General features: G+C 34.4%; 2 protein-coding genes across 6 annotated transcripts; one reads left to right on the forward strand and one right to left on the reverse strand.

Annotated features, from left to right (window-relative positions):
- Positions 1–4,050: 4,050 nt before the first annotated feature.
- Positions 4,051–37,790, reverse strand: LOC124368774 (peroxiredoxin 1-like). Of its 4 annotated transcripts, none has more exons than XM_046826130.1 (4): positions 37,625–37,790; positions 14,045–14,183; positions 11,734–12,104; positions 4,051–4,454 (listed from the first exon to the last, which is right to left on the reverse strand). In XM_046826130.1, the coding sequence occupies exons 2-4, from the start codon at positions 14,173–14,175 to the stop codon at positions 4,369–4,371; spliced, it is 588 nt and encodes a 195-aa protein (XP_046682086.1). In that variant the 5' UTR covers positions 14,176–14,183; positions 37,625–37,790; the 3' UTR covers positions 4,051–4,368. The 4 variants fall into 4 exon arrangements, with proteins under 4 accessions (XP_046682086.1, XP_046682083.1, XP_046682084.1 ...); XM_046826127.1 differs by lacking the exon at positions 37,625–37,790 and adding an exon at positions 21,847–22,019; XM_046826128.1 differs by lacking the exon at positions 37,625–37,790 and adding an exon at positions 18,980–19,114.
- Positions 37,791–46,404: 8,614 nt separating this feature from the next.
- LOC124368775 (N-acetylglucosaminyl-phosphatidylinositol de-N-acetylase-like) lies at positions 46,405–88,114 on the forward strand. 2 transcript variants are annotated; one of them, XM_046826131.1, is made up of 6 exons: positions 46,405–47,153; positions 50,619–50,712; positions 51,664–51,760; positions 72,184–72,283; positions 78,849–78,979; positions 86,245–88,114. In XM_046826131.1, exons 1-6 carry the CDS (start codon positions 46,721–46,723, stop codon positions 86,389–86,391), a joined length of 1,002 nt encoding a protein of 333 aa, XP_046682087.1. In that variant the 5' UTR covers positions 46,405–46,720; the 3' UTR covers positions 86,392–88,114. The 2 variants fall into 2 exon arrangements, with proteins under 2 accessions (XP_046682087.1, XP_046682088.1); XM_046826132.1 differs by having other exon boundaries at positions 85,668–86,268.
- Positions 88,115–136,340: the final 48,226 nt, after the last annotated feature.

The raw sequence follows: 136,340 nt of genomic DNA on the forward strand, positions 1-136,340 counted from the left end.
CCTAATGATTTCTTTCTGCAAAACAAACATCTTATCACAATAGCCAGTTTCCCCAAAGGGTGATTCCATAGTTTAGCTGACTATGTACAAAGGCATAATCACATGTCGAGTATTATAATGGTAGGTATCTCTTCCTCCAAGAGGGGACAGTTTGTCCATGTACAGGATAACCTTTTGAATGTAGAGTGATTGACAGAAGGATTGTTGTGGTTGGAGATTTGCTATATTACAATATGGATTTTCATAACATTTTTAATTATAAAACATTATTATATTAACATTAACATATTCCCTGAAAATGCAAATATTTTTTGTGATTTATTTGTATTGTGAATACCAGTTGTAGAGCTGCAATGTTTGTGTTCAAGTAATGTCTTACAGATTATGAAATTCCCCCATGGTAGCCATCCCATTTTTGCGACCACAAGGATTTATTTGAAGTGTTAGCTAAAGTAGGTACAGCCTGAGGTACTGAGGGTGTCGCACTGACTGTAGAATCAAAGTGAGGGTGAAAGAGTGAACATGAGGTTAATGTCCTTTTGGAGTTTGATGATTTTTGTTTTGTTTGGGCAAACTAGATTGTTCATCTGTTGTCACACTGAATCAATTTAATTTGTTTTCTAATATTTTTTGTGTCAATTTTGATATACTATTATAAAACAAATTAAATTCGTGGGTCTTGGGTTTCACCCTTTTAGGATCCACCGGTGATAATGCGACACCACATACTTGTCCGCTATTGACTGGCCATTGGCATATCGCCGGTTTGGTAGTCTTGTTTTCTAGTACCATTTTGGAAAATATATTACTGAAAACTGAATGGTCATCAGATTCACTCTTTACAACAATTACACAAATATAGTTGCATTGGATACATTTACTAACAGACATCAAAAAATGATAAAAATTATGCTGGTGTTGACGTAGTTGAATTAGTAGTGTAAGGTATTTTTAAAAGTCACATATTCCATTTAGTTTATCCTATACGTCTGTACAAACCCAAAAATGTAATTTTATTTTTTTACTACTTTATATTCTCATTGACTTCACTATTGATTTGTTTATATGTACAGATGTGACTAAAGAATTAGAACAGTTACTTCGCAATGTTAACTAAACATAACTAAGTTAATGCTGGTTCCGGCACTGTTAAGTGGAACGAAGTTCCTATCTTGTTTACATGTAATGACATTTCAAGTTGCAACCCGTCACCCTGCTGGAGGGATTTTAGAGGGGCAGCTAATTTGTGATTTAGTATTAAAGTAATGTAAATCCTTAAACATAATTGTTTATTTTACTATCTTAAATTTACTTTGTCAATATTTAACTACGTTTTACCTTCTGATTGAACCATTACAGGAGACGAGACTTGGGTAAAACACATGAATTATGAAACCAAATTAGTCTATGGAGTAGGGGCATATACACTTTCCAAAAAACCCAAGGGAGTTTGACTACCTGGTTGAAAGTTCAGGCGTCAGAATTTTATAACGGCGACTATGTTGAAAAATAGTATTTTAGTGTTACTTTCAAATGAACATAATATAATTTTTTTCTTTGTTTATATCAAAATTTAATCTAAAATTAGAAAATAATTTAATCTAAAATAAAATATTTTTAATTGAATTTAGTTAACTTTGATCACCTGTAGGGTCAGTAATTTTGAGGGCATAATTGATTGACCTGGACAAAATCAGGCCGGAAATTATGTAGACAAGAACTGTCAGGACTTTGTCTTGCGGCACTAGTTCTGAGCTCAGAACGATTTCAGTTCAGGAATGGCTTGACACATCTCTAGTTATACACATTTCTGCATGTTTACTTGTTGATTAAAAAACTAACAATTTTTATTAGGTTTAACCAAATTTGTAACACATCCAAAACTATAAAGAACAAAATAAAAATAATTACTACACTTAAAAAATTAATAGACAGATAGTTTCTTTGTAAATAATTTTGGCTTTTTTGAAAAGTTAAAATTATACTTTATATTGAGAGCAATTAATTTTAACAAAACTTGACAGGCTAGGAATCAAAGACATTGCACTTCAATGGTTTCATAGCTATCTAGGTGAACGAAGACAAATAGTAGAACTGAAACAGACTATTAATGGAAGAACAGTAAATACAAAATCTGCTTCACGAGAAGTAAAAAGAGGAGTCCCCCAAGGGTCTGTGATGGGACCAGTCTTGTTCGTTCTGTTCACCTGCGACCTCTCCACATTCATGGAACCTCAGACAATCATATATGCTGATGACACTGTGCTGCTATCCAACAACAAAACAGCTGAGGCGTTGGAAATAGCCTCATACATATCTATCAGCATGGCTCATGATTACTGTATAGCAAACGACTTGGTCTTTAACAAGGAGAAGACAACACAGATGATTTTGGGTAAGCACAAGAACAAAGTCTCTGGAACACCCAAGATTGGAACTGTTGAACAAACAAAGCACCTTGGAATGATTCTTGACGACAAACTTTCATGGGACAGCCACATTGATTCTCTTTGCTTAAAACTCAACACCGCTTTGTATGTACTGAGAAGAATCAAGGCAGTGAGTACAGAATTGACTACAAAGATAGTCTATCACTCGCTCTTTGATTCTCATGGAGTGATTCTATGGGGCAACTCGTCCTCAAAGAACCTTCAGCGGATCCTACTCATTCAAAAGTGAGCAGTAAGAATCATGGCTTCCCTCCAACATCAAGATAGTTGTAGAGAGGTATTTAAAACACTACGAATATTGACAGTTGTGGCAATTTATATAATTGAAGTCATTGTACATGCCTACAAACAAGGACTTACTAGGAATCGTGATCTTCACGGCCTGCAAACAAGACATGCTCAAGACTTCAGCCGGGCAATACACAGGACATCTCTATTTTCCAAAAAACCATCATATGCAGGAGCGAAACTCTATAATCTGCTCCCACCTAAGCTGAAAGAAGACAATCCTGAAATTCTCAAGCGAAGACTGAAGACCTGGTTGCTGAAAGAATCAATCTACAGCCTGGAAGAATTTGTGACATCCTGTAGAACATCCCAAGGAAGGACATAACCTTATGTATTACTTAGATTTAATTTTTTTATTTTATTTGATTTGTTTTATCGATTGTTGACCCTTGTTCTGTACTTGATGTTCACGAATAAAGCCTACTGATTGATTGATTGATCAATGCATTTCTGCACATTTGGTACTACAAAACAGCTATTTTCATCCTTATTGGACTCCAGTTATGGATTTTTATTACTAAAATAACCTTGTGTATATCTATGCAGCTTTGGACATATTACCAAAATGGCATTACGTAATTTCGGGACATAGCAATTTTTTATTCTGGTCCCAAAAGGATCAACTTAAATCAACGCATCAACTTTTCAGTCATCCAATTCCCACCAGAAAGAGGTTGTCTTATAGACCTATTTCTGGTGTTAGGTACATAAAATTCGTAATAGTAAAGATAGAATTCAATTCTTGGATTTAATATTAGATTCTACTCTGTACTCATTCACAAACTGTATTCGGGACAGTTCAGCAAAACAGCTGACAAAAGAACCTTGACACGAATCTCAAATTTTAATTGATATGTTATTTGTCATCAAGTATTTCTTTCTTGAAAAAGATATTACTATTTTCCCTTTTTTATTTTACACCTTTAAGCTTTTTGAGTTCATAACAAAATATTACCTTTTCCTTAATTGTGCTAAATTTCAAGGTATTACCTAAACAAGATCAATTGATTAGTTAGAAACAGTAGCTAAAATTCAGCTATTACTGTAATTATTTTATCTTACTACCCATAGTATTAGTATCGATGAATTTCTAAAGTTGTTCAGAATAAGTTGATATAAATTTAATTGTACCCATTTCAATATTTGAAGAGGAATACGATTTTAAAATATGTTTATGGCAATTAGATATTTTCTATCCATGCCAGGTCTAGGAAGCTAAGAGTAACTTTATAGTTTACTTTCAAATAGAAGGAAATTCAGATGAAATACACAGATTAATTATAAGAATGGGGTGTACACAAATATACTGCAGTTTATAAGAAAAGCTCTTTTATTAACACAAATGGAAAAAACATTCTTACAAACTACAAATTTTATTGGACAATAGTGAGATGTTGAGTTCTAAGGAACAAAAGTAAAGCAACATAACTGATTTAAATATACCACTTGAAAAGAACCACAACATCCATTTAATTCACGGGTTTCGATAGTTTTTTTTACATTTTAATATCACAATATTTTAAGTATTACAAATAACTCAATTTAACAAACAAAACTATTGTTACTTATGGTAAAACTAAATGTGGTAGAACGAATGAAAATAATATTTTATTTAATAAAAACAATCATTTTATTCAACGGACTTGAAGTATTCCTTTGCCCCAACAGGATCAGGCTTCATAGACTTGCTACCAGGTTTCCAACCAGCTGGGCAAACTGCAACAGAAACAGTGTTCAATTATAATTTACATCCACAACACTTCAGTTATTTTAAATCCATTTAGAAAATAATTTTGTCACAACAATAGACAAATAGACAATAGACAATAGACAAATTTCTTTATTACGTGTTCATTAAGAACAGAAATAGGGTCATGAAATACAAGTACAACAAATATTATGTTGTCAGTGTCAATGAACATGGCTGCGCCTCAGGTCATCTTCTCTTGCAGTTATGAATTCTTCCAGCGTGTAGGTTGGCCTGCTCACAAGAAAGTCATGGAGTCGCTTCTTGAGAGCTGCTCCTTTGAGTTGCTTTATTGGTGTTGGGAAAGAATGTTCCACAGTTTACGGCCATTGTAGCTTGGACTTTTTTCCATACAGGGTTGTGCGATGTATTGGCAGGGACATAGTTTTTGGAGTTTCTTGTGTTATATTTGTGGTAGTCTTCATTGGTCTGTAGATTTAGCTTGTCAACGTATAAGATAATGTGTAAAATGTATAATGATGTGACTGTTAAGATTCCTAGAGTTTTAAAAGCTTGTCTGCAGCTTTCTTGAGGTCCGAGCTCAGCAAGAATTCGTACAGCTTTTTTCTGTAGAAGAAGAAGTCTGTTATTGTTATTGGCTGAGGATCCACCCCACACCGCAATTCCATACCTTAAAATGCGATTCTACAAGAGCGTGGTACGTTGCTTTGGCAGCTTCCAGATCACTAACCCATTTGATTCGCCTCAAGGCATAGATTCCAGTACTGATTCTCTTGCATAGATTATCCACATGTTCTGTCACGTAAGTTTGTTATCCAGAACAACTCCCAAAAATGTAACAGAATTTTTTTGTTGATATATCAAGTATGTTAGGGATAGGGTCTTTTTTTCTGCTGAAAATTTACTTGAATTGTTTTGGAGGGGTTTATTGCTAGTGTCGTTACTGTTACAATAATTGAGTGCTTTATTAAGTGCGTTTGTAGCTGTTGCGTGGATTCCCCTGGCGGTGTCATTTTTGACCAGGAGTGTTGTGTCATCTGCTTACATAACACAGGTGGTGTGTTGGTCTTGAACATGTTCGGGGGAAATCGTTAACAAAGAGCACAAAGAGGACGGGGCCAAGGACCGATCCTGAGGTACACCACGGTTGACAGGCAATGGTTGGACTTGACTGTGGTTTTTTACACCGCAGCTTGTGGTTTGCACCTCGACAATCTGAGATGCGGCCTGTTAAGTAGTTCATGAACCAGTTTTTTGCTCCTCCTACTATACCCAAAGATGTTAGCTTTCTTGCAATTATGTCATGTCCTAAGCAATCGAATGCCTTGCTGTAGTCAAGTAGCAGGGCAGTAACATATTGTTCTTTGTCAATTTGAGTAGTAATAAATTCAACAAGGCTGATTATAGCAGACGAAGTTGACCTTTCTTTTTAGAAACCCGTGTTGGCTGTTATTTATGAGCTTTTGGTTGATTTAGATGTGCCATGAGTCTATTTAGGACTACTTTTTCTATAATTTTTGAGAATGTCGAGATCAAAGAAATGGGGCGGTAGTTTTTTCACATCTGTAGTTTGTCCTTTTTTATATTTAGGGTATACTTTTGATAGTTTTAGTGCTGACGGGAATTCACAAAGGGTGAAAGATTTATTAATTATACTGACTAGTGGTGGTGTGAGTTCATTTACACAGTGTGCTTCACTATTTTTGAAGAGTACTCGTCTACTCCACTGGAGGACTTTACCTTAAGGGAATTTATAATGGATGTTTACCTCTTTGTTATTAGTCAGTTGTAGAATTAGTGGGTTGTTTATGTTTTTTCTTGAAGTGTGGTCTGCTTGATTATTGTCGTCGGTTGGTTGGCGGTTGTTTGTTTTGTTTTAGTGTCAGCTCAGCTATTTCAGTGAAAAATTTATTTAAGTGTCCCTGCAACTATAGAGGGGTTGTTTGTATTCTCTTCATTTATTGATATGCAGAGTTCATCTGGGTGATCCTTTTTTAATTTTCCTCTCTTTGTTTATAATGTGCCATAGGGCTTTACTTTTGTTACTAGCTGAGTCAATTAGTTTTGAATTCGCTTGTTTTTTTAGATCTCGAAGTTTGATATCGTAGTTCTTTTTCTTTCTTGCCATGTCTTCTTTGTCTAAGTTATTCCCTGTCATTATAAATTTACTCAAGGCTCTGAGAAAAATGTCTTTTAGCTCTTTAGCCTCGGAGTCATAGTGTGATTTTACCTGTTTCTTTCTCTGCTCTATTTTTTTCTTGGGACAGGCAATGTCAAGAGCTATTTGAAGGGTATTGGTAAAAATGTTGTAGGCTACGTCTGTATTAGGGGCATAGTGGATATTGTCCCAGTTTTTGTTTGACAGAGGGATTTCAGATTGTTTTAGGTTGGCTTGGCTAAAAACTCTTCTAAACGTGGTCTGTGAACTGTTGTTAATTTTGCAAATGTTTTATTTTAAGTACTTGTGCCGTGTGATCTGATAGACCTGTCATAACAATGTTTGTGTCATTGCCGTCAGGTAGATTAGTACATATGAAGCGTAAGTACTGTTTCATGCGTAATGCGTGTTGCAGGTAGGAGGAGTCTTCGGATGTTGTGTGTAATTAGTTCATCCTTAAGCAGGGTGTTTTCTGTGGTGTCTTTTCATGTCCGTCTATATTTATATCTCCCATGATCACTACAGGTTTGTTATGGGCTTCTATGTGGTCAAGGATATTTGATAGGCTGTTTATACAGGATTTGGCACTCTCTTTTTGGGGAACGATAGATTCCAAGAAAGTAAATGGTTTCCTCCATGCATTTAACTTTGGTCATTGCCGCTTCACAACAGAGCTCCTGACATAAGTGGGAGACATCAATGGCTAGGGCATTTTGTACCAGGGCTGTTCGACATAGATAGCGACCCCACCCAGTTTGTGGTTTTGCCGACTGAATTCCGCTATTAGTGAGTAGTTTTCAATTTGGGTGCTCCTCAGATGCTCCTTTTTTAGTCCCGTGCTCCGTTAATATGACTAAGTTTTGGTTGTGTTTCATTAAGGATGTGGTTTAGGCGGTCTACCTTTTTTCCTAACCCACAGATGTTTTGATGTAGGACTGTTAGCTGAGTATTTGTGATTTTTTTAAAGTCGAGTTTATGAATATTCTGGTTTTGAACTTGCTTATTTTTTTGGTTGACCTGGCCTAAAAAAAGTTTCTCTAGTCTTGGTTGCCTGTGAGTTTGGTTTTTGTGTGTCATTGCAGATCTTGCTTCGCCCGTAACTTTGCTGTAAGAGGCCTTGGTATCTGTCGCCGTGAAGTTTCCAATCGTGGAAGTTGGGGGTAACAAGTTTTCATATGTTTGTCCTTCTTCCCATTTAGTGGCACTTACTGGTGGTTGTTTGTAGTTTGCTTGAGGTATTGTATTATGAGAGCTTGCCTGTGGATAGTGAATAATTATGTCATCAATGGCTTCATTTATAGTGTGAGGAAGCAGGAATGGTACAGTGTCGGTGCAGTGTTGTGGTTGGGATTTGTCCGCATTGGAGTCCTCAAAATGCTTGTCATCGGTATCTTTCCAATTATTGCCTCCTTTCTCGTATGAATTTTTAATATGTTCAATATTTTTCTCAAAGAATTTTTCATACGTTTCTCCATCTTCAAGTTTCTGTGCTGTGACTGGTGGTTTAGTTGGTCCTACAGCTATGCTTTCTTGTGTAAGACGAGATGATTTCTTCAGCAGTTTTGGTGGTGAGTAGCTGTCAGGTTGGTGCATCTGAGCCTCGACCAGGATTTGGTTTTTGTCATTATTAGTTATAGAATTTGCTTGTTGGTGTTTGGTGCATATAATTTGCTGTATCCACTCCAGGTAGATTCCCTGTCTGTTCAGTTGTCGTAATGAGAGCTTGTTTGGATTTAGCAACTTTTAGTGAGACACTGAACTGGTTTTTTATTTTACCTTGTATTTCTCTGATTTTGGAGGTATTCAGCTTATGAGTTCGAAATCTTTTTTGTGCTACTAGGTGTTTGACTGTCTATTAAGACTTGTGGATCCTTTGCACAGTTGTGCTGTTTAATTTGATCATTAAGTAGCGTTACTGAAAGTTCCATACAATCCAGCTTCTTTTCCAGCTTTGCCAGCTCTTGAGCCACTGGTGTTGGACTTGACGGTGTTATTGTGTAGGCTGTGGCTGTTTTGTATGGTTTGCGTTTCTACATTTTTGAATTTTTTTTGAGTCTTGTTTGGTTTTTGTCCAGCGAATCTCTTTGTCCAGATTTTTCTCTTTTGAGGTTAAGGATTGTTTGTTCTAGTTCTGATATTTTATTTGCTTGTTCATCATAAATGAGAGTCTGTCTTGTGTCATGTTCCTCATAAAAGTTTTGTAGTTCTTGTCTATTTTGTTTTTCCTTTGTGATCTGGGCTATAGCTTCCTGTAGTTTTTATTCCCAATGCTTCAATTTTATGTAGGTATTTTTCCTCGGCTTCAGTTCGATCCTCCAGTGTTTGCCTCCATTTCAGAAAGTTTAGCCTCCAAAGCTGAGTTTCGGATGCTTAAGTCCTCCACAATCCTTTTTCAGCTCCAAGTTCTCCGCCAAAAGGAGACTGCCCACCTCAGCCACCAATGCCAGGGATGTCTCAGGGTCATCTTCCTCTTGTCCCTCTTGATCTTCTTATCCTTTGTTTTTACAGCACTCAAACTCAGCTCCAGATCAGACTTAACTGTGTTTCTATTTGCCTTGACCTTGTGGTATCCTGATGGGCTGGGTGTCTTAAATGTGGGAAAAAAGTTCTGATTCACATATTGCCACAAAGGTTTAATTCTGACATAGAGCCGTTTTGGGCAGTCATTGAGGTCTTGCAATTTTCACATGCCCATGTTTTTATTTCATCTTGGGTCAATTTTTTTAGGCGCTTGTCAGATATATCTCACACAGCCACCATGGTACCACTGGTTACAGGACCCAGTACATATTATACGGAGTATCTTACACCCCAACACTGCAAGCACCACAGGGGTATTTGGAAGTTTCCGAATTCGTTTTTGGGCATGTTAATAGTTCTTTGTGACAGATGTAAATCAGTTTTTAAAAGTTTAAAATAATAATAAAAATTGATCAGTTTGATTTAATTCTGTTTGGCTGGTTCAGAATCTGTCAGTTTATGAGTTTAAAGTTTAAAAAATTTAAAATAATGATAAAAATTGATCAGTTTGATTTGATTCTGTTTGGCTGGTTCAGAATCTGTCAGTTTATAAAAATGGTTCATTGAAGAAAAAATTATCAGTATTAATAAAAATAATGAAATTATTATAAAACACAATAAAATTATTAATAACAATGATCAGTTTGTTTTAATTCTGTTTAGCTGGTTCAGAATTTGTCAGTGTATTAAAATGACTGCAATTTGTGAGAGAAAGGGTTATGTTGTTTCCCTCTTCAAACTTCTTGTTGTCAGCAGTTTGCAGTTCAATAGTGTAGATTTTTTGTAGCCGTTGAGGTAGAATGTGTCATGTGATAGTTGCTGTGCAGTGATGACCTTGTCAGTGTGTGTGTAACCAAGGTGTGAGGTAGGTTCCGCAGGAATGTCTGCCACTGCTGTGTCAGCACAGGTGTTGGGTTGCCACTTACAGTTTAGTGGTGTTTAATGGTGTGCAGATCAGTAAGTATTTTGTTGTTGTTTACTCACTAAAACTTCACAATAAATGGGAGCACTTTCACAGTTGATGATAAGTGTCGGCCATCTTGTCTGCTCATCTGAGTTAACTCAGTTCATGTTATAAAATATATTTTTACTCCATAGTAATTTTTTCAATTGTTGCCTACCTATATCTATATGTGACCCTTAGGATAGGGGTGTCAACGGCATTCTGTACTCCAATCGACTCTGTCTTCTCAGGAAACAATCATCAAAATATAAAACAATGTTTACTTAAGGAATTGAAATCTTTTAACTTAAACAATCATTGTTTTTTGCTCTACACAGATAATCTTGAACCCAGCCAAAATATATCTTGTTTATTAAAGGCAACATTTACTCACACATTCGAGGGAGGATCAAACAGTTTTGCAACCAAGATAATAAAGAAAGGTGTTAAAAATATGAAACTAAGATACTTTTACATAATTACCTCCTAACTGAATACATTTGGTCAACCTGTTCGGAAGACTACTTCATTGCTCTATCATAAACAAAAAAAGTTATTACGGTATAACTTTAAACACTTACATTTTCACCTAAATTAATTGCTGCTATCAGGCCTGCAATTACTATCTCAATGGGTTAAAGTGTGCTATCGGTTACAGATGCGATCAGCATCATTCTCTGATGATGGGATTAAAAAACTTCTGATTCGCTAAGAAAAAATGTAAGAATAACAGAAGAGGTTATGTAGAAAAGTAATAAACTATATTTACTTTACCAATAAGTGTTCTAAAAGAGAAGTCCGGCTAATATTTGATTCACCCTTGTACTTAAGGTAGTGATGTGTCAAAGCTGAATAGGGTATGAAAAAATATTCATTATTGGTGATCGGCAAAACACAAAATTGTTGAAACGTGATTTTGTCATACTACATATTTTATACCATAGATGAATTCTAATTAACAAATAATCAATAACAAATGAGCAATAATATAGAAAATTCCAACTGTAGGCAACACATTTACTAAAATATGATAATGGTCCAAGATAGTGACCATTTTGTACCACAAATATGTACATACACCACTGCAAATTGCAAGTTTCCCGCTTCTACTCGTAGAGGGAAGCTTACCTTCATTATGCAATTTTGCAGATAGTTAAAACATACAAAAGCCTTTATATTTTTATTTTTTATCAGGAGTGGTTTGAAATATTAAAAAATGTAATATGTTTTATAAACAATACAAATATATAACCAACCTTTTGTAGTTATTATAAATGGAATACATTTTGAAAGCCTATTTTATAATCTATCAAATAAAAGTAAAAGGTAGAGGATATATCTTAGTTCTTAAAAATATAGCAACTTCCTTGAACCTCCACAAATCCCTCTGAAATAACTATTTATCCCCTCCTTATTTCAGTGTAAGTAGCATCTTTAAAAAAAACGCTGTGTATTAAACAGAGAATAATTTGTTGTATTTGATAATCGTAATAGTTTTTTTTTTTAATGGGCAAAAGCTTAAGGCTGTTTTGAAACCCATCCTCTTTTTACACTCTTATAATAAAATGTAATTCACACCACGAAACAAATTTTGTATTTTCAATGATACTGACAGTGTAATGCAACAGAATGTAAACTAATTTACTTGTCGACTATGTGACATTACCTTCGCCATGCTTGTCTGTGTATTGGAACGCCTGCACCAACCGCAGGGTCTCCTCGACAGAACGGCCTACAGGCAAGTCGTTGATTGTGATTTGGCGAAGATTTTGTTTCTGATCGATGATGAACAGACCTCGATACGGGATGCCGGTGTCCTCGTTGTATACGCCATATGCCCTGGCAATCTTGGCAGACTTGTCAGCCAGTAGAGGGATTTTCATCTCCCCCAGACCACCCTGTTTACGGGGAGTGTTCACCCACGCCAGATGGCTGAAGTGGCTGTCAGTGGACGCGGCAACCACCTCGCAGTTGATCTTTTGGAACTCCTCATATGCATCAGAGAACGCGATGATTTCAGTTGGGCACACGAAGGTACTGAAACATCAAATCAGAATCAGTGTTTTGATGTTTAGTCTTCCATGATATTCAGTACATGTATTTCAGTAAGATTTCCCTTTATTCGCCATCCAATTAAAATAGTGTTAAGATTTCTTATTCTTGAAACTATTTCTTAACAGAAGACACATAAACAATAATTGTTAATTGATTTATTGTATTATACCCAGGATGATCTCACACAAACATTAGCTGCATTCACCCTTGAGTTACCACTCAAATTATTTTGCCTTATAATGGAAACAACACATATTTTTTAACAGATGTGTTTATAGTATAATAAAGTACTTCCAATTAAATAAAATGGGACATAATTTCAAATGCTTCAACAAAGTTGTATTCGTTTTTCTATATCATAAAATCGTTTATTTGACTATTTTTACTTTTGACTTTAATAGTGTTTTATAAAATTGCCTCCTGAACAACCTGCAAGCTGCACAGAACACAATTTGTGATATTAGTAATTAACCTTCTGGAAATTACACCATGAACCTTGGACACAGAGTTATTTCTATTTAGATAAAAACTTCAATTTATTGTTTGCAAAAAGAATTTGCTTTATATGCCTAGATGCAGAAATAAACAAGGTACAATGAAATGTAGCTCCCGTAATTTCCACCCGACTAGTTAGAGATAGTTTGTGGTTAACGTTCAACTCAGTTATCTATACTTTTTTATCCAATAGCAGTATCCAACAAACAGCCATGCTTTGTTGCTATGATAGCGGTGCTGATGCGCCGTGGCTAACACGCATACAAACAAAAACAAACATTGTACACTTCTAAATGTCTTATTTTGATATCTGTAACTAGTACTGGATGATATTTAAAGTAAAATGTTTGATAAAAAAATAAATACAAATCATCACAATGATTGATTTTATTTTGTATTTTAGACTTAGAGAAGACTCTTCATATTTTATGTATATTTTTACAATAAATTAAAAATGTAATTTTTGTAACTAACAAATCTCTCCACAAAAAATCTCATCTTTTAATTATTGAGGTTCTAAATATTTGCAAAATAGTATTTGAAAACTTTTAACTGTTTCTCGATAAGTATTATTGGAATTTCTGCTGAACACAAATAAATACAGGACAATAATAATTTTGCTCATAGATCTGAAGAGCTTGTATCGTTTCCTGTATTGCCTAAATGGTAGTAACATTTGTAAAGCTTCACATAACCAAGCGATAAGTATTATTGGAATTTCTGCTGAACACAAATAAATACAGGACAATAATAATTTTGCTCATAGATCTTAAGAGCTTGTATCATTTCCTGTATTGCCTAAATGGTAGTAACATTTGTAAAGCTTCACATAACCAAGCGATAAGTATTATTGGAATTTCTGCTGAACACAAATAAATACAGGACAATAATAATTTTGCTCATAGATCTGAAGAGCTTGTATCGTTTCCTGTATTGCCTAAATGGTAGTAACATTTGTAAAGCTTCACATAACCAAGCGATAAGTATTATTGGAATTTCTGCTGAACACAAATAAATACAGGACAATAATAATTTTGCTCATAGATCTTAAGAGCTTGTATCATTTCCTGTATTGCCTAAATGGTAGTAACATTTTTAAAGCTTCACATAACCAAAGTAGCCTATTAGCTATAACAGCTTTTTATGCAATTGAATAGAGAGTGTTTTTGGATTATTTTTTAAATCCTGGACTTAACTTTTAAGTGTTAGTTCTGGTGTTTTAAAATCGGTTTCAGTTTTCAAAGGCTTTTTAAGATTAATACTTTCCATCATTTTTTTTAATAACCCATTGATGATGTAAATTCTTATTTTTAGAGTTATTTATTTTATATTGCTTTCCCCCACAGAATGTTTTGTATTAGTTACTAGCGTTACTTATGTAGTAAGCTACATTAAATACCAAACCATGGCTGTAATAGCATACTTACAAATCCAGAGGGTAAAAGAATAGCACCACATATTTGCCTGAATAGTCAGACAGCTTGATAGGCTTGAACTGGCCGTTGACAACAGCAGTCCCTTCAAATGCGGGGGCAGGTTGCTCAAGTGCGGGCACCATACTAAAGCCTGCACACAGAAACAGACAATGTTATTATCCTGCTGATAAATATCAGTTCACATTGAGGGGGAAGGTGGGGGCAGGCTGCACGAGTGCAGGCACCATACTATAGTCTGGACACAGAAACAGACTAGGTTATTGATGCTGCTGATCGATATCAGTTCACATCGAGGAGGAAGGTGGGGCAGGCTGCACGAGTGCAGGCACCATACTATAGTCTGGACACAGAAACAGACTAGATTATTGATGCTGCTGATCGATATCAGTTCACATCGAGGAGGAATGCGGGGGCAGGCTGCACGAGTGCAGGCACCATACTATAGTCTGGACACAGAAACAGACTAGGTTATTGATGCTGCTGATCGATATCAGTTCACATCGAGGAGGAATGCGGGGGCAGGCTGTACAGTGATAAATCAGATCACATCAAGGGGACCTAATCATTGAAAAACTAATCACTGCTAAACAAATACAATATGTTCATCAAACCTTCTATAAAAATGTGGTAATTAGTTAAATTAATTTACAATTTAAATATCCTTTATATGCACATTTTTATGCCCTATGCATTACAATCCTGCCAAACTTATTACACAACATTCAAATTATTTTACGCAAGCAATAACTTTCAGAAACACGCCTCACGCATAATAAATACAATTGTTATTTCAACATATTAGACAGAAAACATTTTTTTAAACATAAAATCCGATTACACAAGATATATACACCATCTTTCATTTTGTGATTTTTAACCATTTAAAAATCTAGTTTTGCATTCCTTTCCATTCAAAAACATTTATCGCATACAAAAACTTTGGTACTTGTAAAGTTCATTAGTACTTATAACTTTACACTTAAGTGTACAGAATGCTTGTATTGATTATATTATTTGGTGAATCATGCATACTAATAAACATTAACATATTGTTGTTTCCATACCTCATACCTATAGTATGTTAAGATGTTTTTAGTAAGTTTTGTCATATTAATTTACTGCATTATTTGGGATTCAAATTTTTATTGTTGCATAACAAAGTACAGCAATAGTTTTTATATTATCATTGTCTATAAAATGTTATTTGTAACTATAGAGTTTGCCCATAAAAATGATTTCCATATGGACAAAATACTTTCATATCCGAGATCCTCTCATTCCTATCTAATGAAAGCGACTCTCTAAAATTAATGTAAGTGAAATAACTACTACACAGACTTTGAGTGAAGACTGAGAAGTATTAGTCAGCCATAAATGTCACACTTACATTATACGTTAACTACAAGACAACCTACGTTTTAGCTTCGTATTGTTTTGTGTTGTTATGAAAGTTTTTCAACAGTTATCAATCAATTCATTGAGATAACGAGTTGGTGAGGATTCAATTACATATCAGTCATCATTATAGAGCAGTGTTATCTGCTCTGATACCATTAATGATGCTAACACCCTGATCATTGATATACTGAAGTGCGCTGTTAAAAACAATTCAGTTGAAATGGAATATTAACTTTCGTGTAGGTACCTCAAAAATACAAATTCTTTAGACGACTTTTGTTAACTGTGAAGGAACTATTCCACTCGTTGGAGATTAAATTTTGTAAAGTAATGCAGTAGTAAGCTATGCATTAAGGTATATTTTCATGTAAAGGCTGAAAGAAATTCCACTGCAAAATAGAAAAATAAATTGAATTTGGTAATGTTGAGCTAAAAGAGAATAGTCATCAAGCTATTTAACAAAAATTACAAAATTAGTTGAGGCGTAACATTAATGCTAACTGTCATATCAAGGACCAATGATGCCAGTATTGTAAATATGGCTTCTGCTTATGTGCTTCCAGACATTTTTCTGCCCTTTATTTGGACATAGTAATGCGGGTATAAGCTAATCCTCAGAGTTACCATTTTTATTTTTGCATTGTCAATTTTAATAATACTTATTTTAATTTTTTAAATAAAAAAACAAGGAAAAACACACAATTTTAGGATATTGAAGTGGGTACATTAATTATTTGTCAATTAAAAAATTGTGTTATCAATTTTGATATTAGAGTTGTGGAGGACCATCTTTTTACTTCATCATAGATGGTCCAAAACCATTTATGCCAACAGAACTTTTTCCTAAACATATGTATTTATATTGCATAGGAACTGAAAACATGAATGTTTGAAAGAAGACTCCAGATTGTATATAATTATTACATGAATTGGTAAAATTTGTATATATGCAGATAGTCATTACGTATTTATTGTCCTTAAGAATTTTAAGGAATATTTGTATACTCGGCTGCAATATAATAAGCAGCCACTACCACAATCAAATCATGATTATCGATTAGAAATACCGAAAACATTTGTCCTATAGGCATTCATAATTAATTATTGCCAGCTGTTTTTATTTTATTTATGTACTGAGTAGGTTAGTGACATCAACAAGAATAATGGCGATGAACTCACAATTATTGTCCTAAAATGTATTTTTAAACATTGAGCAATTTTTTAAATGGTTACAAGACTTTGATCCTTTAAATCTGGAACTAATAATAATAACAACAAATATATATATCTTTATTCTCTTCATGAAGTCGTACATTACAAAACAAATTAGATTCACAGTTAACATTTTTTAATTCATAAAACAATGAAATAGTGAAATTATACTTATTCTAAGATCCAGGCTGACCTGAAAAGGAAAATAATAGGGCTCCCAATGCTACTAATTAGCCCATCTAGGGGTTCCATCATAATAATTATAACTGTTACAAATAAATTGAGTTCTGGAGCATTAGTCTATAATGCCATAGAGAATACTTTTTTGAACATTCTAAATTTGGTATTATGAGTATGTTGAAAATCATGTACTATTTTAATTGAAATCAAACAAACTATTGACTTTTTAATGAATGAATGTACTTTTGCCAGTATCAGTACCTGCAGAAACACCATTTCAGATTAGCTAAAGTAATTGTAAGTACTAAGCTGCTCAAACATAGTTTAAATATAAAATTATTTTATATACTCTGCATCAAATACATTTCTTTTACATATAAAAGTATAGCTTCACTATAATAGAATTTTAAAAGCCTAAAACATAATTCAGTTCGAAATTATTGCTCCAAATTAATTCAAAGTAAAATTATTTGTTTTGTATTTGACTAATGGTGGTAAGTCCAATGACGGACTAATGGTGGTAAGTCCAATGACGATGTATATGTGTTCTTTGTGTCACAAGTAGTCACGTTTATCCTTGAAAATAGCCAGATCAATTTTTATTTATCGTTAATATATTAATTTTTAAGACTTAAAACCAGCAGAACTATATTGTTTTTTGCAATACCTATTAGGTAATTTGGCTCAACATTTTGTTTTCAGTATTTTTAGATAGTCATGAATATCGATGATTCGATTGGGGCGGTGGCCACTTATTACACTGCAGCCGTGTACTAAATTAACATGTTTTATGACTTCTTAGAACAGAGGATTTTTAATCCAAACCATTCTTTGGCTACAATACAAAGAAGTGTCCTGAGACACTCAAATGTTACAGTTAACTTAAATATAGTAGCACAACAAAAATTTTAAAATTTCCTACAAATTTACAATTACAATTTTTTTTCTTTTTTTTTTGGTACAAATTATTTGATTTTGAACTATTGCATTTATTTTGTAGCCTTAGGTCACTCATTTACTATTTTCTTTGAAGTTCAATGATGCTACAGAATTGTCATACTTGTTTCTAATTACAAGTGGCAATTGATACAATGTCCCCTTTGAAAACAAAAACTCAAACCCAGTTTCCATTTGCGTTTAGAGTTTTGTTTTTAAATTTGCAATTTTGGCTGTCTTTGAATGTACTTATTGTTCTTTTTATCTACAAAGCAAAATATACTATAGTATTAATAAAACAATTTACATTTCGTGTTTTAGTTTTTTTATTTGTGAAGTATGTACATAATAACTTCATTATTTTATTAGATAAATGTTCCTTGAACAACCATATGAAAAAATATAAAAGTAATGCTAAAAAATGATCCCAAAGAAATTTAACCATGCACCAGTTCAAGAAAATTTTGATTTTTCTTCCCCAACATTGTTTACAGTTATTAAAAATTTTAATTTAGTATTTCTATCTAAACTACAGTATTTAAAGATTTATTTAATTTATTTGCATCTTATAGTTTTTTATGACTGATCAAACATGCTTTTAAAGACAAAATTAAGCCTCAAAATCAGTATTTAACCCTTAGAGTGCCACTGTGACATCTGCCACCATTATAACAAGAAATATCACAGTGGCAACCATTTGTCACAATGCATTTCCGGGTTATAATGTTCGGTTCTATGTTTTTGATGTTGTATGCTTTCAGTGGTTTGTACATGTCTAACATATGATATAGACATAATATATTTGAAGTGACAGTTTTGTTGTGAGTATTTCTTTATGGTACTGAAAAGGTTAAGAATAAGGTGTTTGCTCAACTTGTTATAATCGTGTATTCCCAGTTATTAATTATTAACATCTTCATGAAGCAAAATACAAGTAGACACACTTTTTCCACTTTAAGCCGAGACCCAGATATGCTTTATTAATAAGAATAAAATTAGTTTTTAATTAATTAGATAATTTTATATTAAAAAGTTTTTCAAGTGGGCTAGCTCTGATTTAATATGATCTACAATTAATCTTGTTAACAGTCATTACTGAACTTGACTTAAATGAAAAAGAAAATTTAAAACATTATACATACTAATCTGCAAACTGCCACACAAATAACACGTGTTGGACCAGTCAAGTACTAATAATACCTGTCAGCATCCAACTGATCTACACCACAACAGCGAAGTGTTGTGATGTAACATAGCCTGGTTGTCACGCTCAAGGCCAGCACAAGAGAGATAGAGATGCCTTGCTACACAAAAAGCCTTCTGTAATTGTGGAGAAATTACATAAACCGGTTTTTAGACACAATGGAAACTTTCAGGTGATTCCATTCCGTCACCAATTATAAAATGCCTCCATCTACGTACTGATGTTCATGAGAATTGTTATAATACAGAGGCTGAATATCACTATCTCACAATTGTGTTACATTCATGAGATAAATGTAAAACTAGATAGCATTCCTGTTTGAAAAAAAATCACATTATGCCTCATGTACTCCCATAACATGTTTTCCAATACTACAATAACCTCTTAAAACAGAGGTATATAATCTTAATTTGTTCAAATCTTTGGTTATGTGCATGTAGCTGATCTATTTGCATAGTTTAATTTTAAATACATTTACAACAAAGCCATCTTACAACTTTCCAATAACTAAAAATTATAAATATCTCAATTTTAAACGTGAGCTAGGTTTTTGAACCATCAATTTAAGTACATTTGAGATGAAAACACAAATTTCATGTTTACTCCATTATAAGCAAAACTTTTGTTTCCCTCAGTCCATTTATGTAGTAGTATAACAGTTTTTCAACAGATAAAAATTAGTTTTCCAAAAATACCCATCTGTTAATGTAAAAATCGCCTAGAACAAAAGAAAAGACTCGTTTTTACCAAATTCGTTTACTTATATTTAGTAAATTTTACTTATATTTCAATCTTTCAATTTTTTTTAGATTTAAAATTTGTATTATGTATAGTTATTAAATACTTGACAACATACACATTGAAACTTTAAAAGAAATTTCACTCAAAAGTTACTTACAGAATATTACATTTGAGTCTTGTATAAAAAGAAGTTGAAACTGTAATATATACCATAAACAAGGGTCTGAGTTCAATTAAATCCTCCATAAAATTCTAATTTATGCATATCTTCACCTATTCACTTTTTATGATTGACGTTTAATTGATTTTCATTGGAGAAACTCGAATGCTGCCTGGTTCACAATATCAGATGTTTTGAGGATGTTTTATTCAAAAAATACTTTGTTCGAGTTTTATTTACTTTATATATTTACTATATATATATATATATATATATATATATATATAGTATATATATATAAATATATATATATATATATAGTATAAAGTAAATTTTGTATGTTTATTTTGCGATTCAATGTTTATTGAAATTATATATATATATATATATATATATATAGGCAATTTGTTGACTATTAATAATTTTCAATACAATTATAATAGGCTTTGTCAAATAGCAAAGCTTAAATTGATAGCCAATTCTAAGGTTAAAAACCCTTAAAATCAATCTGACAGCTAAAAATGTCATTAATATCATAGAAGGACCTATTTTCTAGCCAACAATACAATTTATTACTAAAAAAATAAAGTTTTTATTAAAAAAGAAGCATTTTAAAGTTGTATGGTAATTCATGGGTTTACTTAATCTAGTTATATCTGTATTTAACTAAGCTTTTTATTCCTTGTATCATAGTGATACATATAATTTCTTCACAAAACCATGTGATTTTTTTACATCTACTAATACCTCATAAATATACAGGTTTATAACAGTAAAACACCAATATTTGCAAACAAAAGATTTTTACACAGGTGTCTCTGCTAAAAATCTCACAGTCTTCTTTTGAATTACTAGCACTGGATCAATGCCTCTACTATTATCCCACATTAATAAACCATATCTAATTATGCTTTCAAAAAATTCAAAGTAGGCCATCTTTACGTACATTTATAGGCATTTTTTTTAAATTTGCACAATAAGTAAATAACCCTAGAATTTTTTACTCGTCTTGTTTAAGTCTTCATATTTTGGTTTTGTATACAAATATAATTGAAATTATAGGCATTCAAACCACGTCTCTTCTGGTTATGTAGACACTGTTAAATACAAGCCAGACACTAGGAACCATGTCTCGGCATACACCTTTCAGAATTCTCGTGTAGACACTGTTAAATACAAGCTAGAAACTAGGATCCATGTCTCAGCCTACATTTGTCAGGACTCCGGTTGTGTGGACACTGTTAAATACAATCTAGAAACTATGAACCATGCCTCAGCCTACACTTTTCAGGATTTTGGTTGTATAGACACTGTTAAATACAATCTAGAAACTAGGAACCATGTCAGCCTACATTTGCCAGGACTCCGGTTGTGTGGACACTGTTAAAACAAGTCAGAAACTATGAACCATGTCTCAGCCTACACTTGTCAGGATTCTGGTTGTGTGGACACTGTTAAATACAATCTAGAAACTAGGATCCATGTCTCAGCCTACATTTGTCAGAACTCTGGTTGTGTAGACACTGTTAAATAAAAGTTATGAACTATGGAGAATCAGAACTAAGTCTCAACCTACATATTTCAGGACTCTGATTGTGTGGACACTGTTAAATACAAGTCTAGAAACTGTGAACCATGTCTCAGCCTACACTTGTCAGGACTCTGGTTGTGTGGACACTGTTGAATACAAACCAGAACAATAAGTTTTATTTCATATTCAACTGTAAATATAATCCTAAAGCTATCAGAAAGTAACATTAATTACAATTTCAGCAAAATTAGTCAAGCCAATTTTGATTAATTTAAAACTGACAAGTATTTTACTGGTTTTATCTACTGAGTAGTCATTTTTTTGGCATAAAATATATAAAATTATGACTTTAAAACCATACATACTGATATATACTGTTCTAGGCTACCTCTGAAACAATAAAAAGTTATGATAAATAGTGATAATTTTACCCTTCTTTTTACAGCATTCAGTTTTAGGTTTATCAGGTTTTTGTGTCAAATACACTTCCAGCATGGTTAAAAACAGAAATAAAGAAAATAATTTGAACATATCAATGCATAAAAGAAAATGCTTTTACAAATTAAAAAAAATTAACAATGTTTCACTGAGACGAAATCACTATAACTGACAAATTACTCTTATAACAAATCCGTAATAGCTAGTTTACATTTCTATTGAAGATAAGAACTGTCCATGTTACATAATTCGTTCACTACAAGCCTATTGTATGACAAATGATTTAGCTTCTACAAATTTGATCATAGTACATATAAAATTGGGTATTATAGTTGTAAATTTTCCTGGATATAATTACACACAAAGGACAATAATGTACCTCATAAAAACCTAACTTTCAATTTCTGCACTTTTAAATTTTTAAAGTAACTTTTAGCATGTACAATAGATTATTCTACAGGAGTAATTTCTTGAAGTAACATTTCTACTAACTTCAGAAACTGGCTTTTGATAAATAAAATACATTAATACAAGAGAACTTCATAACCCAGATTGTAGAACCAAAAAATTTTTCACAAATTGTGGGGTGTTGCTTTTTTATCAGTGATAAGCAAATTTGGTGTTATGAAAAAGACTAGGCCTAAAATAAGTACTCTGAAGCATTTTCATTACAAAGCATAATATATTCAAGTATAAATGTTGAGTTTAATTCCAGTTCACTTGCCTCTTGGTGTCTTATCTAGAATCTGACACTGTTCTAGACTCGACTCTTAGAATTTGGAATAATGTCCGACTGAAGAGATCCGAAAAAGTCGGTGAAAAAGAAGCTCAAAATCAACTCTTTGACACCAGACACCTAGACTATAAAACTCTGTGCTTAAGAAATGATAGTTTTATCACTAAACTTTTACGTCACATATGTTATGGCAGAAATGGGATAAGAAGCGGCCCAATATACTCGTATACCCAGAAATAATGACAAAAACCAAGAATCAGAAATGTTTAAAATTTTGTATAAATAATTATACAGATTAACTTACTTTGTCATAATTAGTTGAAATATTGTCAAAATTTACTCCACTACCCAACACACAACTTGTGCACAACTCACATCCCTTTTGATGAGTTAATAAACTAGTACAGTACTGTATTTATTTATTATAATTTTTTCACAGAATTCGAATTTATATTTTACAGATAGTCCTAATTTTAACATCTGAATAATGAACATTCTATTGCTTATCGAAAGAAAGCATGTAACTCACACATTACGTTTTAAACAATTGGACACTTTCAATAAGACAAAAATGTATATACGAGGTCTGTCCAAAAAGTATCCGACTGCCGGCCAGTAGGCGGCCGCGGCGTAACTGACCGGCTCGAACCGGTTATTGGAGGGGAGGGGCGAGTCTACTCCTTCCCATATTACGCATTGAATAGGATCCGGTCAATCAGTGAGTCACAGCGCTCTGTTCCGTACAGTACTGCCGTGTGTGTGCGTTGCATTTCAATATGACTGAACGTGTTAAGCAGCGCATTTGCATTACATTTTGCCAAAAACTTGGCCATTTAGCATCAGAGACAATTACTATGATACAGAAAGTTTACGGTGACGTGTCTATGGGCGATACTCAAATAAAAAAGTGGTTTAGGCGGTTTAAAAATGCCCGAATATCAGTGGAGAGTGATGACCGATCTGGCAGGCCTTCAACGGCCAGAAACGCTGAAAATGTTGAACGCGTTCGTGCAGCAATTAATGAAAACCGTTGATTGACTGTCCGAGAGCTGGAAGAAGATTTAGGAATACCAAAATCGTCAGTTTGTAACATTTTACACAAAGATTAAAAAATGAACCGTGTTTCGGTAAAATTTGTTCCTTGGTTGCTGACAGAAGACCAAAAGAACTGTCGACTTGAAATCGCACAGGACAATCTGGATTTGATAAAAAGTGACCCAGGGCTATTTAAAAAAGCTATTACTGGTGATGAGTCATGGGTTTATGGCTACGACCCTGAAACAAAGGCTCAATCTTCACAGTGGAAAAGTCGCGAAGAGCATCGGCAGAAAAAAGCAAGACAAAATTGAAGCAATATCAAGACAATGCTGACAGTTTTTTTTTTGACCAGGACGGCGTTGTTCATCATGAATATGCTCCAAGAGGCCAGACAGTGAATAAGGAGTATTATCTTGAGGTCCTAAGGCGGCTACGAGATGCAATGCGAAGGAAACTACCTGAACTGTGGACAAGCCGTGACTGCAACACGACAACGGGCCAGCTCATTCCTCAAATCTTATTCAGCGGTTTTTGGTCAAACACGACATCAACCAACTACGACAGCCTCCCTACAGTCCTGACAAAGCTCCTTGTGACTTCTGGCTATATCCGAAATTAAAAATTCCTTTGAAAGGAAAATGATTTGACGATGTTGAACAAATAAAACAAAATGCGACGAATGACCTGTTAGCCATTCCGCAAAATGAATTTAAGGAGTGTTTCCGGAAGTGGGAGGAGTGTTGGAATAAGGTAGTGGCTTGTTGAGGGGAGTATTTTGAAGGGGACCAGATTGCCGTTGCCACCGAGTAACGTCAGTTCATGCCAGACGTCATGGTCGGATACTTTTTGGACACACCTTGTATAAATTGACAATATAATGTGTCATCTGTATTTGTCCAATATATTGCAGTGTACAATTATTTATGTTTGTGGAAAAGGACATAGGCTAATGCGTTTGCAATGGTTCAATTAAATATGCAATGAAAAATTTGAAATTTTTGTTTATGATTAAGTATACAGCTTTTGATTGTAAACATTGCTTTATGACAGGTGTGCACGGTCCGGCCTTTTAAGACCCAATCAAAGGATATCCTTGCTGCTCTGGTTCTAAAAATCAGATTAGTAAATTTAGACAAATAGAAGTAGGGTGATTAGTAAAACATTCTTTTGTCTTCCTTCTATACAATTCCCACATTTTATATTGATCAACAGATCTAGAGTTTAAATTATGAGTAGGGTAAATTAACAAAACAGTTTCATTCCTAAATTTAATGGCTGAATAATTTTACAATCATAATTTAAGAAAAAACCTCCTATAGGCTTAGATTTGGCTTTGATATTCATAACTCTAGTTATTTCACTTGACGTCCACTGCCTATAGCATCCTTCGATACATTGGATTAATTTGAAATTTATTAATTATTAAAATGAAACCAAAATTAAGTAAAGAAATAAAAAATATAAACTTTTTACAATACATAAGTGTATACAATAGGTAAAATATTTTGTTGTAATTCTTCAAGAAAGGATGCTGGAGAAAGTAGCGATGTGGTTAGGACTTAGTTTAGAAGGGGGAAGTCAGATTGTCTACAGGGTAGTTCTCTTTGTTAACATCTAAATACAAATTATAGGAATGTTTGTGAATCCTATTTGGGCGTAGTTGGAAGCATGCTATGGGTGTATCAGAATTATTGTATAAATGTAGCCTAAGTTTATTTAAAATAGGCATAGCAGAGTGCTTTGAAACACTAAGATTCCATTTCCATCTGGGGAGCAAAATTTAAAAAAATCATTTCTCCCCACCTGAAGTCTAACCTTGGGTACCTCCAAAATTTTGTCCTATCATGTGCAACGTTCTCTAATCTCAAACCTGCAGAATGTTCTTCAAATAAGGGGGTGTACTAGACAGCAAAACCTTATGGACTAATCCACTTGCAACTTAAGATGTGCTTTATTGGAAGTATTTTAGCTGTTTTTTCCAGATTGACTGACATGGTCAAATTTTCTAATACCATGCACAAACCTAATAGCAGAGTTTTGCAGCCTTTGAAGAGAGACAGTGCTGTCAAGGGATAATCTACCTCCGAATACTGGAAGTGCATAGGGTCGGTCGGGGTAAAATGGGTATACTGGGGTGAAACGGGTATAAACATTATTTTATATTATAAAACTTGAGTTATTGATGTTTTGGATCAGAAAAAAATACCATAAATGTATAACATCATCTTATATGATATTATACTGAAAGTGAGTTGGCTAAACTGCTGGTAGCTTCTTAAAATGAAAAAAAACATATGTTCACAGGAGTCAGTCAGTGTAACCAAGACAACCTAACTGATGACATTGTTAAAAGTTAACCTAATCAAATAGAAGTTTCAAATTCAGGTATGTATACATTACACATATATACTTTAACTTTTTAACTTGTTTAATGTTTTTAAAGTTTAATAGGTTTTATGCTATTCAATAATTTGTTAACATGGGGTAAAATAGGTATAATATTTTAAAAACTGAAAACTAACCTCACTTTTTTTGTTTTAGATCATGCCACGCACATACATAAAGAAAAAAAACCCAAAAAATATGATGAAGATTCTTTGAAGGAAAGCAGTAAAGGAAGTTGACAATGGAAGCTCAGTATATGCTGCAGCAAGAAAAATATAACATTCCTTATGAAACCCTTCGGCGGTGGAGTGAAAATCCTCCTAAAACTCCTGGTTCTGGAAAGGCAACAGTGCTATCAAAAGAAGAGGAGAACTATATTGTGGAGGCTTTATTGTATGCAGCAAAATGTGGTTATCCACTAGATAGAAAAGACTTGGCAATATATGGTGTGTAGCTATGTAAAATCAGTGGGTAGAAAGACGCCATTCAAGGACGATATGCCAGGGTATGACTTTTTAAGAGGGTTTGAAAAAAGGTGGGCACATGAACTATCAAAACGGAAACCCGAAATATTAACAAAAGCAAGGGCTGAAGGACTGTCTCAGTTTGTGGTAGATGAGTTTTTTAAAATTTATGAGCAAGTTCTTGTGGAAAATGGGTTAGAAAATCACCCCAGAACGTATTTTCAACTTGGACGAAACTGGCCTAGGCACAGATCCCACTAAGGGTAAGGTCTTTGTCCCTAAAAGTGCAAAAGTGTCCTATTCAAGATCAGGAGGAGCTGGCAGACTGCAATACAGTGTTCTTTTTGTAGCCAGTGCATCCGGTGAACGCTACCCACCTTGTGTTGTTTTTTAAAGGACAGGGAGATTTGCAAAGTACTTGGGTTCAAGGAGGACCGCCAGGTTGCACTCTATGGAGTCACACAGTCTGGCTGGATGCAAGATTTCATTTTTGAGAAATGGCTCATTAATTTTGCAAATCAGACAAAAAATCTTGAAAAACCAGTTCTTGTCTTGTTTGAGACGGACATGGAAGTCACTTGACCTATAACGTAACCCGAGTGGCAAGAGACAATGACATTATTCTTCTGTGTTTTTTGCCCCCAAATACATCCATGCACTTCAGCCATTGGATGTTGGGGTATTTGCTCCTATGAAAAGTGCGTGGAGAGAAATTTTGAAGAACTGGTATCGTGAATCGCGGCTTAAAAATGTTGACAAGGCTGTTTTTCCAAGTCTTCTAAGTAAACTGGTATCGACTTCATTCAAATCTGAGCACATTATTGGTGGTTTTAAGGGCTCTGGGATCTATCCTGTGAATAAGTCTGTTTTAGAAAAAAAGGATTGTTTCAGTACAACCAACTAGGCCAATGGACTTACAAAGTGGAGCACAACCTAAGCAAAACTCCATCGAAACACCCAAAGACATCGCAGAGGGCACCCATTGGCCGACCAGAACCCACTGGATTAAAGTTAGCTAATCCTGTACAAGATTTACCCGGCCCATCAAGTTCTGTAGCAGGCCTACCTGAAATTTCTCCTTCACCAATGAAGAAACTGAGAGAAGCAATTTTAAGTACATTGTCACCTGAACAGTCATCAAGTGTAAAAGATGCATTGAAAAATTCTAAGACAAAAAGGCGACGAGTTCAAGGAAGTTGTGGTGAAGTAATGACAACAAATGAAGTAATGGACAGACTGAAAGAAGAAGAAGATGCCAGAAAAGAGAAAATAAAAAGTAAAACTAATAGGCCTAAACCCATTACAGCCTTAGGAAAAACAATAAAACAAGAGCCTGGATTGGTCCAAGCAAAGCCGCAAAAAAAACCCTAGAGCTACTAAACGCTTATTTGATACGGCAGAAAGTGACGATGAAAGCAGCCTACCTAAAAACGTAAAACCTACTGAACCCACTGTAGGATCATGGGTAGGTATAAACTTACCAAAGTGAATGTGGCACGGTTTGTGAAGGAGTTACAGGGGACAAATTACTGCACAAGATCTTCGCAACAAGGAGCGATATTCCGTAAAGTTTTTGACAAAATGCAAAGGTGAAGGAGAGCGTTACATTTTTCCTGATAAAGAAGACATTGAGTGGGTTGATTTAGGACAAATTTCTAATGTTTTTCTGTACCAGATTATAATGGAAGATTTTTCAAGTTTGTGTGAAGTGCCCCTCTCAACGAACTGTTTCTATGTTTTAATTTTTTAAATAAATTACTTGTCTAACTGATATTTTTAGTAATAATAAAATTTTTTGTGACCAAAATATTTCATTAGTTATTTTTACTGTGCCTACTTTTACACAAATACTGGGGTAAAATAAGTACAGCACTTGTAATTATTGTGTTTTACTATGAAAACATTACTATACCCGTTTTCCCCCAAACCATGGGGTAAAATAGGTATACTATAAAAAAAATAATTACTTTTATACTAAATAGTTTATTAACTTTTATTACATATTAAACTATTCTAAGAGGTCACAATGATAAGCTGGAACCTGTAATTATTTTGTAAATTATTTCAAAGAAACTTTTTAAAAGGCCTTAAAGTTAAAAAGAGCATGTTTTTGTACCCATTTTACCCCGACCGACCCTACAATATGGCAGAGAAAATAACACTGTTGACAATTTGTAACTTGTGAGCAGCCCTCTAAGCCTAAACAAAACTTTCAGTCTGCACACTGTGCTGCGGGTCACAGTCCAAATATGACTTGAGAAGGTTAATTGTGTGTCCAGCGTTACGGCAAGAATTTTTACAATCTCGTATTCTGTCAAAGATTCCCCACCCAACGATACATACAGCGAATCACGCTTCATGATATGTTTCACCCAAGGAGGTTGAAAATGAAAAATTAAGCATTTATTAGGGTTTAATTTCAGATCATGATCATCTGCCCAAAGGATCCGTATTCATTTTTCGTACAGCTGAGGCTACATTGGAAGGGTGGTATGATAATACCAGCTGAGTATAATCTGCATACGAGTACAGAGAACAATAACTTAGTTCAAATTCGAGATCTGCTGTGTAGAGCAGAAACATGATGGAGCCCAGACAGCTGCCCTGAGGCACCCTTGTGACTTAATTATAGATTCTTCTGAGAAGATAAACTTTCCAATGCTGTAAGTTGTGCCCATTTGAAATCCCTCAACAGATGTGTCACCTAAAGGTTAATGCTAGAAACACACGCTATTTGTGACTGGCGAGCAGCGTCAAGCGGAGTGTCGTAGAACTAGTGCAGCGTGTGCAGTTTAGAACTGGTAAATGGTGGAGGGATGGTATCACACCCACGCACACATTTGCCATAGCTGCTCTCCGCAACCTTGATTTTGAATCCTTCTGAGGCTGCAACCCTGCGCCCAGGCCCCTGCGGCCGTCTACCTGGCTTGATTATGAGAATGTGCATGAAATGGGCGAACAAGCATGAGAGACCATTATCTACACATGCGATTTGACACAACCAAATTTATAAATTTAAGAATATTGAAAGTGACATCAGCTAATTTTAAATTTAAGCAGCCTTAAATTCTTAAAAATCTTAGGTTTCTGAGATATCTAAATTACTTATTTAAAGATTTTATTTTTTATTTATAATATAAGATACACAAACTTTACAAATCCAAATAATACTACAAATTCAAAAATGGCTTTGTTTGTTTGTTTTGTTTTTAAGCAAACTATTCAACTGATTTTACTGAAATTTAACATGGATATTCTTGGCGTCCATAGTATGAATATAAGCTAATTAATATTTTGAAAATCCCTCTGGGCTACGCTCCACCGGTCTCTAAGTAGTGAAAATTCTGATCTTGGTCTCTAAAGTTGTGAAATATTAATTGAAAGAGTTTGCTAAATGTAATCAACTGTTCTATATTAACATTGTATTAAAACAAAACTATCATATGTTTAATTAACTTAATTCAAATTTTTAAAATGTGTGTCAATTTATAGTCTCAAACCATAGAATAACGTTAAAAGTAAGAATTACTATTAATCCAACCTTTTCTTCCGATGATAAAATTGGAAATTTTAGTTTAACCATAGTTTTAACTGAACATTTTAGCAAACATTAAGTATGCAGTATTTGGTAAGTGGTGAAATTCCAACATAAAAAAAAGTTACTGTTTAGTTTTGGATATCAGATTTTAAGACCGTTATAAAACCAATCTTAGTTGTTGTTTTTTTTTTTATTTCGGAAATAGGCTCCTTAGAACTGCGTATGTATGTATGTACAGATGGAGGAATTTAGCTGTGCTCGTAGGGCCCAAATACTACCCTTTCAATAAGTACACGTTATCTGTATGGCAGGTTGCGTTTACGTGCTAGCCGCTGAGATGAAGGCGCAACAATCTCTTGAACGACTTTAAAATCACGATTTCGATTTGCAGATTAGGATCGACAAATACGTTATTTTCAAAGACACGTTAAACAACATTATAACAACTGAAAAAAGGGATAAGTCCTATTATTGCTATTATTTGGTATTCTCTTATTATTTAATTCCACCACAATCAGCACTGTCACTAAACAGACTGATTGTAGCGAGTGTGATGAGGTATTTGGCTCAATACGATTCCTGAAAGAAGGGTTTTACCCATGAGTCACAGGAAATGTTTTCGGGACGCAGCGCATAATGCTACCCCACCACCTCTCCCGCCTATCACCACACACTCAAGGTCACGTGCGCAGCTAAAGTCCTCGAACTGTACGAGTATATTTTGTTTATATATATACTCGAACAAACTCAACCTTTATATGTATATATTTTCTTGATAGGGGCATCAAGCTAGGAAAACCCAAAAGTGAGATCAAAATTGTCATATATTCGAACTAGCAATGTGCGATCTTACATCTCTGAAATAAAAACCAATAAATGTTATATTGGCTTTTGAATCTCTTAACTGACTGAATTAAAGTTATTAGATCTGTGCCTTATTCTGTTTGAAAACATCAGAGGGCGTCATCATATTGAATCATGAATGCTTTGACTAGGAAGACTATGCTCTTTGACTTTGAAAATTGCATGCAAAGCCGCGGGTAATTGCTACTGCTCTATTTAAAAACTTATGGAAATTTGATTGCTCATGGGTTTTGCATACTCGAAATATAAACATGTTCACCAATTTTCTCTGTTGTATTGAATTTAATCTCACTACAAAAGTATGAATACAAGCTTGTAGGCTTATATATTGTTTATTTGGGTTAAAAAGCAAACTCAAATTTGGCGTTGGAAATATAATTAATTTGAACCAGCTTATAATTAAGCTCCTACGAACACAAAACCTAACTCTTGTTATAATCAATTTTGCCACAAAGAAGAGGATGGGTAAACTTAAGACGGAAGGTGTGTGTTTTAACCCTTCCAACGCAGCTAACGCCTAAAGACGCGGAACTGCCGATGCTTTAAACGCGGATTACGTCTACAAACGCAAAAGCTTTACTTATGAAATGGCGAAGAATTAGTTGTTAAAACTTCCGTAAGAGAGCAGATCGATGTTCCTTTTGACTGTCGGGACTAGACAAAACGCTTTGTCACCGTTGGTGGACTTTGTAACGGTATCTACTCGGGTTGAAAGCAATCGCCGCCATTTTTTGTATGGCCTGTGACGCGGCATACGCCTACAGACGCGTTCGTTTCATTCAGCTGTTTAACTACGTGTGTGTTGGTCGTATGTTGGTTATATTGTTAAACAAAGTGTTTTGAATCAGTCCATTGTAATTCTTATACAATTATTTTATACAATTCTTATAAAATTGGTTTTACTAACATTTAGTATAATTTTTTGTTATAATGGCTAATCCAGATGATCCAAGTTTTGACAAATGAGCGCATTTTTGGTATATAATGTGTAATATTTTTTTTCAATTATTTGTTTTGTATTTTATACCAAGTTTCACCATACAAGTCCAGTTTATTTATTCTAAATAAATAAGGTTTATAAATACAATATTTGTTTCATTTCCCTTGTAGGCTATCATATAAATAATTTTGTGTTGAATTTCACATTATTACATTTCAAAATCTTATACTGAACTTATTTATTTTATGTACTAATTATACAGGAACTTCAGTTACAATTTACTCATTATAAATAACCTGTATAAATGTAATGTAATCTGTCACATAGTCTTGCTATGTACATTATCCTGCAATGCAGTTTATTCAAAATTTCAAATATTTTCGTGCGTATAAAATTCTCAAAAATATGTAATATTACATGTTTATTATTTTTTCTTATTAAGGTAATACCAAGGTATATGAAACAAAAATTAGCATTGGGAAATTTTAAAAAATATAATTTTTTATGTCTTAGCGTTTGACAGTAATTTAGATTAGCGCTTTAAGGGTTAAACAGTCCTATTACTTTGTTAAGTTTTTCAACTGAAATATTGCCATAAAAATGTATGGAATCATTTTGAAGGAATCATGTAAGGTATTTTGTAGCTGAGGTTAATTGATTTGTGGTTAGTTTTACACTTGTTTAGGTTTTTAATTATCGGGTTATAGCCTATTACCCAAGCATTTGCGAATAATTTTAAGTACTGGTACAAACAGTACAAATTAAATTAAAATCTGTTCATTTTAGATTTTTCATGGGATATGGCATTAATGCATGCCATAAGAAGTTCAAGTGCTACAGTTACCTTGATGAAATCACTAGGCAGCCATCTGACAACTGCGCTAATGAAGCTCTCATAAGAAACCGAGAGCATGTGTTGAAGGATGTGAGAGTCTCACTTATCCTAGTAATGAGACATTTCAGGTTGTGAACTTGGTCCTCTCTGTTTTTGACAAACAATTCCAAAAAAATATCCATGTGGTCGGAATAGAAAAAATGTTTGTTACTTAAATCTAAACAGTGGATTAACAAGTATCACAACTCCTGGATGAAATGTGGGACTGAGTGTAACAGGCACCGCCTTTTTTTTACTCAAGAAAATAGTTCATTCCAAACTATTGAGGACACTCCTTGAGTTATCAAAGGACATGTGCCAGCCAGGTGGTAAACACAGCGGATTTTGGAATTAAGTCCAGAATCTCCAATGCAGATAGACAAGTGTGTACTCCAGTGATAAATGTTTAACGTAATTTGTTTTAATGTGCTTAATGTAATATGTAAAATGTAATATAATATATATATATATATATATCATTAATATTTAAATTTAAATATGTTTAATGTAATATTGAATATGTATCTTTATATTTCTAAGAATTGTCAGCTTGGGTATAATTAGATATTAGTGTTTTATTTTTTAGGTTCATATATTATTGTTTAGATGTATGTGTAATATATAATATTTATAATCTACTTAAATGTTTAATATTAATCTTTAAATATGTAATCAGGATTGTCTTTTAATTTGTTAACTCCATAAATTGTTACGTTTAAAATGTGAAGTTATTGTATTTACACTTATTTGCACTTAATTATGTTTTCTTTATATATTAAGAGTTTAGAACATTTTTACCAACTCCATATGACAAGTATGAGTGAAACCACATCAATGCAAGACTACCAAACCCACAAAAGCACATTATGTAATGAACAAGTTATAATTTAGATCAGTCTTTTTATTATTAGATGCAATTTTCTCAAAAATAGGTTTTAACTTGATCTCTGATTTTAATTCAAGAATGATTTGAGGATATTGGCTAAAATGTACATAAATATGCACTTCTTGTAAGTCCAAGTATTCTCCCTTTCTGCCTGTCACATTTAATGTATTTATTTGATTAGTTTCTAAAAATAAAATTACCTTAAAATATTATTACATTACCTATTTATTTAAATTTTGGTTTCCGACTTAATTCAAGATAAAGAATTATTTAAATGCTTACTTTATTCACTAAACCTAGACAGCTGTATATTATAAAGTATGAAAAATCTTTTCACTCTGAAAGTTAAATTTACAATTATATATCAAGAGAAATGTTGAATGCACATTAATTAGCTCTATTTCATTATTCACAACTTCAAGAAATTAATATCTTCTTAAACTTTTCATGAATCAGTAAAAACATTCTATAAAAGCAGCGATTAAATTGAATACAGCAAAGCATTTTATACATTTTAACCACTTTTAATACGAATGAAAGTTGAAAATATTTCATACTTTAAAGATCGTAATTACAATAAAACCTGTATCAGACACACTGGACCCAAGTATACAGAACCCGCTTGATGTGTCCAACACGTATGGTTTAACATTTCAAATGAAGCTATTTATTTAGTCCTACCGGAAAGTCAGAACTTGTTATTTAACTCTGTATAATATTATTTAATAAAAAAGGATGAATGAAAAGAACAAATATGCTGATGGAAACTTACGCAAACCTTCCAAGAACGAAAATTTTTTAGAAGTAGCATCCTTCTTGGACAAAACAATTTAATTTGCTTCCTATCTAATACACACTGTAAAACTAGATAACAGTGCAATGGATATGTGATTAATGCTATTTTTGAGAGGTATTGAGATTGCAAACTAAAGAATTAAAAACTTTGATTATAAAAAATTAAGAAGATTAATTTTGACAATACATTTTACAAGTCGACTGCGACAGGCTCCTTATGGGAGGATTGAGAGTAGACTCACTCAATATATATATATATATATATATATATATATATATATATATATATATATATATATGTGTTGCCGTCTTGCACTGTGTGTCAATTTGTTTGGGACTTGAAGGCTTGTACTTGTTCTTAGTTTATTCAAGAAATGTTCCAATCTACTTGATCCTCTTTTTGAGTTTGGTAACCTATTGTAGCAGGGTCTCATATATTCGTTTTTTATCAATGAATATATAGCTTTAACCATGTTTTTTCAACCATTATTTTACATTGGTTATATAATCATTATTAAAAGAGAGATTTGCGCCGAAAGTCCAAAATTTAGAATTGGCAGGCTGACAAATGCTTTATTTAAAGACTCAGAAGTAGAACAACCAAATAAGGAGAGTATCACAGTTAATAACATGTCAATTAATAACATTTTAATAAGATATTAGAATGGAAAATATTATATTGGCATTTTGTTTGACTTTGTGTTAGATACGACATCAAAACACTACAATTATAATAATCATGGCTTCACACACAATTTTCAAAGTCAAATTATTAGTATCTGCCTGCTTGACGAACTTCAACTGTAAGTGTCAACAGCTGTGAAGTACTCCATAAAATTTGGATTATGAAACATAAATATTGCAATATTTTCTAATTAATAGGTTGAAATAGAATATCAAACTTTTAGTGATCTTGATCATTAAGATCAGTTTTATATTTCGAAACATGCTCTATTGCTATCCAGAATAAATGAGGGCATTCAGAGTATGACTGATTGTTAAGAAAATGCAGAGCCACAATGCAAAAATCCAGAAAGGGTATTAGGGTAGGCCTACTATTTGTTAAGTCCGATGGTAATTCCTCTAGTCATCAGTGCAAGCTGTAGTGCTACTCTGTGTCAACAGCAACAACGTAATCATCCATCGAGATAGCACCAGTCAGTAAAATATTCTAATTGTTGGGTATGCATTTTCCTTGGGAGGTAATATGAATGCATGTATTGATGGAAGAGGTCCAATATGTTTATGAGTACAATGTGTGCTATGTTGGTTTTGACATGCCACAACATAAATTTTTTTTCCAAACATCTTTTACAGGCACATTTAACACGTGGAACAACTAACAAGTTACATTTTTCTTAATACCACAGAAATGATGCAAAAGAACCAACAATGCTTTTTAATATTGAAAATAAAATGTTGTTTATTGTTAACTACTTCTGTATCATTTGTCTTGTAAATTATGGAGCAAATATGTTTTGGATATTGCATATGAGAACAGTTTAAGATTTGTTAATGGATAAAAATCTAATTTTAAATTTAACATCGTGTTCATAAGTTTGAGATTGTGAGTTTGAAGTATGGCTGTGTCTTTTTAACTCAGAAAACTGATATTTTAGTCTTATCAGGCTGTCAGGTTCACAATATTAGAAAGTACTAGTTAAGTTTTTTGTTACTTTCAAATTCAAACAATCACACTGCTATAAATTAAATTGCACAATAGGCCTATAGCAAGTTATGTATGGTTAGGTGAATTTACAATGTTTTTTCTTTAAAATTGTTTTAATTTCTCCCAGCTAGCACTAATGGAGGCATTCGTGATCAGGCCCTCTACTATTACCATGTTTCACTGGGAGGTACAATTTAAAAATGTGTTTTCCTACAATCAGTGTGGGACTGCACAAAAGTTCCTACCAGAGTCCATACTGATGGCTGCGGAGATTCATTTCAGACTGAAATGAACCATCCTCAACAGGTCTAAATAAACAGAAAACGCTTCTTTAGGCTAACAAATTCCACCATAAACTATTATTTTTTATATATTCAAAGATGGTGCAACAGCTGACAACAGTAATGATCAGTATGAGATTTACTCAAATGCCACAAAGTCATGTAACACCCAATGCAGATGTAGAACAATGAAAAGTTGCTCCATACAGAAAAACATAGTAGATCTAGACATCAAATCAAAATCGTTTACTCTCCGAAAAAAATTTACAAATGATATATATTAATATATTCATTGTCTAAAAATATACAATTACAATAAATATTTGGTTTTCGAAGTATATTGTGTAAAATAAATTTATATTTCTAATTTAATTATTTGAGAAATATTCTCACATGGGCTACTAAAGCCTGTGCGTGAGAACAAGTCACCACAAAATACTCGATTGGTATTTCAAACCTTAACAATTTTGTTATATCTTAGAGCAAATTGAGTAAAACAAAATAAAGTAAAAATAATGTTTTACAGAATGAAAAATAAAACTAAAGTGAGAATGTATCTAGATGAAGTAAGTGAATGGAAATAATTATTAGAAGGACAAAACGACCAACTGTCGGAGATCAAGACCACGGACAGGCCTTGGTGCAACTCTTAGTTAACAGACGGACATCGGAAAAAACTGCGTACAAAATTCACCAACAGTTTGTTAATTTTATCTTCACCCCTTAAATTTTATATTGTTTAAGGAGACAAGTATAGTACATTAATAACTAGTAACCATGATTTAAAACTCCAACTGTTAATTTTATTCTTACCTTACTTTTATATAACATGACTTTATTCTGACTGAAAAAAGCTAGGAGAGCTAGTTCATTACATAATTCTGTTATATAAAGGTGTAAACCAGAAATGGACCTATGATAAAAATCCCATTTGGGGAAAAATGTGACAACTTGGTACTAAGCTATATATATACAACTGTAGATATATACAAACTGTTTTCCTACAAACTACACTAGGCCTACCTATTTTTGGCCTTATCTTCTATAACCCAAGAACAGAGGATTTGAATTGCCCTTGAAAGACCGTTACAACGATCACTTTATTATAATTTAGTTCTCATTCTGATATAATATTCCAACTTTCTATTTACAACTTAAACATACTACGTGTTGTATAATTATAGCAATGATCTGCAGCACCTAGTCATTCACCAAGCTTCCTTGAAACTTACAAAAAATAAAAATGAATTTAATATAATAACGGTAAAACCAATACTAATAAACGAAATCAAGATACTTACTTTAACAAACTTGAATATTAAATTTCAAACGAAAACGCAACTTTTAATTCACCACTAGTTAACGATATTATTTTCTACCGGCTTTCTATTACGACACCCAAAGCAAATAGACTTTCAATCCTATCCTGTCGTCCTGTCCAATCAAATATGTCTTCCACTTCCTTCCACTCCTATTTCTAGTGTTCTTCTTATTCTTTCCTAACTCTTTTCAGGACATAACCTCAAAAAAATTCTTTTTGTTATACTATATTATGAGACTACTCAACGACACACAGGACGCTTAAGGCCGCTTCACAGCGAACGTCCATCCGTCCACTGGACGAATTCTATGTACTGGACGTCCATGGAGTACTACCTCACACCGCAAACGTCCAGGAGGATAGGAAACAAGAAGCAGAGTATACAAATTCAAGATGATGAATAAATAGTAAATATGTAAAATTAAAAAATATTACAGAAATATAAAACATTTTGGAACCAAACAAATCCCGATTATCCAATTAGCAATCCAATTGAGGGAAAAGTATTAAGATGTATAACGTAGAACGACATCTACGGTACAATTTGTCCGGGCCGGTAAATTAAAGAATGCATAAAGAAAATTTAAAAAGATTATATAGCAGTTGCCTGGCAAATAACTTATCGATTTAAACCAGCGCTGATACAGAGAACAAGGGTGACGGCCTAACCCTCCTTTTATCTTATCGTATAGCTAATGTCATGTTCGGAGCCAAGACCATCCGACTTATGATGATTATGTGAAGAATATTAATGCGTTTATGGCCGACCTCGTTAACTTCTTACCTGTTAACAAGTTAACTACACGTCATTGGTACGTGATTCTATGTCAATAAATGCGGGGAATTATCTAACTATTTAATAGTGAAGCCATGATAAATTTGTCAATGACGTCTTTCATTTCTTTTGTCCCTTGTTCCAGGAATTTCGACTTTATGCTATTTGCCTTTTTTTTTATTCTTGTTGATGCCACTTGGCATAGGCTAGGTTTGGAAACCAAAAAGCCTCTTTGAACCCTTAACTCTTTTTAGTTGTGATTGCCTTGAATTATAAATACACATAGACATTGATAGCATGCAATAAAGAGTGATAATAACATTTATGTTTAACAATTTATTAATTAGATGTTAGTTTAAATTAGGTCCTTTCCTGTGAATTTAGATTTTCTTAAGATGATTTTAATTACAACAGGTTATTTACAATATGTGTGTCTAACCGTGTTTATTAGTAAAAGATTTAAGAACATTCTATTGAGAGAAGGATTAAACTTGGATGGTTGGGTTTTAGGATGATCTTCTTGCCAGGGGTCCATCAGGCCTAGTCTATCCCGAAAAGGTTTGGACCGCGGTAGACAGAGCCCATGACCAGGAGACACTTAATTTTTTCTAGTGTGTGTGAGTGATGTTATAAATTTCTTTTACACAATGAAATGAATTGGTTTATTTCCTTATATAACTCTATATCTTCTTGCGCCAGAATGCTACTTAATGTTACATTATCACTAACAATTAGTCTACTGATTTTCTTAAAACATTGTTGTCTTATATAATAATTACTGGGGCATTTGAATATGAAGTGTTCTATGGTTTCTGTTTGTCCTAAGGAGCATTTTAGACACATGGGGGTGAAATATTGTTTCATTTTATAGAGATTAAGGTTAACATTTGCATGACCCAACCGTAGCCTAATGATGTTTATTAGGTTTCCTCTGCTCATGTTCATTGTATTAAACCAAGGTTTATTATTAAATTCACTCTTAATTTGTTTATACCATTTTGCTTTGGGTGAGTCTTTTACATGTTGATTAAATTTGTTGATATATAATTTTTTTTTATAAGCTTTAAAATCTTGTGCACCAATGAAAATTCCTCTTCTTTATCTCCATCTCCTATCGCTTCTTTGGCCAATTTGTCTACTATTTCATTGCCATCTATACCTGAGTGTCCCGGTACCCATTGAAATGTAATATTTTTATTTCCATCTAAAATAATTTTTATAATGTTCATCATTAGTCCCTCTGGTGTGTTTACCTTACTTGCATTTTCAATTGCTACAATCGATGATTGTGAATCTGAACAGATAACATAATTGTCAAAATTGAGGGTATTTATGTACTGTACTGCTTTATATATTGCATATAATTCGGTTGTATAGTTTGACATATATTTATTCAGAGAAAATTTTTTCTTTATGTTTATCTGTGGAATGAAGAAGGCAGCGCCTGTACCTCTAATGTCTTTGGATCCATCAGTGTAAACAATAATATGGTCTTTATAGGTTATGTGTATACAGTTGTTGAAATATTGTTTTAACATCATGGTATTTTGATCTTTTTTAATTTCCTGATCATTTATAGTACTATTGCATCTTAGTGTTGTTTTTTCCATGAACAAGGGCATATTAAATTCCCAATGCTCTATTGTAGCTGTTTTCCCTTGCACAAAGTTAGGGTTAACCACTTCCATAGTATTGAGTGCAGATATAAATAATGGAATTTTCTTTTTCTGCCAGTAAGGGTTGATGTTGCACATCATATTCATATACATCATTTTTTCATATGCTGGATGGTTTGCTTCTGATACAATCTTGTGAACTAACCTTTCGGTTAAAATTTGGCGTCTCAAATTTAAAGGTAGTGAAGCTGTTTCCAATTGTAGGGCAAGTATTGGTGAAGATTTTTGTGCTCCGGTGCAGATTCTTAGTGCTTGATTTTGAATTGTGTCTAATTTATTTAGTATATTTTGTGGAAGGTGACCAAACAAGTGACAAAAATATTCCAATTTTGAACGAATTAATGCTCTGTATACTTGTAAGACTGTTTTTGGATGAGCCCCATTTCTCCAGCAGGAAATTATTTTTAGTATGTTCAGATCCTTTTGACATTGTAAGTGTAGGTTATTTACGTGATGTTTGAATGTGAATTTGTTGTCAATTATAACGCCTAATAATCGTAATTCATTTACAATTGGTATTTCTTCTCCACCAAGGAAATATTGTCAGCTGTTATCAAGAACTCTTTTTCTTGTAAATATAATAATTTTTGTTTTGGATGCATTTAAATTGAGCCTTATTTTCATAAATGTGCTTTCCATGATGTTTAGAGCATTCTGCATTTTATCATGCGCAATAATATAATTTTTGTTAAATGTATATAGAAGCACATCATCTGCATATTGTAATGTATATATATCATAGGGCAAATTCTTATTTATGTCACTTATATATATAGAAAAAAGTATTGGACTTAATACACTTCCTTGCGGCAGGCCTCTGCTGGAATTTCTTGATAGAGTATATTCTGAATAACTTATTGTTAGTACTCTGTCGGCTAGCCATTTGCTGCAATGTAAAATGAACTTAGCAGGAATACCTAGAATGAACATTTTATTGTATAGTGTGGGGAGATGACATGGTCATATGCGTTAGCTATGTCTAGGGATGCAGCTATTATATTTTCGCTTTGTGTTAACGCATTATGCACTTCTGATGAGAAGGTGGTTAAGTAGTCTGCACATCCTCGTTTCCTTCTAAAACCATATTGTGTAGATGGTATAATATTAAGTTTATTCACAAACCATTCTAACCTATTTCTTATCATAGTGTTCATAATTTTTATGAAGCAAGGGATCAATGAGATTGGTCTATATGATGTTTCGTCACTTTTATCTTTCCCTGGTTTCAATATACCAATAATTTTAAATTGTTTCCATACAGAAGGGATGTTAGATTTTCCATTCCATATATCATTATATATTCTAAGAATCATTTTGTGCCCATTTTCTGGTAGTAGTCGTATCAGGCTATAATTGATATTATCCATTCCAGGTGATGTATCTCTTTTTTTGCTTAATACTGCTATTTGGAATTCATTCAATGTAAAGTTGGTTTCAAGAATGTGGTTGGTATCAGTAATTAAAGGTGTAGTAATTTCAGTCACATGTGGGACATAATCTGGTATTATATTTGTAATAAATTTTTCTCCAAGTTCTTCATTATTTTTTATGCGATTATCATCATAAGTAGTTGCATGATTTTTAGTTTTTAATTTATTTATAATATGCCATGCATGAGCTGTGGAGTTGGTAAAGGCCATGCTTTGGCAAGTTTCCTCCCATCCCCTCCTGTTTGCTAGCCTAATGACCTCTCTGGTATTCAGTTGTGCAATCTGGTATTTATGGTAATTAATAGGGGTCATAGCTAATCTAAATGTTTTAAGGCTAATCTTCTTTTAGCTACTGCATGGGAGCATTCCTGAGTCCACCATGCTTTGGGTTTAAATGTAGTTTTTTTCATTATGGGTTTTATATCAGGAATATTTTCTTCTACAGCCTGGTAAATAATTTCATATAGATTTTCTATGTTATGATTTAATTCATTTATTTCCAGTTTACTAATTTTCTCTTTTACGTGTTTAGTATACCCTTTCCAATTGGCTTGTTTATAATTTTTCATGTTTGGACAATTAGACTGTTGATTTTTTAAATAAACTATAGGCCTATTGGGGTTATTATTATAATGCTCTTGAAATTGAATGTAAATGGGAAAATGGTCGCTTCCCATAGGGTCATTTCCTACTTTCCAGGTTAGCAGTTGTGCATATAGTTCTGGAGTTATGAAAGTTAAATCAAGGGTAGATTGCCTATTAAACATGTTGTTTACTGTTGTATAATTGTGATCATTAATTAAAATAAAATTTTAATCATTATAGACCTTAAAAATTGAATTGCCCCTTCTGTCGGCTTTAGTACAATTCCAGAAAGGATGATGTGCGTTGAAGTCTCCACCAATTAAAGTATGTCCATTATCTTTAGAAAATAATTCGTTGTACCAGAATGCTGGATTTATATGTCTATTGGTGCAATATATGTTATATAGTTTAATAGGAGAACTTAAATTATTAATACTTATAGCTAACAATTGTAATATATGATTGTTATATTCTCTAATAATTTTAAAACTTATACTACTATGTATAATAAAGGCTACTCCTCCATGCGAGTCGTTCCTATCTAGCCTGATTAGTTTATAATTATTATCAGTTAGCCTATCATTTGCCTGTAACCAGGTTTCTTGTATAAGCGCTATATGAATTTCATTTTGTATTAATGTATTAATTACCTCTGGCCACTTAGACTTAAGTGACCGAGCATTCCACTGAATAATATTGATCATAATTTTAACTTATTTTTATTTGTTTTTTTAAGGTTTGTTTTACCAACTAGCTGTAACGGTCGATTATTGCTTCTATTATTAGGTTTGGCTATTGTTCCTATTGATTGTTTATTGGTTTCAAGAGTGTATTTAAAACACTCTCTTTATTATATCATCCATCCACTTTTTTTTTGTTTAAAATCTTTTCTTCCTGAATTCGGTTGAGCAATTCATCAACTTTGCTGCGTAATAAAATTTTTTGTTGTTCCCTATCATTAATCAGGGTTTGATCTGGTAATGAAAGTTTACTTTCAACACTTGGACTTGATTGGCACGATTCCGTTTCTAGATTTCGTATGTTATGGTTAGATTTTATTTTTACTTATATAAGTATGTTTTGGTTTATTACCATACCTATCTCTATTATTAGGCCTATTACCATATATTTCTGGACTGATATTGGTTTTTTTTCATCATTATCAATTACCTGTGACATAAGTGGAAGGTATCTATTCTTATGGCTAAATTGGTTTGGTATGTTTCTTAGGGTGGGAAAAGAGCTATGATCATTAATATTAACTTTTGCCATTTGTGCGTAAGTTATTTGATTATGCCTACTGTTAGTATATTTTGATATATTGGGATGATTAAGGGGGTGATGTTTACTAGCTTCTAGATAAGATTCTTTATGTATGCTCATCCTCTCGAGAATACATTTTTGTCTTACATACTCTGGGCACTTTTTACTATTGCTAGCATGTTCTCCACTGCAATTAATACATTTTGGTGTTATATCGCACTCATTTGAATGGTACTTTTTGACCACATATTCTACATAGTCTATCTTTATCACAGGGTGTGTTGGCAACATGCCCATAACTAAAACATCTGTAGCATTGTCTTACTGGAAGCATGTAAACATCTACCGTCATCCTGACATAGTTTAGGGTGACAAAGTCTGGTAATTTTTCGGAATCAAAAATAATTTTCATGTAATGGGGTACTTACCAACTCTTTGTTGATCCATTTTTTTATTCTATTTGCACTTAAAATAGTATATTCACATAAACTCTCTTCCACTATTTCTTCTTCGGTCACATCAGGGTTCAACATAAACTACACCCGTGCACTCAACCTTATTGGCAGGTACGAATACCAAATACTGTTGCAAATATTGTGAGTCTACAAGATTATTGGCTGCACAATATGTCCTTACAAATAACTTTAAGGTTTTTACCTACCCTTATTATGTGGTCTATATCTTCACAATGATTTTTCATTATTTTCCCTACGGCAAATGGATTGATTTTCTTTTTATCTCTACTTTGGATAATAACTTCAAAATGGTCCACTAGAGTGTGACTTATAATATCTAATGGTTTTTTGTTTTTTTTACTTGGACAACTAAAGTTTTTATGAGTGTGTAGGCTTATTGGCGTTAAAAACAATTTTCATTATCGCTCTTTTTTCCTTTTTCTTTCATTGTTCTCCTCTACACTAGGGGTAGCCTGATCAATCATTATAAAATCTGTTGTATTAGGTAAAAGTATTTTAGATACCGCCAATTCCGTTTCCATGTCGGCTATTGTGGCTAGACTTTCCGCCATGGCGTCCAGTCCAGCCTGACACACAGTAATATTAAGAGTTGCCTAGTGTATTACTTTTTAATTATTATTATACAATAATAAAAGGAAATTTCTAGTATTAATGTACTACCAAAAGGTAAACTAAAGACAATTTAGTTTGGCAACGTCTACATATTGACAGGTTAATACACTGACTAACAGGAATAATCAAGTCAATTAAGGCAATCACAACTTAAACTAATTTGCTACTCACAAGTTACGATACTCTCTTAATAGTAGTCACTCGGGGAATGCTATTTGCCTTACATGTCGTTGTCGTCTTCTGAGATAGAAAAGAAGGAAAGTCTCGCAAGAAAAAGTCCACGACCTTCGTTATTTCGTCTTCACTAAAGAAAAACACTATAACAAGTTGAGACGATAATATTTATGACTCCTTTACTAATTGAATGATTACTCATGCGTAATCATACAGTCCGTCATTTACCTAGTTGTTGTTACAGTTGCAGCGCGTCTATTAATTCAGCTAGAGCATAGTGAATGAATAGTATATCCACATAAAACTGTATGTCCCGTTTGCTTAAAATGGCCCTTGACTAAGGTAGAGGTATTATATGTAGTGGAACTTGCCCTCGATGGTGTCATGTAGATTGTGTTTACATACGTGCTGCTGATTACAATAGACTAGTCAAGTACTCGGCTCTACAATGGACCGGTAATCGATTAATTGCAAACAAGGATGTTCCAATGAATTAACTAGTTAACCAAATTGTAAAACAAACGCATTTATACGAAAGTTTTATTGCTACTAATACAATTTAAACTCTGTAGAAAGTAAGACATCGGTTATTGATATGGAATTTTTTATTTATTTTCACTTGTCAAAGGCTTTGACTTACTGCTAAATGTGGTATACATTAAACAAATATGTAGCTTGTAACGCTGTAGTAGATGAGGCAATAGCCTATTGTAACACGTATAAGCCCTATGTTGTAATTTGTAGGGTATCGGCTACCAGGTATTGATTGGATCGCCGCCCCTTTTTAACACCATTATCCCACACTACTTCAGGATCTTTTATAAATGTGGCTTTGACTATTGGCTTTAGGCGAGTTATTAATGTAATAAATGCAAGAAAAGTTACCCCTGACTTAATTTTTACTACATGTTAAAACATATATGTAAGAAGAGTCCTTACGTCTCTAGTGACTAGAGGACACACCACTTCTCTAATTATAAATTGAAGTTGAGCTCCAATGTGGAACTTGTCTTTTCTGAACCAGTTTCGACATCAATCTATAGCAGTTGCTATGTTAGCTTTGTGATTGATGATTTGCCAAATACATCTCTATTTAACTTAGTTTCCCAATTTGATCCAAATATATAATTCACAAACTTTAGTAATATAGTACGAGATTGCGTGCTAAAACATTCTCTAATGGAAAATGTTAGTAGACAGTGGTTCTCTATTTCCTCGTTTGTTAAGTAAAAAGCTATACAATATAATAATTCGTATGAAGATCGCTCATATACTATGTAAAGAAACAATGAGCCACGCGCTGTGTCATGAATTTACCCTATTAAGGCATTAGTGTTATGATATTTAAGAACAGTGTTTTCATGCTGTGTTATCTGACTATATATGACTTATATATAAGAAAATCAAATCATTTCTCTCTACATTTTATTTTTATTAGTTTCTTGCAAGTATTTTAATTTAGTACTTACATTTTGTAAACCGCATATTAATAAATATTTAAGAACAAGTTGAGTAAATATAAATCTTTTACTGGTTGACTTATTTTAGTTGGGAGAAAGTGGCGATAGCATAACTGTAATGAATGGTGTTGCTTTCTTTCAACAATAAAAATATGGTTTTAAAACGAAATTTCAGGGAAACGTTTATTTTATGAGGGAGAAAAGGAAAGTATAATCTATTGAAAGGGAAAACTATTTTGACCAGTGTGGTCACATTGTTTGACTTCCGTCCCGCAGTGATAGTGTTCCGCCCGGTAGGGTGAATCACCTGGTTGCCGCAAGCAAGAAGCCGAAGGAGAAGCAGCAGATTGTAGTGGAAAGTGCGACTGAGAGGAGTGTTTATTTAATATTACATTTTGTTGTGTAGTGAATATCCTTTATGCTGAAATTGAAGAATGTAGTACAGTTAGTGTATCGAATAAGTGACGAAGTTTGTTAATTCTTATAAAACTATGTGTGATTTTAGTGGTAGAATTGGCTCACAATCTTCTGTGAACATCAAATACAACGTTTGAAGTATGGCGGTTAAATAAGCAAGTGTCGTCGTGTTTGTTAAGACTTATCGTGTGTAAACTTATCCATAATAATGTTACATGAAATTTTAACCTTTCTGTGGAATATATTCGGTCCTATTACGTTTTTGTATGAATTCGAGCGATGGTTAGATGCTATTGTGCCACCATGTGTTGCGGCATTTAAGTTAGTGGTATCGAGTTTGGCGAGTTATTTGCCAGACTTTCTTGCCATATATTTGGATGACTTTTATGAGTTACTTAATTGGACCATTTACATAATTTCATTTTTAGCAAGCGTGTATGGATTTGTTGGTGGTATATTCTATATACTCTTTCATCAGTCAGCAGCAAGATTAGAGCGTATAGGTGAGAGATATCCACCTTTTACCAATGAAAGAATACTAATAGTAATTGCCCATCCTGATGATGAATGCATGTTCTTTGGACCAACTATAGTTGAATTTCAGAGAATGTATCATATCTACGTGCTCTGCCTCACTGATGGTAAGTTGACTTCATCTTTTAAGACCATTAGAAATTTTTTTGGTCATTAGCAATATTGGGTACTTTGGTATCGTTAACCCTTTAACCCTGGAACTGGCGGTCATATTTCTCTCAGTGGCGGAGTGTTTTTAGTACTTCATACATTGCCTTATATTTATTTTATTATTACATGTTTACATAAAGTACCTATGTCATGTTATATATTTTTTAATTTAGCATTGTTCAAGGAACATTTTTTAAATAATATAATTAGCATTTAATTCTGATTAAAAATAAAACAACACATAGGCCTAGTTTATAAGGTATTTATTTTTACATGTGGTAAACGATACAAAAATCATACACTGACATTCGAAAGTGCTACTTACCAACAAAAGTAAGAACTTCAAAGCTCACTTGTATTTATACATTCTTGTAATTATTAGTTCATATTAATTTTCTATTTTTATATGTTTTATTATATATTTTTTTAATTATGTTCTGATTGAATGTCTAAATCGGAATTCTCATCGTTGTTTATTTCATGTACAACTAGCTCTCGAATGTCACTTGAACGATCGCGGTAATTACGATCTATTACGTAAACACGCACAAAAAACTTACTATTATTGTGTCATATACACAACCATCATTACAACGAACTCAAACAAACAATAAACCAAACAGAAGACCATGCAGCTGACGAAATAACAATAGCCGAATGAACCAGTTGACTCATTGCTGCGCGCGCAACTAGTGCGGTATGCGGGAGAATGTAAACAAACAGATTATAAAACATATGGCCGTGTAACGAAACGATAAAATTATTTATTAGTGTATTGCGCTGCCATCTAGAATGCGACTAAAACGCCCGATATCGGGCGTTTGCCAGTTCCAGGGTTAAGGAGTGCGTGTAACCTATACATAATGAATAAGGACGTCATATGACGTTTAGCCTCCGTATTTTGTATTATCGTAAATGCAAGGCAATTACTGACTGCCTATAAGTAGATGTGTCTGTAAAGTCCTTCCATCTATCGGCAACATACTTAACTTCCATGTTTGTTTTAACATTCACTTACCACCAGATCGCAGTAGCCACCTGGTAGAAGCCACTGACTCAAGGTCGCGCGTGTATCGCTTTGCTGTCAGAGTATGCCGCCACATTATACTAGCCATTCCTCGTATACTGCATACTGTGGCCATATTTAGAGTGACATATTTATTGAGCAACCATCTAGTTTGTTTCTGTTGTCTAAATGGCAGACAATATTGATTGACTCTGCCATAGTGAGGAAATAAGACATTTGATTTTGAAAAAGTACTGAAATATTGACTTGTAGAACATGTAGTCCTTTTTTTATTAAGCTTTCAAATGTAAATAGACATTTTTAAGAGATTTTAAAGATTTTAATTTTTTACTCCTTTTGGTAACTTTTTGGATTTTATCCATTACTCATTTTAGCCTATCAAAAGAAGATGTCATATGACGTCCATACTCCTTAGAGGGCTAAGAGGCCAATCTGCCCTTATCGAATAAGTGATGCTTATGATCATCAAAGGCTACAGTATACTAAGCGGCCACCAACACAATCGGATTATGATTATCGATTTTAAATATTGATACTATGAAATAGTATCGACATTTTACCTATATCCTAGATATTTATAAATAATTACTGCTAGACTAGCCTAGTGACTTCATTACCAGCTGTTACTAGTGACGTCATTACCAGCTGTTGTTATTTCGTTTATGTAGGAGAAGGCTAGCTTCAACAGCAAGAACAATGGTAATGAATATGCAGATATTGGCGCAAAATGTGTTTATAAACACTGAAATGGAAATCAAATTGTGTTTTGCTGCAAGAAAAGTAACCACACCAGGAGGCCTATCATAGAGTGGTAGGCTGTTTCCGGGGTGCACAAAAGGCCCTTGAGGCTTAAGTGCATGGCAGTAGGCCGCCCCATAGAAGGAGAAGAACAAACATGACGTATCTTAAAACCGATCTTGAGATGACTTGTTTTGAACATTCTAAATTTGATATTAAATGAATATAATAAAAATTTGTGTACTATTTTGGTATAGTTTTCAGTTCTTCATTCAAGAAATTATGTGTTGATTTTATTAAGTTCTTGGAGACAGCCGATTGTCAGGAAAATCCTCGGTTTATTTGCAGTCCGTTAGATGCCCGGTTTCCCTGTCAGGTGGCCACCCCGAGTTGTCAGAGATTGTACTGGCTGCTCTTACTGTATACACTATTATTTTATGCACCCGAAATAGTTTCTCCTAATAATAATATTGTCCTAGTAATATAAAAAAGTAATGTCCTCTAAAGAAGTACGGTACACCTTATATGGCATCAGATTTATTCGCTTCCAGGTAACAATCATTAAAAAATATCAAGTAAATCCACATATACTGTGAAATGTAGTTAGTAATACCTGTATATTTATCACAAATTAATATTGTGTAAGAAAATATCAAATTAATTCATGCAATATAAAATAAAATGTTTACTGTTACACACATAAATAACATGTAATGATAAATGAACAAAACAACCTATCTACATAAGAAGGATGTTTTGTTCTGTAATCATCATACCATTAATTCCAGCTTTTACATGAGTTCCAGGTTTAACATGACATAATTTAAAAATAGAAGTCATCAAAGCATTGTGAGTTCTTAAATTACAAAAATTAACAATAATTTATCTAATACTTCTAAGACAAGCTTCTTTCTTTAAAGGTAAGATAAATTTCATTTAAGATAAACAGTACTTACATTTGTGTTTATGTCTAGAACCAGACGTATTATAATGTAGTGTATGCTGTGTACTTTAACGTCATATATGTGAGAACCTGGAGCCGTTTTGTATTTAGAGTATAACATAGAATTCCAACCGTCTACCTGCAAATCTAAAATTTCTAACTAACTTAATAGCCTAATAAAAAGTTTTTTAACCCGCATAAAACCAGATGTAGGCTATTATTTGTCAAAATGTAGTGTATACTATGTACTTTCATGTGGTATATGTCATACTGGAGCCGTTTTGTATTTTTGTGGAAAACGTAAAAGTTTGGACCGTCAACGTGCAAATCTGTGAATCTTTGTTATGATTTTCAAATCTGCTGCCGAAAATAGCCAGCTACAATGTTAAAAGTTTTATGGTTTATTTTTGTTCCAGCTGAAGACAGTGTAGTTATAAATGATAAATTTATATTTAGTTATGCAAAGTTCCAACAAATGGATTGTTTTACTTAGTAATCAGATATCATTTGTAAGTTTATAGGTTTCAATGAATGTTACTGTCACCTGCCATTTTCTTCTCTGCTTTGGTTTGTGGTGGGAACTGGCTATGAAATATGGTGGGGGTAGTGAGGTGAAACTTCTTGGTGGAATTGTTTTGTGCTTGTGCATGAATAAATTGATTGTAGTCCCAATTTCAGAAGGAGCCCTTTTATAATCAAAGATTTTATTTGTAGGTAATTACTATGGCCTTGGTTCAGCAAGGAAAGCAGAATTATGGGCGAGTTGCAGGGCCTTGGGATTACCTGATGAAAACATCACTCTCATGAAGTAAGTCCTTCATACTGAAATACTACAAATTATATTTAATTCCAATAGTATGTTGTGATTTATGAAACATTTATTATAAAAAATACCCAAACTATTGTTTATGGTCTAAAAGAAATTTGTTTTGTAAATTGTGACAGCATTTTGTTTTAGGGTTCATTGTTATGTGGTGATTTTTTGATTGCATATAAGTAGTCCACTGGGCATATTTTCAATTGCGACGAATTTTACTTTTTTAAACGGAAAATTAAAATTTCTGATTAAAAACTGAAACAATTTTATTTAAATGTTGACTGTCCAAAAGCCCATTATTTCTTTAGTGAAATACACTACCAGGTTCTCTTTGAAAATTTACATTAGAAGCTTGTAATAACATTGTATTACAATGTTATGTAAAAGTGCAATGCTAAGTGTGATGTATATGTTAATGTTGTGTAAAAGTGCAATGGAAACCGTTTTATAGACCTTAACTCACATACCTTAGGTGACTGACGTATATGGTTTGCTTATTTATAAACTATCCAAAGTTCTAATTGTATATGATGCAATCTATTAGACTGTTCTTCTGCAACTTAATTTATTTAAATGGAAATGACACAAAAAATTATTTTAAAATATTGTAATATGTAGTGATGAATTATAATTGACTAATTAAAAAAGTTGGAATGTTTAAAAATTTTTAACTACTTAATTTGCTTCAGAAATAATATGGTCCTTACCAGACTAAGAAACCCTGATTAAACTGTGAATTTTGTTCACCATTGAAAAAAAACTAACTAGCTGTGAATTTAATTTACAAACCGTAAAAATCTCAACAACTTGCAATTTAATGAATTAACATGTGTCATTGCTGCGACTATTTCGTAAGGCCCGGTTCACACATTAGTGAAAATTGCGCAAGTCTAATCATTGCGACTGGCAGTGATTGGTTACTCACATCATATTTTCTTTCAGAAACACTAACATGCCAGACAACCCCAATGTCAAGTGGGATCCAAATAGAACTTATGAAATAATCATGGACCATGTTGAACGAAATTCTATCACTCAAGTAAGTACTGGTTTATAGTTAAGCTATTTTCTTGTTATTTAAGTTAAAGCTAGGTTATGTTTAAACATTTAGTGACCTGTACAAAAAGACACATACGTTGATTGCACTAGAGAAGTTTGTCATCTATTGTATACAGTAACTAAGAATGAAATCTGAAGTGTTAATTATTTGGTCACATTAAAATCTGGTATTTTACAGATATTTCTTAATAACTTCTACTGTAAGTAAAACAAAAATATGTTATATTATTCTTCAAACTATCTAAATATAACGTACTCGTAAATAAGTAAAAATTTAAATAAATACCACATTTACTGTAACACAAAGTAAAAATAACTTTATAAAATTCTAATAATGTTTTAAAATGCAAGAAAAAGTACCTGTTCACACCAGAAGAGCTATGAAATATTATATAAAAATATTTCCTTTAATATTTGGTAATTGTCATATTAACGGCCGGAGCGGCAAAATACGAGTTTCGCGTTATTAACTTATTGGAATCGTCCTACAAAACAAAACAATATAAGGTTTGACGGGGTGGAAATGAGAAATAACGAAGTTCTAGAACATCAAAAATGGAACAACTGTTCAAGCGCGGAGCAATATTTCCATGTTCTACATTCACATCAGGCATCACGTGACCTTTTGTGACCATGATTCAACCTCGTGATGACGTCATCGGATGCGGCGCCATCTTTGCAAACGTAAATGAAAAATAATACTAAAATGAGCAGAATACTAATGCTCGCCAAAAAGGGAGCAGAATCCACATTGGTGGGGCCTGAGCCAGGTTGTGGGATAGCCCTCTCCAACATTAAAACTCTGGTCAAAGATTGGGGAAAAAAGGAAAAGACACAAGAGTTGGAGTAGAGCCTCAGGTTTAAGACTATCCAAATTGTTATCTCTCCTTACACTAAAGGGTGGACAGCTCTCCTAGACCAGAATAAGGAGGATATAAGACTGATATTAGGAATGTTGACAGGACATGGCCCTCTGAGGAAGCACCTTATGAAGGTAGGCCTTAATCAGAGTAGCGAATGTAGACTCTGTGGAGAGGAGGAGGAGTCAGCGGAGCACATTTGGTTAGATTGTCCTGTCATCATAGAGACTCGGAAAAGATACCTGGGAGCATATCTCCTCAGCCCCAAGGACATTAGAGAACAGGAGCCCTTAAATCTGATTGGTTTTTGCAAAAGCCTCAGTCTTTGAGGACACAAAATTAAAGTAAGGGAGGCGCAAAGGTCCTTTTTAGGACTAAGCATGGGGACAAACTGTCCTCTTCCCTCAGGAAAGAATAAAAAAAAATTAAAAAATTAGCAGAATTTTGATCCAAATGAACAATGTTTTTCTTAAATTTCGAGCTACAAAATTAGTTGTTATCAAGTTGAGACGAGTGCCTTTGGCCATCAGTGCGTTGGCCATCAGTCAACGAAAGAAAAACATCCCTCGAGATAGTACCTATCAGTAAAATATCAAATTCTAGAGGGGCTGATCAGAAATATAAATTGAATTATAATGGAAAGGCAATTATGTACTGTGTAAAAAACTTAATAAATCATGAATATCCCTAATATGAATACGTATATAAATGGACATTAATAGAGAGCACTTACCATTTGTGTGTTCCACTGAATGTACAGAAACTAAATAATATCGTTTCGGTCGAAACGTAAACTCTTAAACATGCCCGACAAAACACTCCGACACATCAATTCACTATACGATTAGTCGAACTAGTGGATGGTTGATCCATGATCACTCACTCGATCCAAACTATAGTACACGATATCTAGTGAAGCACTGACTTCTGTCCTGGAGCGTTCAGATAACAGATACGCTATCAGTCCCAGCCACAGATAATATTTATGACACACCAGTTCACTACGATTGGTCGAACTAGTGGAGGATGGTTGATCCATGATTGTCACGCACTCACTCGATCCAAACTACACTACACATTATCTCTGACTTCTGCCCCAGAGTGCTCAGATAACAGATACGCTATCAGTCCCACCCGCAGATAACATTTACTGATATCCAGACACAGCACACAAACAGAACATTAAAACATTAAGAACTTAACTATTTATTTATATACCCTCTTAAATCATGTTATTTGTCATTTGCACCCCCTAAAACCATATATATTTTTTGTTCAGGAGGATGAGCAGATTACGTTGATAACGTCAAATTCGTGATTTGCCACCTCGGCTTTTAATCTTATAATTTCCAAATATTTTATTATATTATTTTAACATGATCAATGTTAGATTAAACCTGCATCAGAAGAGTTCTCAGGCTCTGTGGCAGACAATAAACAAACGGCTGGCTGTCATTTTTCAAGAGCTATGATGAACTCAGCGTGAATGAATGACATTGTACAAGGCCCCAAGGTGATGAAATTGTCAAAGAATCAATTCAGTTTAATCTGTCGTTTGTCACACTTATTTTCATGTAATTATATTTACTCCAGTTTAGGGATTTGGCACCCTCTTTTAATTCCTAGATGTCAATCAAGTTGAAGTATATACAAATTTTTGTTCACGTACTTCATTTAAAGTTGAAAGTTGATTTTTTTATTATTGAAATATGACTCTAAAAAGATAAGTTTAGATTATAAATTATAAACACACAAAAAATGAAACTTATATGGCCTTAGTCTGATCTGATGAGTCGAAATACTCCCCTGACATTGCCACCGGGATCTAGATTAAGCTGCCATGCTATCGACCACCTTTGAAGTCTTTAAAAAGAAAAGTCGTTAGTATTTGATGTACCCTCATAATTAAATGTGTTTTAAAAACATGTTTGTCTACTCGATGTGATATAATTGGTAACAGAGCTATTTGCTGCAATTTATAACACTTTATTTTTCTGAACTTTATGGTTTAAAATTGTAAACTGTACTTAGAGGCTTGGATAAGTACAGTTGTCTTGTATTTTATTTGTCCTCAAAAGAGTTATTTTTCCCTATATTGCTAAAGTCAGGAACAGTATTTCTACTTTAGAATAATTTAAACTAGGGTTGGGCTGTTACCAAATTTATTTGATCCCAATATAAAATTTGTCTGAATTCTGAATTTATTCCTGTGTAACTTGTAACTAATACTATGACATACTTCCCTTTGAGTTCCAACGTGAACAAACGGGAAAAAATCACTACAAATTGAAAACTTTATATATTTAAACTAATATCATATTAAATTGTTCATGAAGAACTGTTCTTTTAAAAATAAATTGCTATAGTACACTACGGATCAATTGACTTTAACGAAAATCAATATAGAAGGTACTGACATCACTGTCAACAGATTGTGACGCATATTTCTCAGTGCAATGTTTATCTCGTACTGTGTTGTTGTGAAGTGAAGTTGTTTATATTTCTGTGGTAAATATTATATTATTTTAGTCAAGAGAATAATTTGTGATCTTGTTTGTACAATTATGGATCGCTCAAGGTCCCCTTCAAGTGAGAATACCATAAGGAGAGTTGTTGAAGAAGAATACCTTGACGAAAGTTTTGTGAGCGATGTAATTGTTTCTGAAGATGATAATAGTGACAGTTGTTTATTGGGGATGATACTGACCATGATCCCTATTATGACCCTACTGTTGACTTAGACCAAGCTGGGCCAAGTAATCAATTAAATCAAATCAAATCATTTATTGTCAAGATGTAATGTACATACATATAACAACGTCAAATAACTAGTCTAAAATAGTCTATTCCAAATTGTCTCTTAACCCATTGCAGATCGTATTGTTTTGGCGCGCGGGCACGAATTAATTTACGGTCAGCGGCCGCACGAACAGCAATGGTGCGCCACAGTATCGCTCGCTATCGTATACTAGAAAATTCAGCTGTGAAGGTATTCGTTCAGATGGAACATGGGCCTGCTGGGGTATCCGTGATGTAGGAACGATAACACTCGAGCAAGGTTCCAGGGTGGCAGGGATGATGTCTGAATCATAGTCTAAATAAAGCGGCTCGGGCGAAGCAATTACAAAATCCGGACCATTGTCTAGACTAAACCCGCCAACATGTACGTTTGCGTCTTTTCGTTGTGTCACTAACCTCAAAAGTATTATAATAACAACTGAGGAAAACACCCAATCAGAAGTGCTAAAAAGCAGAGAGTAAACTCATATGAATGATTTTTTAACTTCGACATACAACTGCGATCTGTAGGATATTTATAAAACTTTTGAAAACTCTAAACGTAGACCGTTGTTAAATACTCTTAGTTGACAAGTGAAGACGACGCCCGATCTATCAGACATTAAAAGAACTATTTGGAGGGAAATTTAAAAGCAGACCGCTTTTGCGACCTGAGCTCGTCATCGTGCCGTTAGGCCCGGCCGCTGTGTGACGAGCCCAGCTCGTCAGTGATCCGCAATGGGTTAATACAGTATAAAAATCATTAACACTGTACAGGCAAGATTTGAGTAACAATTTTTTTACACAGTTCTTAAAATTAGTTCTACTTAATTCTTTTATATCTGAAGGCAATGCATTGTACAGCTTAATTCCTTGATACTTGAAACTGGATTGGGTGCTTGAAAAATTACATTTTGTTATTACTAGGTTATTTCTATTACGTGTATAGTAACTATGGATATTACTATCGTTAGAGAGGTAGTTAAAATTATCTTTTACATACAAGAGCACATATAATATATAAATAGAAGGCAGTGTTCACTATTAAAGAGAATTGTGTTTTATAAAATATTAAGTTTTATAAAAAGAGGTTTACAGTGTTCACGGTTTCCTACATTACATAGCAGTCTTACTGCCCTTTTTTGTAGAATGAATAGCTTGCTTGCAGCTTGTGAGTAACCCCACAAAACAATCCCATAGGTTAGAAAACTGTGGACATATGCGTAGTATATATGCAGCTGAAGGTCTGAGGAAATAACACCCTTTAGAGATCTAATTAAAAAAATGCCCCGAGCAATCTTTGAAGCAGTATAATCTATGCGAGCTTGCCATTTAAGATTATATTGGATGTATACTCCAAGAAACTTGAGACTGAAATCATTTTCACTGGGCCTATGAGCTAGTGTTATTTGTAAATCCTGAATTTTTTTGTTATTAACTTAAGCTGCACACCAATCGTTTATAATCGAAGTCTTAGAACCAACAATACTTTTACATTCAACGTCTGATTTAGAGCTGACTGTAAGCTCCAGGTCATCAGCAAATAAATAAGTGCTCACACTGCTCTCTCCAAGAATGGAAGGCAAGTCATTTATATATGCAATAAATAGAGTTGGACCTAAAATGGAGCCTTGTGGAACTCGGTGAGTTCCAGAAATAGAACCATTTAACTAAACATATTGACTCCTATTGGAGAGATATGACTTAAAAAATTTTACAGCAAGTTGACTGAAACCATAGTAGCTCAACTTACTTATTAGGATCCTATGGTTGACCGTGTCAGTAGTGCTCCGTTTGGCCTGGAACCCAAATTGACAGTTACTAATCAACCCATTAGTTTCCAGATAATAAACTACCTGCTTGTGAACTAGGCGTTCCAAAACCTTTGACACAACTGGAATTATCAAAATTGGTCTATAGTTACAGATTTGATCTCTAGGCCCCTTCTTATGTACAGGAATAACTTTATTAACTTTCAATATATCAGGAAAAATGCCAGACTTAATACATTCATTAAATAGGTAAGTTAATACTTCACAAATATAGGCAGCACATAATTACAAGATTGGAGCATTTACACCAAAACAGTCTAAGCATGTAATGTTATTTAAACTAATTATAGCTGCATAGACATCTTCGACTTTAAATTCAATAAAATTAAAATCAACATATGGAATGACCCTTGACCCAGTTGGAATACCTGTTAAGATAAATAGAAAATGTATTATCACTAGTGGGGATATTATTACATGTATCTTCAACTGAACAAACAAAATAATCATTAAAACTATTGGGTTCCAGTGTCACAGAAGAACTCACTGATTTACTATTAGGTCTGGCTGTTTGATTTATTAAACCCCAAGCAGATCTACTCTTATTTACAGCTTTGTCAATTACACCATTATTATAATTAAGTTTAGCCTTTCGAATTTCATTCTTATACACTATTTTAAGTTTCTTATATCTAATTTTGAATTCACTGTTACTCTCAGAGTTTGTGTTATTAATGATATAATGTAGCTTATCTAATTCAGATTTTATTTTAACACATTCACTGCGGGTGACGAGCATGCTCGTCATGCGAAAGTGGCGTGCCGGGCGGTGGACGAGCGAGCTCGGCATACAGCAGCTGCTTTCGTATTGCCTCAGTGTGAGCTGAGCAGTTGCCTGGGAAGATTGTAACACTCTAGCGAGGTGTGCTTGTTTCGATTGAGTCAGTTGGTGCGATTCGTCGCCGGTTCGCCATTTTCGTTTCTTGTGTATGCTTTGCGATATTGTGTGAGTGGATTATAGTGTCTGTTGACTTTGTAAGTGTATGTACTCATAATGGAGGAAGACTTTAATGTTATTGACGATGGAGGAAGACTATAATGTTATTGACGATAATTTTTCATCTGATGAAGACAATGAGTCGAGTTCAAACAGTTCTAGGGACGGTGGAGGCGGCGTCCCCCACCCCCAGTGGGCCGGCACGGCCAGCGACATGGGTGGTTTACATGACCTGCCGTTCACTGGTCAACCTGGCTTGCTCGTTCTCATTTCAGGTGACAATAAACCAATTGACTGGTTCAATCTCCTTCTTGACACCGTGTTTTTAGAGAATATCATTAGACAAACCAACCTGTATGCCCTGGAACTATTTTGTGGCCCCACCACTACTCCCGCGTCTCGCATAACCAAATGGAAGGACTTAGTGATGGCCGAACTAAGAACATTCTAAGGCCTTCTACTGTTGACTGGTAACGTCAGACTGAATCGATTGAACAACTATTGGAAAACTCATCGGTTGTTGAACTTTCCTATGTTCCCGGAGTACATGTCTCGAGATCGATTTCTTGGCATTTTGAGATGTCTGCATTATTCAAGAGTTGATACCCCTGATCACCCTGAACCTGCTAACGATCGGTCTTTTAAAATACAAAATATTGTTGATTATTTCAACAATAAGATGCGACAGATCTATTATCCCGACCGTGAACTGACAATCGACGAAGAGATGGTACTGTGGCGTGGCAGACTGGTCTTCCCCCAGTACGTAAAGGGCAAGCGCCACAAATATGGAATCAAAATTTATTCCCTGAATGAACCCGGGGGACTCATGCTGCGCTTCCATGTTTACACGGGGAGCCATGACTCTTGTAGTGGCAAAGGTCATACCGTCAAAGTCGTCATGAAGCTGATGAGTGACTTCCTGAGCAGACCATTCCCTGCTCATGGATAATTTTTATAATAGTTTTGTCTTATCATCCAAACTTCTACGTCACTCAATCTACACTACCGGCACCCTAGGCATCGACAGACTCCATACACCTCCAGCAGTGAAGACAAAGGCATTAGGCAAAGGTGAAACGATAGCGAACTATGCCCAAAGTGTCATGATTGGAAAATGGAGATATAAGCGGACGGTGACCTACATCTCCACACAATAACGAGATGGTCCAAACCACCAACAGGAGAAACCAAAAACGAACGCTGCCAAAACCAATCACATGACTACAACTCTCACATGAAGGGGACTGACCGCTTGGACCAAATGGTATCTTATTACCCCTGTGAGCGCAAGACCCTGCGATGGCACAAGAAAAGTTTTGTGCACTTTCTCCAGGTTGTTGTAGTAAATTCTTTTTACCTGTACAACATGTACAACTCAGATAGACTGTCCCTGTATGACTTCCGAGTTTGTGTTCTTGAAGACCTGCTTCCTCCAAAGGAAGCCCCACTGCTTACATCCAGGGGTACGGAGAAAACTGTTGTTAGATGGATAAATAACATGCTTAAGAGCAGAAGAGTGTACAGGCATCTCTGTGCGGAGTCACAAGAGAGGTCAAAACGCAGGGAGGATGTCCACAAGGAGGTGTATTATCACCAAGCCTGTAGAACATAGTTGTGGATGACTTACTCTGGACTCTGAATGAACAGGGTATGTATACTCAAGGCTATGCAGATGATGTTGTCATACTCATAAGAGGCAAGCATATGGTTACGTGTCTGGAAATGATGCAGAGAGCACTGGCCATTGTGGAGTGATGGTGTGATGAAGAAGGACTTCCAGTGAATCCTTCGAAGACCGTCATGATACCATTTACAAGTAGGAGGAAACTGGAAATCACACAGCCAGTCCTATGTGGGGGCCAGATACAGATAAGCAGGGAGTTCAAATATCTAGGAGTCAAACTAGATGATAAACTCACTTGGAATAGTCATCTGGAATACATAATCAGCCGATCTCAGACTACATTGATGATGGTGAGACGTGCGTTAGGATGCACATGGGGGCTTAGACCTGACATGTCACATTGGCTGTACACCAGAGTCATCAGACTAATGATGGTGTATGGCTCAGTGGTATGGTGGCCAAAAGTCCAACAGGTGACTGCCGCAAAAAACCTGTCAAAGGTACAGCGGTTGGCATGCTTGGGGACAATGGGCGCCATGAGAGGAACACCAACCGCTGCTATGGAAGTAGTGCTAAACCTCCCACCCCTAGACATATTCGTCATAGGAGAGGCTAGGATGGCTGCCTACAGACTGAAGTGCAATGGGAACTGGCATCATCACCATGTTAGTAAGCACTCCAAGATCGTTGACATTCTCAAACTGGATATTCTAGAAATGATGTCTGACAGAATGGCAAACGGACTGGGAAAAACTATTTCAAGTCAACATTGTTGAAAGGAAGGAATGGTCAAAAGGTGAGCCTGACTACATGAAGAAGGCTCTAACCTGGTACATGGACGGGTCAAAGACTCTGAAGGGTACTGGGGCAGGGATCTGGGGAGCCAGAACTAGGGTTAACTTAAGCTTTACCCTAGGTAAACTGGCAACTGTCTTTCAGGCTGAAGTCACAGCCCTTGCAGAATGTGCAAGAGTTAATGTGGAAAGGGGCTACAAAGGTAAAACCATCTACATTGACTCGTACAGCAGGGCTGCTCAGCAGGCCTTGGCCAACAATGACTGTAATTCGAAGACAGTCTGGGAATGCCACATGGTCATGAAATTGCTGGCGAAAACCAATAAAGTTATTCTAACTTGGGTGCCTGGACATAGAGGAATCACAGGTAATGAAGGGGCAGACAGTTGCGCTAACTTGGGAGCCAACTGTCCTCTTACTGGTCCTGAACCAACGTGTGGGGTCTCATATAACTTAGCACGTAGATCAGTTACCAAGTGGATGGTTAACAAATACCTACAACATTGGAGAAATACTGAAGGGAATGTACAAGCAAAGCGGATGCTCAAGGGACCATCAAGGAACATTGCAGCAGATGCCCTTAGAATGAGCAGAACGGAGATCCGAAAGGTGACTGGTTTTATTACAGGTCATTGGATATTCCGAAGTCACCTGAACAGAATAGGTATTCCAGTTCAGGAAACACTGTGCAGGAAATGTGGCGAGGCTGACGTAACAGCCAAGCACGTCATATTTGAATGTCCGGCATTACAGAGCAAATGCTCAAGATCCCTAGGTGTTCTTATGCATACGGAAGAGGGGTTGGAACAGGAAAGCATTGTTCAGAAGATCTCATGGTTTTGTAAAGGCCTGGGATTTGATACAGCTTAAACCTGGGAGAGGGTGCACAATAAGCCGGATGGCTGAGAGGCAACTACCAGGCCTAGGAAACCTGGCCTTCTGTTACAAAAAAAATAAGCCCCACTGCTCATCACACCGACGCGCAATAGCATGCATCGTCTCTCCAAACTAACGAAGCACAAAGGAAATGGCAAGTCAGTTACCCGGAGGTGCCGAGTTTGCTACCAAGAAGGCAAGGTAAGGAAACAGTGTACTATTGTGCAGTGTGCCCTGATGAACCAGGTCTGTGTGAACTCAGTTGCTTTGATAAGTATCACGAGGACAAATAAGTAGTTTTTAGTCTTTGGCGGTAGGTGGGGATGTATATAGTTTTTTTCTCATTTTTACTCATAGAGGGGGGAGTGTTAACTGTTTTTGATGTTGTATATTTTTCAAACTAATATGTAATATATCCGTGTAATTGTTGTACTATCTACGTGTCATTCATGTACTATATACGTGTAATTCGCGAGTGTTTGTGCCGAAACCTAGTGCGCTGCGAGCACATACAATACGGAGACTGGCACCCGGTGCGGATGACGAGCAGACTCGGCACGGACATGACGTCACCCGTTCCGGCTAACGAAGCTTCTAGGATACCTTGGATAATCCTTTCGGCTATCCTGACTCCGTTTTGGGTAAGTAAATAACAAAAAAAATTCCGCATTTTCTGTCGCCAGTAATTTTGTCATCCGCAGTGAATGTGTTAACCCTTTGAACCCCAGACCAAAATATTTATGGTGAGAAAAACGTACCAAAACCATTTGACCTAAGAACTACAGAGAATCCCCGGAGCAGAAACAGCTGTATTGCATACTGTTCGTAAAAAATTAATACTTTTGCTATTTTTTATGCTATTGTCTTGTATTACACTCATAAATATGTATTAATACTCATAAAATAAGTACTTTACGATTTCAAATAAATATGTATTAAACGCATATACCATGGCGACGATATTACGTCGCCTGCGGATTCTCGCGTCTTCATTGGCGACGATACATCGTCGCAGCAGGGATCTTCGCATATTTTCTCGGCGACGATATATTGCTATATCGATAAAAACTTACTTTTAAGTTTTTTAGTCTTAAGAGGCATAGAACAGTCAGAGCCCACATAAACAGATCTAGAAAGAGCTTGAACTTAGAATTTATATCAGATTCTAAACGGTATACATCATTCCAATTTATGAGGTCAAGATATGATAAAAAAATGAGGTACCAAAGGAACAAATGGGTCTAATTATTGACTCTTCTGAGACAGTCTGTGGTATTTTATACTCCAAAAACGCCTTGAAGATGATCCCCAGATGATCGGAAGCAGCAATGTGAATTACTGAAGAGTGTACTCTGTCTGGGTGAATACTAGTCAGTAGATTGTCAATACAGCTACCCAAGGTTTCACTAGCACCAAGCCCTGGTCTAGTTATTTTTGAGACAGTAATATTAAGTCTAAAGCTATTGATCAAGTTGAGGAGTTCTTTGGTTTCCACATGGTTACTGAGAAAGTTTACATTAAAATCACCAGCAATAATTAGGTTCATTTTGTTGCAATTCAGAAAGGAAAAAATATGGTGTTTATCATGATATTATTACCTATTAGGCCTAGGCAACAACCAGTTTTTGTAAAACGTGACTCGTCAGAGCTTTCAGCCAAGGCCAATGCCTAAGGTCTAGAGGTAGGTCTAGAAATGTCATCACGGATAGTTCTGATGAAAACTGAAGATGGAACTGAATGGGCTGAGGTTGATGAGGAAAATGATCAAGGTTAAAGTTTTTCTTCTAATTGTAGCTTTTCAATAAGACATTTTCCAAATAGAAACTCAACTCCAGTTAGCTGTTACAACTTATTCTTCACGCCAATTCTGTTGGATATGTTTGTAAGATATACAAACATGTATGCTAATCAGTTTTTAATTAGTGATAGGAATAATCTGCCACCAAATAGCCAGTCTAAGAAATGGAAGCCTGTAACACAAATGGAGATCATTGCATTTCTGTCAGTAATAATAAATATGGGACTAAACCCTAAGGCAACAATATACTCCTTTTGGTCCACAACATCCAGCCAGTATACACCTTGGTTTAGTAGAATGTTTAATAGGAATACGTTTCAGGTAATTCTGACATTTTTTCATTTGGTAGATACCTCAAACCTGCCTTGCTCCGGATAACCAGGCTACGACCCATGTTCTAGGTTTCAACCATTAGTGGACCATGCTAACAGGATCTCTAAATTACATTTTATATCAGGGAAAAATCTTTAAATTGATGAAAGTATGATTAGCACAACACAACAATGACATCTTTTGCAATATTTACCAAAGAAAAGGAATTGTTTTGGTGTAAAATTATGGTCTATATGCGACTGTGTCACATTATTGTTTTTCATTCTTTGTTTACAAAGGAGCTACCAACAGTGATGATATAAATGAGATAAAAAAGGCAGGATTGAGACACTATGTTATTAAGCTTCTGTAAATGACAAATCTGTTGAACAAAGGCCACCATATTTTTGTTGACAACTTTTTCACATCACTTGCATTGGCCAAATACTTCTATTCTAAATTAAAATTTTTGACCCGAACGCTAAGACATAAGAGAAAGGGGATTCCAAGTTCAATGACCACTACATTTAAAGTTGGAGATTCAAAATATTTGAGGAAAGACTGCATGTTGATGCTAAGTTTTAGAGAAAAACAAAGTCAAAGAAAACAATTTCTACTGTCCAGTTTGTTATCCACCAAAGTGGAAAATGAAAGCAAGAGCAAAAAAAAATTCTATACGCATAACTAAAAAACCTAAAATGGTGAGAGATTATAATGCTTTTATGGGAGGCATAGATGGGAATGACCAAATGCTTTCCCAGTATTTGGATGATCTCAGAACCATAAAAGTTTGGAAGAAATAAACGTTTAATATAATTGCCTGTATGATTCTAAATTCTTCTATTCTCTACCAGAATAATACAGACAAGCCTTGAAACAGATTACATTATACCATATCAGTTGAGGGACTTAGCAAAGGATTGGCTTGTATTGCAAGAAACCGGCCCAATGTTTCAAATTTGGCGAACATTACTCCAATGCGCATTAGTAGGGTTGTAAGAAAGGCTTACATTCAAAATGCCTCACTAAACACCATTGCTAAAAACACTGGTTAGGTTGAGTTGTAAATACTTCATTTGGATTTTTTTGGTATCGGAATTGAGTGAACAGCCACATATCGAGTATCTTCTTCTTCTATGGAGCGGCTTATTGCCATGCACTTAAACCTCCGGAAGTACACCATAAGGCTTACCAGTCTATGATTTCAGCAGTTCCACAAACCGCCGAAAACAACCTATCAGGTCCTCCTGGGGAAATTCACCACCCTTGTCCAAACTACCTAAGAAAGCATATCGCTCCCTTGCTATTGAAGGACAATCAGAGAGCAAGTGTTCAGCAGTTTCTTCCTGCTCATCACACATTCTACAAAGCGGATCCTCCTGAAGGATGCTGACTCTGTGAAGATGCTTTCTCAGGTGACCATGTCTCATGATCAGACCTATAACCCGAGAAGACATTGATCTATTTAGTGAGAGAAGGTCAGACGCCACTCTGGAGGAAGGCGACTGTAGTACCATTCTGCTCATTCTCATGCCCGGATGCAACCTTCAGTTTCTCTCATGTTCAGCGCAAACCCATTTCGATACAGCCCCAAAGGATTCACACCTTGGAATTCCGCAGAACGGTTGAGGGTCTGTCGTAATTGACGCTGTGCCCCGGTTGGCCAGGGCATCAGCTCTTTCATTCACAGGGATCCCCTTATGACCAGGAACCCAACAAACCAGTCACATTATTGATTCTGGTAAGGGAAGAAACTACTTGATAGCAATCCCAAACAAGTTTGGATTTAATCACACAAGAGTCCAGCGCCATCAGTGCTGCCTGTCTATCCGTGAAAATATTGATCGTCTTACTCCTACATCACAGATTTTTTTAGAGCCGTCTGTAAACAATTCAAGCTCCGCTGGTGGAAGACCAATCATCCCTAGGAGGTATCACAATCCTAAAGGGTTCTGTCAAAGGAAAATTTGTGTGGCATCTGATCAGAGATCATGTGTAGAGCATCCCCCTGAATCAGGATGCTAATTCTACAGTGCCCACTGCTGCAGCCCGACCAGAGCTTGCTGAAGACAGTAGGCACTCCTCCTGGCCATAGCCCGAATAACAATGTCCAGGGGGGCGAGGTTGAGGCAACAGTCTAGAACTGCACCCGGCACACTAGGAAAAGCCCCAGTGATATCAAAGCAAGCCATCTTTGGATGCCAGCCGAACAAGCTATTGCCATCTTGGTCTTAGGTAGGCCTGCATAGGTAGGCCTGCTTTTCTTGGATTGACGTTGTGATGTGTCGTTCTTGTTTAATTGATTAATATCTGCGGACTAATAGGTTTTAATGTCAGTGACAATTATTAATACTGTGACTTAATTGGAGGTGTTCATAGTTTTTGCTTCTATATTCCTGGAAAGACTGTAAGTTATTCGTGTTGTGTGACTAACGAATCGAAATTGACAAGTCAATCGTATAGCAGACTGACATTTTTAATTGATTATTTCTGAACTGCTTCTGTGATTGGCGGAGGAGCGTAATCCGATCAGCTGTTTGGCGGTCGCGTACACTGCTGCCGCCCGCCTCTACCGGAGCCACATTTCCCTGTGACTAACACGTGTCGCTGCCTGACACACCGTGGACTGGCTCCACGCTGCCTGATTGCTTCTGCGCCTTCAATTCTCTGATACTGCTTTTGCACAGTCCTGTAATGATGCTGCCGCCTACTTTGTTCAGGCTCTTCTGATTATAGTGCATTGCAGTAACTATCATGTTTCGTCACACTGTTGGTGATATGACTTTATATGTATAGAGGTGATTATATACATAGTTTTATATTTTTTAATTAATCAACCTCGAAAATTGCTATTATCCATACTCTCTATCGGCATGACAAACGACACTGAGCTTGACATTAATGAGCTAATAGCAGGTATTTGTTTCGAAATAAATACGTTACATGTAAACTATCCTGATGCACATACTGAGCTGCTGGTCAGTAAGATTACAGATCTTCTAAATGCAATAGAATTCGGGTCAGAAAGTCATTGACCTGAAGAATAATGATCTTGACTGTTCTCTTCATGATATCGCCGAGTTGTCTGCCAGGTTGGAGTCAGAGAGAAATCAGAGGAAGCTGGAACTCGATCAGCGTCTCACTGAGCAAGATGTTTTCGAGGAAGAGAAAGCAGAACTCATACAGACAATTTTTGACTTAAAATCTAAGTTTAATAGTAGTAAGTTTAGTAGTTAATGACAACAAAAATCTGTTGTTGTTAAACAATACACTAGCTCATGACTTAAGCAATGTTAAAAAGCTAAATGACTCACTCCGCGGTAACAATGACATTTATAGTAAACAAATAAAAAATCTTAATGCTAAATTGAACTCACTGAACTCCCAAGCTGTGTTACAAACTAATGAATGGGATAAAACTAAATGGATAGATGATCAAATCATTGATAGTTATTTTGACTCCATGTCCACAAGTGTTGTTGGGAAAAATGTTTTCTTGAGTGGTCCATCCTCAACACAATTGATTAGTCACAGTCAAGTTACTGCAAGTGAAATCATGAAGCTTCCGGCCTTCTCGAACAGTAATGTTGTTTTGTTATGTGTAAGCAATAGTGCTGATCTCACCAAGGAGGATGGGGGAACGCATTGGAGTTTACTCTGTATTGATCGAGTGAACAACGATTGCTATCATTTCGATTCACTCCAAGGATCAAATAAATGTTCCGTCCTCAAAATGTTGGAACATCTAAATATTTCTTCCACAAATCTTGTTGATATGGAATGCTTTCAGCAAACTAACAACTATGAATGTGGAATAAATGTGATTGTCAATGCTAAACACATTCTTAATTATTTTCTTCTTGGTTACGAGAGAAAGATTTCTTTAGGTCAGTGGTTGGCTCAAGATTTTGATCTTATAAGGGCATCCACTGAAAATGAAGGCTCTAGCATAAGTAACAATGTCCAGACAAAAAGCGATTGTAAAATAGTTTTAAGGCGAGAAGGCCCTAGGGACTGGACCATTGTTAAGCGTTCATCTTACGGCTCTCGCTCTAACCATTGTAACACATCTAAATGTAAAGGTATTATTACATCTAACAAGTTCACTGTTTTAGGTAGTATTAATGATGACCAAACGAATCAAAACAAAACATCTCCTGCTGAGTATGTTGCAATGAAACCAGAAATTAAACAGAGGAAAATTACAAATGGTAATAATAGATGTAAAATAAAACGACATCACAAGAAAAATGCAAATAAGTATAATTTTAAAATTACTGAGCAACCCCTAAATCATGCTATCTCTAACAGGGACAATGTACTTTACAAAGAACCTTCTGAATCAGAAATAGTTAATTTAAGCTCAAAAAAGCACTCAAAAACTGTGAATACGTATAGTAAAAATGCATGTAGTTTTATAGGCAGTCCTGATCTGCATCGTGTCGGCTCTGAGCACGCTGATGGAAATCAGCTAACGAGAGAAACCTCAACAGTGAAATCGTTGCGTCTATTTACGGACAGTCATGGACGAAGCGTGTCGCACATTTGGTTAAAAACATTCGAACATTCGGTAAGAATCACGGCACACGTCATGCCTGGTGCAAGAATGTGTGATGTACTGAATGCTGCTGGTCCAGAGCTGAACGTTGCGGGTCATGATGACTGTATTGCCATTCTGGCTGGTACCAATGACATATCTAATAATGGCTGTACGGACATAACTGAACAGATCGAGGCATTGTGTAGAGGGGCGTCCGGCACTAATATTTTGATTGTAGGTATCCCTTTGCGCTTTGATAATACTGATCTCAATGAGCAGATAAGTCTTGTTAACCATGCAATTGGTATCATATGTTCTAATTATACTAATGTAAACTTTATTTCACTTGATAGTCTACGACGAGCAAACTATACTCGCCATGGCCTCCATTTGAACTTAGGTGGTAAACGTGTCTTGTGCAACTTGTTGTATGATTCACTACGATATCCAGTTTTTTCTCAACCCTCTCCCTTATCAAAGAAACCTAATTTATGTATTAATCAGAAGTTTCCATCCTCCGAATCCTTTTATGAAGAAACAACTCAAACTGGTTCCAATTCAGATGTTTTCCAACGAATTCCAATCCTGATTACAGACCGTTCCTTATCCCGTAAACGATCCTCAACTGTGTCTTCCATTCCTGCCAGGCGCTCTGCTGTGGACGTGGCCAGTTTTGTATATTCCGGAACCGTAACAGATAAAACTATTTTTTTAGAGCAGAATCGCATTTGCGGCAAAGTACCTTAATTGAATGTTGTACTCAACATGGCACATCATTAGTGCCCCCTAGAGCTTCTAAACATCATAACGTACGTCCATTACGCTTGATTCATCAAAATGTACAAGGACTCCTTTCAAAAATTGAGCAGATCGAAGTCTTGGTCGAGCTGATGACTCCGGATATTCTATGCTTGTCGGAACATTTTTTCAGGCAATCGGTGCTGGATTCCTTCTGCCTCCCTGGCTTTTCAGTATCGTCTGGGTTCTGTCGGTCTGGCCTACAGAAGGGCGGTGTTTGTATTTTGACAAGGGATACATTGCAAACTCAGCCTCATGATGTAAGTTCTTTCTGTTTGGAGGGAATTTGTGAACTCTCTTCCATTAAAGTGTCTGCAAAAAATTTGAACTATATAATCCTAGTTGTTTATAGGCCACCAAAGAATATCCAGTCTGAGCTGAATGAGTTTTTTGATTCTTTCTCGAATTGTCTTGACTCAGTTGTAAAGCGCAACAATCCTATAATTGTTGTGGGTGATTTTAATATTGACGTCTCGGTCGACAGTAAAAATTCCAGGCAGTTTACTAACTTAATGTCTTCTTTCGGCCTCCTACAAACCATCACAACTTACACGAGGGAATATGGTGGATCTAGATCGACTATTGACAACATTTTTACAAACATAAACCCTACTACATTTGATGCTGCTGTTCTTGTGACTGGTTTTAGCGATCATCATGCCCAAATTGCTGACTTTGGGTTTGACTATATTAAAACAGAAATTCCTCTTTACAAAAAAGTTAGATTTTGCACACAAAACAACACTTTTATCTTTAACAATTTCTTAAAAAATGAGACTTGGGATGATATTCTTCACACCGATGATGTTTCGCATAAGTTTTTTCTTTTCATAAACAAAGTTTCTTATTATTACAAGTTGGCCTTTACTGAGAAGCAAGTTAGGCTAAATGAGAGCACAGGTCTGACCAGGATAACATTAGATCAAACTCTTCTAAACCTAAGAGAAAGGATGTTACTGTTGTACTCTGTTTCTAAGCATCTCGATTTTCATCATCCGTTAAAAGTGCAATACAGAAAATTGAAAAAAGAATTCAGGGACAGCATTAGGTCTGCAAAGTCGGAATTGGTTTTAAAAAAATTATCAAACTCCAACAACATTCAAAAGGCTGCATGGCAAATTATCAATGATTTAAATCCGAGTAAAAAGAGGAAAAATTTTAAACCATTTTCATTTTTGACACCGGAAGGAGTTGTAGAGCAAGACCCTCGTGTTGTGTCTGAGGGTTTCAATGAATTTTTTAGCCGGGTCGGAACACGACTGAACTCGTCACAACCCTCATCATCAGTAGAGTGCTATAGGTTATCTGAGCATGTAGGTCCTTCTTTGTACTTGACGCCAACAGATGAATTTGAAGTTTTGAAAGTAATCAAATCACTACGCACGAGTAACTCCTCAGGAAAAGATGGGATATCATCAAAAATTCTAAAGTCCTGTGCTGAACTTTTGGCTGTGCCTCTAGCTCATTTAACAAATGCATCCTTCCAAACTGGAGTTTTTCCTCAACCTCTCAAAACAGCAATTGTGAAGCCTTTGTTTAAAAATGGAAATCATCAGGACCCAGAAAACTACAGGCCAATATCTATACTCTCCACATTTTCTAAGGTCTTGGAAAGGCTCTTTCTTATCCGTCTTGAATCTTTCCTTGAATTGAACAAGGTGGTCTGTCACCAACAATTTGGGTTTAGAAAGGGTGTTTCTACTACAGATGCAATATTTAATTTTGTATCAGAGATTGTTTCTTCGCTTGATGATCACAGGTACACCTTTGCCCTGTTTTTGGACCAAAGTAAGGCGTTCGATGTAGTACCTCACAATTTGTTACTTGAAAAAGTCCGACAGGTCGGTATTAGAGGCAAGGCTTATGATTGGGTTTCATCTTTTGTGCTCAACCGAAAACAAGTGGTGGCTGTTCCATATATTGACAGTTCGGATTGCCTGGGCACATACGAGTCGAAGGAGTTGTCTACTTTGACAGGTGTGCCACAGGGTTCCGTTCTCGGACCTATACTTTTTCTCTTATTTGTGAATGATATCCCTACAGCTGTAAATATGGGTAACTTATGTCTTTTTGCTGATGACACATCCTTCAGCATTTCCAATGGAAACAGAGAGCGACTAGAAACTGATATATTTATTCAGAGTAGTTCTTTGTTGCAATGGCTGGAAAAAAACCAACTTCATGTAAATGTAAAGAAGACAAAACTTGTTGAATTCTATTTAAGATCGTCTCGAACAGATGCAAACTCTTCTGATATAGTCATTGGCGACTTTCGTCTTAGTCCTAGTCCCAGCGCTGATTTTCTGGGTCTGGTAATTGATTGTAATTTGTCCTTTCACAATCACATCGACAAAGTAATTAAATAATTAAGCAGCAGTCTGTTCATCTTACGAAGATTGGCTACTTTCTCTAGTAAAGATGTTTTGCTGACAGCTTACTATGGGTGCTTCTACACTTACATGAGTTATGGCTTGATCATATGGGGTCATGAATCCACTAAGACTAAAGCCTTGTTTACCCTCCAGAAGAAAGCCATAAGAGTGATATGTGGACTCAATCGTTCTCAGTCATGTAGAGGTTTTTTTAGACAAAATAAATTGTTGACGTTTCCTAGTCTATATATACTGGAATGTTTGACATTTGTCTTTAAAAACAAACACCTTTTTCCAGTACAACAGTCAAATTATAATCTCCGCGGTACAAATTCCTTAACTCTTCCAAAACATTCAACAACATTCTTTGAAAAACAAACCCTTTACTCTTGCATAAAATTTTTCAATAACTTGCCATCTGGGTTCAAGGAGGCCAACACTTCAATATCATTTAGGAGGAAGGTAAAGTGCTTGTTATCTGAAAAGGAATATTATAGTACTAATTGTTTTCTAATTGATAAGGACCTTTAGTTATTTTAGAAACTAGGCTAGTTCATTTTCAATGTACACTGACGATTGTTATGCATGTAAATGTCTTCAACAATAAAAATAATTTGATTTGATTGATTTGATTTGATTCTCCGTTTTTGACCACCAACCAACAGCTCCATACATTAGTGCAGGTCTGACTACGGAAACATAAAGCCAGTACAAAAGCTTCAGCTTAAGTCCAAATTAAAACCTTTATAAATAACAAGAAGTAAAGCACAACCTAAAAATTATAATATAATTATATATAACATTGATCAATTTAAAAATATAGTTTGTATAATAAAAAAATGTATGACTTAACATTTAAAATTTATGTTTGGTTTCAGGTTTACACATTTGACTATAATGGAGTGAGTGGACACGCCAACCACAGAAGCATTTACTTCGCATTTGCTAACATGTCCATAAGAAATGTAATTCCACGGTGTAAGTTTATTCCTAATGTGTTTAAATGTGACTGTCTTAGCTGAGGCTGGTCAAAATTATTGTAGGCAATTCCTATTTAAAATTTACATCATTGTGCTATGAACTAAAAATTGTATTCCAACATTCTTGTAGGCATGTGGACTATTAGTTGAACAATAACCCTTTTCAATATAAGATTATGTTAATAATATCCTGACTACAATTACCTTAAAACTGTATTATAAGTAGTGTAAAAAATGTTAATCCTTTACAGGTCACATGTTATTTCAACATTTTCACATTACTGAAGAGATGTTGAAAGTTAGATCTAGAACATCATTTATGTCCCTGAAAGTTGAAAGTATTTTAAATAAATCTATTCAAAAAAGAAAACTGTTAGAATTTTTAACTGTGTTATAGGGTCATATAAAGCAATGTTATTTTTAGTCGAAACTACCAAATTGTTGCACATATACACACACAATCATATTTTGAATGAAACAAACACCATTATAGCAATTGAATAATTTTTCATGTTACCATTTTTTTAAGCTTTACACACAGCATCAGTAGGGATAAAGTTGAACAGGCTTACATAGCCATATCTTGCTGAGCAAAGTGTTTTATAGTATATTTATTTATTATTTTGGCATGTTTCCCTAAGAAAACAGTTACAGACAATACGTACAAACCTCTGAATTGGACCACAAGTGGTCTTAAAAGAAAAAAAGATGAACTAATGAAACTGGAAACAATTTTTATATCCTCAAAAAACTAATAATTGTCAAAAAGGAAAGAATTTAACAAAAAAAATAATAGAAACAAAAAGAGAACCAATGAAAAGATAAAAGCTCTTCAAATAGACTAAAAATAACTTTGAGTGTAATTAGATCTAAAGTAGAGAAGCCATAAAAGACCATGATGACTACTATGACTTTAAATCATAATAAAGTAGAAATTAATTATCCATGGTTGATGATATAATAACTCCAAATATTCAACAAACTTTTTCCTCAACAGTACATTTAACCCTCCTAATGGTGAAAGACGCTGCAGCGTCTATTAACATAAGCCTCTTTTGTTCCGATATTTCCGATGTTATGCCGCGACTTGAACTCTATGTATTTAGATATACTGGACTAGTGGAATGCTTACAACCAGTTCATCCACCTACTGTACCACCTCCTGCATCAAGTGGGGATCTTCCTCACCAGATTGCTCATTTACCAGGCCTTAGTGAAAGTCTTTGTGCAGTGTGTGTGTGTGTACACACCATAAAAGGGGGCAAAAGTCATTTCTGGTGCCCAGCTTGTAATTGTGGAGTTCATAGGGAGTGTTTCCCTTACTTGGAACATTACTGGATGCCTCTCAAACCAGGAAGAATGAGGTTGACTCTGATACTGACTAAAATGCAGTAAAAAACGTGTGTACATAAAAGTTTTGATCATCAATTAGTATGTTTTTTTTTTTAAGTAATACATATAAACTATATATATATTTTTTTTTGTTCACAATTACATTTTAAACAAAATGGCTATTTTGGACTTGTTTAAAAAAAATTAAATTCAGTATCATTTACTCAGCCTAACATAGAAATAAAAAAACTTTGAATTTTTATTTTTGGAATTCAACCCATTAATTTTTCACACCTATTCTAGGTAAGTGTTTCATATTATTACTATTGTATTCTGTGTGTTATATAGTTTAATTTGATATATGATATGTCATACTTATATCATTTACAGTATTTTATATATATTTTCTTTTGCGAACATACAAAATCAGTAACCAAAAAAAGTACCGCCACTGGGAGGTTTAAAGCAATATTAGTATATTCTCATTCAGTCCCATGTCCGAAAAAGAAGTAGAGAGGATTATCCTCTCACTTGAAAATAAATGTTCTTCAGGCATTGATGACATACCAGTAACATTGATTAAAAAATTCAAGAAGCTTCATAATCAAACCATTAACCCACTGGCTTATACATATTTTTACTATCAGCTCAACTGGAGTTATCCTATTAAAAATGCTAAAAACGTAGAGTTTTGTTATATGTTTATAACAAATTTATTTTTCAAGTTATTTGGTTATATTTTACATCTTTTTGGATTAACATGAAATGGGCTTTAATGATAAATAGATAGTGATATATTTGGTCATAATTCAAAAATAATAATGCTGTACAAACTAAAAAAGTTTTGGAATTTTTAAAATTAAAAACTTCTTTTTTTACTCAAATAATATAAAATAAAATACCCCATTGTTGCTTTTATTTTATTTGAAATGTATTTCTCTACCTAGCAATACTAGAATATGTATATATATTTATATATATATATATATATATATATATATATATATATATACTGTATATATATGCATAGTTTGTCAGAATAAATGTTTTTTCTAAATACTGAAAATTCCAAGAATATTGATTTCTTTCTCTTGTAGTACACTAATATTCTTATAGTAACTTATTATTCATTTAAATTTCAATTAATTGTAGTATTGAAGTTTTTCTTATGTGTTACAACAATATTAGTCTAATTCATACTAACATTTGGTTGAAAAAGGAGTTAAAAAAAAATTATTTAGATGCCGCTGTACTTGTCACGGAATGGTTCCGTGGTATAAATTTTGAGCCCAGACTAGCTGTCACGGAACAGTTCCGTGATACAAGGCCAATGGGTTAACTCACTTAAATTGATTTCTCTTTAATATCGGGCAATTTCACATATTATATATAGAATGACAATATTTTGTTACTTAATTTACTACCTCCAATTTTTCTGTCTCCATTATTAGTCATGACGATATCACACGTACAACAAAGAATTAGGCTCAGCTCGTGCACTTCCATTTCTCTAAATGAAGGCTTGGCTTAAGTTCACGTCACATGTAATAAAGACGTCATGCAAAACATCAGGACTCCTTTTATAGGGTAGGTCTCCTTTTTAATCCATTTCTCCTTTCCATCAATAGAGACAGTATATGGTTTTTCAAAGGAACCATATACTGTCTAACCATATATCCATAGTATTTTTTGGTAGTATTTCCTAACCATTGCTTCTGACACATTGTTTAGCATTTCAGCCTCAGGAAATTCCTACATTATTTTTATGTGATATTTTAAGTAAGAAGGTAGTATTTATTACTTTTGTTCCTAGAAGCTTATTGCGCTTATAGTGGCTTTCCTTATCACCTCCTGCCCCAGAGGAGTGTATCCCAGGACCGCTTCAATTGCCAGTGTTGGGCAGGAGCTCAAAGCTCCTGTAATGCTTACACAAGCTAGCCTTTGAAGACTCTGTAGCCTCTTAGCAGCTGTTGTTCTACTTTCGGCCACTACACTAAAGCAGCATATGTGACCATCGGTTTTATTATAGTTTCATAAATCACCCAAACAAAGTTTACAGCATTTGATTAAAGTTCAATACAGATCAAAGTTTCCTTCTTTTAAATTTAATTTTTGTTATACTGCTAAAAACGTCTAGAACCTAAATTTTCTTAATGCACCTCAGAGCCACAATCCTGGACTACCGGTTGTAACTAGAGGTGTGCCTTTGGAGCTGGAGCTGTTTCAAATCAGCGCTCCGCTGCTGGAGCGGAGCGGAGCAGCGCTCCGTGACTCTCGAAACAGCTCCAGCTCTAACCTTATATATTCATTAGAATTACTCTCTCGGAGCGTCTGTGGAGCTATCAGCTGTGGCCTACAAACTTGTTGACAAACCAAAACAAACCAGTTTCAGTTTCAGTAGGAGTTCTAAACGTAGACATACAGTGAAAAGTGATATTTTTGTGCGGTTTACGAGTATGACTAGTATTGATTGGTTTTTGTGCAGTTAAATTAACATGGCATCAAAAGTACAGAAATCTAAGACAAGTTCAATTTGGTCTCATTTTACAGTTATTGATGCTAACCTTAAAAACTGTAGATGTGAAACATTGTGGCTTGGTTATGTGCTACCGTACATCAACGTACAATTTGAAGAGGCATATTGAGAGAAAAACATGTCGGAATTACTTTGAGTGGTTATAAGTTCAAAAATCAACAAGTGTAAGTGATCGTGATGTGAATGTTACAACCAACACTGGACCTACCGATTCAGCCGCTTCATTTAGTAACTTTGCAACTGAAAATGAACCTCAACCTGGTGAGTTGCCTTCTAATCAATTAGATAAGCCAAAGGGAAGTGCTAAACAAACCACTCTATCGAGTTTTTATACCAAAAAAAATGAATAACAACCAAAAAGAAAAAGGTAGAAGCTGCGTTTCTAAAGCTATTTTACAAAGATTTCCAACCGTTTTCTATTGTGGAGGACTCTGGTTTTCGGGAATTCGTTACAGCTTTAAACCCTTCTTTTGAAATTCCATCAAGGAAAGTGGTTTCAAAAAACCTAATACCCACCACGTACGACAAATGTAAGCTTCAAGTAGCTGAGTTAATGAAAAATGTGGAAAACATCTGTTTAAACGACAGATGCATGGGACATCTACGATCAATGAATCGTATATAGCTGTTACAGGGCATTTCATTACCAATGATTTTGTGTTGAAATCAGTTCTCTTAGACTGTATTTTAATGGAGGGCTCACATACTTCTAGCCATTTAGCCGAAGAAATCAAGAAAATAACGAATTTCTATAAAATCTCAGACAAAATCTTAGTTGTTGTAACAGACAATGCCTCCAATGTCGTTGGAGCCATAAAAAATGTTTTAATGTGGAGTCATTGGCCGTGCTATGCACATACTCTTAACCTAGTGGTTCAAGATGCCATATCAAAGGTAGATACAGTAATCACCAAATGCAAAAAGATTGTCTCATTTTTTAAGAGAAGCAACGCAGCCACTGAAAAAACTATTAAAATACCAAATCAACAATGGCGTTAAAGACCCCTAAACGCTTACTTCAAGATGTAAGTACGAGATGGAACAGCACATATTACATGCTTTGTAGATTTGTTCAGTTAAAAAGAGGCTGTAATAAGCACTTTGGCATTGCTGGACAAAGACTTGCCATCTTTAATTTCTAATGAATGGAAACTTTGCAGTGACCTTTGCAAAGTCCTAAAACCATTTGAAGAGGTCACAGCAAAGATGAGTGGGGAATCCTACTTCACTGGAAGTCAAATAATTGTTTTGAACGCTTGGGCTGCAAAATGTTTGCAGCAAACTATGTACACTAAATTTGCACCCTGATGCAATACAGGTAGTACAGAACCTGCTCATGGGGTTATCAGCCAGATACCATGACATTGAGTACAACAAGTTAGTAGTACTTAATACCTTTTTGGACCCCAAGGTTCAAATTGTATGCATTTTCTGACGGACAAATGTCAACAGTTTGCTAAGAATCATGTGATTACGGTCGTTGCAGCTATGATTTCCGCCACTTCTGCCACCGCAATGGAACAATCCCCTCCTGGTACACCATCTTTGACTTTGACCAACCAATCTGGTCCATCACAATTTGAAGAAGAAGAATGTTCAGTATTTTCTATGTTTGATTCTGTAATAAAATCTGTACAAAGGCAGACTCCCGGAACTCCCAACGATTGTGCTACCGCCGAAAATCGACAGGTACATCGCTGAACCACCACTTCCCAGAGAAGGCGATCCTCTGTCCTGGTGGAGGATTCACGAGGCAGTCTACCCAAATCTCAGCAGACTCGTTAAAATAAACATGGGGTTTGTGGGTACGTCAGTACCTTGTGAAAGAATTTTTTCCCGAACGGGAAATAATAATAAGTGACCGAAGATCACGTATCAAATCCATGAAAGTGACTCAACTTGTGTATCTAAATGCAAATCATGAATACTTGTGTAAATAATTTGTATATATTATTTTATATTTTCTGTTTACCGTACTATTTTTTATGTTTTTATTACTACAGTGTGAAAATAAATATAAATAATAAAATGTACGTGTAGTCTTCTTACCCAAAAATTAGATTTTCATAATACGTATTATAAAAAAAGTAAGTAGTAATTAAAACTGTCAGCACCTTAGCATATTTGTTTACAGTAGTATATTGCTGTTTATAACATAACCAAGCAATAAGCTCCAATCTACAAGGGAGCAGACAGATGCCGCACATCGCGCCGGAGCGGTTGCCGGAGCTGGAGCTGTTTAAAGAGCTAGCTCCGCAAACGGAGCCGGAGCTAGTTTGGCTTCTCCGCTCTCGGAGCTACTTGGCACACCTCTAGTTGTAACACAGCTTATGGCAGCGCCTGGTCATGGACATTTGTTCTCTTTGTATTGTTTCCAATTTGTATATGGTACATAAGTCTTCCAATTATAACAGAATATAGAAGGGAATAAAAAGGAACAGAGAAGCTTTATAATAGTTGTGAAAGAAAGTTCTCCCATCTACTTCTGGTGACAGAATTCAGTGCTCTGGCACTCGCAGGATTCAATACTGTATTACTGTTGCTTGTGCTTGGTTTTAAAGTACACTAGGGAATTGAAAATCTTGATTGCGAAATAGGAGAGAATTTTAAACAAGGTTTTGAGTGGCTATGTAAATATTCTGAAGAAACACGGTTCAAAATATGTAAATTAATTTTTCCTTCAATCTTGTTTCAGACCTGCAGGTGTACCTCCTAGAATCTGTCAACATCTTTCGCAAGTACATGATGTTCTTCGATAGCTGTCTAAGCTATTTGACGTGCAAACATATATTAATGGTTACCATAGACGAGTTTCGCATAATTCAGGTGAGAAATTATTCATCTCAAGTTTTTGGTTAACCCTCTCCCGGTCACATTAATTTCAGGCGCTCACGGCAGAACGAGACCTATTAATTTGCGGCGGCGCGTTACGGTGAGCGCTCAGTGGCTTATATTGCTTGCATCTATTCTGTATTTTAATTATTAGATAGATGTATGGATAAGACTAAAATATGTTTAGTAATAAATAAATTCTTTACTTACTAGTCATTGAGAAATCTCGACTCCTTTATTTTGATGGTACGTGAGGAAACAGGGATGTTTACAGAATGTAATGTCGCACTGCTTACAATTCCAATAGCTTCTGATTGGTCTGCCAGAATTAGTTTTCTTTTTGTTATCACGACAAACCACACAGATTGTTGCATGTGACTGTTTCTCCAAAACATGAGGGGTTTTTGGTGACACTACACCTATCGGTAAACTCCGCTTTCTTCCTAATCGCTTCCGCGATGTAAAGTTGCCAATGAGTTGCTCAACAAGCTTTTTGTGAAAATCCAGTTGTGTTTGACCATGTTTGTTTTCTGCAGGTAAGTTAGATAATTTATAAATAATAAAAGAATTTACAATAGTGGTATTTATAACAAAGTGGAACAAATATTTCCACCATTTCTTTGATGGCCTACCAACACCGTAGTAACTGCGATACTGGTCTGATTTATCTACTCCACCCATATTTTTTGTGTATTTATTTACTACCTCAGGACAATTTACTTTTTCAATTTCATTGCCCTTTCCTGTGTTTCTATTTATTTCTAAAGTTGTCTCAGGATTAGAATTAGTTGAAAGAAATAAAACTTCTCTGTTATCTCGCCAAACAGTCGCAATAACCTGGCCACTCTGCCTAAACACACTATCACCCCTTTTTAGCTTCAACGATTTAGGTTTTTTTAGCTCTGTAGGCCATCCAAATCTGTTTATTCTGACTGTCCCACATGAATAAGTGTCTTTTTCTAACAGCATATTGGCTAAATTAAAAGATGAAAAAAAGTTATCTAAGTAGACATGATGGTTTTTACCATTAACCCATTGCGGATCAACAACGTGAGGGTGACGCGGAGCGAGGCGTGGACCAAAAGCACAATGACGTGACCCTCACGCGGATGACGTGGTACGGATGACTCATTTGTTTTGAACGCTTATCGGTGTTATAAGCCTCGGAGATATTTATAGTCTGTTTTCCTGGACTGGCTTTTTTATCTTATCTCTGGTACTCGTCCACAAATACTCCCCTCGTTATCGGTCAATAACGTTATTATTTGCGACAAATAGTTTGTCTGAGGCGTACAGTCGTGGCGTTCGATTTTCCTTTGCCTCGTGTGCGTGTACGTAAATAAAATGGGTGACAATTTACGATCATCTGAATTAGATAGACTATTATTAGAAATTGGAAGTGATAAAATTGATGTCGATAGTGTTATTGAGGATGGAGACGGTTCTATCACGCGTATTTGTCCACGTTTACGCGGATACTAATGTTGACAGTGACGAGCGGGCTATCACACTAAAATCCACTACTAAGACAAAAGACAGTCTCAATACAGTGTAAATATTTTGTAAATATTAGATTAGTTGTTTCTTGAAGTGACAGTTTTATTACAACATTTTTTTATTGTGTAAAACATTTGATCCGTCCTACATCAAGCAGCTACAACACGCAAAAAAACGTTAGTAAAAATGTTACGTACCTGTATTTTTACATTTTTTCTAGTATAATATACTTGTCTAATATGATCTGTATAATGTTTATATAACATAAATAACAACATAAACAAACAAAACATGTATAATTAGCGAGCGCGCTAAGCAGGCAGGTAGGCGTGCAAACACTGCGGGTGCTGCGTTGTAATACGGATTAATTCGTACTCTAAGGCCCGCGCGCGCGCCGTTTTCACGATCGGCAATGGGTTAAATGGTTCAACCACATCCATCACAACTTGTTCTCCCAATAAAAGTGTATTGTTTTTTTCTTCTTTCTTACCCAGATATACTTTACCAAATAAAAAGTAACCACTTTTGCTACAAGCAGACGCCCACATTTTTATGCCCCATTTAGTCGGCTTTTTCGGCATGTACTGCTTTAGACAAAACCGACCCTTGAAACCAATCATGGCCTCATCTACAGATATATCACGGCCTGGTTTGAAGTATTGTCTGAAGTCATCAATTAATTTTAAAACTGGTCTAGCCTTATACAAAATATCATAATTGTTACTCCTGGGAGTCTGAATGTGTGCTGGATCACTTACATGAAAATACTGGTTTATTTTCTTGTACCGGCGCAAGGTCATACATTGCTGAACTATAGGACATTTTACAAAATCACCGATGAAATATTCATCAACGTTTGGTAGATCATATAAGCCCATAAAAATTTCTATTCCTACAAAAGCTTTGATTTCATCTCTAGAAACCGGGGCCCAATGTGGGTCAAGTTTGTTTACAGCATCTTGTTTTTTAGCAGCATATGCATTCGTACACTCGACTATGTTGTCAAAAAATGCATCACCTCCCAACAATAAATAAAAATATTCTACGACATCAGAACCAACAGGCAAAGTGTGAGATGGCCCAAAATCACTGTAAAATAAATTTGGTTCTGTATAAGTTATTGTGCGAGACCAGGGAGGGGGCACACGGCCGCATGTTTGTCGGCGACAACTAGTCGTCGGCTCGCCAGGCTCAAGGTCAGCAACATCGTTTGACTCACCAGCACTCTTCGAATCACTTTGTTCAGTCAGTAATATATTATCGTCAACATCATTCAAATCACCAACACTTGATGCATCACTAACATCACTAATATCACTATTACTACACACCTCCCGATCAATCTCACTGTTGCGAAGTGAACACCTAAAATCAGCCATATTTACCACTCAACTACTGCCAAAATAACAGATAATAATTCGTTGTAATGGTTTCAATAGTTAGAAGTAGGACTCCGTATAGGCTAGAAACTGTAATAGTTCAAATTAATGCTGGTGGGAGGCAGCACCAGACAGACACAGATGGTAATGTAGATCGTGGCGTTTGACCTGCAGTGGCTCGGAACAGTGCGTGGCGATTCATGGCTTGTGACCGGGAGAGGATTAAGGTGGTGCAGTCGATTTTGGGCTAAGTAAAATGTTTAGAATATAATAGTCACAATCCTTCAAGGTACCCTTCCTGAAGACAGAAAAAGAACAAAGAGAGTTTTTGGAGAAATTATAGACATTTGAAGTAGTCATTTTGGGTTTTTTTATAATCGGGCCCAATGGAAAACATCTGATAAGGATTTCAAATTTGTATAGTAAGTATGTAACAAATGGTCGTAGGGCAATTGGCATATTTTATATTTTGAAAAACAAGAGTTAATTGTTTTACTATGTTTAACCCTTTCCGCTCGGAGCGGTAATGTTAGAATGTCCACATAGATCGGATGGGCAGCAGTGTTGGCCACCGCCATTTCCTCTAGCGCGTGCATATATTTTTAGAGTCGCTGTCCTCAGAGATCGGATGGTCAGCTGTGCTGTCCGTTGAATAATCCTACTAGCGCTCGGATGGACAGCAGCGTTGATCACAAGTTATAAACTCTTTTTTTTATTCTGACATATTTTTTTATAATACAACGCTTTAAGATCAATCAGCTGTTTCATTACAAAGCTTGGAAATTGATCATCTGGTCAATATTGCATTCTAGGCTTTCGTTTTAGCGCGCCTTTAACCACATTGTCACTAGTGAGTTAACCTACACGCATTATTAGAACGGATTGTTTATTATTCTTAATCTTGTGCAATTTTATTAAATATTAGTGTAAATGAAGTTTTGTAGATATCAGTGTAAATATAACTATAAATAAAAGTGTAAATATATTAGTATTAATACCTGGTTTTACTGGTATTATTATTAATTACTGGTATTAGAGCTTGTTGGCGATGTAAGGAACGAAAATAAAAAAGGAAGACCATCCCAATTGCAAGACATTTCCCTACTAAATGGGAAACTTCATCTACCATATCCTCTTGAAGGTAGAAAAGTGAAGAATTGCGTTGTGTGTAGCAGCAGAGCACAAGGCGGCACCAGGAAAAGAGTGAAGTTTTATTGCAAAACTTGTGAAAATGAGCCCGGTCTTCACAGTGGTGTTTGTTTTGAAAAGTACAATTCATCTCAGATATTTTAACAACAAGATGACAACTAGCCTGCAGTTAAATTTGTATTCGGAACAATAATAAACAGTTACATTTTAGTTTTTATCATGTTATAATTATTTACTGTCACATTATTAATATTCATTTTAACTCATGTTAGTTTATAGAAATATAACATTTCCATTGTAATACTTTTCGACTACACTATTATTTACCTTTGGACCTTTAAATCCATTTAACTTTTTAAAAGGCACAGTATCAATGACGCGACGAAAATAAATCCGAGCTGGTGGGGACGCAACAATGACATATGGCTGCTGTGTGCACGCAGGCGCCATAGTGGACAGCACCGCTGCCCATCCGATCTGAGTGGACAGTACGCGCTAAAATAATACGAGCCTACGAGAAGCCATATTTGGTCAGCACTGCTGCCCATCCGAGCGGAAAGGGTTAAAATGTCATAGAAACAATATTAATGTTATATATTTTGGAATTTAAAATATGTTACTTCCTCATATTTATGTCAAGCAGTAGCTTAATAATTCTAGTTTACTTATGGCAATCTGCATTTGGGTTAAAGAATTCTAATAGCTGTTTTGTAGATTGTAATTCTCGGGTGTTCTGTCTGTTTGCTGTTTACTTGTGTTCCACCATTCTGCACCGGTTATTATGAGTGCGTGTAAATAGTGTTTTGTATTTTGTTTTTTTGAAGTGAAAACTTCTTTAGGCGTGTTGAGCGTTTTGGTAGAGGGTAAAATCCTCGGTTCGTGTCACCGACATGCTAATGATACTAACCTGCATGAAAAAGTCAGTCTCACTGTGTTAAAACTGTCCTGGCGGAGTATGAAAACATACTGCGAAAATCAGTGACCTTTACGGCTTCCTCTCGCGATTTAAAAGTGAAGCCAATGTCGTACAATTCTGTAAGATGCGTCAAATTAAAGCTCTTAATATTGGCAATCTATTGGTTACATTTTTAAATATTAAAAAAATTTCGAAATAATTTTGATTATTGTTTACATTTTACATAGCGTTTACAATGACAAGAAAAAAGTAGTAAGCGAGGATTTTTTTTATTTTTTGGTCAGACAAAATTTGTCAGCGAGAAAGTTGTGTGAAAATAGATGAATATTTTTTTTGTAATTTATCATTTTTTTATTGGAAGTTTAGTTTAGCCTGTAGTAGCGTATGAAGTGATGAGTGAACGTTTCTGCCGGAACTGTAGTTGGCGCATTGGCTCACTGATACCGTATTAACTCAATAAATTAGTTTATTGTGCAATAAAAATACCTTTACGAAAGAACCAAGTTAATTTAACTAATTTATTAGTTTTAAAAATATTGTGGGTTTAATTGTTATTGCAATTATATACTTTATCCGTAGCAATAACTGTATTATTTACAACGGTGTTCAACTCACTGTTGTTCACTCGGTGTTTACTCACTTGTATTCTATGTTTAACTAACTATTAATTATACAGATAAATGAATACTGAAAACAACGAATATATTTTTAAACATTTTTAATATTTGTACGAATATTTGTATTTAAAATTTAGCATTATTCATTTTAATTATGTTTTTAATATTTAACCTCTTCATCATGAAATGAGTATTATTACGGTATAAGATTTATCTTACTAGCGTGGTAAAATAGATTTCTAGTTATTTGATAATATTTTTTCGTGGATTTTAAAATTGGAAAATTAAAAAATGTTATAATAATTTTAGATTTTATGAAATATGTTCATTTATTGTTTTTATTAAGATATTGTTAAGATAATTATATATTAATTATTTTTTCAACCACTTTGTATTTATATTTTGTTCATGATTTGTTTAACCCATCATATGTAACTATTAAATAAAACATAAAAAAATTCATATAATTTTTGCATATAGTTTTAATTACTCTCAACTTAATAGTTCCGTTTTCACTTCTATCGGCAGTCTCACGACTGCTACTGTTTTTTTTTTTTTTAAGGCTTTGAGTGTTATGATAAATTGAGTATAATTATTGGTTAAAATTGTGTCATACAGTAAGTGATTTAACAATTTAAATGTTAGCCCTATCTATATTGAAGTCATGTTTTTTATTGATTTTATTTCTTTTGTTAATTTGTTTAAAGTTTTACAATGCGTGTCAGATATATTCTGAAATTTGTATATTAATGTTTTTTTATCGTCGTACTTATCTTATAAACAATGCTAGAATGAATTGGAGCTTTTCTACATAAATTAATATATATATATATATATATATATATATATATATATATATATATATATATGTATTACTTGAGGACCTTTGGAAAAGTAACCTCCAATTTGCAAGAAAAAAAAGATAATGAAAAATATTTTATTATATACATATTAAAACTATCTTTCCTCTATGTCTCAACATAATTTCTATGCAAATTTACACACAAATCATATCTATGCACTAACTAGATAATGATTACATTTCGAGGTTCCTGGTCGTGTGCAACTCATTTTGAAAAATTAACTCATTCCCAAACAACTCCTGCAATCATTACTTGTTACAGGATGCAATGTTCTCTGTGAATTGTTGTGTCTGAACTCTGCTGGGTTATAAAAAATTATATAAAAGTATACACCTCACACATGGCTGGACTTACAATGACGGAAGAATTTCGAAGCTACAGAAAAAAAAGTGGCGCTACGACGACTTACACTGTACCACGGTTGGATACTAACTGAACGGATGTGGATGCTGAAACAATGGTTGTGCTACCTCCACCACTTTCCATACAGAGTGAGCTGGAGGTTTTTGTCTGAATGGACCTTCTACATTTTCTTTTTCAGGAATATATTCATATTTTCACATCAAAAATTACAGCATACCATCTGTTGAGGCTAAAAATATAATTAAAAAAATAATTGATTTTATATTTATTTCGTAAAATTTCAAAAATGAAATGACAGAAGACTAACTTAATGTGGTGTACTATTGTTCATAATGTTGCCCTTCAATTTATGTATACATATGACTGTTTAAGTGTAAACCATATGTTTTATGAATGTTTGAAAATATATATTGCTTTCTGTTTGATATGAGCAAGTCATTTAAAAAATGTTTCTAATTTAATTTGTGTTTTTCAGGCTGCAATTAGAAAACATAAGTCTCAGATGGAGTGGTTTCGTTATTTGTATGTGGACATGTCCCGTTACTTCTACATGAACACATACAAGGCACTCGATAGGGATGATGCCATACTCTTGTATGAATTATACGGGGAATTTGCTTAATTTACTTTGTTACCTGTTAAGTCTAATTCAACTGTAAGTTGATCACAATATTCTTTGAAATAATAATTTTTGACTGTAAGTTAAGGTGGTGCAATTGGTTTTTGAAAGATTTTGCAAATCAGTAAAATTTGAAGAAGTAGGAAATTTGTACTATTTTGGAACTTGGCTCAAGTAAACACTGCTGATGATAAAAAATGTGAATCTTTTACAGTATTTATAAGAGTAATAGTTTCAGGGAGTGATGTATCTTTTACATATTTTAATTGAAGGAAATTAAACTTTTTAATGAAATATAATTTAAGAAAATAGCATTTTTAAATAGAACTTAACAAAACTAATTGTTTAAATAAATGAACATGTCTATTCTCTGCATTTGTTTCTCATGTATGTATTGTAAAATATTCTAATGCATGTTGTAAACTACTCATATAATCATTTTTTTAAACAAAAAAGTTTTTAATTGAGCACCAAATTGTAAGATGCCTCTTGAATTATATTGCAATAGCCAACCACTCTTTGTGCAATAGTCATACAAATTTGTTATCTTTATTGTCTTAAAAAGTACCTTAAAGGGCAATGGCCATAATTTTGTTTTAAAATAAAGATAGATTGCACCACTTTAAGAAAAAAGGCTGTGCTGAAAATCATGGCCCTGACATTTGTGATAAGACGGTTTCAAGGTTCTGAATAAGACTGTTGTAAAGCAACAGAACCTTTGTTGTGTTTTAGTTTTTGTATATTTATAAAAATATTGCTCAAAAATAGTAATGATATCAAAAAATGACACACATGTTACTTTTAACTTTAAGGTTTGAGGTTTGTAATAATAGTTACCACGGTGGGCATAAACGCTGGATTACTATTTAGTTGGTCACTCCCCACCTCTCACTTCATTCATTTTTCACAGCCCCTGTCAGCTGTCTTACAAAAAAAATAATAAAAACCTTTAACAAGTAATGAAAGAAGAAAACTAATAAATTAATTTCAAATAAAGTGTAATATTCTTTAGAGCCAGGTGGATAGTGTTACAAGGTTTAAATATATATAATTAGTGTGCATCCACTAATTGTCAGTTTTTTCAATATTATTATTGGTCATTAGTTGTTTTTATCTCTTAAAATTTTGTGTTTTTTGTTTCACATTAAAACTAAACTAAAACATTTTGGGGTTATATTAATCATATCTTTAAAATGAGAAATCTTGCATGGTACAACAATAATTGATAAGGGTTTAAAAGTTTTCAATGTGTGTATAATGCACACCATTTTGAGTAATCCGTTGTGTTGTGCCTCCGATTCCGTCCCATAAGATGTGTAGCTTTATTGTTTAGTTAAGTAACTTTCTGTTTATTGCTTACCAAAGATTTCATTGTGTTCAGTATTAATAATCATATTATATAAAACTATATAAAAAAAAGTAATTTGTTGTTTAGTCATAGGTTTTAAAATGTATGCCTTTCTGCATAGCAGTTCTTACTTTGTGTTTTAAGTTGTATTAAGTATATAGTCACAAAATAACTTTTGTCAAAATTTCTGTATTATGTCTTCCTGTTACTGTAAATGATCTTTTAAAACTTCCCAAATAATTTATAGTTTCCGGATTTACTTTAAGTGTTAATTTTGTGTAAACTGTTAGATCGCAAGCATAAATACAATATTTCTGCTTGCCCTCTATTATTTTAGTGACATTAAAAATGTGTAATAAAGTATTGTTAAATATTGAATTGTCTTGTTCATTTTAACTTAGCTTATTAGCTAATTTTACTGGTTTCTGGCATTTTAATGCAACCTATTGTCCTTTACATTATAGATTCTTGATTCTATGGAGGGTGGAGAAGTATATTCAACATTTATCGACTAGCAGAAAATACTTTCAGAATCAGAGAACTGTATTCATAACATAAGAGTACATAATTGGTGTCAAATAGTTTACAAAATCAAACCTAGTTCAAAGCTTATTGATTGTCGGTCACATTATTTTAACAATGTATGACAAAGGTCAAAGATTGTACATTAGGCTACATTATTTTTAGACATAGTCGTTCAAGCCTCAAAATTCTTTTACACTGTAGATACAGTTCTTTAATAATATTTTGTTAATACATTGCTTGAATAAGTTCAAAGGTAGAGTCTGAATATTACATGGTAAAACGTTATAAAATTTAATACCCAGATACTGAAAGCTCTTCTGGGTCAAGCTGTATGTATACCTATCATTGTTTAGCCTATGTTTGTTCCTAGAGTCATGATTATGTACAGCAGTATTTGCCTGAAAACTACCTATATTACTTTTCGCAAACAACAAAACAGATAAAATATACATAGATGGCAGTGTAAGAACTCCCAAGTTTGATAAAATGTGGTTTGATAAGATGTGGTTTACAATGTTCACGCGAAGGAAAATTACAAATCATTCTGACAGCCTGTTTTTGTAAAATAATGAGTCTTTTGGCAGATGGAGAATTTCCCCATAAAGAAATTCCATAACTTAAATGGCTAAAAATATGAGCATAGTACACACTTAACAAAACATCAACAGATACATTATTTTTCAACACTGTTAACAAAATCACACCCTTGGCCACTAGAGTAGCAACATGATCAGTATGAGTAATCCATCTTAAATTATCTTGAATATTGATCCCCAGAAACTTGGTGGATTTAAAATGATCTACGTTATTACAAACAATAAATTCAAGATCAACAATTTTGTCTTAATTAAAACAAAGTTTGTTGACAGCACACCAATCAACAATCTCACCAGTTATTTTATTCAGTAATCTCTGATTATCAATTTCCAAGTCACCCACAAACATTGAGACCAAGATCGTCAGCAAACATATAACTGCTGACCCCCTGGCCAATGAGCTTGGTCGGTAGGTCATTAACATACAGTATGAAAATAGTAGGCCCCAGGATGGAACCTTGAGGTACACCTTGTGACACTGGAAAAGTTTCTGAAAAAACATCCGTTTAGGAAGACAGGCAGGTGGCGATTAAAAAAAGGTGTACATTATCAAACCCATACTGAGATAGCTTAGAGACTTGTATGTTGTGGTCAACGGTATCAAAAGCTTATGTACATGTACTACTTTGTTAACTTTCAAGATTTTTGGGAAGTAGTTACTTAAGATGCATAAGTTAACAAGTATGCTAGTACTACAGCAATATCGTTGGAGGCTAACGTAATTATAGGAGCATTCAGACCATACAGATCTAAGCATGTACTATTTTTTAAACTAGTGATAGCTTTGTTCACATCATCAACAGAGAATTCATTAAAATGAAAATTATTTAACATGTCAATTCTACAAGAAACATGTTTTGTCAAATAAAAGTTGTTACCGTTGTTTCCAGCAGGAATATTGGAACTCAACACGTCATAATAATGAAATATTCATTAAACTGTTGAGCATTCAAAGCTCTGTTCAGTTCATTCTGTACAGGTTTGCCATTTGGTGTTATGGTTTTATTTATGTAACTCCATTATACCGTTGTAGTACCTAAGTTTGGCTAAGCGAATCTCTAATTTGTATACTTTTTTGAGTAATTTATACTTGTTATTGAGTTGTGTAACTATTTTGCAATATAAAATACAATTTATGAAGTTCAGATTTAAATTTAGCAAGACCACTGTGGTACCACTTATTATTAGTTTTCACATGTCTACATACAACTGTTTTCATTGGCATAGAGGTATTTAAAGCCCAAAGTAAACAATCTAAAAAATGTTTTGAACTTGTGTTCCATGTCAAGAGAAATATTTACAGAATAGATGTTAGACCAATCTACTTGACTAAGGTTAAAAATAAACAAGGACATTGTATCACTATTCATAGGCTTAACTGACATTGTATCACTATTCATAGGCCTAACTGTACTTTTAGCAGTTTCTAGCTTTGGCACAGAAGAAATACAGTTTATGGTAGCTTGAAAAACAGTGGTGTGGTCAGACGGTGAAGTGTGATAAACAAACGCATTCCGTCTTTCAGGGTGAATAGATGTTAAAATGTTATCCACACAGGTTCCACTAGCATCAGTGTAACCAGGCCTAGTGATTTCATGATGGAATCCGCAGCAGCTCTTAAGGGTGCTTACATTGAGAGGACCCTAGCCAGGTGTGGCCAAGCAAGGCTGAGGCTGAGACACGCATTCTCGTCGTCACACGCATTCTCGTCGTCACCACCACGGGTAGGCTAGTAGTTCTTCCATTCTTCAGCAACTTTACCTCAGTTGTAAGGGTCAACTGAACCTCATTCTCTGCTTTTTTAAATCTGTTTTTCACATCAGTGTGCCCCTATACACTGACAGTAAATGGACAAAGATACACATGAAAATTATCGCTTAAAATGTATAAAATACTGTAGTGTAATATTATAACAAAAAGTAAAGAGTGGGAATTATATCCTTCAAATATTACACGTGAATAACATTACATGACACGTTTTAATACAGTGTATGATTTAGGTTAAGACCAAAACTATGATTGTTACGATACAATTTGTTGCTGTACATGAGACAAATTTTTTAAAATAAGCACTCTTCAAATTTGTATAATAGTACAGCACTCCTAGACTAATAAGGTTAGTTCATCACCATTTTATTTTTATAAAACACTGGTTCAAAACCTATGAAACACTCTATTTTCACTGTGCCTTAAAGAAATCGTTTTTATAACCCTAAATAAAAAATGTATTTTCTTTGTGAATAATCGTCTTTGAATCTTTAAAAAAATATTACATTTATGCTCAGTATTAGATATAATGAATTAAAAATATATTATTATTAGTAGTTTTTCATTGGGCACAACACTGTTATATGTTTTTCCAATTTCTTTGTATCAAAGAAACCTTTAGTGCCATAGATATTAAATTACTAAATGTTATTCCTAACATGCATAAAGAATAATAAAAGAAAAGGTACTATAAATGTGCCGACAGACTGTACGCGCCGACCTGGACCAGATGGAGATGCGATATGAGTGTCTACACCTGCACCTGTGATCTGCTGTGATGCACCATTATTCTCTCCTAAGGGTACAGAGGAACAAATATGCTATGTCTGTGTCGAAGATTATCATTTCACTGAGTCTCAATTTTCATTGCTTGTTTTCAGATCTTATTCACATCATTTAACGCTTTCACAAAAAAAATTATAATTTAAAAAGGCATCACCTAAAGATTAAACATTTTATGTTCGATTGTGGCTTCAAGTGTAAAGTAAACTATATTGAAAATCAAACGGACAGAATTATTTTCAGGTTATTTATAAATCTTGTTCAAATCAAAACAAATCAATTCCTTTATTGTCATTTGACAACTTTAATGAGTTGCTGTGCACAGTTATAAACAATTCTAGGTACAGCAAAGACATTTATGTAAATAAAATTCAAAACCATAAAAGATTTAACGGTTTTTAAGTTTCAAGAGTAGTTTTGTCTACAGTTATTTGCATGCTTAGCACACACAAGCATACATAATATTGTATGAAGAAACATTGTCAAACAATATAAGGAATGAAAAATAAAAATAGTATACTAGATTAAAATTAAGATGGGCCAAGTTTTGTTCCTTACATATGTTACATACATAAAAACGATAATATGGACACATATACAAGACAAACTTAATGAGATAAATATTAAACATACTACCAGATTCTTCTTCTATGGAGCGGCCTACTGCCATGCACTTAAGCCTCAAGGGCCTTTTGCGCACCCCGGAAGCACACCATGAGGCCTACCAGTCTGTGATTTCAGCAGTTCCACAAACCGCCGAAAACAACCTATCAGGTCCTCCTGGGGAAATTCACCACCCTTGTCCAACTACCAAAGATGGCATACCGCTCCCTTGCTATTGAAGGATAATCAAAGAGAAAGTGTTCGGCAGTTTCATCCTGCTCATCACACATTCTGAGAGCGGATCCTCGTGTAGGATGCCGACTCTGGAAGATGCTTTCCTCAGGTGACCATGTCCCGTGACAGACCTATAACCCGAGAAGACATTGATCTATTTAGTGAGAGAAGGTCAGATGCCACTCCGGAGGAAGGCGACTGTAGTACCATTCTGCTCATTCTCATGCCCGGATGCAACCTCCACCTTCTCTCATGTTCAGCGCGAACCCATTTCGAGATAACCCCAAAGGATTCACACCTTGGAATTCCGCAGAACGGTTGAGGGTATGTCATAATTGACACTGAGCTCTGGTTGTCCAGGGCATCAGCTCTTTCATTCCCAGGGATCCTCTTATGACCAGGAACCCAACAAACGGCCACATAATTGATTCTGGCAAGGGAAGAAACGACGTGATAGCAATTCCAGACAAGTTTGGATTTGAACACACAAGATTCTAGTGCTACCTGACTGTGTGAAAATATTGATCGTCTTACTCCTATATCGCAGACGAAGATTCTCACGAGTACATTCCATAATGGCTGCGACCTCCACTTGAAAAACTGTTGGATAAGGACCCATAGGGACATAAATAATGCATATTTCAAAAAGTACCCAACTAAACTTCGAACAAATAACACATAACAATTCATTTTGAAGTATGAATTATTTACTTAAACTGTGAAAAAACTTGAGATTGGTCATGCATGATCCATTTTGTTAAAACTATCTTTTCAATATTTAATAAAACTATAAAATCAAAACAAAGTAGCACACTAGTGAATACAGATGTAGTGCACAATAAATACTTGATACTTGTTATCTGCATCCCTGACCAGGTAACTGGATCGATTGCGTCAAAAATTTAGCCATGTACAAGACATTTTGTTACAATTTTAGCTATTTACATTATTTACACAGGCTGTGGCGGCAAGATACTAACTCGATACTAAAAAACTTCTAGTGAGTAGAATGCTCTCCTCAGCAGCCAAGTCTTGACCCTAGACTTGAAGAACTCCAGCCGTAGAGGCAGTACATTAAACATCTTCATAGCCAGTACAGGAAAAGAGTTCATCTTTTTATCGAGCATACAGTAGGGTAAGGAAATGGTGTCCCCTCCTCGTAAACTACGAAGGTGAATGTTGGCTCTGGTGGGCAAACTGTGTTTGTTGCTCTTAATGTATAAAGAGCTGTTGAGTATGTACTGGCTATAGATAGTCAAGATCCCCAGTCTGGCAAAGATGGGTTTACAGTGGTCAAGGTACCTAGATAAAGAGATGATGCGCACAGCCTTCTTCTGTAACCGGAGCACTTGTGAGCAGCCAGGCGCTTGGCCCCACATCAACAGCCCGTAGCTTAGGTGGCTATGGAAGAGTCCATGATAGATGGTGATAAGATGTTCTACCATAAGAAGGAGAGTCAGTTTACACATGCAATAACTGATTTTACATGTGTTCGGACAAAATAGTCAGCTTAGTCCTATGAATTTAACCTCTATACATAATCAAACTGCAACATAAATAAATAAACAATAGAAGAATAATTTGTGTAACAGCAAATAGCAAATGTTTGTTATATTTAATTTAATTGTGGCAAACATGATACGAGTATTATAATGAACCTTGGTTATCAAGAATCTTTTATTGCCATCCCACATAAAAAATGTATTGACAAAGTCATAGTTTGATAAAATATGCCTAAAAACATACATTAGAATATAAATATAAATTTAAACAATGGCCTACAAGAATAAAGCGTATAAAATTATCTAACACATAAGAAGCCACAGAGCACAGATTACATGAAAATCATTCACTTACAGTGCAGGAATATATTTCTTCAATATAGAATAAAAAGCCTTTTGTTTTAACAATTTAGACACAGATGCTTTAACATTTTAACTAGAAATGTCTCTTACAACAAATAGTAACTTATTAAAGAGTTTGATATGCTAATACAGATATGTATTTTGTCTTTTTGACAGCCTAGCAAACTTCTGATTGATCAAGTCTTGGTTTCTGGTATAATGATGTGGATTGAGCTTCTCAAATCAAAAAATTCTAGATTTTCTTATACATACATTAAAATTTGTTACACAAAAATGTAAGCGTTAATGTTAATGTTAGTGTTAATGTTTGGAAGCGTAAGTACAATGTATTAAAAAAATTTTGTGCAATTAGAAAACTCAATTGTTATCCAAGCGTGACTGGAATTTGCTGCATTAATATTTCTCTATTTGGAGCACATACCATAGCAAACATTGTTTAGATTTGTTATATATGCAAGTGTCAGTTCCACTGTAGTTGCTATAGTGTATCCTACCAATTTATTAAAATACTAGTGCACTTGGAGGAGCTAAACCTCATAATATGGAAGTGGTGTATATTATGTTGATAATGGAGACCTACTTTAGTATAAATGTATTTTTATTTTGTAAATAAATTTCAAAGCTTTTAGGTAATAAACTTTGTAAGTGTCCGAGAAATGCATTTAAATCGTAGTCATTTAAAGGGTCGAAGGTCAAATACGATACAATACGAGTTAAAATGATTTATGACAATTGTTGAGTGTAGACGCGATGCCCAACTGGCCTCTAGAGATCAGTATGGGGCACTTTTAGTGGCGTTATGAGTACAAAGGTTTAACTATGTTGCAGGGTATAAATCCTTTCATGATCATTGCTTTGTATATATGTGTATTAGCAAAATCGCTTTCATTTTATATGTATTTTTTGTCAGTACATTGTAAGCCCAATATCACCTACACATGCCAAGATTAAGTCCTTAAAATTGTATATGCATTTTGAAAACAACCTAATAACAAAATAAGGTCAGTTTAATGGGACTCATATTTTTCTTTGCACATTTTGGGATTCAGACAATTTAAACATAAAGTAAATTTTAGTTCCTCGTAAACTTTGATTGTTGAAAAGCCTATTTAATGACTTATGAGATAAAAAATATGAGATTTTCTCCCAAAATTTACTTCACTTGTAATGTATGTGAAACTTTGCATGCATTTTAGTGAAATATTTCCTTTGAACCTAATGATTCAAAAATGGGCACTGAAAGGGTTAAAGGGCACCCCACCAGTGAAGATATTGTTGCTGACTATTAAGCACCACAGTACAGACACAATGTACAACAATCTAGGGCAATTTAATTCTCACACCTGTTTTAAAAGCCTCTCACTGAGTGAAAGTCGATTTAAATTAATATTTTAAATTATTTTTGGACAAATCTTTAACCATATTAACCCTCTCATATACAATCACCTTGATGGGTAACTTGGCGTTTAAGTCCAATCCCCACCAACTGTCAAACCTTGCTCTCTGCTTTATCTATTGAAAGTATTGTTGTTATTGTTTACAGAATGTTTTTTTTTTTCTAGGGACTCTTTCCAGGAGTAATATACGAAAAGTTATAATTTATCTATTCATTCCCCCGACTTGTGCTGCTATCTTACAGAATTATTGGAACCATTTGTATGTTTTTCCAACTACAATTTCATGGACATATTGTTGTTATGCCATTACCCTATTTGTTATTTATTACTAACATTGCAGGTGCAAGTCTGCACTTACATAATAGCGGAGACCAATACTATTAGTAGTAATGTTAACAGCTGATCCTAGACTGCACTGTGCCGTCCCCTCTACTTCATACTAACTCTACCCTTCTTACTTCCCCTCCCCACACTTGCTCATCCTCCTCCCCACACTTGCTCATCGTCCTCCCCGCACTTGCTCATCACATCCCATCACTTCATTCTTCACTCTACAAAGTCTGCTCACGCTCGACGCTCGGTCAAGTCGCATCACATTTTTTAGGAGGCCTGCACCACAACCCTTTTTTGCGCAATATATTAAATGGTCAGGCATATAAATATATATCAAGCCATAAGAATTAATCATGATTTCTCTGATTGTTTTCGATACATCCATACAAAGAAATAAGCTGAATAAACTATTGATTTTTCTTTTACTTACAAACCATTGGTATATAATTATATTGTAGAGAACTGCACATTTAATTCAATTATAAAAGAAATATTACCATGTTAAACACAATTTAAATAAATACATTCAATTTATTATTGTACAATATTCACTGGTAAAATGGTTTTTATTTATCACTCTTTATCGGAACGTTATATTCAAATCTTAATGGCTTATGGAAACATTAAAATTATCCGCAATTTCTAACCACACAAGTTACTCATTTGGACTTGAAAGATCTTTATAATTTCATAATATATACATACAGGGTGCAAACTCTGTCATCTTGTGGCAGATTTGTTCTTAGAATCAAGGTAAACTATAAACATGGGTCAGAGATGCTTAATTTACCGTCTGCATATATGTATGTGTTTTTTAAAGATATTTTTACTATAGAAACCTGTAGAAATAAAAATTCAGATTTGGCATGATTACTTTTATGTGAACTCAGATCTTTAGATTAATTAAAGTTGGATTATTTTATCAAATTTCTTAACGGCAGTTGAAATGTTTAAAGCTCATTAACTTAAAAATTAATAAGATTATGGAAACTGTTAAAGAATAATAGGACTTGCTAAATTGATTCACAATTGACACCTAGATCACCAAAGTTGGTCAGTATATGACATACATAAAAGCTTTTATTTTTGTTCCTTAATTAGTCCATAGTCAATAGTTAAACGTCTTTATTCATGAATCATGTACATTGGTGGTACAGTGAATAGTGTCAAAATAAAATATAAACCTAAAACAAAAAATAATACATACTACATACAGAAATGTTGTGTAACTACAGCTAACTATGGGAGGTGGAAAACTCATCTAATGAATAAACTGCTAAATTTATTATATATTCTTTGAGCATTTTCTTAAATTTTGACCAATAATTCTCTTTTTTAATATGTTCAGGAACATATTTTAAAAATGTGTTACCTGCATATGAGGGCTTTTTCTCAAAAAATTTTAACCTGTGAGGCTGAACTATCTCATTTCTCCTCCTAAAATTATAAGAGTGGGATAATGGTATTGATTTTGCCTCTAGTTCTTGTTTTTTGGCAATAAGAATTGTTTCAAATATATATTGACCAAAAACTGTAAAAATTTTTAATTTTTAAACATGTTCTCCGGCCGAATCATCACGTTTCAGCTTAAGCATAATTCTAATGGCCCTTTTTTGTTGCTTCAAAATGCTATCCATATTTAATTTTTTTGTTGATCCATATAACGCTATACCGAATAAAAGGTGGGAGTGAACATGGGCAAAATATATACTTTTTAAGGTTTCCAAATTACAATAAAAGGACATTTTTGATAATGCAAAGATTCCGGAATTAATTTTAATTAACATTTTCTGTACATGTTCATCCCAATTTAAATTCTCATCAACTGTTAAACCTAAAAAGTTAATTTGATTTTCCTTTTCAATGTTAAATGAGTTATAAGTTATTATTGGTTCTGTTGTGATTTTGTTCTGTGCTGTTTTAAAATTTATAAATTTGGTTTTCCGTGAATTTAACAATAAGTTGTGATTGTGAAAATAGTTTCCAATATTATTCAATTCCACAAATGTAAAGATTTCTGTTTCTTCTGGAGAAACATGACTAGATGACATGATCAAATTAGAATCATTAGCATAAAGACATAGTTTTGAATTTTGCAGATAGGTTAAGGTATCTTCTATACCCCTAAGATAACACAAAAAAAGCAGAGGCCCTAAGATTGAACCTTGGGGCACCCCAAACTGAATTGGCTGATGAGCTGATGATGATTTGATAATTCTGTTATGATTTGTCAAATGGGTAATTTCCACAGATTGACATCTATTTGTCAAATAAGAAGAAAACCAATTAAGAGCCCTTTTAGATATTCCAATGACATGAAGTTTTTCTAATAATTTACTATGTTTTACACTGTCGAACGCTTTGGAAAGGTCCATAAATATACCAGCTGTATATTTTCCTTTGTCAACGGACTCAATAACAGATTAAATAAAAGAAACAGCGGCGCTCACAACTGATCTTCCATTCCGGAATCCATGCTGATTATCATCTAAAATATTAAATTTTTCCAAAAATTCAGATAATTGTGAATGGACTGATTTTTCATATACTTTAGAAATTGAAGGGAGAACAGATACTGGGCGATAGTTTGATATATTTTCAGGGTCATTTTTTTATGTAAAGGGATTATTTTTGCCTATTTTAATTTGTTTGGAAAAATGCCTGATACAAATGAAGAATTTATTAGGTGACACAAAATTTTACTGATGCTGGTTTTCACAGCTTTTATTACCATCACAGGAATTTCATCATGCCCACTGGAGTGTTTATTTTTTAAAGATTGTATGATTTTTTCCACCTCCTTTTCATTAATCGGTTTCAGTTCAAACTTTGGTTTTACAAACACTGCATCAATAAAATCAGTTTCCACATCAATCTCCCCATTTTGATTATTACTATTTACATTCAAATCTGTAACAAACTAAAATAATCATTAAACATATTTGCAATTTTTTTAGGGTCTAAAACTATTTCTGAATCTTGTTTTAAAATTATATTTTTAAATGGTTTCCCTTCATTTTCCCCAACTTCAGAGTTAATTATACTCCAGACAGTTTTTTGAATGTTGTTGGCGTTTCAATTTTTTTTTTGAAATATTTGTTTTTAGCTTTATTTAATTCTTTTTTGTAAATAGTCTTTTCTTGATCTAAATATGTTTTTAAACTATTACTTCTTTTATTTCGATATTCCTTTGTTAATTGGATAATATGTTTTTGTTTATCTTTTAAAACTTTAGGAATCCATGTACATTTTTTATTTCTTTTTGTAACCAATATTTTGGGAAAGCCCTGATCAAAATAGAAAACAAAAATTTTGAAAAAGACTTCATATTTTGTTTCTACTCTAGAGTTGTAGACATCGGACCACGATTCTTTAGAAAGTAATTGTGAAAAAAGATTAATGTTTACAGGTGAGAATTTGCGTACTACTTTTTTTATTGGCAAATTTACAGTTTTCACTGCATGTTTACACTTTAAATTTAGTAGCTGACCATCATGATCAGATAAAAAAAGTAATTAGGCCTTCTACATCTAAGTTAGATAATTTTATATTTTTAATCAAAAAGTTGTCTATTGCTGTCTCTGAGTTTTTGTGTAACTCTTGTTGGGAAGTTGACAAGGTACCTCATATTATGGCTTTTTAACATCTGTTTCAATAATCTATGTTTGCTATCTAACACTAAAACATCAATATTCAGGTCACCTGCTACAATAATTTTATATTTTTTACAAAAATAAACAATTAAAATACTTAACCTATCCAAAAAATATTTACATCTGATTTAGGTGATCTGTAAATAACAATAATAAGATATTTTTCCTTATTTATACTCCAAGTACAGGCACAAAATTCAAATTGCAACTCCTCAAGCAAAACATTACATAATCCATCCGGCACAGTGACCCTCCTCAACTCAAAACCCTTCTCTGCCAGAATAATAACTCCACCTTTAGTTTTCAATTTTCTAGAGAAACAAAATTTTGTTAAATAAGAATCTATATTAAGCCGTTTTATTTCTTCCGCTTTCATGTCATGTTCTGTCAATACAACTATTTGGGGATTTGTTTTGTCTAAAATTGCCTGTAATGAATTTAATCTAGAAGGGAGATATTGAATGTTTTGGTGGAAAATTTTGACTAAATTATGTTGTGTTTTTATTTTATTGGTGTAGTGGTTTGGAGAATTAAGTTTAAAGTTGAGAAGGATGACCGGGCCGCATCACAGCTGGATATCGTTGTTTCCAACCCAGCACTGACTCCACCACACTCACCATTACTCTGCTTTACCACTTCACTGTATGAGAGGTCACCAGGTGCCACAGTAACTTGCTCACTTTGTCTTGATGTCTGCGCTGTGAGTTGACCAGCTGCTCTCGCCGCCGCCATGGCTGATGGATTTAAGTGATCCGCAGCTGGAGTAGCCGGACTCTGACTTGACTTCTTTGATGTTTCCTGGATATCTGCCGGAGACTGAGACTCCTCCACAGTTGCTGTAGGGAAGTGTGACATTTGAGCGACTAATTGGTATGGTTCAGGATCAATGTCATCTGCTTCAAGATCGCCATTTACTTTGGCTGGTTTTGCAAACATTCCCTTATTACGAATGGGTCTATCATTTGTAGAATGAAGTCATTGTAGAACATTCCATTTTTCAAGATGTGGTAGGGTTTGGGAGAATAAGAGACTATGGTGACCTTAGCATTTGTATTTTTCTGAAACCAAAATATGTTATCAATGAAGTGATTTAGATTTATTCTGTCTCGGATGCATCCAATTGGGGAGCAGATAAGATGGCGAAGTCCCTTTTTCTTAAAACCCCTCATCAAATCACTGAATGCCTTATCATAGTCTCTCTTGAATGGTTTTTTAAAATAATTTTCTTTGGTTATCAGGCTGTAGACAGGAGCTTCATTGTGACTACTATTTTGAAGTGCTAGGTGATTGGTAAGGCATTGGGATGATTTAGGCTTTCCAAAACATGTTTTAAAAACAACTGCAACTCCAGCTGTCATATGTCGTGGATAAAAGGTATTTTCTTACCATCCACATCCTGTCCAGGCGACAAGGCTTTGTCACAAAGAGATCGGTTACCCTTTTGGGATCCGAAAGCTCGCAGAGCCCGGTCACCCTTTTGGGATCCGTTACTCCGTGACGGCCAAAACGCTTTTGGATTTTGTGTCAATGCAAACTTATTCTTTGAGCTAACGCTCTTGACATATTTGCGGATATTCTGTTTCGACTTCGATTCGTCTCTTCAGCTAAGGAGTTCGTGCGTAGAATCAGCAGATTTTCGCTGAAACACACACACCTTAGGACAGGATGTGGATGGTAAGAAAATACTTTTTACCTAAACTAATACCACATGCCTTACCGTCTTTGACTTTTGTCTTTCGACTTTTGTCTTTGACTTTGTAAAATGTCCTGTTGTAATTGAAATCGGCAGAAATGCTATGAGCAAATGCTACAGTCTTATCGTGTCGATATTGCTCTATAACGTCTGCCATATGAGCTTCAGTTATTTGTTTTGGCGCAGTTTTGTTTTTTCTCTTCAAATCTGGGAATTTTTCCTCCTTCTTCATTAACGAATCTTCATTTAATGGAAATATTTTTGCCAAAGTGTCTCTTATACAATACCCTAGTTTTTTTTTTCCTGTTCCATTTAAGTGCAGTTTACGTTTGCTAAAGTGGAAATATTTAAACTTGTAAACATCCAAATCAATAAAATCAATAAAATGCATGTTTTTAATCCTATTTGTCAATTCTCCAATATAACTGTTAACTTGATTGATTTCAAGATGCACTGGGTCCATGATATCGGTGTCAAACCTCCTTGGAACAGAAGTAATGAGTACAGTTTTATTTTCACTCAGCTCTACTAGATTTTTTTCCAGCGATGTGAATACAGATTTAAAGCCATTGCAAAACGAATCATTTGTCCCTCCTATTATAACGATAACCTCATCAGATGATCGCTTAGCTGAATCAACTACATTTAATAAGCGGGCATTAGGGTAAACAAACCCAACTGCTTCGATTTCCCCCACTTTACAACTCTCTTCAATGAACTTCTGTACATATCTTCCTTGACTGTCTGCGAACAGTGAAAGCTTAACCTTTTTACTTAAAAATGGTTATGTTTCTTTCTTCTTCTTATTAGCTTTGTTCCCTGCTTTAGATATTTTATTATCATATTCTTTTCCTTTTGTTTTGCACTGTACCTCGTGTTCCTCCAAAACTTGAAATCTGTTTGAAGTGGTGACAGTTTCTTCTTTTTCTCTTATGCTTTCCGGTGTTGACTTTGCTTTTCTATTTGGTTGCTGTACCTTCCATACAGATACATTATCATCATCAAGTTGAACTTCCCTAACATAATGGTCATCATCAGGCGATGGAGGTATTTTTATCATCATTTGAGAAACAGTATAGGAATCCACATTAAGAGTAGGGTTATAGTACATCAGGGCCAATTGTGCCCGTTTTCAGATCAAAGTTTTTTTTAATATCTGTAAATGATAGTTGTAAAGAGTCAAAGGATTCTTTTTCCTTTTTGATTTTTTGTACAATTATTTCAGTAAACAGGAGCAAGTAGATCCCGCAGTCAAAACCATTACTTTGCTGAGGAACGTTTACCGGAGTGATTTTACATTTAACATTTTTGTTTAGGAATGTTTGTAAAACAAAGCTTATTTTTACTGTGTGATCAAAGTTTTTAAGACCCAATGAGTCATAGTACAAAAATTCTTCCATTTCAGCCATGTAAAGTAAAAGACTCCAGTGTGAGCCGGAACCTCCAGGCTTATCCACCGCAGGAGAATCATTCACTGGAATGACTATATGAGTTTTACCCTGCAACTCTACCTTATCTAACACATGTTCAAAATCTGATAAACATTTAATCGCTTGAGAAATTATTGGGTTCATTAGTAGAATTTTTGTGTTGTCAATTACTTTTGCAGCTAATACTTGGTAATAAAACTGTATGGATTCATCAGTTAGCCACTCATTTCCCAATATTTCCAGACTAATTTGAGTTCTTTCAGGTAACTTGTTCTGCTGTTGTGTATCATGTGTTGTAAAAACATCTTTTTTATCCAAGTTATTAGGGGCTGTTTTGTCAGCAACTATCGACTTATTCATGCTCAAGGATTGAGAAACTTCTCTACAAACCTTTGTGTTTAGTGGAGTGCTTGTAGTATGAGTAAATTCTGGTAGACTTTTAGAGCTATCTGTCAATGAATTAACCTTTGTTTTTAATATATTACTGTTGGTTGTGTCATTAAAACTTATACTCATATTTTTTTCTGCCTCCTTCATTGCTTCATTGAATTTAAGATTTCTCGCCCTACGTTTTCCATAAAGTGATTTGTTCTCTTGAAATGAAGAAATATCCACTTCCTTAACTACACCAACTTCATTTGTGCCATAGAAATTTACAGTGTTTTTTTTTTTTTTTTTTTTTTTTTGAACAATCTACACCAATAATTGCCGCTGGCCAGTGTGGATACCCTTTAACTTTTGCAAAAACGGTGTCACCATGATTGAATTTGTTTTTTATTTGGCTCATAATTAATAATAAAACTCAAATACACAATATCCAGTCAATTATATATAAATAAAGGTTAGTAGGGATTACAGCAATGCAATATAAAAAATAGCAATTGCATGCTACATATTGCTAAATCAGCGGCTATACGCCCCTCTAAACCTTGAGTTCTTAAGAGATATACTCCCTGGCTAGTTAGAAAATGTGCAATTACCAACTAAAGTAAGTCATGTATGTGGTTTCAACATAATGCCGATCCTGCCTATTTTTCGGAACATGATTTGAAACTAAAGAAAACCAATAGATTGGATGTGGTGTTGCAATAAATTGGCCATTCTCTGATCTCATACCATTGAAAATGTTTCTCTGGGTTCATTTGAAACACAGTTAAAGGTGGTGTTTGTGATCTAACACAACAGCAATATTTTTGAAGAAGTTTGAAATTCCACACTAGACTGTTTTAGACTTTGCAACTACGTAGAAAGGACTTAATTTTGAACACTTAATATGAATTTTGAAGGTTGTTAGTTTAGGTTGAGATATTTTTATTCCTTAGTCGCCTTGTTTTCAAAAGTAACAATATTAAAGTAATAATACTTTTTAATTCTTTGCAAAAAATGAGTATTGGACCTGAATTTATTTTTAATTGTTGTATAATAAACTAACTAGTTTTTATTGCTGTTTACTTTTTACAAGTCCATGATAATGAGATAATAATACGGCACCATGTGTTAAAACATATAAAACTCATTATTTAACAGTTTCCACAACTTTATTAGTTTTTAAACAGTTAAATTTTAAAGATTTCAGGTGTCCACCAACTTGATATGATAATCCATCATTAATTTGTATATTGAATCATGATGCAAGATTTTTATTTGTCGTTGAACATTTAACTATAAATGTAATAGACATTGTCAAAATTGTTAATGTAAATACATGTTTAACATTACTACTATTAGTAAACTAACTAATTTAAATAACTGGAAACTTAGGTTTATTTGAATATTAAAAGTAAATGAATACATACATACATACATATATGTATATAATTATTTATAAAATAAAAATGGTAACATTTTTTATTTATACACAACATACAAAAACTAAACAAATACATAGAGACGTACAAATTTAAAAACTTAATTTACTAATATCACAGTTTAAATAATTAGCAATGGAATCAAATGCTTCTGCTTTTAACCATTTACTTAAAGTGAGTTTAAAGTTACTAATGTTTACTGTCCAGGCTGTTTCTGGTAATTTATTAAACGATTTTATTTTCATGTTTAAATGACTACTACTACTTTTTTAAAGTCTGATAGACAATAATACATCAAGCAAATGTTTATTCCTCGTACTATAATTGTGTATATCCTGGCTAGAAGTGTAACTCTGCAGCTCATCTTTCACATTTACTAAACACCTATATATGGAAAAACAAGGAAGGTTCGTTATTTGAAGCTTCTTAAATAGCGGTAAACAGGTTTGTCTATTTTCTATTATACGTAGCACTTTTTTCTGTTTTACAAATACTTTACTAGAGTTTCCACTATTACTCCACAGAATAATACCGTAGAGCAAAATGTGAATGACAATATGCATAATTTGCTGATAACAACATATTTTTAATTACACAGTGATTCAACCTGCATAATAAGTATGTAACCCTAGTTAATTTTGAACATTAATTATTGATATGAATACTCCAATTTAATCTCGAATCCAAATGAATACCTAGAAATTTTACTGATTTATTTTTATATTGTATTGTACTATGCAGGGAGAAAATAATGTTTTCTGTTTTGTTACTATTAACAACTAAAATATTATTTGAAAACCATTTAGTAGATACTTCCATAGCTAAGGTTTGTTGACTATGCAATGCAAAATGTATCAGTATTTGAATTAATAAGTGTTGTGTCATCATCATTTATAATAATACTGATTTACAAAGCATATTAGAAGCAAAATCGTTTATAGCAATTATGAACAAAAAAGGTCCCAGAACTGACTCTGGTGGGTCACCTATTTTTGTAATTTTTATTTCAGATTAGTCTTTACCTTGAACAACGATTTGCCTTCTATTCTTTAGATATGTTGCTATTAAACTAAGGCCCTTTCCTTTCACACCATAACAGACAAACTTTTCTAACAACAAATTGTGCAAAATACAATCAAATGCTTCTGATAGATTAATTAGCGAAGCAGATGTAAAGTTTTTGTCCTCAAAATTTAAAATAACACTTTCCACCACACTTTCAACAGCCCTTACTGTGTAAAGATTTGCAAAAAACCGTACTGCTCATTGAAGAAAAACTTATTTTGTTGAAAATGTCCAAAGAGTTGATCCTTTATACAGGATTCAAAAATTCTATTTAAATTAGAACCAAGGCTATTGGACAATAACTCGAAGGGCAGTCTCGATTTCCTTTTTTAATAATTATTGTTTTAGTTATTTTAGTGCTTGAGGAAACATTCTAGTTTCAATTGAAATATTATATAAATATGTTAAATGTACAACAGTTTTATATATATATATATATATATATATATATATATATAATTTTAATAATAATATATATATATATAATTTCATATTATTTCTTTAATGAAATTGTTCAACAAATCATAATAATCCTGACAAGTAGACCCTTTTTAATCTTATAACAAATTTCATTTTTCATGATTTTTCTCCATTAAAAATTTTTGTTTGCCACATTGTAATCAAATAAATATTTATTTTCATACTTAGAGGCAGGACTAAAACTACCAGGTACTTTATCATTGTTATTTTTAAAAGCTTGCCTAAAAGTGTTTTGTTCAATTATCCTATAACGCCTTTAAATTTCTCTTCTGGGGAAACTGACCCTGTAGATTGTTTATTCAAAGATGTTACTGTTCTAAAATAGACATCATTAAAATCTCTTGAAATAACCAATTTATAAAAAACTGCATGTACACCAGCATGATTTGATAATTGAGGATCAATGACTCAATAATCTACATTACCACTTGACAGAAAAGTAATAATATTGTCTAAGCAAGCACCTAACCTTGTGGGTTCATTATTCAGGCAGTATAAATTAAATTACCTTAATAGATCTGTAAAGTTGTTAGTATGATTTGAATCTTTCAATATATTTACATTGTAATTACCAGATATCACATACATTGATTTGTTATACTTTTTGTTTAGAAATTTTATAAAATTATCAAAATAAGCTAAAATATATGAAAGTCTGAATCTGGTGTACGATATATTGTTCCAACACCAACATTCAAATTTGGCAGGTAAATTGCTGAAATTTCAAAAACTTATCTACACAAAACTTTTTTATATTTATGGCTTGAAATTCAATACTCTTTTTAATAAAGACACAACAGCCACCCCCTATCAGAGGAGGCTGTCTACAGTAACTACTCGCTAAGTTAAGACCTAATGGAGTGTACAATTCATGATGTACATCCAGCCGCCAATGTTCACTCAATGTGAGAATATTGAAATAATAGTCATTTAATCAAGTGTTTAAAGAGTCCAATTTATTCCTAATCAATTGAATATTCATGTGATATATGTTAAATAAATCCCTTGTGGATTGCTGTTCTTTGGAGGTTGATGAAAAAGGTTGGAGTCCCAAATCAGTGATGAGGAATTTTCCGACGGTTGAGAAACAGGTTCTATTGGCTGTTCATATATCCTTGGACTCACATTTTGTACGTTAGAAGTCTCTTTGTAGTTCTTTACTGCGATGAATATCTGATTACTAAGCCATTTTTCCCATAACTGTTCAAATGCATTCCATGGTGAGTATGTAGTTTTCTTTCTGCTTGACTGGCTTCCACAAGTGTTACATTTAAGAAATTTTGACTTAGAGCTTTAACTTCACATTTGTTTCATTAACTGTTTTATTTACACATGACCAGTCTACTAGATCGTACGTCTTTGGTAAATCAACTAGTATTACGTGTTGGTTACTATGAACTCTTTCTAAAGTTTTGTTTATTGAATTTAACGCTGCATCTGGCTATTTTTAGCAAAATCATTTGTACCACATATTATAACAAGTGCATCCTCTTTTAGCAGGTTTTCTCCCTCAATGTTGTGTAAATCTTGATTTGAGACTGCAAGAACAATGATTATGCTGAGTTTTAATTTTTTTTATCTCTAATGGTTTCTGAAATAAAAAATAGTATCAAAAAAATATACAGACAGTCAGATAGTAACTATGCATTTTTAACTCATGTTTATATAACGTGTTTTGTTTGCCTTAACCAGGACAAATCCCAAAATTATTACTGGAGAATTTATAAACACCCTGTATAACGAAATCTTAATGTTAGAAATAAGGGTAAATACTCAATATACTGTCAATTGTATGTTATGTATGAATAAGCACAATCAAATAATGTAACTATTGTAAACTTTTGAAATAAGAAAATCAAACTAATAGAAAAATAACGTGTTTAAAAGAAAGTTGAAATATGCATTTATTACAACAATAAATATAATGAATAATAATAAATAAAATATTATTCTCTGATCTGAAATTGTGAGGTAATTTTTGATATCAAAGAAAAATATTATTTCAAATTTCCTATTTATTACTTATATGAGAATGTGGTTGTGTTCTGTCAAAACATTTTCCAATTTCTAAAATCATGAAGTATGGTTGTTTTAAAACTGTCATTAAATCCACAATGAATGTTTCATTATGTGTTTATATTTATGAAATAAATCAAGTAATCTCTAAATAATAACCAATAAATAAAGATTATAAAATAAACAATAAATTCTTACCAAACAAATAATAATATAAAACTAAACCGTATAACTTAGCTATGGTGGAAAGGGACAGTTCAATACCAATGTTGAGTTTAGCTCCATTTAATCTTTCACTTAGTACGCTGTCACAAACTTGACTCCTGGAATCCAGAGTCAACTTCCATCTGTAGAGACACCTAGACTACAACAAAGTGTAATCTAGATGAAAAGGTGTTCTAATTTTCTCATCAAGTACACAATTTAGTGAACTATGATTTTTAAGATATGATTCAAAACTACAGTGGACAACCAACCTTTCCACTCACAATACAGGTATGGTGGATTTATTTTTTGCCATCTTTATTTACACTAAAACACTAACTGAGTCTTCAGATGTACAACACGTACACATTCTCCACTTTTGTGAATATCAAAGGGCATACAAGATCTGTTCAAAAAATGTTGCAACTTTTGTTTTTGTTTTCGAAAATTTTTTATTCATCAATCTCAATTTTGTTTCTTTAAAAGCAATCCCAATTAGGTATTATACACTTGTGCCAATGTTTTGTGCTACCGATAAACGTTGTTTCAGTCTAAGGTCAACACCAAACCATAAGCCAAAGTCTACATTCGGAATGCATCCGTGCACTTAATTTAGTTTTTAACACAAAATTTGATAAAGATTTTTGATCCATTTCTTCGAATAGACAAATATCGAAGACAATCCAGGACGTGTGTAAGCAAATCAGCTGTCAACAATTAACAGAACATTTAAAACAGCCGAACTTGTTGGCATACATCAGAGACGTGTACTAACATAACACCACAAAAAAAAAAAAAACAAATATTTATAACCCGCGGAAATTAAAAAGTCACGATATTTTTTGAACAGACCTTGTACATCTCACTATTGTAGGTGTCTACCGACTACCAAAAACGTCTATCGACATCTCTCTACCTCATTTAGCTGATGCACTTGAAGAAATACCCACCAATTACAGCAGAAACTGAATTGTGGGGATTTTAATATCAATAGTTTAAAATCACCAAGAAGGAACACTCCTTTACGTGAACTGCTTTCTTCTCTGTGATTTTAAGAATTCAACTGCCTCCAACCAGAATAACTAGCACCTCTGCCACTGTCATTGATTTAGTATGCACAAACCTAAAACAGCATGAATTGAGTGTTCAAGTAACCAATACAGGTATCTCTGATCATACTGGATCAGCTTTGTTTCTTGGAAGTTCTTTATATATAAAGATTCTACTACTTCAACCTGAAGGCACTTATATGAGAATTCTTTTACATCTGAAAAACCTTCTTGCGCTTCAATCTTAGGGGAGAATGTACCAAGACAATAGTGCAGAAAGTGCATATTCTAATTTAATAATAGCTGCACTGGACATTGCCTGTCCTCTACAAACATATCTAAATAAATCAAATAGAATGAATTTAAGATCACTTACCTTCTAGAGACTAATGATCTCAGAAGAACTTAACAAGACCTGAGAGATCTTCCAATCAACTGGAAGAGATGGAGACTTTGATTGCCCATCAAAGAAATATGGATTATGATCTGAAACTGAGAACTGTAAGGCAGAAGGCAAATGAATTTTAAATTTCTAGATCCTAAATAAATCAAAAGACATCTGAGCATTATAAACAGCGAGAAAAATGCCAACACCCCCCCCCCCCCCCCAGCGCAGTCCCAGGTTGTACATTGCAGATGGAAGTTGCAGGAGAAATTGTTAATGATCTTGAGAAAGTAAGTGAATACTTTAATATATTTTTCACAACTGCAGCTGGTAAAATGTTACACCAGACTAAAATCCAAAAAATAAATAATAGATGAATAATTCATTCCAAGGAGAAGTTCCTACAGACTGGCAACATCAAAGCCAGTCTTACAGGTTTGATCTACTACGATTTAAAAAACATGGAGACATTTCTAGCTTTTAAAACACACTGTATATAAGTTGCCTTTGTGAAAATTGTTTCCCAAACATCGTTCATCCCTCCTACTGAACATTTTTAAATTGTAACTTACCATTTGTGTACATTCTTGGGAAGGTGATGTAAAAACAAGATTTAATCTTTAAATTGTTGCTCAAGTAGAGAAATAAATATCCAACTTCACCAAAATTTAAAAGTTCAAGTTTACGTGAATTAAGAGACTTTTTCAACTTTCGCAATATGGTTTCTTTTTAAAACATGTTGGTTAGTAGCGCTAAAGCAGGGTGGTCTAGGAGTGGTAAATGGAAAACGCACTAAAAAAAACAATTATGAAGATGAAAAGATCAAGTATAGACCAAGGGACAGATGGTTCAGAGAGCAGTGAGTTGTTAATAGCGACGATGATGAGAAGGAAGAAGTTAGAAAGACTAAAATTTTGCTAACCAGACCAAAAGTTTGCTAACACACATTTCAGGTGGAGTAGGGGTTCTGAAGACTTTTTTGGTCTTAATTGCAATCTCTGTTTTGGACTTCATTCTAATCCGGCACATATTAAATATTATTTAAAAATACTAAAATATTCCTTACAGTCAAATCCCACTTAACGGTAGAGTGCTTTGTGTGTCACAGGTTCACTTGTACCTAAACAGTTGCTGCTACCCATAACAATTGAAGAGTGCTCTCTCCAGAAAGGACAATGATTGGCAAACTGCCAACTCCAGTTTATTTTTGGTTTACTCCCTCATTAACTGTTCTATTAGCGCACACATCAACAGTTTCAGGCACTGTATACATGACACATCTCTCCTTCAACCTGATTTTAAAATGTTTCTTTTATTTGATCTTGTGCATTGTCATAAACTAAATAAGCTATTAACGCCAGACCAATTTTGGCATTTGTGTGAAATATATTTTTGTTTTATACATCCATATAACTGTTTTGGGGATCATTTGAATTTGTGTACAAATTTATGGGCAAACAAGTCCCATGATTGCTTAATAATTAGGGATGATTTAATTTGTAAACATGCACATCATCTAAGAGTTATGAGCCTACCCTGGAGAGGGTACTCGGATAAATCTTCCTGAAATTTTGAAATGTAACTAGTTTAAGTTTGAATTTAAGAGTAATATGTATATATTTAGCACATACACTTTCTTGATGATGATGAAAATAATAAAACCTGAAATTAAGAAACTAACTAACGTGTGTGTGTATGTGTGTGTGTGTGTTCGAGTTCAAGTTCAAATCATCTTTATTCAGGAAAAACACATAATACATTTTTCTATAGTTCCCATGCACCTCATAGGTTGCACATGGGATTAAAGGAATTATTATACAGTTGTTATATAAATTTATACAATGTCCTTACGACAGTAATTACGTGATATACAACAGTTTTAACATGGTATACAAATAATTACTATATGATATAAAAATATAACATTGTAACAGCAATTATAAACTTCATAATCAATAACAAATAACAAATTAAAAGGTTTAACAACAAATATATCTTTATCAATAGTGCAACAAATAACAACAACAACGAACTTCCTCAAGTAGCCTACACAAAAATAAATATGATATAATCCATAAATATATCTATAATAAACAACAATATAACAAATCAAACAACAAGGCCAAAGTGAACAACTCAAACAACGCAACAACTTTGACTAGAACCGCAAACATGCAAAAAATAAGTAACATATAATTTGGTAGCATGTATTGTAAGTTTGAAAAAAAAGTGTGTGTGTACATAAAATCCCTGTTTCCCATCTGTCCCATGAGAATTCACTGGAAAATCTTATGCTAAGTTACAACATATAAATCTTTTTGAGCAAATGTCAGATCAATGATGAAATTTGTTTTCAGTTTAAACATCAATTTGGACAACACTGAAATCATCATGTTATTTTTACATGAATTTATGTAAAAGAAAATAGTGTAAACATTAATTTCATAAATGAAAACTAAGATATATTTTTAAATTTATATTATTTAACACATATGTTTTTTCTCTATGAGAAATAGGCTTGAAGAACAAAAATATTGAAGTTTTCTTTTAATTGTAACTACATTAGTAAACTAAGTTTCAATATAGTTATTTTGGAAACACAGAGGTTGGCTGGGAGGGAATGAGCTAGACTTCTTCTTGTAGCATTGTACCTTGAAAGGATCACAATGATTGTCTGATCACTGGGAATCAATACAAGTCATTGCCAAAGCAGAAAAGGGTGGAATACTCAAACAAAGTAAGAAGAATGACAGGAGTAGACCACCTGGAAGAGGTGATAAAAGGGCGTCTAAAACATGCCTGAAGAGGTTTATCAACTTGTTGGAGGTCACCATGCAACAGCTATTTTGTGAAGGAGATTTGTCTTAACAGGTCTGGACATCGCCCTAATCCAGGAACCTTGGGTTAACAAAGGAATCATCTAACAACTCTAGTAGATAACTTAATACACAATCAAGCTGTTGAAAACCCAAGAGCATGTTATGTTTCCAAACAAATTAATGGTTTTTCTGTTACATAAATAATAATTGGGGATCTGGTGGCAATGGCAGAAACAGTTGCCATCCATCAAGAAGAAGAGAGGTGATTGTTGCCTCAGAGTACTACTCGAATCCATCTACAACCTGTTCACCAACAGAAATGTACACATTGTTGGAATACTGGGAAGAAGGGTAGCACCGATCATTGGATATGATAGTAACACCCTCCATACCTTCTGGGGCAGCTCCAATATAAACAAGACGGATCAGAAGCTCATTAAGTTTATTTATAGGTTTGATCTAGAATCAATTAGTAAAGAGATAGAACCTCTTATTACACAGGTGATATGCGTTAGATATCACCTTAATCGAAAGCCTCAATGATATAAAACTAGTCAGGTGGCACGTCTCATAGTAGACCATTTTATCGGATCATCGTTTTGTAAGGTTTGACCTAGAGGTTGGTGTAAAGAAAAACACGACCTACACCTGCTGGGGATACACAGCGTCCCTAGCAGACGAGTTAGTATATATTCATTTCTATCAGAAATAGTACACGAAACTTGAAAGGTCAACTCAAATGTTAGAAGAAGCCATAACATTTTGCTTATAGAAAGGCCTATAAGCAAAATGCATTGTCGTTTGAGAAATTGTGCTAAAACATATGTGCCTTGTTCGATAAAGAGACTAGAAACACTAAATAGCGAAATGAGGAAACTCTTCAGATGAGACAAAGTAACAGGTGATTCTGTGTCAAAGTGCCCTAACAATGAAAGAAAGAAATGATGAAAAACAAAATGACAACCTGGAGACACTTTTGCAAAAGATACAAACGGTCTATCAGAAGTTGCTAGGCTCCAAAATCTCAACACTGTTATTCTAACCCTTTAGGGTCATGGTAAAGACAAATGGCATAATCCAATGTGGGAAGGAGACTTAGAGTTGGTGTTGAACACACATTTTCCGGGTGGACTCTCGACTATAGATGAGGATATTTATTCTCTGTCGTGGATTGAGTCTGGTCTAGAGGTCGCCAAGTCCAGACAGCATTTAAGAAACATCTTTTCAGCAGAAAGGATTAAATGGGCTATCACATCCTTCAAGCATTTTATCACCGGTGGTCCACGGAATGTTTCTAGCCTTAGTGCAGGAAAGGTTAGATATTCTAATAACCCTCTTTAGGAGTAGAATCCAGGGGTTATCTTCTCATCACTAGGATAGGAGCCACAAAAATTCCGAATTGTCTGCTGCGTAGGAATTTTATTTAGGTAGTATGTTCATCAACTGACATAAACTGGTTTCTTAATCCATCCTTGAACCTGACCCCTTATAGGTCAATCTCCTCTCGCGGTTTGTCCCGGCAGAGAGGAAGATTGTGGTGGTAGCCACGATGTTTTATTTTCACCGTGCCATGACCCAAGTAGACGTCACATTAACAAAGGTCGTACTGGTCTCGAGACGAGACAAGAGGCGGGTCGCAGTCGCGTGTAGAGCTCTCGAGGACGTGTACCGGTAGAAGACGACGACGATCACTGGCCGAGCAGTAGCAGCAGTGTGGGGAAGTCCAATTATTCTAACCAATTAAGTTATATTATTTCATTATAGTCTTTTCTCGAACTATGCCGTAATTTGAATATGCCTTAATTAAGTCACCGGGGGTTTTCGGGTGTTAGGGTTTGCCAACATATCTTTTGATTAGTTTCACTTATTCAGTAGGGAGTTGGAACAGATTATTGCATATTCAAAAAATATTATTATTTTATCAGTAATATATACGTTGTTATTTAAGTTGTTAATTATAACAGTCTAGAATCAGTTCATCAAAGTTGGCGAGGGAACTAGGCTGAATTTACCCTCTGGGCATAGTATTGGTTGATTCGGATTATTCCATTCTTGATTAACAATAGTAATAAATGTCAAATTAATAACTTCCACCATTTCGTGGTTATTTTATTCCCTCGCCAGCCTTAAATTTATGATCAGGATTCAACAGTTCCTACATGATAACTCCTGAATAATAGTTTTGCGTATCAAGTTTAAATTGATTAGTGTGACTAGAAAGAACTGCCTTAAATTAGTGAGATATTTCAATCACAGCTTGTTGACATTATAAAAAAAAACTTTTTGCTAATTTTATAGTTATTATTTTTGCTATAGCAAGAAATTTAGGAGTAAAAATGATTGAGTTTTATATCTGGTCTTTCCCCCAATGGTCTAAAGTTTTCCTAATTTTGAAAGAAAAAAACCGTATCTGCAGGTTAGATTAAAATTTAAAATGAAACAAACACTTTTGTAAGTTTTCCACAGTAGGGGATAACCATTTAGTATGTAATTAATTGCTGTATTGAAATTAGATGTGTATCAATGCGTATATTTTACAAGTGGTTAATACTGATTATTTTGGTTTATTGTAATATCCTCTTTCTGGCAAGGCATCTGCAGCATTTATCCTTTGCAAGGGTTTACATTTTAATTTTAATTAATTGATTTTATATTTTGAAATTTGTTTGTGGGAGTGGGTAGTAATTAATTCTGAATGTATGTACCTTTATTTTTCAAGCCTTCCTGCAAATAACGTTCTGATCTCCAAAAGAATTCTAGTTACAATATATACATTGAAATATAGTAAAGACTAATAGAACACCTATAATTAAATGCTACTTTAACTGATACTTACACTACATACAGTTAGTTAGTAGATGTCGAATTTGGAAAAGGAATTGGAGTTGTTTTTAATCATTTTATTGAAATATTATCCTTAAATCACAGTCATGCTCTAAAGGTGAAATTAAGTTAATAAATTGTGGAAATTGCACGATTCTTTAAAGATGGTGTTTTAATAGACTTAAAGTAATAAAATTATCGTGAGAATTAAAATTAAGGTACATACGAATTAAAATATTCTGAATTTAAGGTTATTTAAGCAAAAACGTTGCAAATATTTTCGTATTTATGAAATCCAAGAGCGTTCTTTAAAGATGGTGTTTTAATAGACTTAAAGTAATACAATTATCGTGAGAATTAAAATTAAGGTACATACGAATTAAAATATTCTGAATTTAAGGTTATTCAAGCAAAAACGTTGCAAATATTTTCGTATTTATGAAGTCCAAGAGCGATAAATTAAGGATCTTATCTAACATGATTTATAACCATGTTATTTTAATGTTATGTTTGACCCGAATTAAACGTTTTATTATTTTAAACTTCTTATCGCAACAAACAACTGATTAACATTTCACCCGGATGCCTTTTATTGATGTTCAAGTTTAGATAGCAACAATGAAAACAAGGGTCCACGCAGGAACTGAAAACGTGTAACATTATAATATTTTCCATTGAGTGTTCTTTAAATACCACATCACACTACATTTATTCCTATATTCTTAAAATTTTCACAACAAATTTTAATAAATATAGATTAACAATAATTTAACTCAGATTTTATTGATGTTTCACTTAGAATAAATTGCTTTATATCTTAGTAACCGATCGCAGCAATGTATACAAGGCTAAGCAAAGAAGTATTAACTATTAGATAAGTAGTTATGTTTAATTTTATAAAAGCGTGTGTGATTACCAGGCACTGTGGAAACTGTGAGGTTTGTTTGTTATATGTATGTACAGTTTGTTATATGTATGTACAGTTTGTTATACGTATGTACAGTTTGTTATACGTATGTACAGTTTGTTATACGTATGTACAGTTTGTTATATGTATGTACAGTTTGTTATATGTATGTACAGTTTGTTATATGTATGTACAGTTTTGTTATATGTATGTACAGTTTGTTATATTTATGTACAGTTTGTTATATGTATGTACAGTTTGTTATAGGTATGTATGTACAGTTTGTTATATGTATGTACAGTTTGTTATATGTAATGTACAGTTTGTTATATGTATGTACAGTTTGTTATATGTATGTACAGTTTGTTATATTTATGTACGTACAGTTTGTTATACGTATGTACAGTTTGTTATATGTATGTACAGTTTGTTATATGTATGTACAGTTTGTTATATTTATGTACAGTTTGTTATAGGTATGTATGTACAGTTTGTTATATGTATGTACAGTTTGTTATAGGTATGTATGTACAGTTTGTTATACGTATGTTACAGTTTGTTATATGGTATGTACAGTTTGTTATATGTATGTACAGTTTGTTATATGTATGTACAGTTTGTTATATGTATGTACAGTTTGTTATATTTATGTACAGTTTGTTATATGTATGTACAGTTTGTTATAGGTATGTATGTACAGTTTGTTATAGGTATGTATGTACAGTTTGTTATATGTATGTACAGTTTGTTATAGGTATGTATGTACAGTTTGTTATATGTATGTACAGTTTGTTATATGTATGTACAGTTTGTTATATGTATGTACAGTTTGTTATATTTATGTACAGTTTGTTATATGTATGTACAGTTTGTTATAGGTATGTATGTACAGTTTGTTATATGTATGTACAGTTTTGTTATAGGTATGTATGTACAGTTTGTTTATACGTATGTTACAGTTTGTTATACGTATGTACAGTTTGTTATATGTATGTACAGTTTGTTATATGTATGTACAGTTTGTTATATGTATGTACAGTTTGTTATATGTATGTACAGTTTGTTATATGTATGTACAGTTTGTTATATTTATGTACAGTTTGTTATATGTATGTACAGTTTGTTATATGTATGTACAGTTTGTTATATGTATGTTCAGTTTGTTATATGTATGTACAGTTTGTTATGTGTATGTACAGTTTGTTATGTGTATGTACAGTTTGTTATGTGTATGTACAGTTTGTTATGTGTATGTACAGTTTGTTATATGTATGTACAGTTTGTTATATGTATGTACAGTTTGTTATATGTATGTACAGTTTGTTATAGGTATGTATGTACAGTTTGTTATATTTATGTACAGTTTGTTATATGTATGTACAGTTTGTTATATGTATGTACAGTTTGTTATATGTATGTACAGTTTGTTATAGGTATGTATGTACAGTTTGTTATATGTATGTACAGTTTGTTATATGTATGTACAGTTTGTTATAGGTATGTATGTAACAGTTTGTTATATGTATGTACAGTTTGTTATATGTATGTACAGTTTGTTATATGTATGTACAGTTTGTTATATTTATGTACGTACAGTTTGTTATACGTATGTACAGTTTGTTATATGTATGTACAGTTTGTTATATGTATGTACAGTTTGTTATATTTATGTACAGTTTGTTATAGGTATGTATGTACAGTTTGGTTATATGTATGTACAGTTTGTTATAGGTATGTATGTACAGTTTGTTATACGTATGTACAGTTTGTTATATGTATGTACAGTTTGTTATATGTATGTACAGTTTGTTATATGTAATGGTACAGTTTGTTATATGTATGTACAGTTTGTTATATTTATGTACAGTTTGTTATATGTATGTACAGTTTGTTATAGGTATGTATGTACAGTTTGTTATAGGTATGTATGTACAGTTTGTTATATGTATGTACAGTTTTGTTATAGGTATGTATGTACAGTTTGTTATATGTATGTACAGTTTGTTATATGTATGTACAGTTTGTTATATGTATGTACAGTTTGTTATATTTATGTACAGTTTGTTATATGTATGTACAGTTTGTTATAGGTATGTATGTACAGTTTGTTATATGTATGTACAGTTTGTTATAGGTATGTATGTACAGTTTGTTATACGTATGTACAGTTTGTTATACGTATGTACAGTTTGTTATATGTATGTACAGTTTGTTATATGTATGTACAGTTTGTTATATGTATGTACAGTTTGTTATATGTATGTACAGTTTGTTATATGTATGTACAGTTTGTTATATGTATGTACAGTTTGTTATATGTATGTACAGTTTGTTATATGTATGTACAGTTTGTTATATTTATGTACAGTTTGTTATATGTATGTACAGTTTGTTATATGTATGTACAGTTTGTTATATGTATGTTCAGTTTTGTTATATGTATGTACAGTTTGTTATGTGTATGTACAGTTTGTTATGTGTATGTACAGTTTGTTATGTGTATGTACAGTTTGTTATGTGTATGTACAGTTTGTTATATGTATGTACAGTTTGTTATATGTATGTACAGTTTGTTATATTTATGTACAGTTTGTTATATGTATGTACAGTTTGTTATAGGTATGTATGTACAGTTTGTTATATGTATGTACAGTTTGTTATATGGATGTACAGTTTGTTATAGGTATGTATGTACAGTTTGTTATATGTATGTACAGTTTGTTATATGTATGTACAGTTTGTTATATTTATGTACAGTTTGTTATATGTATGTACAGTTTGTTATATGTATGTATGTACAGTTTGTTATATGTATGTACAGTTTGTTATATGTATGTACAGTTTGTTATATGTATGTACAGTTTGTTATATGTATGTACAGTTTGTTATATGTATGTACAGTTTGTTATATGTATGTACAGTTTGTTATATGTGTTTACAGTTTGTTATATGTACATTGAATTTAAAGCAGCTCTACAAATTAACTGTGAAACATCAAATTCATCATTTTTACAGGTGGTTTTGAATTTAAATTGTAACGTGACACTTGAGATTTTAAAGGATAATAGCATTTTGAAGTCACACGTTTATTTAAAATTTAGTTCTCTAAGGTCGTTCTAATTATTTGCCGGTATCGTAGTAAAACGTAGAAACAAGGAATGGAGCATAGTATTAGTAACTATGTTTTCACCAAATCTTCCAATGCTGTAATAATTATTTCTGGGATAAAAGGTTTTTAAACAATTATAACGCGTACATTGACAATTTAATTGAGTACTCGCGACTTAAATGTATACAGTTAGATCAGCTGTCACCCTCACGCGTTAACCTCTAAACAATTATAACGCGTACATTGACAATTTAATTGAGTACTCGCGACTTAAATGTATACAGTTAGATCAGCTGTCACCCTCACGCGTTAACCTCTAAACAATTATAACGCGTACATTGACAATTTAATTGAGTACTCGCGACTTAAATGTATACAGTTAGATCAGCTGTCACCCTCACGCGTTAACCTCTAAACCCACCCCCACCCTTATAATAAGGGTTGTACTTAACGGAGACCCCTTGTTAAAAAAACTACTTTTATAAATAATCCACAATGCTGCAGATCCACGTACTGGGAGAGTCACACGATAGGCGCTTTAGATTCTATTTGCTCCGCCATACTTCAGATTCAATAATAAGTGCTTGCGAATTTATTCTTTCTAAAGCTAAAATTTCCTTTATTGAAGACCAAATAAAAATTCATGCCCCCCAGCGTTTAACTCTAATATTCCTCTTGTAACATATCTCGGCACAAATGGTATTTTGGGAAGGACCCCTTACAAGTCTTTAAGGGCCAATATTTATCGCTGTTGCGTCTGGTCAGGAGAAGATATATATGTATCCCTTGTTCTTGTTCAACTACTAATATTTCCGAGATGTCGAAACGTTCTTTATCTAACCCACCGCATTAAAACCCGGCAACTCTGCGAAGTGACTCTACAAGCATAATTAATTTAGGAGAGTACTTAAAGTCAGAACCATTTTCACAAGTATTATCCACGGTCAACAAGAATCGACAGGCTTCACCTTGATCATAAGCGACATAGTGTCCTGGTCAACTTGTTGAAAATTAATATAAACACATAAGGGTCCATTCTAATACCACATTTATTCACTCATAAAGCTGAAAAATTATTAAAACTCCCAGCCCATATTCAAATTTGTGGATTGATAGTATTTGTGTATAGAGTAGTTGCCCTTGTCCCGTTGAAAAAAATCAATATTTGTTATTTATATTAAAAAACACATAAAATGAGCGTCGAAGGAAAAACAGATTCTTTAAGTAACACCTGAGAAAGCGGCTCTATATATTCTTTGCCTCCCCGCACGTCAGGCAGTTCTTGGATATACACATTATCAGCTGCACAAGCCAAGGAACAATGTATTGACTGATCTATTGATCCAACCAATACTTTGGATCAAAGCAGACCGTTACTGAGAGGCTTTATCGCCACACAACACGATACATCCAGTAACACCGCACTTGAGAAAAATACTCAACATAAATCCCGGGAGAAATTTAAATTTGTTGCGGTGCCACAAGGTGATACTAACTTACAGACTGGTATTATTGCACCACCAGATATTCAAATTCCCGACAAAAACGACACCAAATAGGAAAATTTAATACAGGAAATAGCGACCGCTTTGACACAGTATAGCACCTCAAGGGCTCACCCCGGACCACCTATTCTAGCTGCGCCACCCAAACTTGTCACCGACATGACCGACAACCTACTATGACACACAATCCTCATGTTGTTAGGGGAACAATACTTGCCTCCTCTTTCGTTTTTGACTACCCTAAAGGGAATAGCTAACTTAGAACTAGTTAATTTTCATAGTTAATGTGGAACCAATCAATAGTACTGAAACATAATAATGATTAGGCGGTTACTATCTCTCGGTACCTTCTGACCAGAGCGATTAAGGATGCAGACTATTACGGTAATGGTTTATCGCGTGTAAAAGTCCTCACTGAAACCCTTGTTGAATTTGTAAACGACTTGCAGTCCCTCTCCCACATTTTAATCAATGACTTACATCCATCTGAGTAGCTCGACACTATTATTACCGGACGTACTCCAACAACGCGTACTCGACTTGTGGGCTTTCCTGCTCCAACATCTGTAGATGAACTGATCAACCTTGCTTCAAGTTATTAGAAATACGGAAAACCAATTTCACAGAGACTACAAATACTCCTCGACAACAATCCAACATGTACAGTCATTCTTTCAACAATTTTCAGTCTAGACCCTATCCACAACACGGTTATCGTAACAGGAGTTATCGCCATTACAATAGTAATAATCAATATCGTAATCAACTTCATTCACGTTCACAGGAACCTTCATCGAAAATCCAACTACACCAACTTCACAAAATCAAAATAATATGAACGATCACAGAATGGGTTGTAATTACCCATGAAATGCTTTCAACACGGTTATCGTAACAGGAGCTATCGCCATTGCGATAGTAATAGTCAATATCGTAATCAACTTCATTCACGTTCACAGGAACCTTCATCGAAAATCCAACTACACCAACTTCACAGAATCAAAATAATATAAACGATCACAGAATGGGTTGTAATTACCCATGAAATGCTTTCAACACGGCTATAACAGGAGTTATCACCATTACAATAGTAATAATCAATATCGTAATCAACTTCATTCACGTTCACAGGAACCTTCATCGGGAATTCAACTACACCAAATTTACAAAATCAAAATAATATGAACGATCACAGAATGGGTTGTAATTACCCATGAAATGCTTTCAACACGGCTATAACAGGAGTTATCACCATTACAATAGTAATAATCAATATCGTAATCAACTTCATTCACGTTCACAGGAACCTTCATCGAAAATCCAACTACACCAACTTCACAGAATCAAAATAATATAAACGATCACAGAATGGGTTGTAATTACCCATGAAATGCTTTCAACACGGTTATCGTAACAGGAGCTATCGCCATTGCGATAGTAATAGTCAATATCGTAATCAACTTCATTCACGTTCACAGGAACCTTCATCGAAAATCCAACTACACCAACTTCACAGAATCAAAATAATATAAACGATCACAGAATGGGTTGTAATTACCCATGAAATGCTTTCAACACGGCTATAACAGGAGTTATCACCATTACAATAGTAATAATCAATATCGTAATCAACTTCATTCACGTTCACAGGAACCTTCATCGAAAATCCAACTACACCAACTTCACAGAATCAAAATAAATATAAACGATCACAGAATGGGTTGTAATTACCCATGAAATGCTTTCAACACGGCTATAACAGGAGTTATCACCATTACAATAGTAATAATCAATATCGTAATCAACTTCATTCACGTTCACAGGAACCTTCATCGAAAATCCAACTACACCAACTTCACAGAATCAAAATAATATAAACGATCACAGAATGGGTTGTAATTACCCATGAAATGCTTTCAACACGGTTATCGTAACAGGAGCTATCGCCATTGCGATAGTAATAGTCAATATCGTAATCAACTTCATTCACGTTCACAGGAACCTTCATCGAAAATCCAACTACACCAACTTCACAGAATCAAAATAATATAAACGATCACAGAATGGGTTGTAATTACCCATGAAATGCTTTCAACACGGCTATAACAGGAGTTATCACCATTACAATAGTAATAATCAATATCGTAATCAACTTCATTCACGTTCACAGGAACCTTCATCGAAAATCCAACTACACCAACTTCACAAAATCAAAATAATATGAACGATCACAGAATGGGTTGTAATTACCCATGAAATGCTTTCAACACGGCTATAACAGGAGTTATCACCATTACAATAGTAATAATCAATATCGTAATCAACTTCATTCACGTTCACAGGAACCTTCATCGAAAATCCAACTACACCAACTTCACAAAATCAAAATAATATAAACGATCACAGAATGGGTTGTAATTACCCATGAAATGCTTTCAACACGGCTATAACAGGAGTTATCACCATTACAATAGTAATAATCAATATCGTAATCAACTTCATTCACGTTCACAGGAACCTTCATCGAAAATCCAACTACACCAACATCACAAAATCAAAATAATACATAAACGATCACAAAATGGGTTATAATTACCCACGAAATGCTTCGAAGACGGTTATCGTAACAGGAGCTATCGCCATTACAATAGTAATAATCAATATCGTAATCAACTTCATTCACGTTCACAGGAACCTTCATCGGGAATTCAACTACACCAACTTTACAAAATCAAAATAATACATAAACGATCACAAAATGGGTTATAATTACCCACGAAATGCTTTCAACACGGAAGTCAGGTATAACACACGGCAAAATATGACCCAAGTCGGAGTCACGGAGTCAAGATTACAATCAGCAAGGAAGGTTAAACTTGTGGTGGATAATCACCACATATATCAGAGGATCTGGTAGACAGTTGGGACCAGACTTATCAGGTGCTGATAAGGTAGCTGGCCTAACCGTTGATCACCGACCAGTTCTTCGGGCTGATAATGAGATCTGGGGAAGGGAACAGAAAGGGTAGTTGCGAATGAGTGATGAACTGTGGTGTACCATTCTGTAGGCGAGGAATAGTCTTACCTTAATATTTTTGCATATTTGATATTAACGTTATTATGGAATAATTTAATTAGTAGGGTTTTCCACCCAGTGACGAAAATTCCCTTTATCATATTTTATTTATTTATGTTGTAACAACAGAATATTGCACTTTTTAATAAATATTTGGTTTTTAAAGCGGTACGGTAACAAACATAGAATGTCAAAGTAGTTGTCAAAAGGGTGTATGTACTGTGCTTGGGAATTGTGTAACGGAAACATTTTGAGGTAGTAGCTGTTATGTAAGGCGATTTGTAAATGCTAGTTAACGTTATTGTACCGCAATAAATATGTGCTAAGAGTTGCAATCTATTAGAATCTTCTAATATTTGTCTTAATTTTCAATAACTACATATGATTTTATTATTTTCAGTAATACATTTATCACTAACGCTTCTTTTGAAGCGTTCAGGCGCGACGAAGTGGTGGAAGTTATTAATTTTATATTAATTACTATTGACATTCAAGGAGGGAATAATCCGAATCAACCGGGAGTAATGTCCAAAGGGTGAACTTAGCCTAGTTACCTCGCCAACTTTGATGAACTGATTCTACACTGTTATAATTAGCAACTTATATAACAATGTATATATTACAGATATAATAATAATATTTAAATATGCAATAATCTGTCCCGACCCCCCACTGAATGAGTGAAACTAATCAAAAGACATGTTGGCAAACCCTAACCCGCGAAAACCCCCCGGATGACTTAATTAAGGCATATTCAAATTACGGCATAGTTCGCGAAAAGACTATAATAAAATTATATAATTGGTTGGAATAATTGCACTTCCCCACACTGCTGCTACTGCTCGGCCAGTGATCGTCGTCGTCTTCTACCGGTACACGTTCTCGAGAGCTCTACACGCGACTGCGACCCGTCTCTTGTCTCGTCTCGGGACACGTACGTACGTGACGTACACTCGGCTTATGGCACGGTGTCATAAAATAATATAAATTTTTGACATATCGTCTCATAGGTTATTACATTATAAAACGTTGTAGACTGAGGGGAGCGATACAGGAGCCATCAGTTGGATGAGGGGGGCTGCGATATCGCGATAGTTCATGGGCGGCAGATTTTTAAATCCGCACACATGGCTGAACTGTCATGCCGTTAAAACAAAAAAAAGGATAGTAGGACTTATCTGTATACTAAGTTTTTGGAGAAGCCTCAAATTTGAGGATAAATACAAGGGGGAGATACAATGAGTTCTAAGATCCACACCAGCCACTTTCAAACTCTGTACCTGCTATATATTGTTAGTCAAGGCGTAACACACGTATATGTTTCTTAAGAGTCTTCACTTGATGTTACGTACCATTACATAACTTAGGAGGGTTTAGATTCCTCAATAGTGTGATCGAGAGTTAAAAGTGACAAGTATGAGTGACTTAAAAAGGGGTTTTTTGGTTAAGACGGTAAGTTAAAAAGTGAAAAATTACTAGTGACTTGAAAAAGCGGCCTGCCTTTTAAAGTCGGTGAGTTAAAAGTGACAAGTACTGGTGCTTTGAAATACCGGCTTGCCTGGTAAAGCCAGCGAGATGAACTGTGACAATTACTAGTAACTTGCTATATGACTTGTCTAACAACAAGGACGGTCGCAGCGTTTACATAAGCGGAAGTTTTCTATATAACTCGCTAAATCAAGGGTGGTGAGTTTCCAAAGTGACATGTACTAAGGAATTGAAACAGAGGCTTGCCTGGAAAAGCCGGTGAGTTAAAAAGTGACAAGTACCAGTGATTTGAAAAGTGGCCCCCTTATAAAGCAGGTGATTTAAAAGTGCAAGTATGAATGACTTTTAAAAAAGCAGCTTGTTTGATAAAGCCGGTTAATGTAAATGTGACAAGTACTAGTGATTTGAACAAGCTGTTTGACTGGAAATGCTATTGCATTAAAAAGTGACAAGTAATAATGATTTTAAAATACGGCTTGCCTTGTAAAGCCGGTGAGTTAAAAAAAGTGACAGATATTACTAACCTTAAAAATCGGTTTGACTCATTAAGCCAGTAAGGGAAAAATTTAAATGTACTTTTGACTTAAACAAGCGGAATGCCTTTTAAAGGTGATAGGTTAAAAGTGAAAAGTGCTAGTAACTTGCCACATGACTTGTCTAACAACACAAGCGTCGCGTCGGCGCTTTTACAATGCATAAGTGTTTTGCATAGCTCGCAAACTCGGAAGTAACGAGTTGTAAAATTGACAAGTACTAGTTAATTGAAACAGCGGCTTCCATAGTAAAGCCGTTAAATTAAAAAGTGACAAGTATTAGTGACTTGAATAAGCTGCTTGTTAAGTAAATCCGGTTAGTTAAAAAGTGACATGTACTAGTGACTTTAAAAAGCGACCTGCCTTTTAAAGCCGGTGACCTAAAGGTGACAAGCATGAGTGACATAAAAATGCGGCTTGTTTGGTAAAGACGGCGAGTTAAAAAGTAACAAGTAATGTTGAGTTTAAAAACCGGCTTGCCCTGTACAGCCGGTGAGATTAAATGTGACTAGTGCTAGACGGGTAAACGTCGCTATTATAGAAGTGCAATTGTTCTGCATAAATCGTAAATTCAGAGGTGTCGTGTTACAAAAGTGACAAGTACTAGTGAATTGAAACAGCGGCTTGCCTGGTAAAGTTAGTGAGTTGAAAGTGACAAGTATTAGTGACTTGAACAAGCGGTTTGACTGGTAAAGTTAGTGAGTTGAAAGTGACAAACAAGCGGTTTGACTGGTAAAGTTAGTGAGTTGAAAGTGACAAGTATTAGTGACTTGAACAAGCGGCTTGCCTGGTAAAGTTAGTGAGTTGAAAGTGACAAGTATTAGTGACTTGAACAAGTGGCTTGCCTGGTAAAGTTAGTGAGTTGAAAGTGACAAGTATTAGTGACTTGAACAAGCGGTTTGACTGGTAAAGTTAGTGAGTTGAAAGTGACAAGTATTAGTGACTTGAACAAGCGGTTTGACTGGTAAAGTTAGTGAGTTGAAAGTGACAAACAAGCGGTTTGACTGGTAAAGTTAGTGAGTTGAAAGTGACAAGTATTAGTGATTTGAAAAAGCAGCCTGCCTTTAAAGTCGGCAATTTTAAAGTGACAAGTATGAGTGATTTAAAAAAGCGGCTTGTTTGATAAAGACGGTTAGGTAAAAAGTGAAAGGTACTAGTGGCTTAAAAAATACTGGCCTTTTTGAAGCCGGTGAGTTGAAAAGTGACAAGTACTGGTGAGTTGAAACGACTTTCAAGGTAAAGCCGTAGAGGTTAAAGATTAAAAGTAGTACTTGCCACTTTTATAACTAGCTGCCACTGGTTTAGCATGTTATACAAAACACTTGCGCTTATGTACAAGCGACCACCGCCTGTAATGTTAGACAAGTCATATTGCAAGTTACTAGTACTTATCACAATATATCCCACCGCCTTTACTAGGCAAGCCGTCTTATCACGTTCCTAGTAATTGACACATGTGAACTCAATTTACTTGACTAGGCAAGCCGTCTTATCACTTTCCTAGTAATTGACACATGTGTACTCAATTACTTGACTAGGCAAGCCGTCTTATCACGTTCCTAGTAATTGACACATGTGAACTCAATTTACTTGACCAGGCAAGCCGTCTTATCACGTTCCTAGTAATTGACACATGTGTACTCAATTACTTGACCAGGCAAGCCGTCTTATCACGTTCCTAGTAATTGACACATGTGTACTCAATTACTTGACCAGGCAAGCCGTCTTATCACGTTCCTAGTAATTGACACATTTGAACTCACTTACTTGACCAGGCAAGCCGCCGTTTCCAGTCACTAATACTTGTCACTTTTTTAACTTACCGGGTTTACCAGTCAAACCGCTTTTTCCAATCACTAATACTTAACACTACATAACTCAACGGCTTTACCAGGAAAGCCGGGTTTTCAAGTCGCTACTATTTGTCACTTTTGTAACACTCTAAAGTGAAAAGTACTAGTTATTTGAAAAAGCGGCATGCCATTTAAAACCGTTGATTAAAAAATGATAAGTTTTAGTGACTCGAAAAAGCGGCTTGCCCGATAAAGCCAGTGAGTTTACAAGTGACAAGTACTAGTAAATTGAAACAGCAGCTTGCCCGATGAAGCCAGTGAGTTTACTCAAGTGACAAGTACTAGTAAATTGAAACAGCAGCTTGCCCGATAAAGCCAGTGAGTTTACTCAAGTGACAAGTACTAGTAAATTGAAACAGCAGCTTGCCCGATAAAGCCAGTGAGTTTACACAAGTGACAAGTACTAGGAAATTGAAACAACGGCTTGCCCGATAAAGCCAGTGAGTTTACTCAAGTGACAAGTACTAGTAAATTGAAACAGCGGCTTGCCCGATAAAGCCAGTGAGTTTACTCAAGTGACAAGTACTAGTAAATTGAAACAGCGGCTTGCCCGATAAAGCCAGTGAGTTTACTCAAGTGACAAGTACTAGTAAATAGAAACAACGGCTTGCCCGATAAAGCCAGTGAGTTTACACAAGTGACAAGTACTAGTAAATTGAAACAGCGGCTTGCCCGATAAAGCCAGTGAGTTTACACAAGTGACAAGTACTAGTAAATTGAAACAGCAGCTTACCCGATAAAGCCAGTGAGTTTACTCAAGTGAAAAGTACTAGTAAATTGAAACAGCAGCTTGCCCGATAAAGCCAGTGAGTTTACTCAAGTGACAAGTACTAGTAAATTGAAACAGCAGCTTGCCCGATAAAGCCAGTGAGTTTACTCAAGTGACAAGTACTAGTAAATTGAAACAGCGGCTTGCCCGATAAAGCCAGTGAGTTTACTCAAGTGACAAGTACTAGTAAATTGAAACAGCGGCTTGCCCGATAAAGCCAGTGAGTTTACTCAAGTGACAAGTACTAGTAAATTGAAACAGCGGCTTGCCCGATAAAGCCAGTGAGTTTACTCAAGTGACAAGTACTAGTAAATAGAAACAACGGCTTGCCCGATAAAGCCAGTGAGTTTACACAAGTGACAAGTACTAGTAAATTGAAACAGCGGCTTGCCCGATAAAGCCAGTGAGTTTACACAAGTGACAAGTACTAGTAAATTGAAACAGCAGCTTACCCGATAAAGCCAGTGAGTTTACTCAAGTGAAAAGTACTAGTAAATTGAAACAGCAGCTTGCCCGATAAAGCCAGTGAGTTTACTCAAGTGACAAGTACTAGTAAATTGAAACAGCAGCTTGCCCGATAAAGCCAGTGAGTTTACACAAGTGACAAGTACTAGGAAATTGAAACAACGGCTTGCCCGATAAAGCCAGTGAGTTTACACAAGTGACAAGTACTAGTAAATTGAAACAGCAGCTTGCCCGATAAAGCCAGTGAGTTTACAAGTGACAAGTACTAGTAAATTGAAACAGCAGCTTGCCCCATAAAGCCAGCAAGTTTACAAGTGACTTATTACATGATTTGTCTTACAACACGGGCTGTCGCCGTTTTTACAGAAGGGCAATGTTCTGCCAAAAATCGCAAATTAGTGGTGGTGAGTTATAAAAGTGAAAAGTACTACTGACTTGAAAAAGCAGTTTGACTGATAAAGCCTGTTAGTTAAAAAGTGAATAGCGCTAGTGACCTGTAATATTGTCTTGGCCTGGTAAAGCCGGTGAGATAAAATGTGACAAGTACTAGTGACTTGCAACATTACTTGTTTAACAACACTGGCGGTGGTCTGTTCAAAAAAAAGCGCAAGTGTTCCGCATAACTCGCAAAATGAGAAGGCGGTCACAGGTTTGACATGTAGGAGATATGAAGTCTTATTGTTATTGTGGTATTACAAGATGTGAATATTGATCGAAACGCCGACTCAGGCTTCTCAGGAAATATAAATATCAGTAATCACGTGCGACTGTCAATCCGTACAAGTGAGTAGTCACAGCCCTTCACCACGTTAGCAAAAGTCTTAGAAATACCTGACACATAATGCATATCAATACTTGTTTAATATTTGTTGTGGGTCAATTAAGATAAATAAAAAGCTAGAATGAATACAACATGTTCGTTTATTAATAAATAAGTCCACGACAAGGAAGGCAAATACCTCATACAATTATCGAGACTCGTTGGCTTAGAGAACATGGAGTAATGACATACCAAGTTCATGGGTAATATGAAAGAAAGTAAAGTCCTTTATTTATACAATAAACAAAAACCAAATATTACCCTCACTAACCGTAATAGGATATGAGCTTTAGCTCTCTAAAAGTAAATTAATATTTATCTAGTCCAAAGCATGAACCAAACTCAATTTTCAAAATAAAATTCATGGAGTTTGAAACATCATTTACTTAGTTATTTTTTTAATTATTTATCAATATAAAATGTTTTTAATTAATTCCTTAATCATCAATAACTACATGATTAAATTATGATTCGACCTACACAAATAAATATTTCACTTGCAAGTACTCTTGAATTTATTGCCTCGCACTAGCATCAGTAGCTTACACAGTTACAGTCTATGTCCGGCCAAGGGTTTTGAGTGTCAGAACTGTCTGGTAACTGAGAATAAGTGTTGTAATAGTTATCCAAGTGACATGTATAAAATTCAGCTGTTATACTACAACTTAAGTTTATTTATAATTTAATAACATTTAAGGGTGTCTGGGAAAGGGTTGGCACAGTGTTTGTCTGGCAATGGATGACGTGATTTTTAATATTATCTGAACAGATTATACCTAATTATTTGACGAAAGTGAGTTTGTATACTTTGCTACCTGCTGAAGCCACCATGGTTCAATATTTATAGTACCTCATCGTTCTTACCTGTGTTAGGAGCACACGCTGAGACATTTTCAGCTTTTATAAAATAACGAAGGCCTGGCGTTAACGGGATCTTACACTATAAGCATTCTGTAGTTTTACTTATACATATAAACAGTAATATTGAAAATATCAGATCACATTACTCAAAGGAGTAAATATCCTTTTTAATTTCCCCATATTCATTTTCGACGTCCCGAATCCTGAGGTGCATGTGTCATCATACGTCCCGAATCCTGTGGTGCATGTGTCATCATACGTCCCGAATCCTGTGGTGCATGTGTCATCATACGTCCCGAATCCTGTGGTGTATGTGTCATCACACGTCCCGAAACCTGTGGTGCATGTGTCATCATACGTCCCGAATCCTATGGTGCATGTGTCATCATACGTCCCGAATCCTATGATGCAGTTGTCATCATACGTCCCGAATCCTGTGGTGCAGGTGTCATCATACGTCCCGAATCCTGTGGTGCAGGTGTCATCATACGTCCCGAATCCTGTGGTGCAGGTGTCATTATACGTCCCGAATCCTATGGTGCATGTGTCATCATACGTCCCGAATCCTATGGTGCATGTGTCATCATACGTCCCGAATCCTGTGGTGCAGGTGTCATCATACGTCCCGAATCCTGTGGTGCAGGTGTCATCATACGTCCCGAATCCTGTGGTGCAGGTGTCATTCATACGTCCCGAATCCTGTGGTGCATGTGTCATCATACGTCCCGAATCCTGTGGTGCAGGTGTCATCATACGTCCCGAATCCTATGGTGCATGTGTCATTATACGTCCCGAATCCTGTGGTGCATGTGTCATCATACGTGTCACGCGTCTCATGACTTGCAAATTTCCCCCATTCTTGTTTAGAATTGCAGAGTAACACTTGTAAATTCTCTCCTGTATACTTGAGAATGTATGTTTATTATAACTTTCTGTAGTAATTGGGACTTCAAGTGAAAAATGTTCATGACATCACTCTTGTGTTTTGTTAAAGGTGTGTTAAAAACGAATAGATAAAATTATTCTTTAAACACTATATGGTAATCATCGGTCAGTAGCCCCTGGAATTGTAAAACCACGATACTGCCTCATCGATGTTGAACTGACTGGATCGCGAGCTCCCCCTTCTAGCTGAGTAGCCTGGTGCGTATAGACTTCAGGTATATTGTTGTTTATGTTAACACACACAGCATAGGTTGATAAATGAATCATGGTCGAAAGGTGGAGGGTTACAATAATTGTAATAATCAACACCGCAAAATCTATCAGGATTTTCTTTTATGGATAAATTGCATTTTAAATATTTGAAAATACTGTTCTATGATACTCTTTAGTACATTAATACATCAATAACACTGCTACAATTGTCAGTTGTAATTTTATGCAATGTGGTAATACAACTATACAACATATTAAATATACAATTGTTTTTTAATTATGCAGCATTCCTTTATGCTAAATGATTTTGTTTTTTCCAGATTCCCACAAGATCGAGAAAGGATAAAAACGTTTTATCGCTGCAGAAAGAAAATATTTTACAACGACCAAACACTAAAGGTTATGCTTCAGACATTTTCCAAACTACCAATTCTAGATTAGGCCCGTCTGCAATCATGCATTGTTGAAACTTAATGCAACATCTACCGTGTTTGAATTTTCTCAAAATCTTGCCATAAGTTTATACAGCGATGCTCAAGCCCAGTTCATCATTTCAGAATAACGCTTAAAACTCCCGCACGAGGCTTTGAGAATACATTCGTTAGCTGAGAAGCTCTACCAACGAACATGAAAACCGTTCTACCACAAATTATACAAAAGAACCTCAGGACGTTAATGATATTTATTACCTTAAGGTTATTTTTATTTGCGAAAGCTATATTTTAGAATATGTATATTTAGATGTACTTGTACACTATGGTAACGACTATCCGAAATGTTTTTATCCTAAGCACATTATAAGAATTCAATGTTTTTCGTATTTCAGTTATTATTGGGACATCTATTTTAAAACATAAAGTTACTCAACTGGGTTTCCTTACAACTGGAACCTTACAAGACTTATGTTATAGCCAACGTTGCTACAGCATGAAAATCATACCGTCTGGCTATGAAATGTCTAATGGCAGTGAAATATCATAGCTGATTGCTGCTAGGAGTGCTTCCGTGTACACATCGGCTTGAAACGTTCTAACAAATAAATGTGTATTATGCTGGAAACTTCCCTGCTTTAGGAGTCGGCTATAGTGAAATGATCTTGAGAATTCCCCCACATAAACAGTGTTATACCTCGCGTGCATTTATACCCTTACTTTTGATCATAGCGTTAAGGAAGATTTCTCATTATAAAAATTACGCATAAAACGCAGGTTAGGTATTTTGTAATGTGTATACTTTTTTGGTATTTAAACAATGGAGTAAAAAAGTTTGAAAATATTTCTCTAAATAACCTATAAAAATGTCGAAAAAATAAGAAGCATTTGGATGCGTATAATTATATTTTTGAAATGATACATCTCCTATGGTTATACGACTAAAAATAAGGTCACTAAAGTGTATCAGGTTTAACATCAAATCAAGACGGCCACAAGTACAGTCGGCTCTTAACAAAGATAGACCTAGTATGTGTACCATTATACTATTAGCATGCTTTCCGTTAGAAATTTATTACATTCTAAAGCTATAAATAGCGAATGCCGCCCTCGCTGTAGAATCGTGCTTGAAGCCGCCGCGCCGTTCAGTTTATTTTAGATACCAATACCGTAGGAAGCAAGTTTTTAGTGGCAGTCCTCCTTATTAGAATGTTATATTATCCTAAATAGACTTAGTCAAATCAACTTCAAGTAATTACATCCCTAATGAACTGTTGAAAAGAATGGCTTTTAATTACAAATAGGTCTAACTGCGCCAGGTCTCTTCTTACTTGTCCACGCCTTACTTTACATTATTTTGAAATTCTAAAAGCAAAGACGCCTGCAGTTGGATGTGAAGAGTGCACTAATGTTCTGATAGTAAATTCGGTGATTTGTGATCAATAATGACCTACACGTGGTTCTCCCACCGTCTCCTCTCAACGGCGTCACCTCCAGATCCACGGGAGTTGTAGTAATCTAATCCTACAAATACTTTGCTGATACAAACAGTGAACGACCAGAGAGGGCTTCTATCCCGAACTTCGTCTGCTAAAATAAGACATCCTTTACCTTTACCTTTTAATGATAAACTCATTAGTGTTCAGATTGTCCTGAAGACATTTGTTAAGCGATTGTCAAACATGTCGCGAAATAACACTTAAAGCTATGTGTTAATTTTGTATAATTATTTTTGTTACCTTCTGAGAAAATCAATACAGTTATAAAAAAAATAAAATAAATTCTGTTGCCTAAAATGTAACCCTAAATTTATGAGCATTAAGTTATGATAATTATATTTTAATACAGGCTGTAGAAATAGTTAGTCTTATTTAGTCGAATCAGTTAAATAGAAAAAAATTATAAGAAAGATACTCCTTAAGGTATGAAATGGATCTTTCGATGAGGTTTGCTTTTCAAGCGTTTTTTGAAAGCAATCTGTTGTTCTAAGTGTCAGATCTGCTATTATGTTGTGAAACATTCGCATAATAAACAACTGTCGTTTTAGTATTTCCGATGTAGGTTTATCATAATATACGAACAATGTATTTCAAAGACATAATATTTGATACTTTGGATCCAGTAAAATGTGGGTTTATACAAAGGTAAATCAACAATTTTTGATTATGTGAACGACGTTGTGGAAACTGATGTATGTGGATTGGAGAGGCGTAAGTCGGAGGCTTGTCGTATTTATGGACCTCCTGAACCTGATCGATCGTGCAGTTTCCTGGATCAAATGAAAAATTAGTCAGAAACTCTCTCAAACGATGCTTTCAGGAAGAACTGATAAGGAATTACAGGGATTAGTTTCATAAGTGGCAGAAACATAGATTTGTAAGAAAAAGGGGGCAGGAATAATTATCGTGGTCAAAAACACGAAGCTTCGGCTTTTTAAATTTGTTGTTACGTCGTCATCGTCAGACGTTTCCGTTCTCACGGGTCGTCGTACACAGCCTCCTCCACTTTAGTCTATCCTTCCAGGTCTCCTCTTCATCCACCTGTATTTTCTGTAGTCCCCTTCTCTCTATGTCTTTCCACACTTGGTCCTCCCATCTTCCTCTCGGTCTTCCTCTTGGTCTTCTTCCTCCTTCCTCCTTCTCCAGTGCTATTCTAGGCATTCTATTATCTCCCATCCTCTTCACATGCCCCATCCACTGTATTCTTCTTCCTTCCATTGTCTCTTGCAGTGAAACTACAACTTGTTGTTACGTGTTGGAGTGAAATTGATTAACAGACAACCTTATGGCATTGATGAATTGTTTTTAATGCTTGTTTGCAACATCAGTTGATGTTAAATTTCCTTAATTCTACAGAAGAGTTTGTTGATGGTCGGAAAATTGGGTCTGATAATGCGATGTGGGAGGGTCGTTCAGTAAGTCCTTAGAAACTCCTAGAGATGGTTCTCGTAGGATTCAAAAAAGTTTTGATCGTAAGCAGCATTATTTAATAGACAGCTGTTGAAATTTCAGCTCGATCCATCGCGTCATTCAAGCGATGATAAAACATTTTTATTTCAAAGGTTAACGCCAAAAGAAATCAAATCTGAGTTTGTTGTAGTTTATACACATCTGCTCCTGTGTTCGCAACAGTTTATAATTGGGCAAGCGAGTTTAATCGTGGCCGTTCATCTACAAATGATGAACATCCACGATCTAATCCCGAAAGTATCTAATCTCGAAATGATTAAACAATCCAGGAAACGATTTCGAATGATCGACGAATTAAAGTGCGCGAAGTAGTTGAGGCTCAATTTTGCAAGACAAATTGTACGTCATAAAACAATTTCGCGAGATAAGTGCCGCGTTTTCTAACCGAGGACAAAAAGAACCATAATTTGGTTGTCGGCCAAAACAGCTGAATTGATGTTCGAAACGTTGTAACAACCACCGTATGTGCCAGGTTTGGCCCCCACTGACTTTGTCCTGTTACCGAATTTGACAGAAAAGGCTTTGCGGACGACGTTTCACTTCAAACGAGGAAGTTAATGAGTAAACGAGTGCTTATTTTGAATAATTTTCTAAATCATATTTTTGGACGGCTTGACAAATTTCGAAAAAATATTGGCAAAATGTATACAGCTGAAAGGAGATTATTTTAAGAATAAAAAAATGTACTGAAAAAACTAGTTTTTCTATCTCTTTGGACTTTCTTTTCTAAGGACTTTGAATGACCCTCGTATGACTGAACGACTCTTTGTAGTACTGTGAAAATATGTTGAATATTTTTGATATGATTAGGATAGCACTTAAAAGTAACTTGATGCTATGCAATAATGTATATAGTTTACTTACAATAAAGTGTTATTATTGGGATGGTGGAATTGATTTTGTGTTTGGAAAATATTTTTATTAAATGTTAAATTCATAGATTTTTAAGATGACTTCCCTGAGTTCATATTTTTTTGACAACTCCACATGAAATCAATAGGTCAGCAGCGTTTAAAGTAGGACATTTTAGCTATTTTGCAATCAGGCACAAAACCGGCTGAAGATAAAAATATGAAATTTTAAAACCATGTACATGCTATGTAGAGTGAAATATTGTTATTTGTTACAAACA

The sequence above is a fragment of the Homalodisca vitripennis genome, chromosome X, assembly GCF_021130785.1.
Source record: "Homalodisca vitripennis isolate AUS2020 chromosome X, UT_GWSS_2.1, whole genome shotgun sequence".
Lineage (NCBI taxonomy): Eukaryota > Metazoa > Arthropoda > Insecta > Hemiptera > Cicadellidae > Homalodisca > Homalodisca vitripennis.

What these genes read in the sequence shown, in the direction of transcription:
- LOC124368775 (XM_046826131.1), top strand. Translation starts at nt 46,721, where the DNA reads ATGTTACATGAAATTTTAACCTTTCTGTGGAATATATTCGGTCCTATT. An exon ending in CGTGCTCTGCCTCACTGATG is followed by an intron (nt 47,154 to 50,618) that starts GTAAGTTGACTT and finishes TTTTATTTGTAG; the next exon opens with GTAATTACTATGGCCTTGGT. An exon ending in AAGAAATGTAATTCCACGGT is followed by an intron (nt 72,284 to 78,848) that starts GTAAGTTTATTC and finishes ATCTTGTTTCAG; the next exon opens with ACCTGCAGGTGTACCTCCTA.
- LOC124368774 (XM_046826127.1), bottom strand. Translation starts at nt 21,946, where the DNA reads ATGTTCAAATTATTTTCTTTATTTCTGTTTTTAACCATGCTGGAAGTG. An exon ending in TGAATGCTGTAAAAAGAAGG is followed by an intron (nt 14,184 to 21,846) that starts GTAAAATTATCA and finishes TTCTGTGTGCAG; the next exon opens with GCTTTAGTATGGTGCCCGCA. An exon ending in TTCTTTTACCCTCTGGATTT is followed by an intron (nt 12,105 to 14,044) that starts GTAAGTATGCTA and finishes TTGATGTTTCAG; the next exon opens with TACCTTCGTGTGCCCAACTG.